This window comes from Heptranchias perlo, chromosome 12, assembly GCF_035084215.1.
Source record: "Heptranchias perlo isolate sHepPer1 chromosome 12, sHepPer1.hap1, whole genome shotgun sequence".
Lineage (NCBI taxonomy): Eukaryota > Metazoa > Chordata > Chondrichthyes > Hexanchiformes > Hexanchidae > Heptranchias > Heptranchias perlo.
Window position 1 is genome coordinate 1627573 of NC_090336.1, and position 144179 is coordinate 1771751.

The window sequence follows — 144179 nt, forward strand, 5'->3', positions numbered from 1 at the left end:
GAAGGATGAATTAAGAGAGAGAGAAAAAAGAGACAGAAAAGTAAGAAATAACATTTTAAAATTTGACATTTTTAAAATCTCCAAGGAATGAGATTCCACACTTTTAACTGTTCACTTTCTGCGCCAGCGAGGTTGATTAGCAGTCATTAACAATTATCACATAATTAAAAGGGCACTAATGCTGTTAATTACTGGACAACTTTCTGTGGCGAGCTGCTCTCATCGGACGGCAGGTGCCAGTAATGGTTCTGATGTTGCCATTTACACCTCCTCTAGACCCATCTTTTGTTTCTTTATTGTCCATTACCCCCTTTTGCCTTGCAACATCATCCCTTTTGTCATTTAATCACCCCTGCCCTCCACTATGTCACAGACCTTCCCTTTTGTTCTTTCCTCCTCCCCCTCCTTTATCCTTGGCTCTGTACTTATTTACAAACTGTTAAATCTCTTAACTTTTTCCAGATCTGCTGAAAGGTCATCAGCCTGAAACGTTAACTCTATTTCTCTCTCCACAGATGCTGCCTGACCTGCTGAGTATTTCTAGCATTTTCTGTTTTTATTTCAGATTTCCAGCATCTGCTGTATTTTGCTTTTGTTCTTAAAGAAGATAGCCTATAACTACAGATAGATTGGCCACAGGTGTCTTCTGCCACCACCCCCCCCCCCCTCACTCACTCTAACCCCATATGAGGAGGCAGACAGTGGAGGCTGGCGTTGACAAAGAAGCCAGAGTGCAGGTTCCTGCTGCAGGTTTGTGATGACATTCTGATTCCCTTCCTGCTCATGCTACTATACCATAAATAATCTATCAGCAAACCATAGTATGAATCCCTCATTTCACTTCTTGTACTGAAAAGCCCCATTAAGAACTCCATTACTGTGACTACCAGGATTGTAGAAGGCGAATTAGATGGACCATGGTATTTTTTCGGTCTAGCAATTCCTATGTTCCTAAGCCTCATGAAACTCTGCTCTTCATCAGCCCATTCTAAGTTATTTTCTTGCCCTCTTCTAGATGTGCCATACCTATAACAAGCAGAGCAGGAAGATTAGGTGCCAGATTCATCTGTTTCAGGCCCTGTCCCATCACATGCACCTCTAAACACTGCCAGAGACATCCATCAGGGGGAAGCAAGCACATCAGTTAGTGAGCCAGAGGGGAGTATATCGGCTACGTTTCAGTGCAGAGAAAGCTGGGGGTGGGACGTGAAGTGTTAGATAGTCTTGATCAGAGGATCATGAAACCGATGGCCTCGAGTGAGGGGCCCCGGGGCTCGGATCTTAGTGGTCCTGAATGCAGCTTGGAGTAACTCTGGAGCATAAAAATTTAGGGCAGTGGTGATCTTCACAACCAATGGCAGTGTGGTGCCTGTGGTGCAGGTGGGTTGCAATTCTGGGTACAGCATGTGGCATAACTCATTAGCTTTCACTGTGAAGCATAGCCTCCTCAAACACAGCTCCTAAATCTGATGAAGGAAGGAGGGACCTGATCTTAAAATTCTAGAGTGTAGCCACTGATGAGTAGGTGCAATATGCTTCTGGTGCTGTCAGACCAGCCTGGCGTTCCTGTGTTCCTCCAATCATTCTCCAAGGAACATGACACAGAGCAGTAATCCCAAAGAAAATCTGTAGTATACATTTTTTTTCAAACAGCTTTTTGAGTGATCAAATTGATTCATTTAATTTTTTTTTTACTAGCTTCTCCTGACTGCTTCAGTTCAGGATTGGCGTCCTTACTACTTACTCAATGGCAGTTTTCTAACTGCTTTTCATTTCCTGCTGTTTTACTTTCCGCCAATCAAAGTTTAGTAGCAAAAGCGTCACAGTGATGGACAAATCGTGACAGAAAAGGTGTCACAGGAAATAAATATTAGAAAACAGCAACTGCATGCAGATGCAAGACTTTTAATATGTAATAATGAATAGTATTGATTATATTGAAGAGATTATATCACATCACTGCCATCCTGGGGATTATATGAAATTGAATAATTGAAAGTATGTAATACACAAATACCTGAAAGTAAACTTTTATAGCCTTGGTACAAACTGTTTTTGAGCGGCTACAAATAACATTTTCTGCTACTATCTTGAATGATGGCTGTGTGTAGGTTGCGGAACAAGCATCCTAAAGGAACAAATGGATTGAACATATTCTTTAATGTAAATTATACATAATAATTATGGATTACACAAAACTACAAATATCTTAAAAATAGAAGAATGCAGCCACTACCCCCCAATGATTTAGTAAGCAATTACACTGCATGATGTGCTCCTGGGCCATAAAGACCAGGAAAATCCCAAGATGAATCCCTGGTCTATGCTGAATTAGCCAATGTCAAGCGGGAACTGCTAAGACTCAGTTCCCCCAGCCCTTATCACTATCTAGTGACTCCTGTTGGAAATGAATACAGTGAAACCTGTAAATTAGGGACATCTGAGGGACTTGCATCAGGAGTCCTTTATTTGCAGATGTCCTTGTTTTTGAAATGGTCATTGTATGTACAGTAAACTGGATGACCCAAAATTGGCTGCATCTCCTGCAGCGTTACTTCTTTTTCTCATCCTCACCTGGAAACGTGCCTAATCCTGGAGCCCTATCAGCAGGATGTGATTTCATTAAATTTTCTATTCATTGGGCTTCCCAGTTCATTGCCATCCTGGGGTCCTTTTCCATTGAGGGAGGGCTGGCCTGATCCTGGGATCTGCTATGTTGGCAGCCTGCTCAGGGAGAAGTGGCTGCTGTAGGACCGGAGTTCCTGGAAGATCCCAACCAAATTGGGGGACATTAATATGCAGACCCCTGTCTGGGACCCTCTCCCTCCGTGTACTGCAGTTGCTAATGTTTGAAGTGCTGGGGGGTGGGTAGGGGCTGTTAGCAACTCATTAGTACCTGACGTACTGGTGGAGTAGGGTTGCCAACTCTGGTTGGAGGCATTTCTGGAAGTTTGAACTGGTGGTGTTCTGACCACGTGACTTCTACAAATGTTATTGGACTTACCTTTTAAAGATTGGGTCCCCTGTAGTTGAGAATCTTTATTTGTGGTTTCGCGCCAGCAGCTGTTGTGTGAGAAGTTCCAGGAGGTCACCCATGAAACCGAGGGCGGGGAAAAGGGGAAACCATTCACTCCATCTCTCCCCCTAGCCCCCAGTCTCCATCTCTGCCCGAGCTCCCATTTCCCAGTCTCCCTCTTCCCCCAAACCCTCATTCCCCCTTTCCTCCCAACCCCCATTCCCCAGTCTCCCTCTCCCACTAGCCCCCATTCCCCAGCCTCCCTCTCCCAACCTTTGACCCCCCCCCCCCGCGATTTAAGGCCCCACCCCAACGATTTCGGGACTCCCCTCCCTGTGATTTCAGGGCCCCGATTCCTGACTCCACTATACCCCCTCCCCACTCCCCCCGCAGCTGAAATTTCCTGGCTTTTATGGAATGGGGAGTTCTTCATCCGGCATCCATAACAAATACAGCCATGCAAGCATTCAATCCCAAAGATAGAGCGGTTCCAGTGCAGCTTTGGATGCTGGGTAAAGAGATCTCCATTCCACAAAAGCTGTTTCTTTCACCCGCTGCCGCCTCGCACTTAGCTGCGTGTCCCGTTTTCTAAGTTGTAAATGGACTTGGTGGATTGAAGGCTGTGCATAGTTCGTAATATGCGAGTGTGCGTGGTTTCAAGCTTGTATCTATTACAAATGTATGTTATTTGGGACTATCAATAAATGTCCATTTTTTGAAGGTGTCCACTGTCTGGGGGTGTTTGTATAGGTTTCAGTGTATATGTAAATAATGGCAGTTTGGACTTGGCGGTAATGGACCACTTATGCCTACTGTTCAGGGCCATATATAAAGAATGGGCGTTTGAATTAAGTATTGGAGATGTACTGCTACCTATGTTGCTGCCTTTAGGAGAGAAGGGTGAGTGATGAAAACTGGAGTGACAACTAGACGAGAAAAAAATGAATAAACTTTAACAACAGTAACTCTTCACATATTACCTGAACTAAAATGTATTCACAATTTCCATCAAACACATATTGCTTGCCATCGAAAGTGGAGATATGTCCTTCTCCGTGAACCATACATGTTGAAGGACACATTGCATCTCCCCTGCAATTCCACTTCCCTTTAGTGCAGAAACTGTTAAAAAGCAAAATCATCCCATAGATATCAAAATATAGATTTATTACTAAAATAACTTCAAAACTTAGAGGCATTAGCTGCGTACTGTCAATGTGAAAAAATAGAATACGAGTGTGGAACTTAATTTTTTTAAATAATTATTTCAGATAATTAAAACATTTACCACTGAAATTTTTGCTTTCTTTACACTCACCTCTAGTTCATGTCTACATGATGACTTGTAACTTATAAATTTTCAACCATTCGGACAGATGCAAATTTCACACTAGTATCAAAAAGTCACTCTACCTGGATGGATTTTCTGACCAGACATTATACCAGCAGTGTATTATTCATGCCTGCCCAACTGTTGCTGTGCTAACCCAGCCCCATTTTGTAAAATCAGCTTAATTCACATAGAGTGGGCGAGCTCCCAATCCAGATGGGTGGTAAGACCTCATCAGAAGAAATCTCAAGTAAGCAGCCTCGTATTTCACCCTTTGCAAAGGTTATTTCGATAACAAAATGCCGAGCACAAGTCTGGCTGACACAATAAATGTGCAGACAGGAAATCAAGGGATAAATTTTAACTTCGAGCTGGGGGGAGAGGGGGGGAAAAGAGGGGAGATTTCAGGGTGTGAAACCCGGGAGGTAAGTGGGCGGGTCGCAAGCTCACCAGATTGACAGGCTGGCTGGCTGTCGGGCAGGAAGGCCTGCTGCAACAGGCCGCAGCCGGGGATCGAAGGGAGGGAGGGAGGGATCACGGGCCGGGAAGAAGACCGGAGGTCACTGGAGGTCGGTGAAGAGTCGGAGGTAGGTGGGGGTCCACCATGGGGGGAGGGGTGAGTTGGCCAATCGTGGGGTTCCTGTCGGCCAGATGAGTTAGTTGGGCCTGGATGAAGCATTCCTGCTCCTGCGAGCCCACAAGCAGTGCAATAAAGGCACTCACCTCATGGATCCGGGCCTTCCCACCTGCTTTCATCTGATGAGAATCAGAAGTGATGGGAAACCTTAACAGGTAAGTTTGAATTCATTTTAATTATCCAATACACAAAATATTAAGTACCTCAAGTATCTCAATTAGGTACATTGCCCTGTTAAGTATTGGCCCGCTGGCTTTAAGTGGGGGCGGGACTTCCTGGTGTCTGCTGTGCATACGCATACAAACCTGCCTGGGCTAAACCCAGAAGTGGGTGAGTTGGAGCCAGTTCCGAAAACCTGTTATTTTAACCTCCCACCCACCCCCAAACCACCCGTTCTGGGGGTTAAAATTTACCCCCAAGTCTCTGAAAAGTGCCGGAGGGTGCAATATTCCAACCTCTTGTTTGATGGCTGGCGATGTACAAGTGATGCAGAATGAAATGGATAGTAGTCTTGCTTTCCACTCTGGGGCACCTTCCCTGTAGGGCAGCATGACTGCAAGGAGCGCAACTCGAGGACAAAGCTGCTGACCATTACTGCCACTGGCAGTGCCAATTCCATGATGCTTGTTAGCTATAGGTGTCCTTACAGCAGATAGCACAGCCCTGCATCTGGCTGTGTACTGACACAGAGTTTGTATAACCACTTCTTCATGGTTATTGCCAGATAGATGTACCTCTGCCTGTAATGTGAGTGGAAGGATACTGGCAGGTGAGCAGTCTTCTTCCGGTGCAGCTTGGCCTACCTGGAATCCCTCTATTGCTCCTCCTCTCCTTCCTCCAAAACACTAAGTGAAAGGGGATTCCCAATAAGAATCCCATTATCCTAGTATCACTGACATTAAAAAAAAGGAGTGCAAGAAGAACATTTGGCACAAAGCCTCCTGACCAACTAAGTAAAAGATGAAAGAAACAAAATAAAAAAGAGAAAGAGTTCAGATATAGCCTCAAAATACTACTGTAAATCTTATTACAAGGCTCTTTAAATGCACTTCAATAAACAATGGACCCGAGCAGCCCTAGACACCCATTTTATAGGGGCAGGAAGATAAATGAACACTATACTGGTATTAATACAAGGACATTGAACACAATGTCAGCAAAAATTAATTTTAGCATCATTAACTGCAACTTGTGGGTGCTTCTTGTGCCAATACAAAACCCAAACAGAAAGTTGGATGGCGCACTAAATGGCATAACTGATTTCTGCTCATTGTTCCAATCAATTATGCATATTTGATGCCAATTAATTGGATATAAAAGATCATTAATCAGAAAATCTACCCTCCTATGAGCAAGTTGCACATACTCAACAAACTCTTGGACTAATCTTTTAATTAGATTACAAAATGCAGTTTCCAATTTTTCTCAATTCTTAAATATCAGTGTACTACACAGTATTTTAATAATTTACAGACAAAGGGGTATATCTCCCGCCACTGCTTCAGCGGAAGATTGGGTGATCTCCATGTAAATTCTATCCCGTAAAACCTAATTTTTCAATTTCCGAAGCAGTTCAATCAACACATTACTTTTATAGATCCTAGAGTTCGGAAATATAATTGATGTAGGGCAATACAGGTAAATTTAATAATATACTTTAATAACTAGTGGATATCCCACAATGAGTTGGACGATACACCATGTAATATGCATGACAATGCATCAGTAGTTCAAAAATGCAATAGATGACCTTGAAAAACAATCAATATACAATATGTGACAGTACACAAAAATAGTATAAACTTAATATAGACAAAAATATATAATTTTATAACTATACACAACCATATATACATGAAAAGAAATATATGGAATTGTAAATAAATAGAATTTAAATTATAGACATGTGCAATTATAATAAACATTTTATTGGGCCACATTTTCCTGGAAGGATAACAGTGAGTTCACGACACACATTATTAACGGGAAATTGAGGAGCAAATATGTAAGGAGATTACAGACAGCTGCAAGAAAAATAGGGTGGTAATAGTAGGGGACTTCAACTTTCCCAACATTGACTGGGACAGCCATAGCATTAGGGGCTTGGATGGAGAGAAATTTGTTGAGTGTATTCAGGAGGAATTTCTCATTCAGTATGTGGATGGCCCGACTAGAGAGGGGGCAAAACTTGACCTCCTCTTGGGAAATAAGGAAGGGCAGGTGACAGAAGTGTTAGTGAGGGATCACTTTGGGACCAGTGATCATAATTCCATTAGTTTTAGGATAGCTATGGAGAATGATAGGTCACCCAGAAGTTAAAATTCTAAATTGGGGAAAGGCCAATTTTGATGGTATTAGACAGGAACTTTCAGAAGTTGATTGGGAGAGTCTGTTGGCAGGCAAAGGGACGTCTGGTAAGTGGGAGGCTTTCAAAAGTGTGTTAACCTGGGTTCAGGGTAAGCACATTCCTTATAAAGTGAAGGGCAAGGCTGGTAGAAGTAGGGAACCTTGGATGACTTGGGAGATTGAAGCCCTAGTCAGAAAGAAGAAGGAGGCATATGACATGCATAGGCACTTGGGATCAAGTGGATCCCTTGAAGAGTATAGAGATTGCCGGAGTAGAGTTAAGAGAGAAATCAGGAGGGCAAAAAGGGGATATGAGATTGCTTTGGCAGATAAGGCAAAGGTGAATCCAAAGAGCTTCTACAAATACATAAAGGGCAAAAGAGTAACTAGGGAGAGAGTCGGGCCACTTAAGGATCAACAAGGTCATCTATGTGCGGAACCACAAGAGATGGGTGAGATCCTAAATGAATATTTCACATCGGTATTTACGGTTGAGAAAGGCATGGGTGTTAGGGAACTTGGGGAAATAAATAGTGATGTCTTGAGGAGTGTACATATTACAGAGAGGGAGGTGCTGGAAGTCTTAACGCGCATCAAGGTAGATAAATCTCCGGGGCCTGATGAAATGTATCCCAGGACGTTATGGGAGGTTAGGGAAGAAATTGCGGGTCCCCTAGCAGAGATATTTGAATCATCGACAGCTACAGGTGAGGTGCCTGAAGATTGGAGGGTAGCAAATGTTGTGCCTTTGTTTAAGAAGGGCGGCAGGGAAAAGCCTGGGAACTACAGACCGGTGAGCTTGACATCTGTAGTGGGTAAGTTGTTAGAGGGTATTCTGAGAGACAGGATCTACGGGCATTTGGAGAGGCAGGGACTGATTAGGAACAGTCAGCATGGTTTTGTGAGAGGAAAATCATGTCTCACAAATTTGATTGAGTTTTTTGAAGGGGTAACCAAGATGATAGATGAGGGCTGTGCAGTAGACGTGGTCTACATGGACTTTAGCAAAGCCTTTGATAAGGTACCGCATGATAGGTTGTTACATAAGGTTAGATCTCATGGGATCCAAGGTGAGGTAGCCAATTGGATACAAAATTGGATTGACGGCAGAAGACAGAGGGTGGTTGTAGAGGGTTGTTTTTCAAACTGGAGGCCTGTGACCAGCGGTGTGCCTCAGGGATCGGTGCTGGGTCCGCTGTTATTTGTTATTTATATTAATGATTTGGATGAGAATTTAGGAGGCATGGTTAGTAAGTTTGCAGATGACACCAAGATTGGTGGCATTGTGGACAGTGAAGAAGGTTATCTAGGATTGCAACGGGATCTTGATAAATTGGGCCAGTGGGCCGATGAATGACAGATGGAGTTTAATTTAGATAAATGTGAGGTGATGCATTTTGGTAGATCAAATCGGGCCAGGACCTACTCTGTTAATGGTAGGGCATTGGGGAGAGTTATAGAACAAAGAGATCTGGGAGTACAGGTTCATAGCTCCTTGAAAGTGGAGTCACAGGTGGATAGGGTAGTGAAGAAGGCATTCAGCATGCTTGGTTTCATTGGTCAGAACAGTGAATACAGGAGTTGGGATGTCTTGTTGAAGTTGTACAAGACATTAGTTAGGCCACACTTGGAATACTGTGTACAGTTCTGGTCACCCTATTATAGAAAGGATATTATTAAACCAGAAAGAGTGCAGAAAAGATTTACTAGGATGCTACCTGGACTTGATGGTTTGACTTATAGGGAGAGGTTGGATAGACTGAGACTTTTTTCCCTGGAGAGTAGGAGGTTTCGGGGGGATCTTATAGAAGTCTATAAAATAATGAGGGGCATAGATAAGGTAGATAGTCAAAATCTTTTCCCAAAGGTAGGGGAGTCTATAACGAGGGGGCATAGATTTAAGGTGAGAGGGGAGAGATACAAAAGGGTCCAGAGGGGCAATTTTTTCACTCAAAGGGTGGTGAGTGTCTGGAACGAGCTGCCAGAGGCAGTAGTAGAGGCGGGTACAATTTTGTCTTTTAAAAAGCATTTGGACAGTTACATGGGTAAGATGGGTATAGAGGGATATGGGCCAAGTGCAGGCAATTGGGACTAGCTTAGTGGTATAAACTGGGCGACATGGACATGTTGGGCCGAAGGGCCTGTTTCCATGTTGTAAACTTCTATGATTCTTTAAATCAGCCAGCAAGTTTAGGGGAAGAAGAGATACCCCGTGAGTTGCGAATCTCCAGAACTTGCTGGTCGATTCACGATGCTCCGCCATTTGCCTTGCGCAAACAGCATCTCGTCCCTAGCTTCCGTAATTTTTAAGAACTTGCTGGATTTGCACATTAATTGGCCATTAAACTCAACACAGAAAGTTAGGGCTCATAATTAACAGCGTAAGTACCCTTTTAATGACATGATAATTGTTAATGCAATGCCAATCAATCTCTCCTGCCCAGAAAGGGAACAATTTAAACTGTTGAGTCTCATTCCTGCATGTAGTAAATTGTTGTTAGAGATTTTTAAACTTTCAAATTTTAAATTTTTACATTTTTTTCTTACTTTTCCTTTCTGTCTCTTTTTTCTCTCTCTCTTACCCTAATCTTTCTTTGCATCTCTTTATTTCTCTTTCTGTACCTGATTCGACTCTAATTCACCCTCTCTAATTCACCCTCCATCTCTGTTGATCCTCTGTTTCTTTCTCAATCCTTAAATCTCATTGGTTTAGGTGATAGACTGTTGGTCCCATCATTCACTAAGGTCCCAGATCCCCCTTGCCGTGCCATCATCAGCTCACACTTCCAGCAAGTTACGGCGCAAATTATATTCGAGCTGAAAGGTGCAAGATAAAGTCTAACTAATGCTGCAAGCTGCTTGATATCCCGTTCCAGCAAGATTTGGGCCAATGTGTATTGTAAATGAAAATGAGAATACCTGTCACAGCAAAATATTAGATTTGGATAGAGCTGTCACATGTCTGACCTATCTTGATTATTGAGTAAATTATCAGCCATCCGATAATGCTATTTTTTTGTGAGCTGCTATTGGATTTTTTGGCACAGTAGGGCTGTGCTTGGTTTGGTCTTGGCTGTGGATTTGGGTGTGGGCACTGAGCGGGCATGGACTGCAACAATTGTCTTATTATTGCTATGTTTCTGCAGTCAAGGTTTGTGCCAATGTGCTCTCTTGGATGTCTCTCGTGTGTGTATGTTTCTGCATTTTACCATGGCACAGATTTACATTGTTCTCTCATGCTAATGGGAGAAGAGAAGAAATTTGTAAAAACTGAAGCAGATGGGTTGATGTTCCTACCATTTTGAAATTTTTTTGACGGTTTGTGGCCAGGTAATGAAACTTGGAAGATTGGAAGTAAGACTATTTGCAAATAAGGTGCAGTTGCAAGGATCAGACAGCACATTGCATAAGGAACTAGCGAATTAACAACTGAGCAATAGCAACCAATGCCAGCGGGGGGGGGGGGGGGGGGTGGTCAGAGAGCAGCCACAGCTGCAACTGCAGCAAGGGGGCAGTTGTAACAGGAAAGAACGGACTTGCATTTATATAATGCCTTTCATGACCTCAGGGCATCCCAAAGCACTTCACAGCCAATGCAGTACTTTTGAAGAGTAGTCACTGTTGTAATGTGGAGAAATAAAGCAGCCAATGTGCACCCTGCAAGGTTCCACAAACAGCAATGTTTAATTAATCTGTTTTAATAATGTTGTTTGAGGGATAAATGTTGTCCAGGACACCCCCTTTCTCTTCTTTGAATAGTGCTATGGGATCTTTTATATCCACCTGAGTTAGCAGACAGCATATCAATTTAACATCTCATCCAAAAGACAACACCTCCAATGATGCAGCATTCCCTCAGCACTGCAATGAGCTATCATCCTAGATCGTGGATTTAAGTTTCTACAGTAGGTTTTGAACCCAAAACCTTCTGACTCAGAGGCAAGAGTGTTACCACTGAGCCAAGGCTGATACCTCAGCCAATGAGGATAGACAACCGTCATTGATAAATGGCACCTTCATGAAAGGTGCAAGAGTAGGGTCATCAGCCCTGGCAGCAGAATGGTATGTCCCATCACCCAGTAGCTATCTGAATGCCGGCGGATGAAGATATCATGGCAGCTTCCTGTGTATCAGGCGTTGGCGTTCTCTGAGTGGCACAAACTATCTGCACATTAATAGTGGAATCTCCTGCTGTCCACATAGGTGAATGCTCGGTGGGTCCCTTCAATATGAAGTGCCATTGATGGCATCCCCTTGGGGAAGCCAAGAACCCCATAGAAGTGTGCGACCTTTTCTCTCTGCTGCTTGGCTGTGATCTCAAAGCCATTGAAGTGGGCTGTTCTGCAGTACAGGGAGTCAGTGATTTGGTATAAACATGCCCTTAATTCTCCCTGGCGCATGTTGCGGAGATCCCCAGTGGCCACTTGAAAAGAGCCTGAGCCGTAAAATTTGATGGCAGTAGTGACCTTCATTGCCACAGAGAGCGCAGTGCTGGCAGATAAGCATGGCCTGAGATCTTCATGCAGCAGGTCACAGCGATTCCCTTTTGCAGCTTTTGAGTAGCAAGCTTTTTTAATGCAGAGTTCCTCAGAGAGGTCCTCATAAGACCTGTGCTGCCAGTATTTTTTTTAAAAGGAGGGTAATATCTGCTGAGCTGCATTCTTCTGCCATGCTGCCTGATTCTCCTTCTATCCCAACCTATGTTGTTCTTCTTTCTCCTCCATAATAATAATAATATAGTGAGTTGCCTCCTGAGTTGCTCTTAGAGTTGGGTGGGGGACTCGGTATTTCAAAAATCTTCAGGTGGCAAAAGAACAGGTTGAAAAAACATTTCCAAATAGCAGAAACCAATAAGTTTTCAGACTCTTCTAGGCCCTCAAACTCCTCATTTCTTCTTTGATTAGGTGACACAGGTAGCTGCTGCACATCATACTTGGGTGTAATTTACCCAGAGTGCAACAGGGCAGTAAATCTAATAAATTTGCGTCTACAGTAACCCTAGCTAGCAGGCACACGTGTGCAAACAAGCCCGACGGGGATTTGACAGGTGGATCATGGTAAATACTAAAAAGATTAAGGAAACTCGGGAAGAGTTTTAAAGGTGCAAAAATGGCGCAAATCGCTTAAACCAGAGTTTCTTTGCTAAAAATTGTTCCTATGCAGTTTCGGGCTAGCTTATAATAGTTTATGGACCTGGACCCTTAAATCCCTTGTTCATCTATCTCCTTCCTGAGTGTTTCGCTGTTCAGGCTGAATTCCCATCTGATTTTTTTTAATTCATTCATGGGATGTGGGCGTCGCTGGCAAGGCCAGGATTTATTGCCCATCCCTAATTGCCCTTGATATTCTTACATTCAAAGTTTACGCCCTCACACTTTGTTACATTAAACTATACCACCCACCAGCTTAATCTATTTCCTTTTGCAATTTTTTGCTCTCTTTTCAACAGTTCACCATTTCTCCCATATGACATCTGAATAAATTTTGCCTATTCTCAAACTGGGTTGTTGTCTGCCTTAAAATAACATGGCAGGTATTTAGTGTAAGCGTCGTAAGTGCTCACACCAAAAGGCCAGCCATCAGAAAACTTCCCTTACATTGAATAGCTGGGGCCTCAGAACCAATTCCTTGGGATCACCACTTGTCATGTCACCTCAATCCGAGAAATTCTTCTTTATCCTAAATCCCTGCCTCTTACCTCTCATCTACTTTCCCATCCATGGCAGGAGGCTGCCTCCAATTCTGTGCTCCTCAATTTTAACTAATAATCTCTGGTGCATTATCTAATCAATGGTTTCTGAAAATTCATGTACATGACAGCTATTGATTCTCTGCTACCACCTCAGTGACTAGGAAAGAACTCGAACAGATTAGTTAGACATGAGCTAACTTTCACAAAATTGTGTTGATTCTCATTAATCAGCTTATTACTTTTCCTAGCTCACTTACTTCATCCCCAAAACAAACTTTAGGAATTTTCTCACTATCAATGTTAATTCATTGCCCTACAGTTACTTGGCCTCCCTACTTTGAATAGAGGTGTAATGTTAGCTACGTTCCAATCTTCTGGTACCATCCCCAAATCCCGCATAATTTAGAAACTTAGAACCAATGCATTCTGTATTTCTTTCCCAGCTTCTTTTAATACCCTTTAGAGAGATTTGTCTGGCTTCAATCCAATTATTTAACTAGTCAGTCTCATGTAGCAGCTTATGGGAAATCAAGTCCAAATGCAGTATTCAGGTCAAGCAGGGCTAGAGGGCAGGAGGATAACTGGAGTAAGGTGGGACAGAGGAGATGGGGAGATGGCAGATTGAGGGAGAGAGGAGAGCTGAAAAATGTGATAGTGGGAGGTGGAGGGGATAAAGGGGGAAGAGGGTGAGAAGAACAGGGGAGAGTGGGGAGAGAAGAACGGAGGGGAAAGGGGCAGCTGGGGAGAGTAAGGCGGGAGAGTAGGGATGAGGAAGGGTAGAGGCAGAGAAGTGGAAAGGAGGCTGGGGAAGGAGAGTATCAGAAGGGGAAAGGATAGGGAAGGGGTCAAGGAGATAATTGGTGAGGAGGGAGGAGAGGACCAAAAGGTCGGTGGGGGGGTGGTTGTGGGAGCTGGTAAGATATCTCAGCACGTGGAGAAAGAGATGGATAGGCGATCCCAATGGAGGACAGTGGGGGTACCAGATGTCCTCAGTAAGCTAGCATGAAAATACTATATCGATCGCCCTCTTTGCCTCACCTACCCCAGCATTTGTCTTAAAAAGAATTCCAGGCTTCCCCTTGCAAGCATGTTCTCTGACCCTACTCAGCATTCAGTGTGAGAAAAAAAATAACATGGGCTCTGCTCCCGGACTTACAGAGTGCTCACATAGGGGAGGGACTGGGGGGGCGGGGGGGGGGGTTGACCACAGAGTGGGGCTATTAAAAGATGATAATAATCTTATTGTTTAAATCAAAAATGGGCAAATTTTAAAAATTGATTATATTTTTAATTGACTTTTTTACTTCCTTGATATCTCCCTTTGCATTGACAAAAATCCAACATGGAGGTGAGATCAAGACTTCAAAAGGAAAAGAGGGCTCTGTATAGACCCCCATTGGTGAGGGCTAGCAACTGTACACAGGCTGGCAGCAGGTTTTTTAATACCGTGTTTTTATTTGTTTTTTGGATTTGGGCAACACTGGGAATGCCATATTTATTGCCCATCCCTAGGTGAGCAACTTGAATCACATGTAGGCCAGATCAGGTAAGGGGTGGCAGGTTATTATATAGCAAACCACTTGGGTTTCCATAACAACCTGGCAATTTTCACAGTTATTTTCCTGGTGTCAGCCCACCAATTACCAGATTTATTGAAATCAATTTCACAACTTGCCATGGTGGGAGTTGAACTCGTGAACTCTAGGGTGCCAAACTAATAGGCTACCTATCAAAGCACCAACTTCAAGCGTAACAGTTATTGAATGGAATGTTATGACCACCTGCCATTTTTAATATAAATTTGTTTATATTAACCCTGTACGGTTCTCCCTCTCAATAATCTGTCATCTTCCTGTACCTCTGGTAAGACATTCCACTGTGAAGACCAAAGCAAAATTCATTTAGCAGTGCCACCATATCCTTATCCTTTACTACTGTCATAACTAACCGTTTTTAATGGGCCCACCTCTCCTTTACCCCTCCCTTTTTCTTGATGTACTTATAAAAACCCTTGCTATTACCCTTCATATCGTCTGCAGGTTTTTCCCACGTACTCCCCTTTTGCCATAATTATTTTCTTGCTTTACTTTATTGCTGTTTTAATACCCCTAATCATCTTGCAATTCATACTTCTTCACTGTAACCTAATCCTTCACTTATGTTTAATACTGGTCCTAACAACTCTCATGGACCATGGTTGCATTTCCAGGAATATATATATTTGTTTTTGATCCACTAATAATCTTTTTGAATAGATTGTAGGTCAATAAGTTTATCAAGTAACAATTCCTCCCATCCTACTGTTGTCAATTCCTTCCTCATTCCTTCAACAATTCCCTAGTTTAAGCACAAAACTTTAGTTTGTGACCCTCTTTTTTCCTCTCCAGTCCTGATACTGAATTCAATCATATTATGGTCACTATTCCCAAAATGCTTCTTTACTACTGGTTCATAAGCTATTGCTTGTTCATTACTCGTAACTAAATCAAGTATCACCTGCTCCTGTGTTAGCTTTAAGACATGCAGTTTTAGAAAGATTTCTTGAATGTATTCAATAAATTCATTTATCTTTCTCCCTATGCTGTTCTCTCCCAATCAATAACCACATTAAAATTTCCTATTAGCACAAAGACCATTATTTATACAAGTAGATTAGAAGAAGATGATTGAAGGATTGAAATGCTATCAGCTCACACTAATGTAAGCTGACATTGCAGTGAAGTACTAAGGGAATACTGCATTGTCAGAGATGCTATCTTTCTGATAAACCATTAAACTAAGTTCCCATCTCCCTATTCCAGTGCTTCAAGTGGACATTAATGATCCCATGGCATTGGTCGAGGAAGTGTAGGAGGCCCTAGCCAACATGCCTCCTTCAACCATGAACAGATCAACTGGTCATTCATCTCATTGCTGTGTGCAAAATGCTGCCTGTGTAGCTAAATAACATTCTTTCATTTATATTGGTTTTTAGAACAGTAAGTTGGTCACTAAGGAAATATAAGTGCAAAGTTCCTTACCATTTCTTACAGTCCTTCACAATTACCTCATCCCGTTCATATGAAAGGCCACTGTATTCGCATGAACAGTTGTCAGGGTGAACACATCCTTTCTGCTCATCCAGCACCAATCCATCCGGACATATACAGCCAGATACACATTTTGTAGTTAACTGAGGAAATTGAAGCAATTATATTTGAAAATAATTTACTTAAAATGTGCAAGGATTACTTTTGGTAGCTTAAACCGAAAACTTAAATGTATTTTTTTACTTACACATTGACCTTCTGCTGCAAGCATCTGACATGTTGATGCACAAGCAGCCCCATATTCACCTTCTTGAGCATTTTCACAGTTAAAGTAAACTTTGGGAGGATAACAAGGTTCTGGAAAGAAAGACCCACATATTATTGCCAAAAAATATTCTATGCTGTATTGTTTAAACATCATTTACTTTCTAATTAAATATTGATTTGGATATATAATATTCAAATGTATATATTGATTTGGATATATAATATTCAAATGTATACTAGTCAATCTCCTGTGACGTTGCTCTTGGGAATAAAGACTAAGATTAGTCTTCAGGTGAAGCAGGGTGAGAGGGCAGGGGTTCATTGGATCGGGGCACACAGCTGTAATTCAGTGCTCAGTTTAAAGTCATACATTCTGTCCTTATTTTTATATATTTCTATTATAAATTCCTATGTCCACATTTATAATGGAAACTGCCGATGTAAAGTTATCACGCTTGGAGACATAAAGCAACAGCACCACCACTGACGAAGGGTATAACTACAGCATGACAAATTTAAATTGGCAGTTTCCATAACAAACGTGGACAGAGGAAATTGTGAAGGGAAAATTAGACACTGGAAGCACATACACATGTAAGGTTTTCAACATATTATTTATCTGCTATATATTAAATTCGGTGAGAGGGGCACGCACTGCATTGAAACCTCCTATGTCAACCTCCTCTAATGGGAACTAACATATAAAAGGGTCCACATTTGCCTACAACACCTATTATGCCTATAGGGAACACTGTGATAGGTGTTTTCATCTTGCTTATCACATAACACTTGATCAGATGATGCAACTTTTGTTATGCGTTGCTTTGCTCCCCGCTCGCAGCTGGCTGGTTGGCAATCAAGCCCTGGCCTGATATTCACAACCCCCTAGTTCTTTCCTCTCATCTCCTGGTAGGTCACGGACCAGTGCTGCCCCTCTTACATTCTTCTGCTCTGCCACCTGTTTTACCTCTCAACCCTCCCCCCCGCCCCCAACACAGCAAATTTCTACTTACAAGCTACAGACACAGATTTCCAACAACAGTATATGAGGTGAATATATTCTCATTCATCAACTTTAACCGTTTTAATTTAAACTGAGCTTTTTTAAAAAAAACTTATCCTTGCTTTTTCTTTCAATTCAGTATGAAATCTTAATGGCCACTACTATCATAGTATGTTTCAGCACAAAAGGAGGCCATTCGACCCATCATAAATAAGGACTATCATAAATTCTTATATATTTTTACTTTTCCATCAATAAATTTAGGTCTACACTTGATGGATTCATTATTAAATTAATATTCATAAACTAATCAATTCATCAAATACTTTATATCCACCAATTACTTCTACAGATGTTTCCAAAATTATCATCTCTCCTTCCCCCTCCCCGTCTTTCTCCTCTTCCTCTCCCGGTGTTTCCCCTGCTGTCTCAATCCTCATTTTCCTCTATTCTCCACCCTCTTTCTCCTCCCTTGTTCCTGCTCTCTCCTTCCTACATCATCCCCTCCCCATGCTCTAACACTGCTTCACTTGAAGACTACATTTTCTTTTGACTCTCCATGGCTAACTCTAGACATTTTTCTAGTTTATATTATACACACATATTATATACCTATTCAAATATTGCAGAATGCTGAAAAGAATTTTTCAAATGTACTTACCCTGAGGATTCTGACCAGTGCACTTCAACTTTCCGTTCTCACATACACTGTGGAGATTGATAAAAAACACCAATTTACTTTGTTTATCAGTTAAACGATTTGTTATAAATGTGAAGTTATCCACTTTATTTGTGGAAAAATGTGAAGTTACCCACTTCAGAAGGAAAAACAGAAAGGCAGAGTATTATTTAAATGGTGATAGATTGGGAAATGTTGATGTACAAAGGGACGTGGGTGTCCTTGTACTGAAAGCAAACATACAGGTGCAGCAAGCAGTTAGGAAGGCAAATGGTATGTTGGCCTTCATTGCAAGAGGATTTGAGTACAGCAGCAAGGATGTCTTACTCCTGTTATACAGGGCCGTGGTGAGACCACACCTGGAGAATTGTGTGCAGTTTTGGTCTCTTTACCTAAGAAAGGATATACTTGCCATAGAGGGAGTGCAGCGAAGGTTCACCAGACTGATTCCTGGGATGGCAGGACTGTCGTATGAGGAGAGATTGGGTTGACTCGGCCTGTATTCACTTGAGTTTAGAAGAATGAGAGGGGATCTCATTGAAACATATAAAATTCTGACAGGGCTAGACCGACTGGATACAGGGAGGATGTTTCTCCTGGCTGGGGGTGGGGGGGGGAGGTCCAGAACGAGGGGTCACAGTCTCAGGATACAGGGTAGGACATTTAGGACTGAGATGAGGAGAAATTTCTTCACTCAGAGGGTGGTGAACCTGTGGAATTCTCTACCACGGAAGGCTGTGGAGGCCAAGTCACTGAATATATTTAAGAAGGAGCTCGATAGATTTCTAGACACAAAAGGCATTAAGGGGTATGGGGAGAGATTGGGAATATGGTAAAGAGATAGAGGATCAGTCATGTTCATATTGAATGGCGGAGCAGGCTCAAAGGGCCGAATGGCCTACTCCTGCTCCTATTTTCTATATTTCTATGTTACAGAGGTTCCATCAAAGCTGGAATGTACAGCACACAATTCCTATGCTAGGCAACAGAATTATTAAGTGTTAACTGCTCATGTCTATAGTGGATAATAGGACAAATAAAAAAATTGCTCTCACCTGATGATGGCCTTCCCCTCAAAAATCTTATTGATGTTTTCAGAAACTTTTTTTTAGAAAAATCATGAGGACCAGATGATGTGTCTCCCAGAATAAAGGAGGAGATGGTGGAGGCACGAATCATAATCCAAAAATTATTGAAGTTGAGAATTATGTCAAAGGACTGGAGAGAATTAGAAATATATGGGGCAACCAGGGATAGTCAGCATGGATTTGTAAATGGCAGGCCCTGTTTAATTTCCTTCAATTTTTGAGAAAGCCACAGTGTAGAGAAAAAACAGAATGCATTGGATTTGGCAGCTATGGATTTTCAGAAGGCATTTAATAAGGTGTCATATTAGACACTTCTTACAAAAATTAAAGCACATAGTATTAAAGTGATAGAAAGATGGCTAGAGGGCAGAAAGCAAAGATTAGAGGTAAATGGTTATTTTTCAGACAGGCAGGATGCAGATAGTGGTGTGCTCCAGGGATCTGTGCTGGGATCCCATTTGCTTTACGCATAGATAAATAATTTGGACATAGTCACAAGAATAATAATATTGAAACTTAAGACCAAATTAGGGGGCAAGGCAACCTGTGAGGCAGAAAGCAAGAGATTGCAGGTAGACAGGTTAGTGGTGTGACATATAGATAAGAGATGCAGTTCAGCAATGTTTAGTACATTTTGTAGAAAAGTACAGCGAAATGAAGTATATCTGAAAGAGTCACTCTCTTAACAGAGGGAGGAACAGAGAAATGTAGGAGCATGGATGCATAGGTCTGTAAAGGTGGGTGTACAGGTATAAAAGGCCATAAAAAGGCAAATAAAATTCTGGGTTTTATACACGGGGCATTAAATATAAAAGCACAGAAGGGACATGGAATCTGTACGATATTGGTTAGACGGACTACTGGGTGTAATTCCATGAGACTGTGCTCCAATAAAGTAGCTGTCAGGGATAGGGCCGCAACATTGTAGCTCTCATTTGTTGACTCACACTCCTTGCTAGAATCACTGAATTATTCATACTGTATGCAATTCTGAGCACCCAACTATAAGGAAAATTACAGAGCCTTGGAAAGTGAAAATATTCACCAATATACCAGGAATCTCTGATTACAGAAGAAAGCACTGAAAAATTGGGATTTTTTTTTCATTGAGACAGAGAAGGTTAAGGGGGATCAAAATTATGAAAAGTTTACAGAGGATAACAATCAAACGATTATTTCCAATGACTGGCAAATTGGAAACAACTGTTAAGCAGCTTTAATTCACAGTAAGGTGAACATTGTTTAAAAGGAGTAATTATAGACCAGTCAGTCTAACGTCGGCGGTGGGCAAATTACTGGAGTCAATTCTGAGGGACAGGATAAACCATCACTTAGAAAGGCACGGAGTAATCAAGGACAATCAGCATGGCTTTGTTAAGGGACGGTCGTGTCTGACTAACTTAATTGAATTTTTTGAGGAGGTATCAAGGAGGGTCGATGAGGGTAGTGCATTTGATGTAGTCTATATGGATTTTAGCAAGGCTTTTGACAAGGTCCCACACGGCAGACTGGTCAAAAAAGTACAAGCCCATGGGATCCAAGGGAGAGTGGCTAGTTGGATTCAAAATTGGCTCAGTGGTAGGAACCAAAGAGTAATGGTTGACAGGTGTTGTTGTGACTGTAAGGCAGTTTCCAGTGGGGTTCCGCAGGGCTTAGTACTAGGGCCCTTGCTTTTTGTGATATATATTAATGATTTGGAAGTAAATGTAGGGGGCATGATTAAGAAGTTTGCAGATGATACCATCAACCACATGGCCAATTTTTGTGAGGAGGAAAGCTGTAGACTGCAGGAAGATATCAATGGACTGGTCAGGTGGGCATAAAAGTGGCAAATGGAATTCAATCCGGAGAAGTGTGAGGTAATGCATTTGGGAGGGCAAACAAGGCAAGGGAGTACACAATAAATGGGAGGATACTGAGAGGTATAGAGGAAGTAAGAGACCTTGGAGTGCATGTCCACAGATCCCTGAAAGTAGCAGGACAGGTAGATAAGGTGGTTAAGAAGGCATACAGGGTACTTTCCTTTATTAGCCAAGGCATAGAATATAAGAGCAGGGAGGTTATGCTGGAACTGTATAAAACACTAGTTAGGCCAACCCTTTTTTTTTTATTCGTTCATGAGATGTGGGCGTTGCTGGCAAGGCCAGTATTAATTGCCCATCCCTAATTGCCCTTGAGAAGGTGATGGTGAGCCGCCTTCTTGAACCGCTGCAGTCCGTATGGTGAAGGTTCTCCCACAGTGCTGTTAGGTAGGGAGTTCCAGGATTTTGACCCAGCGACGATGAAGGAACGGTGATATATTTCCAAGTCGGGATGGTGTGTGACTTGGAGTGGAACATGCAGGTGGTGGTGTTCCCATGTGCCTGCTGTTCTTGTCCTTCTAGGTGGTAGAGGTCACAGGTTTGGGAGGTGCTGTCAAAGAAGCCTTGGCGAGTTGCTGCAGTGCATCCTGTGGATGGTACACACTGCAGCCACAGAGCGCCGGTGGTGAAGGGAGTGAATGTTTCGGGTGGTGGATGGGGTGCCAATCAAGCGGGCTGCTTTGTCCTGGATGGTGTCGAGCTTCTTGAGTGTTGTTGGAGCTGCACTCATCCAGGCAAGTGGAGAGTATTCCATCACACTCCTGACTTGTACCTTACAGATGGTGGAAAGGCTTTGGGGAGTCAGGAGGTGAGTCACTCGCCGCAGAATACCCAGCCTCTGACCTGCTCTTGTAGCCACAGTATTTATGTGGCTGGTCCAGTTAAGTTTCTGGTCAATGGTGACCCCCAGGATGTTGATGGTGAGGGATTTGGCAATGGTAATGCTGTTGAATGTCAAGGGGAGGTGGTTAGACTCTCTCTTGTTGGAGATGGTCATTGCCTGGCACTTGTCTGGCATGAATGTTGCTTGCCACTTATCAGACCAAACCTGGATGTTGTCCAGGTCTTGCTGCACGTGGGCATGGACTGCTTCATTATCTGAGGGGATGCGAATGAAACTGAACACTGCAATCATCAGCGAACATCCCCATTTCTGACCTTATGATGGAGGGAAGGTCACTGATGAAGCAGCTGAAGATGGTTGGGCCTAGGACACTGCCTTGAGGAATTCCTGCAGCAATGTCCTGGGGCTGAGATGATTGGCCTCCAACAACCACTACCATCTTCCTTTGTGCTAGGTACGACTCCAGCCACTGGAGAGTTTTCCCCCTGATTCCCATTGACTTCAATTTTACTAGGGCTCCTTGGTGCCACACTCGGTCAAATGCTGCCTTGATGTCAAGGGCAGTCACTCTCACCTCACCTCTGGAATTCAGCTCTTTTGTCCATGTTTGGACCAAGGCTGTAATGAGGTCTGGAGCCAAGTGGTCCTGGCGGAACCCAAACTGAGCATTGGTGAGCAGGTTATTGGTGAGTAAGTGCCACTTGATAGCACTATCAACGACACCTTCACTTTGCTGATGATTGAGAGTACTGTATATAGCTTGAGTACTGTGTATAGTTCTGGTCACCACATTACAGGAAGGATGTAATTGCACTAGAGAGGGTACAGAGGAGATTCACAAGGATGTTGCCAGGACTGGAGAATTTTATCTATGAGGAAAGACTGGATAGGCTGGGATTGTTCTCCTAGGAACAGAGGAGGCTGAGGGGTGATTTAATTGAGGTGTACAAAATTATGAGGGGCCTAGATAGAATGTATAGGAAGGACCTATTTCACTTAGCAATAACCGGAGGGGCATAGATTTAAAGTGATTGGTAGAAGGATTAGAGAGGAGCTGAAGAAAAATGTTTTCACCCAGAGGGTGGTAGGGGTCTGGAACTCACTGCCTGGAAGGGTGGTAGAGGCAGAAACCCTTAACTCATTTAAAAAGTACCTGAAGTGCCATGACCTACAAGGACCAAGTGTTGGAAAGTGGGATTTGGCTGTGTGGCTCAATTTCAGCCGGTATGGACATGATGGGCCGAATGGCCTCCTTCTGTGCCGTACATTTTCTATGATTCCAAGCAGATAGGATCAGATTCACTTAGTTCAATAAGTAAAACTTCTGTGTAATTATATAAAAATGTGATGCTGCCTCATTTCAGTGGGTTATCTTACTTAAACAAAATAACTCCTCCGCATTCTGTCCTACAACCCAGACTGTCCTGCAGTCTGGTCTCGTTCTTTGCAGCCCTTCGCTGCCTGACTATGTTTTTGGTGTGCATGTTTCTCTTTTAAAAGCCTGACTCCAATGTCAGTGTCTGGTCAAAACTGATTATCAGCACCCCCCAACAGAAGAATGGAGTCCACCAGACTAACTAACAATAACTCCTACTGTGTTCATATGAATAGGGATTGTTAGAACCATAGAAAAGATACAGCACAGAAGGGGGCCATTCGGCCCATCGTGTCCGCCCTGGCTCGAAGAACAACCAGGTGCCCATTCTAATCCCACCTTCCAGCACCCAGTCCGTGGCCCTGCAGCTTACAGCACTTTAGGTGCAGGTGCAGGTACTTTTTAAAAGAGTTGAGGGTCCCTGCCTCTACCACTAATTCGGGCAGCAAATTCCATACACCCACCACCCTCTGGGTAAAAAAGTTTTTCCTCATGTCCCCTCTAATCCTTCCGCCAATCTGCTTAAATCTATGTCCTCTAGTTCTTGAACTCTCCACTAGGGGAAACAGGTACTTCCTGTCTACTCTATCTGGGCCCCTCATAATTTTGTACACCTCAGTCAAGTCTCCCCTCAGCCTCCTTTGCTCCAAGGAAAACAACCCCAGCCTATCCAATCTCTCCTCGTAGCTCCAATTTTCAAGCCCTGGCAACATTCTTGTAAATCTTCTCTGCACTCTTTCCAGAGCAATTACGTCCTTCCTGTAATGTGGTGACCAGAACTGCGCACAATACTCCAGCTGTGGCCTTACCAGCGTTTTATAAAGTTCCATCATTATATCCCTGCTTTTGTATTCTATACTTCGGCTAATAATGGAGAGCATTCCGTATGCCTTCTTCACAACCTTATCTACCTGTACTGCCACCTTCAGGGACCTGTGCACATGCACTCCAAGGTCTCTCACTTCCTCTTGCCCTCTCAATATATTCCCTTTTACTGTGTATTCCCTTTTACTGTTTGCCCTCCCTAAGTGCATTACCTCACACTTCTCCGGGTTGAACTCCATTTGCCACTTTTCCGCCCACTCCACCAACCCATTGATATCTTCTTGGAGTCTACAGCTGTCCTCTTCACTATCAACTACATGGCCAATTTTTGTGTCGTCTGCAAATTTGCCAATCATGCCCCCTACATTCAAGTCCAAATCATTAATATATACCACAAACAGCAAGGGACCCAACACTGAGCCCTGTGGCACACCACTGGAAATAGATTTCCATTCGCAAAGACATCCATCGACTTTTACCCTTTGTTTTCTGTTACTGAGCTAATTTTGGATCCAATTCACCACATTTCCCTGTATCCCATGGGCTTTTACCTTTCTGACCAGTCTACCAAGTGGGACCTTGTCAAATGCCTTACTAAAATCCATGTAGACAACATCCACTGCACTACCCTCATCAATCCTCCTTGTCACTTCCTCAAAGAATTTAATCAGATTTGTATGGCATGACCTTCCCTTAACAAATCCATGCTGACTATCCCTGATTAAAGCATGCCTTTCCAAGTGACAGTTTATCCTATCTCTCAGTATTGATTCTAATAGTTTGCCCACCACCAAGGTAAGACTGACCGTTCTATAATTGTTCGGCCTTTCCCTCGTACCCTTTTTAAACAATGGTATTACGTTTACAGTCTTCCAGTCCTCCGGTACCTCCCCTGTATCTAGTGAGGATTGGAAAATGATCCTCAGAGCATCTGCTATTTTCTCCCTAGCTTCCTTCAATAGCAAAGGAAACAATCCATCCGCCCCTGGTGACTTATCGGGGTCGATTTTAGGATTGCCGAGCGGGTGCGTTGGGGGCGGGGGGGGGGGGGGCTCGTAAAATCGGGGAATCCCAGAGCGGGTCTGGAGCCCGGCTCCAACCCGCCCAGTTCCAGGTTCCTCAGTGACTCAACAATTAAAGCCGGTGGGATGACAATTTAAATACTTGCTTACCTAATTGAGGTACTTGACAGACCTCATTGACAGGAGATTTTGGTAGGGGTGCAATTTTCATGGATCCTCAGCGTGTTTCTCCTGTTATGGGAAACACTCCCTGTTGGAGCAGTCTTGTTTCAGTCAGCAGCCAGTGGGAGATGCAAAGGATTTTTTGACATTTGGGGGGGAATACCACATTTATTGCAGTAGGGCACTCTGTCACTTCAGACAAAGTTCTGGCTGCAACACCTTTGTCTTTCCACTCAAAATTATTAATTTATACCCTAAACTCTGCTGTGCAAACGCATTTACCAACTTTGCAGATCCCCTCAAACTCACACCGTCAGGATGGGGGGCGCCATGGCTGCATTCATCACTTCATCCGAGGACGGGCAACATCACCAGCCTCGCCAGGCACGCGTCCACCTCCACAACACAGTGCTGCACCAAAGTAGTTGTGCAACTACACATACACCCACTGTAGGGTGACCCAATGGGTGGCATCAAGTGTGGGTGTTCATGGAGAACCTCGTGAAAGGGACTTATTGCACAAGCCAGTCAAGAATGGCCAAGACGTGGCAGTAGTGGTGACAATATAATATTTATTGTGAGTCGAACCAAAATCAAATATAAATAAAAAACATGACAAACCGTCAAACACCCTTGTGCATCCCCTTTGTGCTCACGATACCTTTGCCTTACGCTCCCTACTATTCATATGTGATGCATCCTCTGTGGCTGCAGCAGAGGTAGTGGCACATTGGATGAGGCTGACCGTGAAAGAGATGCATCAGAGGGTGAGTATGAGACAGAGCCATGAGATTGTATGAGGATTGGGTTGAGTGGTAGTGGTGGGATGAGTACTGGGGAGGTGAGTAAGTGCAGGTAAATTGAGGATGAGATTTGAGTGGGTGTGAGGAGTGATGTGAGAGTAGTGTTGGCAGTGCAGAAGGAGTTGTGGAGTGGGGGCAGTGATGTGGAAGACGGAGTGTAGGAGAATAAGTAAGTGTGCTCACTTTGGCTGACCTAGTAAGGTCATTGAAGCGCTTCTTGCACTGTATCCAGGTGTGGGATATGTTCCTGGTGCTGCTGACCTCCTCTGCCACCTCGAGCCAGGCCTTCTTGGTGGCAGAGGCAGGCCACTTCCTCCCGTCCGCCGGGTAGAAAATATCCCTCCTCCTCCTCACCCCATCCAGTAACACCTGGAGTGAGGTATCAGTAAATCTGGGAGCAGCCTTTCTCCTGGGCTGCTCCATGCTGTAATTTTGGCTGTTTGCTGCAGGAGCAGCATTGGAGGACTGCCCCTTTAAAAAGGGCTCCTCCAGCTGACAGCCTGCGATGCGGGAGCGCAGTTCGCCCACTGTGCAGGTTTCCAACGGGAAACCCGGAAGCCAAGGTAAGTAGCTTCAATTTTCTCGCGATCACGTGGGGAACCCACCAATTTTACTGGGCGGGTTACCCTTGCGCCCAGTCGACCCCCCCGTTGCCAACCCGCCTCCCTGGTAATATCGGGGCCATCAACTTTCAAGGATTCCAGTCCCTCTAATACTTCCTCTCTCGTTATGTTTACCTTATCCAATATTTCACACCTCTCCTCTTTAACTACTACATCCGGATCATCCTTTTCCTTTGTGAATTCAGAGACAAAATATTAATTTAAAACCCTACCCACATCCTCTGCTTCTACACACAAGTTACCCTTATCATCCCTAATAGGTCGCACCTTTTTCTTAGCTATCCTCTTGTTCTTAATGTACCGATAAAACATCTTTGGGTTTTCTTTAATCTTATTAGCTAATATTTTTTCATGTCCTCTCTTCGCTCTCCTTATTTACTTTTTTACGTTCATCCCTGTACTTTCTATACTCCTCTAGGCTTTCTGCAGTATTTAGTTTTCTGTGACAATCATAAGCTTTCTTTTGCTGCTTTATTTTGCCCCGTATACTTCTAGACAACCAGGGGACTCTAGATTTGACAGTGCCACCCTTTTTCTTTGAGGGGACATATCTACATTGTACCCGTAGAATTTCACTTTTTAGTGCCTCCCACTGGCTTGCCACTGATTTCTCCTCAAGTAGTTGTGTCCAGTCCACTTCTGCCAAATCACCTCTTAGTAAAATTTGCCTTCCCCCAATTTAAAACGTTTACTCCTGATTTAACTCCGTTCTTTTCCATAATAATGCTAAAACTAACTGCATTGTGGTCACTATCTCCAATATAGTCACCCACTGTCACTTCACCCACTTGCCCATCTTCATTTCCCAGGACTAAATCTAGAATTGCATCCCCTTTTGTTGGGCTTGTCACGTACTGGCTAATAAAGTTCTCCTGGACACCGATCAAGAATTTTGCGCCCTCTGTGCCCCTCACACTGTTTGAATCCCAGTTGATGTTAGGGTAGTTGAAGACCCCTACTATAACTGCCCTCTTATTTTTGCACTCAGAAATTTGCCTGCATATTTGTTCTTCTATCTCCCTTTCGCTATTCGGGGATCTATAGTACACTCCTAGTAGTGTGACTGCCCCTTTTTTCTTTCTTAGCTCAACCCGTATGGCCTCGATTGATGATCCATTTAGCATATCAACCCTTCTCACAACTGTAATTGATTCTTTAACCAATAATGCTACCCCTCCTCCATTTTTATCACCCACTCTTCCTGCCTAAAAACTCTATATCCAGGGATATTGAGCTGCCAATTATCCCCCTCTTTAAGCCAGGTTTCCGTTATAGCAATGGTATCATGCTGCCATGTGTCTATCTGTGCCCTTAGCTCATCTGCTTTGTTTGTAATACTCCTTGCATTGAAATATATACCCTTTAACCCCGTCAAATTCCTGTGCTGAACACTATTTAACCTTTGCTTCTTTTGCCTTTCTGAGTTGCTAACTACGTCACTAACTGCTTTTCTATTTTCCGTTTCCTGGTCTGAATTTGTCCTATCTGTACCTGCCCTTTGGTTCCCATCCCCCTGCCATACTAGTTTAAACCCTCCCCAACAGAACTAGCAAATGCCCCCGTGAGGATATTGGTCCCGGTTCTGCTAGGGTGCAACCTGTCCAGCTTGTACAGGTCCCGCCTTTCCCAGAATCAGTCCACCTCAGGAATTTAAACCCCTCCCTCCTACACCATCTCTCAAGCCACCCATTCATCTGGTTTATTCTCCTATTTCTGCTCTCTCCAGCACACGGCACTGGGAGTAATCCTGAGATTACTACCTTTGAGGTCCCGCTTTTTAATTTATTTCCTAACTCCCTATATTCTGCTTGCAGGACATCATCCCTTTTTTTTAACTGCAAAAGCAATGAGAATAAATGTTTGCTGGAATGTCAAATTAACTTTATTGTCTCCATGATCCTGGTTCAGATGCCTCATTTGAAATCTTACACTTGCCAGCCCTGCTGTCCAGTGAATTTAGGCTGCGTTTGTTGACACCACTGTGGTGCAATTAAACGAAAAGAATATTCTCACCACCAGGAAGTGGGAGGACAATACTCACCCAATACTTTGTCTGGAATGTGTAATTTAATTCAGTCTGCTGTAGACTCATTCAAGGCATAGTGCTAACACTATCAAGTTCACATAATGCACAGTGCAAACACTACCAATTCCTACTGTGTAGTCAGGAAACAGTGGTTAGTGGCTCAGGAAAAGCTTAGACTTTACAACTTTAAAAAGCTGCAAGTCAGTGCTGCAAATGGTGGCAGTTAGTAGTTAACAGGCAATTAGGTGTTAATTATTGTGGCTGGAAGTTGACTAACAATTGTAACTAGAGTGTGTCAGAAAGGTATATAGTACAAGGATCTTTGCAAAAGCATTGAGCTTGGGAAAGTCAGAAATTGAAGTGCTCTAATAGAGTGAAGACATTCAACTGGGAATTAGGTACAGAAGGGGAAGGGGCTAAATGATTTAAACCAAAAAACTATAGTCTAAGACTGAGCAGAGCATAAAGGGAGCTGCATGAGGAATCAAGGCAAGGAGGAGTGCAGAGAGTAAGTTAGTGAGTATTTAGTTCATTGGTTAGTGTTAATTAAACAGTGAAGTGTCTTAAAGCTAAACAAAGTTTAAATAACTGTAAGTTAACATGGTAGGTCAGTTGGGACCTGTTGTATGCACATCCTGTGCCATGTGGGAACTCCAGAAACTTTGTGTGTCCTGGAGAACCACATGTACTTGAGCTCAGGGTTTCTGAGCTTGAGGGGTGGCTGGTGTCACTTGTGCATACTGGAAGCTGAGAGTTTAGGGAATAGCATGTTTCAGGAAGTGGTCACCCAGCAGCTACAGAGAGTTCAGGTGGAGAGGGAATGGGTGACCACCAGACAGACTAGGTGACCAGGCACTGCAGGAGTACCCTGGGAGTGTGGCACTCAAACTGGTATTCAGTGTTGAATACCATTGCGGGTGTTGATATTTTGGGGGAGTGCAGTTAGGAGCAAATCCATGACACTGTGGGAGACTTGGCTGGGGGGGGGGGGCGCAATAGAAATGCAGTTGTTATAATGGATTCAATAGTTAAGGGGAGAGACAGGTGCTTCTGCAACTGCTGATGTGAGTCCTGCATAGTGTGTTGCCTCCCTGGTGCTAGAGTAAAGAATATCACTGAGAGGGTGTAGAACATTTTGAGGGGGGAAGGGGAGCAGCCAGATGTTATGGTCCATAAGGGTACCAATGACATGGGAAGGGAAGGAAAAGGGTCAAGGTCCTGCAGTCAGAGTTTCAGGAGCTAGGGAGGAAGCTTAAAAAGCAGTACCTCAAAAGGTACTAATCTCTGGATTACTCCCAGTGCCACACAATAGTGAGTATAGGAATAGTAGGATAAGACCGGTTAATGCTTGGCTGGAGCAATGGTGCAGGAGGGAGGGCTTCAGATTCCTGGGGTATTGGGGCCTGTTCTGAGGCAGCAGGGATCTGTTCAAGATACAGGTTGCACCTCAACAGAGCTGGGACCAATGTCCTTGTAGGGAGGTTAACTAGTGCTGTGGGGCAGGGTTTAAACTAATTTAGCAGGGGGATAGGTACCAGGATGAAACATTAGAGAAGAGAAACAAGGTGCACAGAGGACTGGGAGGAACAAGAATCAAAAGAGTAAAGAATAGTTCAGACATAGGAGGGATCAGAGGGGGCAAATATGAGGCTGTTTGTGATTGGAGTGCATATGCGTAAATGCATGTAGTGTGGTAAATAAGGTTTGTGAGCTGCAAGCTCATGTTGCCACTTGACTATGATATAGTAGCAACAATGGAGACCTGGCTCAAAGGAGGGGAGAATTGGGTACTTAATATTCCTGGCTACAAGGTATTCAGGAAAGGAGGGAGGGTAGCAGTATTGATCAAAAATTGTTTATAGCACTGGAAAGGGATGATGTAGTTGAGGGTCAAAGACACAATCTATTTAGTTAGAGTTAAGGAACAATAGAGGAGTTATTGTGCTATTGGCTGTCTGTTCTAGGCCACCAAATATTGGGAAGGAGATAGAGGAGAACATTTGCAGGCAATTTACAGAAAGGTGCAAGATCTATAGAGCAGTGATAATGGGGGATTTCAATTAGCCCAATATAGACTGCGACTGGGACAAGAACAGTATAAAGGGCAAAGAGGGGGAGGAATTCCTGAAATGTGTTCAAGAGAACTTTCTGGAACAGTGTGTTTCCAGCCCAACCAGGAAGGAAACAGTGCTGGATCTAGTTCTGGGGAATGAAGTGGGGCAGGTGGAGCATGTTTCAGTGGGGGAGCATTTGGGGAACAGTGATCATAGTATCATTAGGTTTAGAGTAGTTATAGAAAAGGACAAGAAACAATCAAATGTGAAAATGCTTAACTGGAGGAGGGCAAACTTTAGTAAGTTTAAAAAGGGATCTTGCCCAGGTGGATTGGGATCCAAAATTAGTAGACAACAGTAATTAAACAATGGGAGGCCTTCAAGGAGGAGTTGGTTTCGGTACAGACTAGACACATTCCTATGCAGGGCAAAGCCTGCCAGAAAGCCTGCGCACAATGTCAAGAAGCATGGAGTCCAACTCCAACTTGGCACAGGGCTTTGCGCAGTTCTTGGAACCCATCCATTCCCACATGGAACTGGTGGTTACCTCCATCAGCACATCTGTGGAACCCACCATGATGCAGTGTCTGATGACTGATGTCACAGCTTCCATTGCAGTACAACAGCTGTTATCAAAGCTACTGCTCTGGAAGTTCAGACTGCTGCTATCATGGCTCTGGGTTCCACTGTCGAAGGGGGCTTCCAGGGCGTCACAGCATGCCAGCAATCTGTTCTGCAGATCACCAGGATTCCTGAGGCGCTGCCCTGGGAGAGTGGCAGTGGCACCATGGAAAATGAACCTGCTGTCCTCTCTCAGGATGACAGCATTCCAGCTCCCACCCCTGCCACTCCATCTGTGCCCTTGCTGTTGCCTGTCGGCCAGACTGCTGCAGCTCAGACCGAGATGGTGCAGTCTGAAGCTGGATCCTCCCCAGCCCAGAGCTGCTCAAAGGCGTCCCCCAAAGCCATCTGCGCTCTCTTCAATTGAAGGTCAGGAGCTTTCACCACCCATGCTCCAGCCACTGGGGATGCGCCTCGTAGGAGCACTAGGAAAAGTAAAGGCACACGAATGACGGGCACTAAGGGAATGCACAAAGGTGAATAGTCTCATTTTGTTTGAATCGTTTAATGTGTAAATCTATAAATGTGGTTATGAATTTGTATTTGGTTTTGGTTTTCATTTCTGCTATGAGATGAGGGAGGAAGGAAGCAATGTGTAATCATAAGGAGGACAATTTAATGGTCATGTGGGAGAGGAAAGGCAAGGAGTGTAGGACTGTGAATGAGGAGGTGTCATTGAGGTTACTGGTGTCGCTCATTAATCATCTGATCACAGAGCCCTGGCCTACCTTGTTGCCTCCCTGTCTCTTCCTCCACATCCTCCTCAGTCTCCTCTTCCTCCCCTCCCTCTTCTGGCAGCTTCTCTTGCTCTGCGTGGTGCCTCTCTCCAAGCTCCCAGTCACCTTCAATTCCCAGAGGAAGCCCTAGCAGGCCACCCATGTCTGGAAGCAACTTTGGTCAGCACACTATTTTAAATGCATGAACAGTACTGAAAGACTAGCCAGACCACTCTATATAGAATATTGCAACTTTCTCCAAGTCTAGGAAACTTCCAGAAACATCCACAATTGTACCAGCAGCCAGAATAAATAATCCTGCAACTCCTGCATGATCCCTTTTAAATAGCGCTGGTGGTGGGGTGAGGGGGTACTTCATGCCTGCTCAGCTGTGCAAGGTAAGACAGCCCTACTCTACATGCTGCCAGCAGTCGTTAGGTGCGCGTTCGCAACCACCTTCACCAAGATGGTGACCTGAGCACTTCATGTCAGAATTGTGCACGTGCATCTCAGATGGGGCTTAGGAGTCCGTGTAGCGTCTACAAAATGGGCACTACACAGCCCAATTTCACCCCTCTTATGGATATATCCTGCTATGTTTGTTTTCTTCCTTTTCCAGTTTGCAGATAGGTTTCTGTTAATTCTATTAAGTCTAGATCATCTTATAAAAATAATTGCTTCCAGTTTCCCCCAATTTTTTCCCACATCACAATACATGAATAAATACCAGTCCAGGAGATTGCTTTTTTTGCACACTATTTTTCCCGTGTTTTTTTTCTCTAAGATAGTCTAAGGAGGCAGATGGTCATAGAAAAGATGAGCCTCAAGTTATCTGTGCCCAGCTCCAGGATGTTTCTGGTATAGTGGTCAGTTTTGGCTAAGAAGAGTAAAGCACTATAATACATGAACTGGTCAAACCAGTAACGGATACCTAGGCTAATTGTGCACCAGGTACGCTTATGTTTATGCCCTTCAGACCTGAGAGAGCAAAGTTGGACACTGTATTGGGGGAACAGTAAGGGTGGGAGACAGTGATGCTCTTTTCCCAGCAAAACTATCACAAATAGAGGTGAGAGAGCAGTTAAGCAAGTTGACAATTGCGGAGGAGTCATGGCAGGAAGAGGGCCAGAGGCAAGGAATGTGGGAACTGGAGAGTGAAGTTCTCAGGACCGCCTGATGTTCCATTCTATTGAAGTCAATGGACCTGAATACCGAATGGCTGACACGATACCACCCATTTGCCACCGTAACAGGCGGCTGGTGCGATACCGCCCGTTGCGAGTTCCTACCCCCATGTCTTTCACACGTGCCCTCCTGTGCTTCTCCAATCTTTTCAACGGCAGACTGAGAAACGCTTAGAAATATCAGGGAAAATGTGAATCGTTAAGCTGCTTTATTTTACATACAAGTGAACATAGAGAGTAGCAGTCAAAGAAATTTCTACTTAACTCAATCTCTCCTCAAAATCATGGGGGAAAAATAATAAGCCACATGCTCTGTCCCTTTGGTGGGCTGACTGACTTACTTATTTTTTTACATTACCATTATTTCAGATAACTTTGACATGAGAAAACTGCTCTCCTGCATTTTATCATCCAGCTCTGGGCCTCAACTCAGACCTTGCAGCTTCTTGTTTCTTTAAAACCTGACTGCCCACATGTACATTTGTCCCTTTTGTGGATTGTGATGCTAGCTTCCTATCAGTAGTGACTTGCCAGTAGGCTACATCTAAATCTAGAGGGAGCTGGACCAGTTCCTGACTGGGGCAGAGATTGCAACATATAGAAGTCTTTATAGAGGCTACTTGGTCAGTGTGATCTCCTGGACTGGTTTCAATTGCTTGAGGGGGTCGCAGAGGAATTTTCCAGAGTATTCTTTCCCTTATTGTCCTTGGGTTTTTTTTGTTTTTGCCTCTCCCTGGAGATTACATGGCTGCGGTGGGGTGGGAGGGGGAAGAAGTGTCTAGTCCGGATGCTCCGGCCACCCTGGTGTAGAGCAAGTTTGATGGACCAACTGGTCTTTTCCTGGCCATCAATTTCATATGTTCGTAACCTATCAGTTCCCTTTTTAGATTTACAATTGGCTACATCTCTTCCTACCTTGTAGTCCGAGTTTAAAGAAGACATCTTTAAAGATGAATAAAAGCCATCCTGGATAATGGGAATGGGGTAAGCTAATTGACCTTCATCGTATCAGCTGTCAATTCCACAAACTGACTCATTAGGTTTCAATACACATAGTCAGTGCTGTCCTAATACATCCTCTCCTTTTTAATACTATGCAAATTCATCTTATTTTAAAACACAATCCATAAACATAACAATTCCACAATCCTTTCTGTGAATAAAGGAAAGATCAAAAATCCCTAAATGTGACCGTGCGACAGAGGTCGAACAGAAGGGAGGTGAGGTTGAGGCATTAAAGTGAAGATTTAAATCGCTGAGGTTTTGGAGTTGCTTGGTACAGAGGTTAAAGGAAGAAAGGAGGAAGCATAGCTCAAAGAAAGTTGGCATGGAGTTAGGAGAGCAGTAAACAACTATGTACAATCCATTCTATCAAGAACACTACCTCACCCATTTAATTTCCTGAACGTTCTGCATAAATATTCCCCAAAACTCCAAAGTAATCAAGCAACACTGTACACTGTTCATTCATTCTCATATTCCTTCCATTCAACAAATGACTGAGAAGTATTGTATAATGGGTAGTTTCATGCTGTAGACAAGCTGCCCACTCGGAACTAAGCTGAAACTGTGGAAGAATACTTCACACAGGAGTACAGGAAAAGGGCCAGCGATTAGCCTTTGTCTGCTCCAAACTAGGACAATATCATCAAGGGTAGGGGGCAGGATCCTCAAAGATTGCCAATTTTTCCCAGTATTTCATGGTCCCTTACAAAGGGGCATTTTCAACATCATTCTGGGTGCCCCCTGCCCCTCAACAACAACAACTTGCATTTATGTAACGCCTTTAACCTAGTAAAACATTCTAAGGTGCTTCATAGCGTTATCAAACAAAATTTGACACCGAGCCACATAAGGGGATATTAGGACAGGTGACCAAAAGCTGTCACCACCTCTCCCCTTTGGCTGGAATTTTTAGCCATGCCTCTGTCATGCACCCGAGATTTTCTAAATAAGGTGACCTCCACCTGAGTACAGATACTCTAGCAGGGTCAGTGCCAGAGGTCACCAGTGGGCATTTCTTAACACATACAATGGGATGGACAGCCACAGATTTTCAGATCCAGGATCTTACAGAAACAATGGCCAAGGTTTTCTGATAAATTAGATAAGCGGTCAGAAAAGGGTCACAGATTCATCACTTCAGTTCTCCACTCATTTAGTGCGACATCCAATTTGGCAGTTGGCTATCCCACTGGCCTGTCAGTTTGCCGTTTATAATATTAAAATACGAACATATGAATTAAGAGCAGGAGTAGGCCATTCAGCCCCTCGAGCCTGCTCTGCCATTTGATAAGATCATGGCTGACCTGATTGTGACTTCAACCCTACTTTCTCGTCTACCTACTATAACCGTTGACTCCCTTGTTAATCAGGAATCTATCCAAATCAGCCTTAAAAATATTCAATGACCCTGCCTCCACCGCTCTCTGGGGGAGGGAGTCCCACAGACTCACGACCTTCTGAGAGAAAAAAATTCTCCTCATCTCCGTCTTAAATGGGAGACCCCTTATTTTTAAACTGTGGCCCCTAGTTCTAGTCTCTCCCACAAGGAGAAACATCCCCTCAGCATCTACCCCTTCTAGTCCCCTCATGATCTTATATGTTTCAATAAGATCACCTCTCATTCTTCTAAACTCCAGTGTATACAGGCCCAACTTGTCCAACCTTTCCTCATAAGATAACCCCCTCATCCCAGGAATCAGTCGAGTGAACTGTCTGCAAAGCAAATGGGGACAGAAAGCTCTAAATGGGGAGATTTTCCTGATTCTGTGCACTGGTGCACTGGATTGTCCGTGTGCAATAAATCGCAAAAAGTTGGGTGGGTGCAAGTGCATGCCTGTAAAAGAATCTACATAATTTTACTTCCATTTAAATTAATGGAGGAAAATTAGGCAAGTTTCTATACAGGCGTGGTTCAAACGGTTTGATTTTCTGATATTTGTTGTGCCTTTACATAATTTCCTGGTATTCCCACAAAGATATTGCGGATTCATCTGCTGTCCATTTAGAGTCAGTTTCCAGGGTTGCTAGGAACTGAGCTGTTTCCCAAAGTGGAGTTAAACATCCCAAATGAACAATTATGGTAGTATCTTGAGGCAATTTCTAAATGTTTTTCCTTGTCTTTTTCTTCTCTGTCCTTAGCTTGTCAGGTACCTTTATGCTAATTGTTGGGGCACTGCAATTGCTTTTTATGGCACTGTCAACAGTAGTAGCACAATAGGCTTCACTCTTTTGAATTCCCCCCCTTACTCATGTTTTTTGGAGAAAGAGGAGAAGGACCAGCACAAGAATCCCAGGCAGATCAGGCTTCACCAGAGATGCTCTGCACCCACCCATGCATACCTTCAGTCTCTTACCAAAAGGCAGAGACACTCATAACCATTCCTTTGACGAATGGAGATAAGAGGCTTAAAGATTTACAAGGCTAGTCATGAGAAAGTTGAGCTGCATGCTCTAAGGAGACCTTTAGCCAAACACCTCCATAGGCACACACTGCCAATGGCAGTCATAATCACAGATGATTTTAATTTTTATGTTTTGTGATTATTTGCCACTGTGGAGATCTGTAACATAGGCCAATCAGCTGTTATCAGTGTATGAGTAAGTGACTGATGCCTTGTTTGCTCCAGCAAGTAATCCTATCTCCTTCTGCATAATCAACCATCAGCTACACGACAGGGCTGCAAAATTTTAGATTAGCACAATTCTTGAAGGCACAGGAATCATACAGTACTCTTATGTGCTCCACAACACAATGCCCCTACCTACATGAATAAGAAAATATTCCACTCTATCAATGCTCAGCTTGCTCAAGACCATCCCAAGTCAATGCTCATTTCCCAAGCAGCTGTTATGGCGCCTTCTTTTTAAAATAGTTCAGTCACATCAGCAATTGGGCAGGGTGGCTCCTGGGCAATCAAGACTACCCACTGTAGCCATAGCTCACGATACCTTTGCAGAGTCCAAAGACACCAACTGTAAATAGGTGTAACATTGTGCCTGCTTCCACCATAGTAATCAGAGTACTGTGTGTCCATAACAGTTTCTGGGATTGAAGCTGTTATGAATACACCCTCAGCAGCTGGAGCCTAAGATGGCCTCACTGTAACTTCCAACGCTTCGGGGATTGCCTGACCCTGCATGCTTTCTGGCAAAATAGAGGGGGCTGGCAGGAAAGTTCAGATGTGTGGCCATCCTGAGAAACAGCACATCATCTATGCCCATTGCAGCCATTGTTCTGCAGCTAGACAGTGCCTCACCACAGCTACTAACCAGCATAACAATGAGACTAGTAAAGCTTCGCCTCATTGTTCTCCCTAGGCAATCCCCAAAGCCCATGAAAGTTGGAAGAAATAACTTCTTATACTCTAGAACCCCAGATCTACACAGGAAAAGCACTGACTGCTCTTAGAATCTCTAGCATGGTCAGTTCCAGTTCCTCAGGGCAGTGTCCTAGGCCCAACCATCTTCAGCTGCTTCATCAATGACCTTCCCTCCATCATAAGGTCAGAAATGGGGATGTTCGCTGATGATTGCACAGTGTTCAGTTCCATTCGCAACCCCTCAAATAATGAAGCAGTCGAGCCTGCATGCAGCAAGACCTGGACAACATCCAGGCTTGGGCTCATAAGTGGCAAGTAACATTCGCGCCAGACAAGTGCCAGGCAATGACCATCTCCAACAAGAGAGAGTCTAACCACCTCCCCTTGACATTCAACGGCATTACCATTGCCGAATCCCCCACCATCAACATCCTGGGGGTTACCATTGACCAGAAACTTAACTGGACCAGCCATATAAATACTGTGGCTACAAGAGCAGGTCAGAGGCTGGGTATTTTGCGGCGAATGACTCACCTCCTGACTCCCCAAAGCCTTTCCACCATCTACAAGGCAAAAGTCAGGAGTGTGATGGAATACTCTCCACTTGCCTGGATGAGTGCAGCTCCAACAACACTCAAGAAGCTCGACACCATCCAGGACAAAGCAGCCCGCTTGATTGGCACCCCATCCACCACCCTAAACATTCACTCCCTTCACCACCGGCGCACAGTGGCTGCAGTGTGTACCATCCACAGGATGCACTGCAGCAACTCGCCAAGGCTTCTTCGACAGCAGCTCCCAAACCCACGACCTCTACCACGTGGAAGGACAAGGGCAGCAGGCACATGGCAACAACACCACCTGCACATTCCATTCCAAGTCACACACCATCCCGACTTGGAAATATATCGCCGTTCCTTCATTATCGCTGGGTCAAAATCCCGGAACTCCCTTCCTAACAGCACTGTGGGAGAACCTTCACCAGACGGACTGCAGCGGTTCAAGAAGGCAGCTCACCACCACCTTCTCAAGGGCAATTAGGCTTGGGCAATACTTGCTGGCCTCACCAGCAAAGCCCACATTCCATGAACGAATAAAAAAAAATGTTTCCGGAATATATAATGGGGGGATAAAATTCCATGGCCCTTACAGCATGCTTTCACTGCAACTCAAGTGGAAGTGTGGCAGAAGGCTGGAAAACAAGCTGGATCCAGATACGCCGGGCCCTGACCTTGCTTGGGAGTTACTTGTGGCCTTGTTTGTGGGCGAGGACTATGGCCTAGGGCAGGGACTCCTTATGCTGGGAGCTCTAACAACATCAGACTCATCCATTTGGAGACAGGTGGAAGTGGACCCCACTGGGGGATGGGGGGTAACATGCAAATATTGTGGTCAGGAACTCCAAAGATTGAAAGTGCAATTTTATTTTCAGTAATTTCATTGTGATCCACTTACAAAAGGGGCTTCTGGGGTGGGACTCAACATTCTCCAGAATGGTCAAGTCACATTGGATTTTCCAGCTTGCGGGGTTAAACAGGCCCATAGTAGTGCAAGCACCCACCAGCCCACTGAAAACTGGGTCCCATTGACTGCATGCGCTGTCAGAATTAGCGCTGGAAGGTACCAGCGGACGTGATCCCGGCATAAGTTCTGGGAATCGAGCCATGTAATTTCGGGGCAAGGTGTCCAAACTATGACATGTGGACCACATTCAGTCTGAATCCTGCTTCTGTTTGTTCTTACGTATCTGCTTCTCCTTCTGAAACCATACTGACTGCCATTTACTGTGTTACATGAAGAGTGATAAGTGCCTGGAAATCCACTTGGCTTCAGCCTCTACACTAAAGAGCAGCTAAATTCAAGTCCCAAGCTTCCAACATGTGGCCAAACATTCCACAACGATTCCAAACAAAAACATTTATGGCACATCATGCCTTAAGCAGGAACATTTCTATATTACATTTTATATGACTTTAGATAGACAGAGTAATATGAATTAAAGATTTGCTTCAGATTAGCTTAAAAGTTCTTGGACAAAATTTCCCAAAACCGCTCGACACCAACTGGACATTGCCTTCAGTGGATGGTTTATTGAAAAATCGAGTGCTCGACCTGCAACTTTGCGTCCATTGCAATCAATGGTCAGAAAACCATGGCAGTTTACCCATGATACAAGTTTGCCAATGAAGAAAGTGACCACAAATCATTATTCAATAGTTGAATTATGAAGGTGGTTTCATTGTACTTGAAATTAAGTTATGGGTAGGTGTGAGAGCCAGATAATGTGTGTTAAATTGCTCATTAGTACACCCCGCAAGTGCTTTTAGTTTCGGGGGTAAAACCTGTGTTTGGAGTACCAGAAAACTGTATAAGGCTGTATCTTTTTTCTTCTAATCCTTAGTTCCTTGATCCATATGTAATGTTTCAGCAGAGATTCAGCTAAAAGCTACTGAAAAGAGCTACTCAAATGTTCAACTTATTATTGTTTTTGAATGTAAATACAATGTAACTCAAGTATTGTACTGATAATTAATAAAACTAACTTTCTGCTTTTGTGTAATTATTTTACTTATGAATAAATTTGACTCTGACCCAGAAATTCCACAGTTAAACATAATTTCCGTGTAAGTAACTTTGTTTGGCAGCAAAATGGCACCTAAGCTATTTAAACCAGTTTTCTGCCCCAAATTCCCCCACAAGTTTTGGCCCGTCTCACGATCCGCCCACAGAATTCCAAGCAAACTTATTTACACATGTTATGAGGACCAGTTGCCTCTGCTTTTATACTCGCTTGCACTCGAAGCAAGTAATACCAAGAATTATAATGCGCAACTGTTGCCAGGATCAGCTGAGACAGAAGGAAGTGAAGAGTTAGTGACCCTGAAGAGTGAAGAAAGTTTTAGTAGCAATTTCTGCAACTGGGCATAATATTCCGCCTCCACAGACCTGGACTTGCTTCTCATTGTTTCTGAGCCACCAGGAGATTTCCTTCCCCACCACCGCTGGTGTGGTATTCTCTATGGACCCTGTGGCCTTTATCATGAAGAGGGGGAGCAATGCAGAATGGAGGAAAGGCGAGTCAGACAGCATTTAAGGAGAATGGACCCCACCAGATATTATCCCCATAGAATATATAAAACCCTCAGCAGGAAGGGCTTCCACTTTCTGAATGTACAGACTGTGTGCAACATCATGCAAAATGATCCTACGCGTCAACGCGTAATATCCTGGAAGGTGTCACATTGCATTCATACTTCAAAATTCGGCCTTCCCTAATCTCTTCAGGGAATAAAATAAGGTTAAGGAACATCTTATGGGTGACAAAGCTTATCCCTGCTCCTATGGATAATGACCTCACTAAGAGTGGTCCAGTCAGCACCAGAGACGTGGTACAAAGAGGTACATGTCATCGAGGACCATCAGGATCTTTAAAGGACGCTTTTGCTGCAGGTTGGGAGGGACTCTGCACGGAATTTCGGCCCCAGCTCATGTGTCATTCCTAGTTGTAGTCTGCTGTGCATTCCACAACTTTTCCGTACAAAAAGGCCTAGAATTAGACATTCCTGTGAGAGAGCCTCATAATGACCTTCACCCAGAGGATTCCTCAATGCCTGCTGCAAGGGGCTTCAGAGGACATCTTTTCTGTTTAAGACAGTCTACCTTTGACACCAGAGTCTTACCCTCTTCTACCCCACCCTCAAATAAAGGACCAATCCTTCAATCCCTCTTTGCCCTCCATGACCATACCAATAATCCAAAGAGCTTCTACAAATACATAAAGGGCAAAAGAGTAACTAGGGAGAGAGTAGGGCCTCTTAAGGATCAACAAGGTCATCTATGTGCGGAACCACAAGAGATGGATGAGATCCTGAATGAATATTTCACATCGGTATTTACGGTTGAGAAAGGCATGGATGTTAGGGAACTTGGGGAAATAAATAGTGATGTGTTGAGGAGTGTACATATTACAGAGAGGGAAGTGCTGGAAGTCTTAACGCGCATCAAGGTAGATAAATCTCCGGGACCTGATGAAATGTATCCCAGGACGTTATGGGAGGTTAGGGAGGAAATTACGGGTCCCCTAGCAGAGATTTTTGAATCATCGACAGCTACAGGTGAGGTGCCTGAAGATTGGAGGGTAGCAAATGTTGTGCCTTTGTTTAAGAAGGGCGGCAGGGAAAAGCCTGGGAACTACAGACCGGTGAGCCTGACATCTGTAGTGGGTAAGTTGTTAGAGGGTATTCTGAGAGACAGGATCTACGGGCATTTGGAGAGGCAGGGACTGATTAGGAACAGTCAGCATGGTTTTGTGAGAGGAAAATCATGTCTCACAAATTTGATTGAGTTTTTTGAAGGGGTAACCAAGAAGATAGATGAGGGCTGTGCAGTAGACGTGGTCTACATGGACTTTAGCAAAGCCTTTGACAAGGTACCGCGTGGTAGGTTGTTACATAAGGTTAAATCTCACGGGATCCAAGGTGAGGTAGCCAATTGGATACAAAATTGGATTGACGGCAGAAGACAGAGGGTGGTTGTACAGGGTTGTTTTTCAAACTGGAGGCCTGTGACCAGCGGTGTGCCTCAGGGATCGGTGCTGGGTCCGCTGTTATTTGTTATTTATATTAATGATTTGGATGAGAATTTAGGAGGCATGGTTAGTAAGTTTGCAGATGACACCAAGATTGGTGGCATTGTGGACAGTGAAGAAGGTTATCTAGGATTGCAACGGGATCTTGATAAATTGGGCCAGTGGGCCGATGAATGACAGATGGAGTTTAATTTAGATAAATGTGAGGTGATGCATTTTGGTAGATCAAATCGGGCCAGGACCTACTCCGTTAATGGTAGGGCGTTGGGGAGAGTCATAGAACAAAGAGATCTAGGAGTACAGGTTCATATCTCTTGAAAGTGGAGTCACAGGTGGATAGGGTGGTGAAGAAGGCATTCGGCATGCTTGGTTTCATTGGTCAGAACATTGAATACAGGAGTTGGGATGTTTTGTTGAAGTTGTACAAGACATTAGTTAGGCCACACTTGGAATACTGTGTACAGTTCTGGTCACCCTATTATAGAAAGGATATTATTAAACTAGAAAGAGTGCAGAAAAGATTTACTAGGATGCTACCGGGACTTGATGGTTTGACTTATAGGGAGAGGTTAGATAGACTGGGACTTTTTTCCCTGGAGAGTAGGAGGTTAAGGGGTGATCTTATAGAAGTCTATAAAATAATGAGGGGCATAGATAAGGTAGATAGTCAAAATCTTTTCCCAAAGGTAGGGGAGTCTATAACGAGGGGACATAGATTTAAGGTGAGAGGGGAGAGATACAAAAGGGTCCAGAGGGGCACTTTTTTAACTCAAAGGGTGGTGAGTGTCTGGAACGAGCTGCCAGAGGCAGTAGTAGAGGCGGGTACAATTTTGTCTTTTAAAAAGCATTTGGACAGTTACATGGGTAAGATGGGTATAGAGGGATATGGGCCAAGTGCAGGCAATTGGGACTAGCTTAGCGGTATAAACTGGGCGACATGGACATGTTGGGCCGAAGGGCCTGTTTCCATGTTGTAAACTTCTATGACTCTAATAATCATCATCTCATTCAGTAAGTCAGTACCAAATAGGTATATCCTTTCCTGTGTGACTAACTTTCATAAATAACAAGCACAACATTGGTGCACATTCTATTTTAATACAACAAAGTCCAAAGTGAACTCAAGGCAACCTGTTCTTGACTATGCATTTCTTTCACCTATTCTAGTACTTCTCCTAGATGCAACCTGAGGGCCAGTATTGCACAAGGTAGTTAGCTGTTTATATTGTACAAAAGGGTCAAGGGACTGGGGTGGGCTTCCTCTCACGGCAGGTTGCTCCTGGAAGGGAGTCGCTGCTTGCAGCATCTCTGCGGATTCTAATGAAGCCATCGGTGGCTGCAACAAAGAAAAAGCTTCCCTAATGTTGCCCCAAATAAGAACTGTGGGCATACCTGTTAGTTGCCGCAACAAAACACAGATATTGCACACAGGCATGATGTTCCTCAAACATAATTTTTTCAGGTGAATACCTGAGGGTTCTGAGTCACATAACTCCAAAGCCATGGACAGCCTTCTCCTCATCCTTCACTAGGAAGGTGGTGCACCCTCACCCACTCCTCTAGCTCCCTCGTGCCCTGTGACACACCTAGTGGCACCTCCTCACTAACACCATCTAACTGCTCTCGGTGAAAGTATGAGCTAATGCTTGGGAGTAAATGTAATGGTCTGACATATATACCTTTCAGAGCGAACAGGAGAAAGTGATGGGCATCCTATGTGGTTTCCATTTCATTATATCATAGTAAAAAGGTAATGCAAGTCTCGTCTGCTCTCTCAGATGGACGTAAACGATCACATGGCACTATTCGAAAAAGTGCAGGGGAGTTCTTGGCCAACATTTATGCCTCAGCCAACACCAATACCAGATTATCTGATCATTATCACATTGCTGTTTGTGGGACCCTGCTGTGAGTAAATTGGCTGCCGCGCTTCCGATATCACAACAGTGACTACACTTCAAAAGTGCTTCATTGGCTGTAAAGCATTTTGAGACATCATGATGCCGTGAAAGGCGCTATATAAATGCAAGTCCTACTTTCTATTCCAATTACAATATATGTAAGGGTACAAGTTTCAGTTGAAATGAGACTATGTGATAAATTTCCAGAACAGTCTGGAATGAAGCAGAACAGGATACGTGCCCGTTACAATGGAAGATGTCTGATCCTGCTAAACCTTACCAAGTCAGGCCAATTTAAATATTTATAGCGAGCTCCCAGCCAATATTGGGCCCTTAAAAGGCTGCAGGTAAAACTTAACGGGATGTGGACAAATAAAGATGGTAAGTTGAAAGAGCACCTACACAGTGACAGATGTGGTCAACCTGCAGCCAGTGTGTCAAGAAGTGACATAGAATGCAATCATAGAATGATTACTGCATGGAAGGAGGCCATTCGGTGCCGGCTCTCTGCAAGAGCAATCCAGCTAGTCCCACTCCCCCGCCCTATCCCCGTAGCTCTGAAAATGTTTTCCCTTCAAGTACTTATCCAATTCCCTTTTGAAAGCCACAATTGAATCCTCCTCCACCACCACCACCTCAGGTAGTGTATTCCAGATCATAACTACTCGCTGTGTAAAAAAGTTTTTCCTCATGTCGCCTTTGGTTCTTTTACCTTAAATCTATATCCTCTGGTTCTTGACCCTTCTGCCAATGGGAACAGTTTCTCTCTATCTACTCCGTCTAGACCCTTCATGATTTTGAATATCTCTAGCAAATCTCCTCTCAACCTTCAATGCTCCAAGGAGAACAACCCCAGCTTCTTCAGTCTATCCACTGAAGTCCTTCATCTCTGGAACCATTCTAGTAAATCTCTTCTGCACCCTTTCTAAGGCCTTCACATCCTTCCAAAAGTGCAGTGCCCAGAATTGGACACAATACTCCAGTTGTGGCCCAACCAGTGTTTTATAAAGGTTCGTCATAACTTCCTTGCTTTTGTACCCTATGCCTCTATTTATAAAGCCCAGGATCCTGTTTGCTTTTTTAGCCACTTTCTCAACCTGTCCTGCCACCTTCAACGATTTGTGCACATAGACCCTCCGATCTCTCTGTTCCTGCACCCCCTTTAGAATTGTACCATTTAGTTTATATTGCCTCTTCCTGCCAAAATGTATCACTTTGCACTTTTCTACATTAAATTTCATCTGCCACGTATCCACCCATTCCACCAGCCTGTCTATATCCTCTTGAAATTTATCACTATCCTCCTCATTGTTTACTACACTTCCAAGTTTTGTGCAAATTTTGCCCTATACACCCAAGTCCAAGTCATTAATATATATCAAGAAAAGCAGTGGTCCTTGTACCAATCCCTGGGGAACACCACTGTACACCTCCCTCCAGTCCAAAAAACAACCGTTCACCACTAGTCTCTGTTTACTGTCAATTAGCCAATTTTGTATCCATGCTGCCACTGCCCCTTTTATTCCATGGGCTTCAGCTTTGATGACAAGCCTATTATGCAGCACTTTATCAAATGTCGTTTGGAAGTCCACATACACCACATCAACCGCATTGTCCTCATCGACCCTCTCTGTTACCTCATCAAGAAACTCTATCAAGTTGGTTAAACACGATTTGCCTTTAACAAATCCGTGCCTGCTTTCCTTAATTAATCCACATTTGTCCAAGTGACTGTTAATTTTGTCCCGGATTATCGTTTCTAAAAGTTTCCCCACCACTGAGGTTAAACTGACTAGCCTATAGTTGCTGGGTTTAGCCATACACCTTTTTTTGAACAAGGGTGTAACATTTGCAATTCTCCAGTCCTCTGACACCACGCCCATATCTAAGGATGATTGGAAGATTATGGCCAGTAACTCCGCAATTTCCATCCTTACTTCCCTCAGCAACCTAGGATGCATCCCATCTGGACCGGGTGACTTATCTACTTTAAGTACAGCTAGCCTTTCTAGTACCTCCTCTTTACCAATTTTTAACCCATCCAGTATCTCAACTACCTCTTCTGTTACTGTGATTTTGGCAGCATCTTTTTCCTTGGTAAAGAGAGAAGCAGAGTACTCATTTAGTACCTCAGCTATGCCCTCTGCCTCCATGCGTAGATCTCCTTTTGGGTCCCTAATCGGTCCCACCCCTCCTCTTACTATCCATTTACTATTTATATGCCTATAGAAGACTTTTGGATTCCCTTTTATGTTAGCCACCAGTCTATTCTCATATTCTCTCTTTGCCCCTCTTATTTCCTTTTTCACTTCCCCTCTGTACTTTCTATGTTCAGCCCAGTTCTCACTTGTATTATCAACCTGACATCTGTCATATGCCCCCTTTTTCTGCTTCATCTTACTCTCTATCTCTTTCGTCATCCAGGGAGCTCTGGCTTTAGTTGCCCTACCTTTCCCCCTCGTGGGAATGTACCTAGACTGTAGCTGAACCATCTCCTCTTTAAAGGCTGCCCATTGTTCAGTTACAGTTTTGCCTGCCAATCTTTGATTCCAATTTACCCGGGCCACATCCATTCTCATCCCAATGAAATTGGCCCTTCTCCAATTGAGTATTTTTACTCTAGATTGCTCCTTGTCCTTTTTTGTAGCTAATCTAAACTTTATGATACTATAATTGCCTTTCCCTAAATGTTCCCCCACTGACACTTGCTCCACTTGGCTCATCTCATTCCCCAGAACCAGATCCAGATCCAGCAATGTCTCCTTCCTCGTTGGGCCGGAAACGTACTGGTCAAGAAAGTTCTCCTGAACACACTTCAAAAATTCCTCCCCCTCTTTGCCCTTTACACTATTACTATCCCTGACTATATTAGGATAGTTGAAGTCCCCCATTATCACTACTCTATGACATGCATCATGCAGCTATCATGCTTTTATGAGTGAGCACATTAAAGATATGGGGGAAGGAGAAAATTTAGCCTTTGCAATGGCTATAAACATTTCTTAAATTATTGCCTTTAAAAAGGCTTAAAATATGTTAACTTTTTTTTTCAGGCTTTACAAAGGCTATATAGGCAAATAGGTGTGTGTCAAAAATCAGCAATAGCCAAAATAAATGGGGAGGCTTGGAAACAGAGATTGTGGACAAGTAATGGAACGATGCTGCACCTGTTTCTTCAACTGAAAAGTAGAGGTACTGCTAGCTAAGATGGGTAAGATGAGGGTTTCCCTGTTTGCCACTCAAGGACATGCTCCCTAGAGGACAGCTGTAAAGCATGCAGGACAGGAGGTGGTGGTCAAGCTCAATGCTATATGCACTACTTGCAAGACCTGGAAACAGATGTAAAAAATGGCACACATGAACAAAGTTGATACCCAACAGTACCAACAGTACATGGCACAATTATGCATGCCACAAAGTGTTGCTCATCAAACTGGTCCATTTACTACTGCATCATGCCAAGTTCTCACACAACCTTACAGTTCTTTTAATGCTGATCGTGCATATCCATACACCAGCAGTGCACATTCAAGCTGCAATTTACAACTAATTGCCCTGATATGCTCATAGACCTTTAAATTGCTTACTCATAAAAGTACTGAATTAAAACATAGCTGAATGTTACATGTCACTTGTTCAGGCATAAATAGGCTGCAGGTTGAACACATCTGTCACTGTGTATGTGCTCCTTCAACTTACAACATCTGAAGACTAGTTCTATGCTAGCATGACTAGGTGTCACAGAAACAGAAAAATTTATGGCAGAGAAGGAGGCCATTCGACCCATCGTGTCTGTGCTGGTCGAAAAAGAGCTACCCAGTCTAATCCCACTTTCCAGCACTTGGTCTGTAGCCCTGTAGGTCATGGCACTTCAAGTGCATATCCAAGTACTTTTTAAATGTGATGAGGGTTTCTGCCTTTACCACCCTTTCAGGTAGTGAGTTCCAGGCCCCCACCACCCTCTAGATGAAAAAGTGTTTCCTTAGCTCCCCCCTCTAATCCTTCTACCAATTACTTTAAATCTAGGCCCCCTGGTTATTGACATCTCTGCTAAGGGAAACAGATCCTTCCTGTTCACTCTATTTAGGCCCCTCATAATTTTATACACCTCGATAGAATCACCCCTCAGCCTCTTCTGTTCCAAAGAAAACAACTCCAGTCTATACAATCTTCCCTCATAGCTAAAATTCTCCAGTTCTGGCAACATCCTCATAAATCTCCTCTGTACCCTCTCTAGTGTAATCACATATTTCCTGTAATGTGGTGACCAGAACTGTACGCAGTACTCAAGCTGTGGCCTAACTAGTGTTTTATACAGTTCTAGCATAACCAGCTCTTTTATTATATGCCTCGGCTAATGAAGGAAAGTATTCCATATGCTTTCTTAACCACCTTATCTACCTGTCCTGCTACCTTCAGGGATCTATGGACATGCACTCCAAGGTCCCTCTCTTCCTCTACACCTTTCAGTATCCTCCCATTTATTGTGTATACCCTTGCCTTGTTTGACCTCCCCAAATGCATTACCTCACACTTCTCCGGATTGAATTCCATTAGTCATTTTTCTGCCCACCTGACCAGTCCATTGATATCTTCCTGCAGTCTACAGCTTTCCTCCTCATTATCACCCACATGGCCAATTTTTGTATCATCTGCAAAATTCTTAATCATGCCCCCTACATTTAAGTCTAAATCATTAATATATACCACAAAAAGCAAGGGACCTAGTACTGAGCCTTGCAGAACCCCACTGGAAACAGCCTTCCAGTCACAAAAAACACCCATTACCCTTTGCTTCCTGCCACTTTCCCTTGGATCCCATGGGCTTTTACTTTTTTGACCAGTCTGCCATGTGGGACCTTGTCAAAAGCCTTGCTAAAATCCATGTAGACTACATCAAACGCAATACCCTCATCGACCCTCCTTATTACCTCCTCAAAAAATCAATCAAGTTACGACCTTCCCTTAACAAATCAAAGCAGAGAAGGGAACATAAGCCAAACTGGAAGGGGGTTCAGAAATGACAAAACTTAGATTCTCCTTGAGGCAGCCACCGGACATCTTTGCATATAAGAGCATGAAGGAATTAGGAGGTGAAGTGGTGGGCCTCCAACAAGTTCCAGGTTAGTACCATTCAACTCTTATGTTTGGTTACCTATATCACCCACTACTACAAAGACTTACTCACAATCACACCAATAGTTATCATCTTCTAATGTGAGTCTGTTGGAAGAACTGTCTTGGAGTCAGCATTCTAACATTGTTCCTTTCCTGTCATTTTAGGCCTGGAACAGGAGCAAAACTGCACTGCAAGTGGTCCAGACCAAGACACTACCTCACAGCACTCTATGTCCCTCTCACCAACATTTGCAAGCACCACCACAGCTACACAAATTCTGAAAAATGCTTTTAATTAACTTTGGGAGATTGCAATAGGACAGGCACAGTGCACAAGCAAGAAGGATCAAGTGATAGTGGCAAAAGAGGTACAAGAAAGAACCTAATGCTGGATGGCCACATAACAGTCATAAATGACTCCTCTACTTTGGGAAATCCAGTACTGTAGTGTTATTCAGCAGCTATATCATGTTTCTGTTGCTATTCAGTGGGAAAGGAGGCAAAGCTGCTTGCCATGCTAACTTATGTACTGGTTACCTGTTTGACATGTGTGGTCAACACACAGGCTAATACTTCAGATGCTAGCCTGGAAAGAAATGGAAGTGGAAATGCTGCTGCACGTGCTATTGATAGAACTATTCCTATGTTGGAGATTGGCTATAGAAGTCCTTGCAATTGACAGCACAGCTGAGCAATTGGCTTGGTGCTAACCCAGAGCCTGCAGTGCCAGTTGTCCTCGATCACTACCAGGTAGATTTACTAGAGCCCACAGATACAATGGGGGCAGTCTGGCTCTAATGCCTGCTGATTTCTCTAGAATATCTTCTTTCCTCATATACCATATTAACCATGAAATAATGTTACTGGGATTCTTTCAAGGCGACCGCATCGTTAATTTTAAACTGTCCAGCCAACCAACATAGAACTCTAATTTTTGTAACTTTTTATAAACAAGCAAGTTAGTTGTCTCATTAAAAGATAAACAGTGCATCATTCCACTTACCATAGTCCACCATTAAGAATTATCTCCTGATTGGCATGTGCAATGACAACATTAGCCAAGAAACATGGACATTCATCTACACCGACACATCTGCCAGAATTGTCCAGGTAAGTGTATTCTGGGCAGTTGCAGCCATCCACTGGAGTAGCATCTGAAGTGCACTCAAAATTTGGATTAGACAGCGCCATACAGGTGCGATTACATACTCTGGAGTTGTAACTGAAGATCTGATTGTCAGGGCAAGAAATTGCTGGAAAAAAGATCAAGGTTTCAAATAATTATAGAACTATTGATTGATTAACTGATCACTCAAATTATGTATCTATCATTAATATATTAAAAGTTAGCTTATGCTCTCACTTCCTATGACACATTTACTTCCTATAACATTTCCATCATACTATTTCTGGCTTGCCTGCCTGTTACAATTTATCTTACGTATTCATTTTACTCAACGCTGATTGACTCCTCTAACCTTGATCTTCAATTTAAGTGGCAGTGTTGCTTACTTACCTGAGACCTTCCCCCATGTCTCTAAGATAGGTGGTGCTGTTATCCAAAAAGCTACCTGTACTGGAGCTGCTAAAATCAGACCTGAGGCCTGCTGCTGCCTTTCCCCTCTCTTGTCAGCTTCTCCTGTACTGTTGTTGCCACTCCATTTTCATGACTGGATTGCCCCGTCTCAGTCTCCAACCTTCAACTCCCGCTACTGCTACCTTCCTGATCAAACAACCCAGCCAGGACCCTCCCTGCAGAGGGAAAGGAACTTTCCTAGCTTAAAGATCTTCAATCACTTTCGGTGTCAAGGCCCCCCCAGAAAGAATAGTGAACTTCCCCTAGCAGCCTCCTTTGTAAGAGAGCCACATTTAAATATTTAAAAACTTGCCCATTTTATTTGGGGGTCCAGATCATGAAAACAGCCTGGACCCCCACATGAGAACTATATATGTTATTTGGAAGCCTGGTGCTGCCATTGATCATAGGTGGAGTCCTTGGGATGTGGGAAATCCCTGCCCCCCTTCTATGTCTTGTAAGTGGAGCTTCATTCCTTACAAGACCCATAGATTCCCCAATGTAAGGTTAAAACAGTGAATCGGGTCCCAGCCTAAATTCCACCCCTTCCAGCACACTGCCAACAGAGTTACGGCAGGACTGCACCAGAAGTCTTTGGCTTCATACACTCTCAGACCGCAGCTCAGGCTATAAACCAACAGGCAAATTTATTTAACATGAAACAAGAAAATAAACTGAACTCAGTAGAAACAATATATTTACAGGAATTACATACATTATTATTCTCCTAGAAATTCACAACAAAGATATTTCTCTTCTGCAAACCCTCAATGTAAAACAGATCCTTTAAATATGGTTGCTTATTTCTTACATAACAAAATGCCTCCGATTAGCCCTATACCTCTGCTGGCTTTAGATTGACTGCACTTTGCAGTTCAGCCAACAAATAGTCGAAATTCACTTGAAGATAATACCCTGAAAAGGACATTACATTTGATCTGGATTTCCCTCATATTGGCAGATGGTGATAAAACGTTGCAATTTCATTGTTTGCTTTATAAGGTAGGGTAGGAACAGTAATACCGTTCCTGATTGGTTTACTGCAGCTGGGTTTCTCTATAGCTCTCTCTCACTCTTATCAGAGCTCTCATTATTAAACTGTTTATATTTTCTATCAACTAAATGCAGTTGATGCTAATCACAACCTGTTTACTTGAGAAGCTTTCAAAATTTAAATTATTCATTAAAAGAAAAAAGAATTAGGATGAAAAAATAAATTACACCAGATCTTTGTTTGCCCTGTACTAGGAGAATTGGCATCTCCAAGGCACAGGCAGAGAAAATGAGTCAGAAACCCATTGGCCCGGAAATTGCTCATAAAATAACGGAGAGCCGAACAGCACTCACCGTTATTTCAGGGCAAATGGCAAGTTCCAGTGACCGCACATGCACAGTCAAACGTAGAAATCCGGAAATTGTTCATTCAGCCCTGCTCGTTTGGAAGGACAGCTCGCTGGCTGAATGAACGGACCAGCGTGAACTTGCTCTCCTACCCAGCTGGAAACGAACTAATAAGAACATAAGAAACAGGAGCAGGAGTAGGCCACCCGGCCCCTCGAGGATGCTCCACCATTCAACAAGATCATGGCTGATCTTCTACCTCAATGCCATTTTCCTGCACCATCCCCATATCCCTTGATGCCTTTAATATCTAGAAATCTATCGATCTCTGTATCTCTCCATAAAAAAAGTACGCTGGGTTTTTTAGGTCTAAACTAACTTTTAACGGCATGCTAAGTCTTAATGACTGCCAAACAACCTCTTTGGCACTGCAAATTAACTTTTAAAAATGTGCAGTCTCATTACTTCCGATTTTAATTGTTGTTGGACATTTATAAAAAAATGTAAAATGTTAAAATTATTTTTAACTTTTTCTGTCTGTCTCATTTATCTGCCTTTTAATTTGATATTTTTTACCCTCCCTATATTTCTCTTTCTCTAACTGGTTTTACATTGAATTAACTGTCGTAGCTTTCACTTCCTGGTTATGACTGCGCAGCTGGTCAAGGATGATTCATGCTGATTAGTTATGAAGGTAAGAGCGATCCTTTCCACTCTCTCACAACTCACAGAACACTGGGAAAGAAGCTACACTTTTTGCAGCTTACCAGTGAAGCAAGCTGCCACCCAAAAGCCCGCAAATAGTTAGTGGGTGAGTTTATAACTAACGAGCCGCAGGTGACGTTCGTTCGCCGCTCAGTGCAATTTCTAGGCCAATATGTTAGATCTCCACCCCAATGCACTGCCCTAACAATTTGTTGGGCTCCCTTTAGTGATGCAACTGGGCCTACATTTGTAGTAGGTACAGACTTAGTGTTGCTATTCTGAGGAGGGAAGGGGTGATCCTGGCCTCCCAAGGAACCCAACCTCCTTCCAAATCAACTTCCACCCTTCGCACAATACCTACTCAAACTCATTGTCCATCAAGTGAAATTTTTTCAACATGTTAGTTCATCAGTGAAAATTCATTCCACATATGTGTACACTTTGGGGCCGATTTTAACTTGGCCAATTCAGCGCTAAAGCGGCACCAGCAGCCTCAAAATGGGGCCAGTAGCCTTACCATCCCATTAACGGCGATGCTCTGGGTGCCGCCATTTCTAAAGGGACGTACCGCTGGGCGGCCAAAATGCCCGCATGTTGCAGGCGGTAGACCCATTTTAATATGCAAATCGGGGTCCTAATTGTCTATACTCTGATCAGTTTCACTGACGGTACAGCCAAAGGGCTCCAAAAAAGGAAAATTTTAAATTATTTTTGTGACGTCAGGAGGAGCACTTCTATTCCTGCTAGCCCCACAAAAGTAATCTGTCCGACCCGGGCTCCCTCCCCTCAGGACTTACTTTTCTATCAGTCGGATGGCTTGCACCGGCCCAGATCCATTTGGGGTGGGCAGTTCTATTTTAAATGGCTCCAGGCCTCATATGGCTCCAGCCTCTTCGTTCCCGGCAAGGGTGACCAGCCAGCGCACTCCGCTGGTCAGCCACCTGAAAGTTAAAATCTACCTCGTTGAGTAATAATGTGCTTTGCCTCAAAAGGTCATTATATGTTGTGAATTTTAAACACCACTAGTCTGGTATAGTGAGACTTACAATGTAATAATTATTATTGGGTACTTACTGCATCCATCTATAATATTTCTCCAGCCTATCAAGTGTACGCCTCTTTTGGCACAAGCACTAACATAGGATGCAAGACTTGCGCACATGAAATCATTCGTTTGCTCATAGTTGCATGTCTCAAATTTACAGTTCTGAAAAGAAAGAAATGAATAGAAAAACGATTATAAACACACCAATATACTTAAAACTAGATTAGAGCATGCTGAAAATAAAGATCTTTTTCTTGGCAGCATTCTGTGGCAGTGGTTATATGAACAGTGGCCTCATTCCTGTGGATTGTAATCATAACGGGCCGGAAATTGCTTTCAAAATAACGGTGAGCCTAACAGCACTCATCGTTCTTAGTGGCAAAATCGAAGAGCAAGTTCTGGCAACTGCATATGCGCAGTCAAAGGCAGAAATCCGGAACTTGTTCTTCCTGGTTTGCCGGCGATCTGACAGCTTCGCCTTAAAGGGACATCACTGGCTGCAATCAATAAAATCAGCCCAGCTGGAAATGAACTAATATCACCACAAAATAGGTACATTTACAAATATATCAGGTCTAAACTAAGTTTTAACAGCGTGGTAATTCTTAATGACTGCCAAACAATCTCTCTTGTACTGAAAATTACATTTTAAAAATGTGGAGTCTTATTCATTGTGATTTTAATAGTTGTTGGACATTTAAAAAAAAAATTTTTTTTAAACTTTTTCTTTGTCTCTTTTATCTCTTTTAAGTCAATAAATCTTACCCTCTCTATTTCTCTTTCTCAAACTGATTTTATAATGCTTTTACTGTTGTAGCTTTCACTTCCTGGTTTTGACTTGTTGCAGCTTGCAGACTCTTCTTGGCTTGTAAATAAAGCTGCAATCTGATTGGTCAAGGGGAGAGATCCTCACATTGCTCGCATGGGTCCTAGCTCTGCTGGTGTTAACGCTGAACTCTTCAGGTTCGCATTAGAGGGGGTTCCCGCAGTAAAGCCCATAGTAAGTTTGTGGGTGAGAATAAATCTATTGAGTGGTGAGCGGCATTCGTTCACCGCTCGGAGCAATTTTGGCCCCAATGAATGTACAAGGGATGTTGTGCACCGAAAGTGAATAGTAACAGCATCTCATGAAAAGTATTCATATCTGTGGGGAGACCAGTAATGTCATTTGTACAAAGCCAGAGACTTATGTGACAGTGACACTTCCTTGGAGAGCCTTTAAAATTGATGAAATATCTAAAACATATTGCAAAAATATGTATTAATCTTTAGGTCCATATCATATCATTTTTATTTTGTAATTGACTGATATTACAATAAAACTTTACATTTAAAATAAATAGATTAGCGCCTGCCTAAAAATAGTGCATTACCCATTTATTCTAAAACTTCGTCATTTGGAGAAGACAGCCAGAGATCCCTGCCCTTTCTATTTATTCAGCAAATTAGTTTTAGCCAAATTAAAAACTTACTTGTACAGCTATACTGTAACCCATTTCAACACTGCCAACTAACTTTGATCAATGATTTTTGATCTCTGGAGTTGGTCAGATGAACCAACATGGTCTTTTCCAGTCCTATACGTTCCTATTTGCTGTGATTATTTACACTTTCTCAATGCAGAGTTCATCTATAGAAACTGTAGACTGTGACTGCTATTTGTAGTTTGCGGGTAGCTATTCTTTTCACAACTAAAATTTACTAAAGTGCTTTTTAAATAGGAAATACTGTCACAGCTGCCACGTTCAACGACAGTACAATTTTATTTTCATAGTAAATTAATATACATCCTACCTAATAAATTTATTGCAATGCAACAACGACTTCTGAGTGGCAAAAATTAACATAGTACGCAATACAATGACATTTAATCGAGCTTAATTTGCAACTCACCTAACATATTGTATTGTAAATATTGTTATATTTACCATATCTGATCAAAATTTAGCTCAAATTTCTTAACTAATATTCCTGAATGACTATCAATTGCAATCAACCCCTTTTCTACATCTTTTACTTTAATTCATGTATTTACATTTTTAATATATAGTTCCATGCCTTTAGTTTGCAGAGAAAAATGATACTATTTTCAGGATAAAGATCCAATTAAATTGTAGTGTGATTGTCAGCAAGAAGACAAGTGTGGATTAATAAAGGAAAGCCAGCACGGATTTGTTCAAGGCAAATCGTCTTTAACTAACTTGATTGAGTTTTTTGATGAGGTAACAGAGAGGGTTAATGAGGGTAATGTGGCTGATGTTGTGTATGTGGACTTCCAAAAGCCGTTTGATAAAGTGCCACATAACAGGCTTGTCAGCAAAATTGAAGCCCATGGAATAATAAGGGCAGTTGCAGCATGAGTACGTAATTGGCTAAGTTACAGGAATCAGAGAGTAGTGGTGAACGGTTGTTTTTCGGACTGGAGGAAGGTATACAGTGTTGTTTTTGATATATATTAATGACTTGGACTTGGGTGTACATGGCACACTTTCAAAATTTGCAGTTGACACAAAACATGGAAGCGTAGTAAATAGTGAGGAGGATAGTGATAGACTTGAAGAGGACATAGGCAGGCTGGTGGACACATAGCAGATTAAATTTAATGCAGAGAGGTGTGAAGTGATACATTCGGGCAGGAAGAATGAGGAGAGGCAATATAAACTAAATGGTACCATTCTGAAGGGGGTGCAGGAAAAGAGACCTGGGGGTATATGTGCACAAATCTTTGAAGGTGGCAGGACAGGTTGAGAAAGCGGCTAAAAAAGCATACAGGATCCTGGGCTTTATAAATAGAGGCATAGAGTACAAAAACAAGGAGGTTACGTTGAACCTTTGTAAAACACTGGTTTGGCCACAACTGGAGTATTGTGTCCACTTCTGGGCACTGCACTTTAGGAATGATGTGAAGGCCTTAGAGAGGGTGCAGAAGAGATTTGCTAGAATGGTTCGAGGGATGAGGGACTTCAGTTACGTGGATAGACTGGAGAAACTGGGTTTGTTCTCCTTAGAGCAGAGGCGGTTAAAAAGAAATTTGATAGAAGTGTTCAAAATCAAGAAGGATTTAGATAAAGTAAATAAAGAGAAATTGTTCCCATTGGCTGAAGGGTCGAGAACCAGAGGATGCTCGGCAAAAGAACCAAAGGCGACATGCAGAAAAACTTTTTTATGCAGCGAATAGTTACAATCTGGAATGTGCTGTCTGAAAAGGTGGTGGAAGCAGATTCAATCATGACTTTCAAAAAGGAATGGATAAACACTTGAAGGGAAAAAAATTGCAGGGTTACGGGGAAAGAGCGGTGGAATGGGACTAACTGGATTGCTCTTACAAAGAGCCGGCACAGGCTCGATGGGTCGAATGGCGGCCTCCTGTGCTGTAACCATTATATGATTCTATGATAAGACTTATTTTCATGAAGAAGCCTGACTACCCCTCTAACATCTAATATAACCTAATTACTGAGTTATAAGATTATTTTTAATGGGTATCAAAGAAATATAGGATTAATAGAACAAATGATACAGAAGAATTTCTTTACCTTATAAAATTCTGTAGGGTCCAAAAACTTGTGACATTGTCCAAATATGGAGCTCTCGTTCAACAATACAGAGCAATGGGCCTCAGCAAACATATCTAGTAAATGCAAAATAGTAAGATTTTTGTTGTAAGTTTTAACAAGTATAAATGCCTCAGGAATTTTGAGCCTGGTATTTGCCTAAAGCACAAAAAGACCAGGAATAGTTGTATTGGATAAAAATAAGCATATTTCCCACAGCCCAACAATCCTGTTTCAACAAGTGCTGGTTAATTATGCATTCATGCAACTACAGACAAAAGGCAGTTCCAGGTATCAACTCCATTTGGGAAAGAGTTCAATAAACAGAGGACAGTGTGTGAAGTTTTACCCATTCACTTTTTTTTAAGAAATAAAGAAAGAAGTTCCATTTATATAGCGCCTTTCACAATGTCCCAAAGAGCTTTACAGCCAATTAAGTATTTCTGAAGTGCTGTCACAGTTGTAATGTGAGAGATTTGGCAGCCAATTTGCACTCAGCAAGGTCCCACAAACAGCACTGAAGCACATGACAAGATCATCTGTTCTAGGTGTTGGTTGAGGGATAAATATTTGTCAGGACGCCGGGAGAACTCCCCTGCTCTTCTTCGAATAATGCCATGGAACCTTTCATGTCCACCTGAGAGGGCAGATGGGGCTTCGGCTTAACGTCTCACCTGAAAGACGGTACCTCTGACAGTGCAGCACTCCCTCAGTACTGCACTGAAACACCAGCCTAGATTATGTGCTCATGTTTCTGACCACAAAATCTAGGAACTTCTGACTGAGATGCGAGAGTCCTATCCTGAGCCAAGGCTAACTCACATTCCTTAATATTTTTATTTGGGTTGTAGGCAACGTTGACAAGGCTGCACTTATTACCCATCCCTAATTGCCCTGAGATGGGAATGATGGGCCTTGTCCTTAAAGCACTGCAGTCCTTGTGGTGATGATACTCTCGGTAGCTAGGGAATTCCAGGATTCTGACCCAGTGATGATGAAAGAATAGCAACTTGGACAGGAACTTGGAGGTGATGGTGTCTACACATTGTTTCCCTTGTCCTACTTGGTGGTAAAGGTTGCAAGTAACCTTGGTGAACTGCTGCAATGCAGCCTGTAGATCATACATAGTGTGTCAGTGATGGAGGGATGGATATTGAGTCCAGTTGCAGGAGTGCTAATCATTAACTGCTCTGTCCTGGATGGTACTGAACTTCTTGAGTGTTGTTGCGGCTGCTCCCATCCAGGGGAGTGTCGAGTATTCTATCACTCTCCTGCCTTAAGCTTTGTAAATGGTGGAGAGTTGCTGAAGGGTAAGAAAGTGATCCACTCATCTTAGATCAGCCAACCTCTGTCATGCTCTTGTAGCCATAATAATGATATGGCTGGTCTAAGTTAAGCATCCGGTCAGTGATGACCCCAGGATGCTGATGGATGGAGGACTTGGCAATGGTGGTACAGTTGAGGGTCATAGGGAGATGGCTCGGCTTTCTCTTATTCAAGATGGTTAATACTTGGCACTTAGAACTATTGATAGTACTTTGCATTTAAAATTATTCTTTGTTATTCTAAAATAAAGAACCTTTCCAATTATCTGTAACTTCTAACTTCATTGACTATTTTACTGATATTACAAATCATAAAATAAATCCTCCATGGGTATAAATAACTGAATAATGAAATGAGTCATTAATATTATATAATTGTTAATATGCTACAACAACTTGCATTTTTAAAATTCTTTTCACATAAGAAAATGTCCCAATGCACTTTACAGGAGATTTGCAAAAGACTCTATCAGGAAGAGGGGGGAATTTTGGGGAAATGGGTTAAAGCAAAGTTGGAGAAATATGGCCCGATAATAACACAGTTGTGGGTTCTGAGTGGGGGTGGGGGGAAGGGGCAATAGCCACTGCCAAACTCAGAATTTTTGCACGTCAATTTCAATGTGGCTGGCTAATTATAATTTTACTTCCGGGTTTCACATTTCCAATGCGTGACAGCGGGAGTAATGCAAACTCACATGACATGATCTCAACACGACTTTTTAAAGGGCCAATTCAAAGATGGAATTTGGAGGAGTTAGGAGTTTGTGTAAAGAGACGGGGAAGTTTAAACATGGATTCTGGACAATCAATGTACTGCTGGGTGCTATGAGGAGCAGGAAGGTGATAATCATCCCCAGCAACGGAAGGAAGAAACCTGCTGCTGTCACAAAGGCAGCGTGGTTGGAGGTGGCTGAAGAAGTCTGCAGCAGGAGTATTGTGGCCCGTTCCTGGATCCAGTGCAGGAAGCACTTTAATAGAAACATAGAAAATAGAAGCAGGAGTAGGCCATTCGGCCCTTCGAGCCTGCTCTGCCATTCAATATGATCATGGTTGATCCTCTATCTCAATACCATATTCCCACTCTCTCCTCATACCTCTTGATGCCTTTTGTGTCTAGAAATCTATCTAGCTCCTTCTTAAATATACACAATGACTTGGCCGCCACAGCCTTCTGTGGTAGAGAATTCCACAGGTTCACCACCCTCTGAGTGAAGAAATTTCTCCTCATCTCAGTCCTAAATGTCCTACCCCATATCCTGACCCACCATTCTGGACCTCCCCAGCCAGGGGAAACATCCTCCCTGCATCCAGTCTGTCTCGCCCTGTCAGAATTTTATATGTTTCAATGAGATCTCCTCTCATTCTTCTAAACTCGAGTGAATACAGGCCGAGTCGACCCAATCTCTCCTCATACGACAGTCCTGCCAACCCAGGAATCAGTCTGGTGAACCTTCGCTGAACTCGCTCTATGGCAAGTATATCCTTTCTTAGGTAAGGAGACCAAAACTACACACAATACTCCAGGTGTGGTCTCACCAAGGCCCTGTATAACTGCGGTAAGACATCCTTGCTTCTGTACTCAAATCCTCTTACAATGAAGGCCAACATTCCATTTGCCTTCCTAACTGCTTGCTGCACCTGCATGTTTGCTTTCAGTAACTGGTATACAAGGACACTCAGGTCCCTTTGAACATCAACATTTCCCAATCTATCACCATTTAAATAATACTCTGCCTTTCTGTTTTTCCTTCTGAAATGGATAACTTCACATTTATCCACATTATATTGCATCTGCCATGTATTTGCCCATTCAGTCAACTTGTCCAAATCACCTTGAAGCCTCTTTGCTTCCTCCTCACAACTCACGATCCCACCTGGTTTTGTGTCGTCAACAAACTTGGAAATATTACATTTGGTTCCCTCATCCAAATCATTGATATATATTGTGAATAGCTGGGGCCCAAGCACTGATCCCTGCGGTACCCCACTAGTCACTGCCTGCCACCCTGAAAAAGACCCATTTATTCCCACTCTCTGTTTCCTGTCTGTTAACCAATTTTCAATCCATGCCAGTATATTACCCCCAATCCCATGTGCTTCAATTTTGCACACCATCCTCTTATGTGGGACTTTATCAAAAGCCTTCTGAAAATCCAAATAAACCACATCCACTGGTTCTCCCTTATCTATTCTACCAGTTACATCCTCAAAAAACTCCAGTAGGTTTGTCAAACATGATTTCCCTTTCATAAATCCATGTTGACTTTGTCTAATCCTGTTGATATTTTCTAAGTGTCCTGTTATCACATCCTTTATAATAGACTCCAGCATTTTCCCGACTACTGATGTTAGGCTAACCAGTCTGTAGTTCCCTGTTTTCTCTCTCCCTCCTTTTTTAAATAGTGGGGTTACATTAAGCATTGTAAGCAGTGTAGATGAAAACATAAAATTACAAAGCGATATTGATAGATTAGGTGAATGGGCAAAACTGTGGCAAATGGAATTCAATGTAGGCAAATGTGAGGTCATCCACTTTGGATCAAAAAAGGATAGAATAGGGTGCTTTCTAAATGGTAAAAAGTTAAAAACAGTGAATGTCCAAAGGGACTTCGGGGTTCAGGTACAAAGATTGTTGAAGTGTCATGAACAGGTGCAGAAAATAATCAAGAAGGCTAATGAAATGCTGGCCTTTATATCTAGAGGACTAGAGTACAAGGGGGCAGAAGTTAGGTTGCAGCTATACAAAACCCTGGTTAGACCGCACCTGGAATACTGTGAGCAGTTCTGGGCACCGCACCTTTGGAAGGACATATTGGCCTTGGAGGGAGTGCAGCGTGGGTTTACTAGAATGAAACCTGGACTTCAAGGGTTAAGTTACGAGGAGAGATTACACAAATTGGGTTTGTATTCTCTCGAGTTTAGAAGGTTAAGAGGTGATCTGATCGAAGTTTATAAGATATTAAGGGGAACAGATAGGGTGGATAGAGAGAAACTATTTCCGCTGGTTGGGGATTCTAGGAGTAGGGGGCACAGTCTAAAAATTAGAGACAGACCTTTCAGGAGTGAGATTAGAAAACATTTTTACACACAAAGGGTGTAGAAGTTTGGAACTCTCTTCCGCAAACGGTAATTGATGCTCGCTCAATTGCTAAATTTAAATCTGAGATAGATAGCTTTTTGGCAACCAAAGGTATTAAGGGATATGGGCCAAAGGCAGGTATATGGAGTTAGATCACAGATCAGCCATGATCTTATCAAATGGCGGAGCAGGCTCGAGGGGCTGAATGGCCTACTCCTGTTCCCATATTCCTACGTTCCCATGTTCCTATCTGGTGGTGCTCGGATTGCCATGTGTGAGTAATCGATGGAACCATGTACCTGTGGGAAGTCAGCCAGAGATACAAATGCAGTTGCTCGCTCATTCTGGCTATTGTTGTCGCAGGGGAAGTTGACATAAGTGAACACCCTGGCAAACAATCCATCCGTCTCCTGCCTAATGCATTTATGTGCAGCCGACTGGCAGACCGTCGCTATGTCTCCACTGGCACCCTGGAAGGTGCCAGAGACAAAGAAATTGAGGGCGGTGGTGACTTTCACAGCGACTGGCAATGTGTGGTCACCAGGTCCAGCAGGCAGCAGCTCTTCTTCTAGGAGGCTGCAGATGTCTGCGACCACTTGTCATGACAATCTGAGCCTCCGGAAACACTGTTCTTTAGAGAGGTCAAGGAAGCTGAGCCTCTGTCTGTACACCTTATTAGGTGGGTAGTGCCTCCTGTAAACTCAGCCCCTCTGTTGCTCTCCCCACGGTTGCACCCCCCTCCCTATTGCTCCCCCCTCCCTGTTGTCCACCTGCAGCTCCCACCTCAGCACAACCATGCTGCTATAGATGGTGATTGTCTTACTCGTCTGAAGTCCAATCTAAAGCAGCCATGGCGCCACCCATCCTGATGTTCTCTGTTTGAAAACCTTCAAAGTTCTCCAATATGTCTGTCACCACAAGAATTCTCAGCAAACCGTTTACCAGAGGGTGCTGAGAAAGCAGATGTGAGCACTGAGCCTTTATTCATATCGGGACACCTGACCTTTAACCAGCCCCATGAAGTGCCACTCAATCTCACCTCCGTTTTACTAGCGAGTTTCCCGAGTCCCGGGAAACCTGTGCTGGGGTCGTTAATTTCAAATTGCTGATAAAATCTCATGGAAATACCCTTATTAGCATATTCTAATGATGGACCCGCCTCTCGAGAACAGGTTACTCAGCCCCCACCCAAACCCGCCTCCATTAAAACCTAACGCTATCCCTAACCTCAATGGGTTTCCCATTTCTGACATTTTTATCCCCTCCTCCACCTGTCCTGGAGCGGTAAAATTACCCCCATAGTTTCTGAATTAGCTTTTGGATACGAGAGAAAAAATAGCAAGGTATAATGGTTTTGGCAAAGAATTAGGGGGTAGAGCAAGATGGATGAAGGTGGAGTTGAGGGCAGAGAAGGACACAGTAGATCAAAATTGAAAGAGCTGAGATTTAGCATTATTGAAGATTGCTTAGGTCAGGAAATGCAAGGCTGTGGAGGGATTTGAAAATAAAGATGAGGATTTTGAAGTTGATCCACTGGGTGGTTACATGCTGGGAATGTGGGATAGGATATGAGCAGCTGAGTTTTGGACAAGCTAGAGTTCGTGTAGGGTAAAGCTCATGAGGCTCAAGACGAGCATTGGAGAAATCATGCCAGGAGGATACCAAAGCATGGATGAAGCTTTTGGCAGTAGGGATATAGCCAGGTATGGCCTAGATGTGCTTAGCTCAGGGTTGTGCAGCATACCAAGTTTGCATGCCATTAGGCTCAACTTGAAGTAGTTGTTTCTGGCAAGAGCTGAACAAGATGGCCTGAGTTTTATTGACATTGAGCTAGAGAAAGTTCTGGGTCATCCAAATCTTTAAGTTAGACAAGCAGCCGTTTAGCACGGCAAATCATGGGGTCAAAGGTAATGGCAGAGAATTGAAGTTTGGTATCTTTAACATGCATATGGAAGCTGTCTTATTCTGAGAGGCAGCATGTAAATCAGGAATAGGAGAGTGACCTATCATTTTTGATTGTTTTGTTAAATCTGCCGTCATATTAAGATGGTCGGTTCAGGGCCAGGATTTTGACGGAGCCGGGGGTTGGGGGGGGGAAGAGTCGAACCGCAGATGGGAAACCCGGAAGTACGGATTTTTTTTATTGGTTTGCCATCCGACAGGCCAGGCTGGCCTCAGTCAGACAGGCGCAGAGTAAGGAAGAGGACGTGAAAAGATAAGTCTTCAGGTAAGTCTTAGGTTGTATAGATTGTGGGGGGGGCGGGGGGGGGGCATGGTGCGCCGATGGGCATGGGGGTCACGGGGGAGGGGCGGTGGGGGAGCGGTGGTCAGTCATCGGAGGTCAGTCACCAGGGGAAGTCAGTGATGAGGGGTTGCAATCGCAAAACTTGAAAAAAAGGAGGCCCGCAGCCTCCTTGAAAGGTTTTAGTGACCAACCCGCGTCTTGGGAGCAGGTTGGTTGCCCGCCCCTCATCTCGCCCCAGTAAAAACCGGAAATTGGCGGGTTGGAGGCGGGTCTGAAATTGTTGCCATTTTCAATGCCCTTCCGCCCCCAGTTAAAATCCTGCCTCGGGAATCAATCTGTTTACAAATCCACTTTTCAAACTCATTAGCAGAAGTGTTGAACACAGTAACAGATGTCAAAAAGCTGTAAAAGGAATATTTTGAAGAGCATTTTTGAAAGTTTGACTATAGCCTTCAATTTAAAGATATCAGCCCAAAAACTGCTTCCAATTTAACGATGAGCTCAACAGCGCTTACCGTTATTAGTGGCAAAATTGAAGAGCAAGTTCTGGCGACTGCACATTTGCAGTTAAACAAGGAAATCCGGAATTTGCTCTTCCTAGTTCACCAGCGATATAACAGACTCGCATTAAAGGGTCCTCGCGGTTGGAATCACTGGAATCAATGGACCAGCGCCAACTTGCTCTCCTGCCCAGCTGGAAAACGAACTAATCTTGCCACAAAAAAGGTACGTTCAAAAATGTTAGCTCTAAACTAAGATTTAACAGTGTGGTACATCTTAATAACTGCCAAACAACTTCACTGGCACTGAAAATCGAACTTAAAAATTGTGGAGTCTCATTAATTATGATTTTAAGAATTGTTCGACATTCTAAAAAAATTAAAATTTTTAAATTTAAATTTGTTTACTTTTTCTTTCTGTTTCTTTTATCTCTACTTATTAATTCGATGTTTCTTATCCTCTCTTTATTTCGCTATCTCTAACTGTTTTTAAAAGGTTTTTAATTTTTTACCTTTCATTTCCTGGTTTTGACTCACTGAGGGTTATATTGGATGACCCCATAAAACGAGCGCTGGGATCATAACATTCGTGCTGCCTGGTGATTTCAATGATAGCTGCATGTAGCCAACGCTACCTGCGCTGCTGATTGGTTGCGCGCATTAGCAGGAGGCCCCGATATCGGGAGTGGCTAGCGCAACTTAAAGGAAGCCTGTGCCTCTTAAAGGGGATGTGCACTGTGGCTGCGGGAAGTGCTGGAAGTCCACTGGGAAGTAAATCTGTGCTGCAATATAGTGAAGAATGGCTGTGCCTGAGAGAGAGCGTGCACCCAAGGTTCTCAGATGATGCACTAGAGGTCTTGGTGGAAGAGGTTGACAGAAGGAGGCGTATCCTATATTCGCGGCGGGGTGAGGGGGGGGGGGCAAGAGGCCCTCCAGACACATACTCAAGAGGCAATGGGAGGATGTAGTGGATGAGGTCAATGCCAGGAGCATAGAGCCAAGAATATGGATGCATTGCAGGAACAAGTTCAATGATTTGGCACGAGTGGTCAAGGTGAGTAAGTTCAACTGTCAAGTGGCATATCCTACCAACTGCAGCACTAGCCTAATCCGCTGCTCCACATACTACACACCCCATCACCTACTTACCAACAAACTTTTTCCATCAGTACACAGCTCTTCACATCAGATACTTCATCTCACCCTCGCACATTACCACTATTGCAAGCCGCAACTCACATGTCACCAACTATTCAACCATGATAGCTACAGCACCCAAACATCTTGCAGGACACTCATTGACACACTTCTCTCTTTCTTGCAGAAGGTGGCACATAACAGTAGGCAGCAGGAAAGAACTACAGGAGGACATGTGCGTCTACATGTCATAACCCCCATGGAGGGGACAGTGTTGTCCATCATTGGAAGGACCATCGCTGAGGCAATTACCACTAGTGGTGCTGGAGATATCGATGATGATGGTCTCTGCATACCTAATCCTCCTTCTCTCTTCCCACTTCTCCCTCATCCCACAATTTTTTCTGACTCACGTGCTGCAGATTGTGTAAGCACGCACGTCTTACTTTCTCCTCTCTGCTCACCACAGCTCAACCCCAGTCTTTTTGTCATTTCGCAAGAACTGGAACCTACCCAGTCAGAGGAGGCGGAGGAAGATGACAGTGACGATGTATACACACCGTCACTCGATCTTACACTTGCAGCCACCAGCTCAGAGACTGACACTGCACATACTTCAGAGGCTAGGATAGAGGAGGGATCTGCACGTGGTGAGACACCGGGCACAAGTGCGCAGGAGCCAGGGCAAGGGGAACGGATATCGCAGGTGCCAGCTCGCCAGAGGGTGAGGTCACACACTAATTCTGCTGCTGATGAGTCAGATGATGACTTTGATGGACCAGGCTACAGAAGAAGGCGTACACAGTCAAATGCTTGATGCACTGGAAAGCCTGCAAACAATGTCAAGACCATAAGATCTTAAGAGATAGGAGCAGGAGTAGGCCATTTGGCCCTTAGAGCCTGCTCTGCCATTCAATGAGATCACGGCTGATCTGATTTTTACCTCAACTCCACTTTCCCGCCTTTTCCCCATATCCTTTGACTCCCTTGCTGATCAAAAATTTGTCTAACTCAGCCTTGAATATATTCAGTGACTCAGCCTCCACAGCTTTTTGGGGTAAAGAATTCCAAAGATTCACAACCCTCTGGGAGAAGAAATTCCTCCTCATTTCCGTCTTAAATGGGCGACCCCTTATTCTGAGACTATGTCCACTAGTTTTAGATTCCCCCAAGAGGGGTAACATCCTCTCAGCATCTACCCTATAGAGGCCCCTCAGAAAATCTTATATGTTTCAATAAGATTTCCTCTCATTCTTCTAAACTCCAATGAGTATAGACCCAACCTGTTCAATCTTTCCTCATAAGACAACCCTTCCACACCAGGAATCAACCTCGTGAACCTTCTCTGAACTGCTTCCAATGCATGTATGTCCTTCCTTAAATAAGGGCACCAGAACTGTACGCAGTACTCCAGGTGTGGTCTCATCAGCACCCTGTACAGTTGTAGCATGACTTCCCTACTTTTATACTCCATCCCCATCGAAATAAAGGCCAATATTCCATTTGCCTTTCGGATTACTTGCTGCACCTGTATGTTGACTTTTTTGTGTTTCATGTACGAGGACACCCAGATCCCTCTGTACCACAGCATTTTGTAGTATTTTTCCATTCAAATAATATTTTGCTTTTTTATTTTTCCTCCCAAAGTGAATGACTTAACATTTTCCCACATTATATTCCATCTGTCAAATTTTTGCCCATTCGCTTAACTTGTCAATATCCCTTTGCAGACACTTTGTGTCCTCATCGCAACTTGCTTTTCCACCTATCTTTGCATCATCAGCCAATTGGCCACAATACACTCTGTTCCTGTCCAGTTCCAACTTGGCACAAGGTTTTGCACAGAGCTTGTAGTCCATCCTTTCCAACATGGTACGGGTGGTCAGCTCTATCAGCACACCTGTGGAACCCACCATGATGCAGCGTCTGATGACCGATGACAGAGCTTCCATTGCAGCACAAACATCTGCAATTAAAGGTCTGACTGCTGCATTTGGAGCTCAAACTGCTGCCTTACAATCTCAGACTGCTGCCATCATGACTCTGGGTACCAGTGTTGAAAGGGGATTCCAGTGCGTCACAGCAGTCCAGCAATCTGTTCTCCAACAGATCACCAGGATTGCTGAGGCGCCACCCCAGGAGAGTGACAGTGGCGCCATGGAAGAGGAAGTTGCTGTCCTCTCTCAGGATGACAGCGTTCCTGCTCCCACCTCTGCCACTTTGCCAGTGCCCTTGTTGTTGCATGTCCGTCAGCCAGGCCAGACTACTGCAACCCAGGCAGAGATGGTGCAGTCTGAAGCTGGGCTCTCTCGTCCTTGAGCTGCTTGAGGTCAAGGCCATCTACACTCTCTTCAATTGAAGGTCAGCAGCCTTCCACCACCAATGCTCCAGCCACTAAGGATGCACCTCGTAGGAGCACTAGGAAAGGTAAAGGCACACGAACGACAGGCATGAAGGGAATGCACAAGGGTGAATAGTCTCATTTTGTTTGCATAATTTCATGTCTTAATTTATAAATGTGGATATGAATTTGCATTTGGTGATGGTTTTTATTTCTACGATGAGCTGAGGGAGGAACCAATATGTAATCATAAGGAGCACGATTTGATGGTCATGTGAGAATGGAAAGTTAAGGAGTGTGGGACTGTTGGTGAACGGGGAGGGATCGTTGAGGTTACTGGTTTTGCTCATTAATAATCTGATCACACAGACCCATGGCAGACAGGGCCTGTCTACCTTTGAGCCTTCCTACCTCTTCCTCCACTGTCTCTTCTTCCTCCCCCACCTCCTCCTGATGTTCAGGTTCTCGCCTGATAGGCAGTGGCAAGGATGTTCCCTCAAAATGGCGAGGTTTTGCAGCACACAACGACAAATCTTGATACCCACTCAGCTAAGTACTGCAGGGCTCCTCCAGATTGGTCCAGGCAGCAGAAGCATTACAAACATATGAATTAAGAGCAGGAGTAGGCCATTTGGCCCCTCGAGCCTGCTCTGCCATTTGATAAGATCATGGCTGATCTGATTGTGACCTCAACCTTACTTTCCCGTATACCAACTATAACCTTTGACTCCCTTGTTAATCAAGAATCTATCCAACTCAGCCTTAAAATATCCAATGACCCTGCCTCCACCGCTCTCTGCGGAAGGGAGTTCCACAGACTCACGACCCTCTGAGAGAAAAAAATTCTCCTCATCTCCATCTTAAATGGGAAACCCCTTATTTTTAAACTGTGGCCCCTAGTTCTAGTCTCTCCCACAAGGGGAAACATCCTCTCAGCATCTACCCCTTCTAGTCCCCTCGGGATCTTATATGTTTCAATAAGATCACCTTTCATTCTTCTGAACTCCAGTGTATACAGGCCCAACTTGTCCAACCTTTCCTCATAAGATAACCCCCTCATCCCAGGAATCAGTCCAGTGAACCTTCTCTGAAACACCTCTAAAGCAATTATGTCCTTTCTTAAATAAGGAGACCAAAACTGTACACAGTATTCTAGATGTGGTCTCACTAATGCCCTGGACAACTGTAGCAAAACATCTCCACTTTTATATTCCATTCCCCTTGCAATAAATGACAACATTCCATTTGCCTTCCTAATCACTTGCTGTACCTGCATACTAACTTTTTCTGATTCATGTACTAGGACACCCAGATCCCTCTGTACCTCAGAGTTCTGCAACCTCTCTCCATTTAAATAATATACTGATTTTCTATTCCTCCTGCCAAAGTGAACAAGTTCACATTTTCCCACACGAAACTCCATCTGCCAAATTTTTGCCCACTCACTTAACCTATCTATATCCCTTTGCAGACTCCTTATGGCCTCTTCACAACTTACTTTCCTATCTACCTTCGTGTCATCAGCAAATTTAGCAACCATACATTCGGTCCCTTCATCCAAGTTGTTGATATAGATTGTAAATAGTTGAGGCCCAAGCACTGATCCCTGTGGCACTCCACTCGTTACATTCTGCCAACCTGAAAATGGCCCATTTATGCCTACTCTCTGTTTCCTGTTAGCTAACCAATCCTTTATCCATGCTAATATGTTATCCCTACACCATGAGTTCTTATTTTGTGTAGTAACCTTTGATGTGGCACCTTTTCAAAAACCTTCTGGAAATCCAAGTACACCACATCCACAGGATCCCCTTTATCCACGCTGCTTGTTACTTCTTCAAAGAATTCTAATAAATTAGTCAAACACGATTTCCCTTTCAGAAAGTCATGTTGACTCTGCCTGACTGCATTGAGATTTTCTAAGTGCCCTGCTATAACCTCCTTAATAATAGATTCTAGCATTTCCCTATGACAGATGTTAAGCTAACTGGCCTGTAGTTTCCTGCTTTCTGTCTCCCTCCTTTCTTGAATAGAGGAGTCACATTCGCTATTTTTCAATCTGATGGGACCCTTCCAGAATCTAGGGAATTTTGGAAAATTAATACCAATGCATCTACTATCTCTGCAGTCACTTCTTTTAAAATCCTAGGATGAAGTCTGTCAGGATCTGGGGACTTGTCAGCTTTTAGTTCGGATATTTCTTCAGAACCCTTTTCCTGGCGATTGTAAATGTTTTAAGTTCCTACCTCCCTTTCACCTCTTGATTCACAATTATTTCTGGCACATTATTTGAAGATGGACACAAAATATCTGTTCAATTCATCCGCCATTTCCTTATTCTCCATTATTAATTCACCAGACTCACTCTCTAGAGGACCAATGCTCACTTTACTTACTCTTTTCCTTTTTACTATCTGTTTTTATATTTCTAGCTAGCTTTCTCTCGTACTCTAATTTCTCCCTCATTATTATTCTTTTTGTCATTCTTTGCTGTTTTTTATATTCTGTCCAATCTTCTGACCTGCCATTAATCTTCACGAAAATGTATGCTTTTTCTTTCAATTTGATACTATCTTTAACTTCTTCAGTTAGCCACGGATGGTACGTCCTTCCTCTGGAGTCTTTCTTTCTCACCGGAATGTATCTTTGCTGAGTGTTATGAAACATCTCATTGAATGTCTGCCACTGCATCTCAACTGACCTATCCCTTAACCTAATTTCCCACTTCACTTTAGCCAGCTCTGCCTTCATGCCCTCATAATTGCCCTTATTTAAGTTTAAAACACTAGTCTTAGACCTACTCTTCTCTCCCTCAAACTGAATGCAAAATTCAATCATATTGTGATCACTGCTACCTAGAGGCTCCTTTATAATGAGGTCATTAATTAATCCTGTCTCATTACACATTACCAGATCTAGAATAGCTTGCTCCCTGGTTGGCTCTAGAACGTGCTGCTCTAAGAAACTGTCCCGAAAGCACTCTACAAACTCATCTTTCAGGCCACCTTTGCCAATCACATTCTTCCAATCTATATGTAAATTAAAATCACCCATGATTATCGCTGTTCCTTTCTCACAAGCCCCCATTATTTCTTCCTGTATACCCTGTCCTATAGTGTGGTTACTGTTAGGGGGCCTTTGAACTACTCCCACAAGTAACTTCTTGCCTTTACTATTTCTTATCTCTACCCAAACTGATTCTACATCTTGGTCTTTAGAACTAAGATCATTTCTCTCTATTATACTCATGTCATCCTTAATTAATGGAGCTACCTCTCCACCCTTTCCTAGCTTCCTGTCCTTCTGAAATGTCAAGTACCCTTGAATATTTAGGTTCTAGCCTTTGTCATCTTCCAGGCATATCTCTGTAATGGCTATCAGATCGTACATATCTATTTCTATTTGAGCTGTCAATTCATCCATTTTGTTACGAATGCTACGTGCATTCAGACACAAAGCCTTTAGTGCTGTCGTTTTACTATTTTTGCAACCTCTAGCCTTATCTGCTGGCACACTCTTAAGTTTGCATGCTCTGTCCCTTCCTGCCACTCTCTGATTATCATTTCCCTTATTGCTACCTTGCTCTCTTGCCTTGTCTTCTTTCTTTAATTTATCACATCTTCCCTTACTTGATCCCTCACCCCCCCACTATTTAGTTTAAAGCCCTCTCTAACGCCCTAGTTAAACGATTCGCCAGAACACTGGTCCCAGCACGGTTCAGATGAAGGCCGTCCCAACGGTACATCTCCCACTTTCCCCAGTACTGGTGCCAGTGCCCCATGAATTGAAACCCATTTCTCCCACACCAATCTTTGAGCTACAAATTTAACTCTCTAATCTTATTTACTCTATGCCAATTTGCTCGTGGCTCAGGTAATAATCCAGAGATTATCACCTTTGAGGTTCTGCTTTTTAATTTAGCCCCTAGCTGCTCATACTCCCTAAGCAGAACCTCTTCCCTCGTCCTACCTGTGTCGTTGGTACCTACGTGGACCACGACAACTGGATCCTCCCCCTCCCGCTGCAAGTTCCTCTCCAGCCCAGAGCAGATGTCCCGAACCCTGGCACCAGGCAGGCAACACAGCCTTCTGGACTCTCGTTCTTGGCTGCAGAGAACTGTGTCTATCTCCCTGACTATACTGTCCCCTACTCCCACTACATTCCTACTAACTCCCCCCGTTTGCAGAGAGCTGTGTCTATCCCCTGACTATACTGTCCCCTACTCCCACTACATTCCTACTAACTCCCCCCGCTTATAGAGAGCTGTGTCTATCCCCTTGACTAAACTGTCCCTTACTACCACTACATTCCTACTAACTCCCCCCACTTGAATGGCTTCCTGTACCATGGTGTCACGGTCAGTTTGCTCATCCACCCTGCAGCTCCTGCTTTCGTCCATAAAGGCTGCAAGCACCTCAAACCTGTTGGACAATTGCAAAGGCTAAGGCTCCTCCACTTCTACCTTCTCGATCCCCTTACCTGCCTCGCTCACAGTTACACCCTCCTGTCCCTGACCACTGACCAATTCAGACGACCCTATGCTAAGGGTCACCGCCGTTGCTTGCGGACGCCTATGGTGTGCTCTATGATATCCCTTGTGGCAGCATGGCCTGCTGTGCACGTGTGCGTGTGTTCCTGACCGGAGTTCATGAGCCATATCATGAGGGGTTAACTCTTGTTGCCCAGTAGTCAGCCTTTGACTTGCCGTGCTGATTGAAATATAGGTGGAACAGAGGACTGCCGAGGGATGAAGGAATCACTGCTGCCAGGATAGTGAGCATTGACCTGCAGGATGCACTGCCTATGGTCACACACCAGCTTCACATTGAGTGAGTGGAATCCCTTTCTGTTCATGAATATATCAGAGTTCAGATGTGGAACACGCATGACAATATGCATGCAGTCAATGGCACCCTGCACCATGGGGAAGACTGCAATGTGAGCAAACCCTCATGCTCGCTCCTGCTACTTGTCTCTGGCAAGAGGGAATGAGATAAATCTATTTCTGAGTGTGTACAGAGCCTCAGTAGCCTCCCTTATATAGCAGTGCACTGCAAACTGCAAGATGTTGTTTATATCTCCAGCAGCTGCCTGAAAGGAGCCAGAGCCGTAAAAATTAAGTGCCACGGTTACCTTGACATTCACGGGCAGTGCTGTCCTTGCCCTGCTCTGAGGCTGCAGTTGTGGCTGCAGCAGTTGACAAATTTCAGTCACGACCTCTTTAGTGAACCACAGCTGTCTGATGCACTGGTCATCGCTGAAATTGAGGTAAGAGAATTGGTCCCTGAAGACCCTCCTTGGATATGGCCTCCTGCTGAGTGCCCTGCTCCTCCTCCTCCCTCTTCTAGCAGCTTGTCCTGCTCTGCATGCTCCTAGTCACGTTCAATTCCCAGAAGAAGCCCTGGCAGGCCATCCATGTCTGGAAGCAATTTTTTTCAGCACTATTTTTTAAATGCCATTAAAAGTACTGCAAGAGCAGCCAGTCCACTCTCTATAGAATATTGCAACTTTAGCCAAGTATAGGAAACTTCCAAAAACACATACAATTGTACCAGCAGCCAGAAGCAATAATCCAGCAACTAACCTGTAACTCCTGCATGATCCCTTTTAATAGCACTGGTGGGGGGGGTCCTTTATGCCGTTTAAGTCCTGTCCAGCTATGCGAGGTTAAGACAGTAGGTTGGCGAGACAAGGAGTTCCAAAATGCCTCCGGCTGCTTCAAATCAGCATTGCAGACCGATTCATGTCATAGTCTCCCTATTCTATATGCTGCCAGTGTTCGTTAGATGTGCACATGCAAACCCCTTTACCAAGATGGCATCCTGCATACTTCACGTTGAAAGTGTGCGTGTGCATCTCAGATGCCATTTTTGGGGCTTAGGTGTCCTCGTACCGCCTACAAAACGAGCGCTACATGGCCCAATTTCACCCCCATTGATTCTTCGCAGCTTGTCAAAAATGCTTCAATCTGGGTTTGGTCGAGGGGAGAGAGATCCTCTCGTAGCTTGCATAGTCATAGTTCCGTTGGAGTTAACGCTGGACTCTTTTCAGCTTTGAATTAGAGAAACTTCACGTAGTAAAGACCGCGGTAAGTTTGTGGGTGAGAATAAATCAATGCAGCAGCGAGCGCCATTCGTTCGCCGCTCGGAGCAATTTCTGGGCCATGTGTAGAGCAGTAACACTAATCCCACTTTCCTGTTCTTTCCCAAATCCTTTTCTACTTTTCCTTTACAAACACTTATCCAATTACTTATTAAATTAGGTTATACCCTCTAATTAGGTTATACCCTCTGCCTTAAAAGCCACTCATAAGGCATTCCAAAATGCCGCCGGCTGCTTCAAATGTGTCTTAACCTCGCACAGCTGGACAGGACTTAAATGGCACGAAAGATCCCCCACCAGTGCTATTTAAACGGATCATGCAAGAGTTACAGGTTAGTTGCTGGATTATTTATTTTAATCCACTGTGCGAAGAAATGTCTTTGAACTTCTCATCCATTCATTTGGTGATAATCCTGAGTCAATGGGGTTAAATTCCACCTGAAAAAACGGACATAGCCCAATTTAACCCCAAATTCTCCTTGTGATTGATTCAAAAACCTGTATTTTTTTCCCCAAAATTTACTACTACTAATACAATATTTTAAAATAAATGGAGTAACATCTGCATAACGGCACTGAACACAGAAAGTGATGTTCACCGATAAAAACATCTATCCTATAGGCTGCTAAAATTCAAGCTTTGTCTCATAAAACCTTTATTTCTTGATTAATTTTGTCTTCTCTCCTTTTGTAACCATGGTGGTGTCCTTCAAAATGGGCCTTTGCCCATCACATAGGTTTCTCAATAATCTAAAAAAAAATCATGGGACATAATATACCCACGCTTCAGGAAAGATGTGAAGGCCTTAGAGAGGGTGCAGAAGAGATTTACTAGAATGATTCCAGGGATGAGGGGCTTTAGTTACGTGGATAGAATGAAGAAGCTGGGGTTGTTCTCCTTGGAACAGAGACAGTTGCGAGGAGATTTGATAGAAGTATTCAAAATCATGAAGGGTCTAGACAGAGTAGATAGAGAGAAACTATTCCCATTGGCAGACGGGTCAAGAACCAGAGGACATAGATTTAAGGTGATTGGCAAAAGAACCAAAGATGATGTGAGGAAAAACTTTTTTACACAGAGAGTGGTTAGGATCTGGAATGCACTGCCTGAGGGGGTGGTGGAGGCAGATTCAATAATGGCCTTCAAAAGGGAACTGGATATGTACTTGAAACAAAAAAATTTGCAGGGCTACGGGGAAAGGGCGGGGGAGTGGGACTAGCTGGATTGTTCTTGCATAAACCCGGCGCGGACTCAATGGGCCGAATGGCCTCCTTCCGTGCTATAATCTTTCTATGATTCTATGATTCTACCATTGTTGGAAAAGGTTTCAAAACTCCAGCATTTGTTGTCTGTAGCTGCAGTTTGATTGTCTAAAAACACAGACAATTCGGGAGTAATTTTGACCTAAGCTGCCTGCGGAAAATTGATGCAATTGGATCGGCCGGCCATTTTACACCTTGCCTTATTCTCCACCAGGTGGAGTGGAAAATGGACGTCTGATCAATCTGGTCAGTTTCCTGCCAGGCAGGTTAGATTAAAACTACCCCCTTTATTTTTAATTCACATGAAAGGATGATGATCTGAGATGGGAGCAGGATTTTGATGTACTTTTTAAATGTAGTCACAATTTGTTAGGTAGGCAAATGTGTTAGCCAATTTATGTGCTGCAAGGTCCCACAAACAACAAATGAAATAATGACCAGTTAATCTGTTTTGGTCGTGTTGGTTGAAGAATAAGTGTTGACAGAATGCTCTTCTTCAAATAGTGCTATGGGATACTTTACAGCCACCTGAACAGGCATAAAGGCCTTGGTTTAAGATCTCGCCCAAAATACCTCCAATAATGCAGCACTTCCTCAGTACTGCACTTAAATATCAGCCTAGATTATGTGCTCAAGTCCATAACGGGGCTTGAACCCACAACCTTCTGACACACAGGTGAAAGGGTTACCATTGAGCCAAGCTGATTGATTTGCTACAGTAATGATTCATAGGTAGCCCTCAACTGGTGACAACTTATTTTCAAAAGATGTCTTGGCATTACCGCCAGTGGTAGATAAGACATCCAAGCATGCATTTACTGGTCAAGATTATTTTAACTCGGTCAGTAACCCGTTTAAAATAAAGGGGTTATTACAATTGTTAAAATAGTGATAATAAGGACATTGATAATAAGGACAAACCAGGTGCCAAAGTCCAATAATCAGTTTAGCATTTTAATGAGCTGTTAACATCTTTTGTCCTTATAAAAGACTGGGGGGTTACCTAATTGGCAGAGTTGATCAGAATTTCTTTTTAATGTTGCAAGATTATGGAAGCTGCGCTTCACTTAACCTGACCTGTCCCTTACAGTGGATGCAGTGAGGTAGTGACCCAGAGGGTCGGCATATATGATGACCAAACACATCAACCTGCAGCAATGCCTGGGAGAAGATCACTGGACAACTGAGCTGACTTACAACTAACAGAAGGACATGGCATGTAATGTCATAATGGTGTTCAGAAGATCACAAAGGAGAAAATGGTATTCAGTCCTGAAGCAAGAAGAGCCAATGCTGGGGTACTTCAGATCAGGGAGCAATTTACTCTCTCCAAAATGAAGAATGCTAAATTTTTCTGTTTGGTGAGTCTAGAAACAGCTTAGCACTCCTGACCATGGGTGTCACCATTTTTTTTTCATGGATGTATTTGAATTATCTAGAACATAGCATCAAGCACTACAAGATGGCACCTCACTAGTATGTCCCCTTAGGTCTTAGTGATGAGAGGAGATAATCAAAATTTGTGAGAGACATCAAAACATCAATAGAATTAAACCAAAATGCAGTAACAGATCTGATGGTCAGGAAAGTGTAAGATATAAAAAATTCCATTTCAGTTAGAATATCTTCAGTCATTTTAACAGCACAAACAGGAGAGAATCCAAACTCTTATTAAATTGTCATAGAATGATGGAATGCATATTTGACACTTACAATTTACTTGACTTAATGAGCACGGGTCAGAGTCTTCGTCATGAGCGAGTCCACAATTTGCTGTAACTCTCCAAGAATTCACGAAAAAACTAGGATTCCCTTCTGTAATTTTCATACTACTCTTAAAATCATCTGTAGAGTCTCCATTGAAATTACCACACAGCCCTGCAAGAAAATAAATGAAGCAGATAAATAGCAGAATCCAGTATAAAGGCAAGCCAGACAAAAATAAACAATCAATAGGATAGGATGCAAAATACATAAACTTTGCTTCAAAGATCATGAATTCTGAAAATGGAGAACACACATATCCCTTTCGATATGAAATGGAACTGGATTCCACTTCCAAATTTTTTTTAAAGATCTATTGTCAAAAGCTCCTTTTCTTTTATCTGGCATTTCCATCCATGAATTTCTGTCATTGTGGTCATTTGCCCTATTCATATATATGTGGATAATGAAATAATATAATTCTGCATCTAAACTTATTTAGCTAACAATAGTAGAAACAGAGAGGCAAATTACAGAAGTTTAAGTGATTTGAATTAATACATCCCAAAACAGAGAGTAATGTCCATCTCTGAAGCATTGTCTGTCACGGTGTTGTATCAGCATACAAATGCTTAACAAATATGACATTTCTTTGTCTGCTATTTTAATAGAGTTATTAATCCACTTAAAGTTAATAGGTACTATCTCTGGTAAAATAGCAATGAATACTTGGTTCTGACCATTTCACCTCATAAGCCGTTATAGTAACCAAATTCCCACCAGGATGATGAAAAATACTTTACAAGTTACTGCACTGCATAAACCATACAAACTTGTAGTTAAATACACTTTATCTATCTGATATTATTTTTCATTTAGGTGTAAACCACAAATTAAAGATCAGTTATAAAGAAATTAATTCGAAATAGAGCAAAAAAGTTTCAGAGGTTCTGTAGTGAATAAACTTTACTGTCAGAAAAAAAAGCCCTGTATTACTGTTTGCTTAATCTTTGCAATCTTGTCTTGTAATTAGTTTATAAATGCTGCTTAAGTGCTTACCATTAGTACTGCCATAGAACATCACTCCAACTGTAATATACACCTGGAAAACTTCAGTAATCTTAAATAGTATCTCCAGGCCAAAGTTGGTGTTCATTTGAATATAGCTGGAGGACCGTCTGTAGATGTTGATATTCCCTAAAACAAACCAAATGATTGTATAAGTAATAAATACTCTTGTATAGCTCCAGCAGCACAGTTCAAGTGTGGCTGCTGAGTCTGTCTTTCCTGGGATCTGATTGGCACGGTTCACCTGCTAAGCACACAATGGATTATAGCACATGGATAGGAGGGCAAAGCAATCAGAGAGTCAGGACAAACTCTACATTCATTTGCATTCACATTATGGCAAAAAATGTTTTTATCAGTAAATCTTATATCATGTTGCTCATGGATAAAAGTAAAATAAACTTGTGCCTCTTTCTTCCTGTAGTTATCTCTCTGCTTGTCTTCCACTATTTCTTTCTGTCTCCCCTCCCTGTATTTCTGTTTGTCTTGAGCACTTTTTGCCTCCCTCTTTTCCTCGTGCTCTATCTGGCACTCAGACTTTCTCATTTGTGTGCATCTGTTTGCTTCCAACTTTATCTTGCCTCTCTCTGTATATAATATATACTCCTTATTTATTTTCCAGGAGCCAATCAAAAACACTTCATTATTTCTGGGGAAATCTCCAACAAACGTCTTTCCAAATTCTTTCAGTTGAGAAGTATACTCCTACCCTACTTCCAAACATCCCCAACAGCTTGCAACAGTGTAACCTCGAATTCACCATGAGCATTGTCACTGAAGATGGTGTAAATATACATATCAGGTTGTTGTGAGAATGGAAAGTCATGCAGAAAACTGTGGGCCAGTAACAAAGGTAAAGTTTAGTTGGGCTGCACGTCAATGATCAAGATTAAGTCAGATGTGAGTGGGAACAGGCATCGCGAAACAAAGAAGAATAGTCAGGCTGCTGTTGTTGGTTAGATGAAAAAAACACAATTAAAGGCTGCAGGTTAGGATAGAAGGTAAAAAATGGTCAAAGTCAAAATAGAGGGGAAAAATAAATTAAAGCCAGGCAGGAAGCTCTACACCTGAGCCCAGGCTGACCTGAGGCAAAGCTCTAGGGGTGGGAATAAGCAGCAGGGCAGGAACACAAAGGGCAGAAGGAAAATAATTTCAAAATTAAGCTGGGGCTGAGGCTGAGCCTGGGCCCCACAGGAGCAGGAACAGGTGAGAAGAATGTCAGGAAGGGGAGCAAAGCAGAGTGAGAACAGGTGGGAAGAAAGAAAATTAATTTTAGAACGATGTGCAGTAGGCTGAAAATCTAATAGGGAGTATTGATTTTTTTTAATGACTATCTTGTGTGGTTTTGGGAACTGATTCTTAAAGTATGACTGATCCACATTGAGCGCATGATTAATTTTATCATGTAGCTAACATGGACCTACAAGCAACATTTCTGGCACTTTCGCCATGCACCTTGACATTCTTCCAGACACAAAACTTTTAATAGTAGATATCTGAATTTTAAAAATCAATGCTGAAGACAGCCCCTAGAAAGGAGGCTTGGTGGTTCAACATACCTCACTACTTAGTACCTAAACGTACATGGACACAGGTTGGATTCTGTACTCTGAGTACCAGGCTTAACCGCACGAAAGCCATTAAATGAAGACAAATACCTGCTCACAGGAAAGGCAGAAAATATCAGTTCACTCTTGCATGCCTGTGAAGAGCAGATTCTCAGTCTAGGAATAGGCTGCTCATCATCTCAGATATAAAAGGAGCACGAATGACCCAGTACCCCAAACCGTAGTTGTCTGTATTCTCTTAGTTGAGTAGATATTTTAACAGAAAGTCCTAGTGGGACAAAACAACTCCACCTTTATCATTTTTGTTCCTACCTGCCCTAAATGGTAAGTTCTTGATTTGATTATTGACTTCTATCTTTTCACCCATTGAAAAAATGATTTTCATCTGTGAAATAAAAAAACGTTAGCTAAATAAATGCAATATTAAACATTAGTTTAAAGCAACAACATTGCATGATATGGCAAACATTTTTTAAAAGCTAATTGTATGCTGAAATGCAGAGTAATAGACACCAGAGGTCGTACTGGGCCTTTACAATGCACTATTCAGACCTCACTAGGAATATTGGGCACTAAATTGGGCCGTGTAGCGCCCGTTGTTCTGGCACTACACGGCCTCTCCAACATTCAAGATGGCATCTTGGCTGCGCCGCACGTTTTCAGCGTGACGTGCGCCAGACGCCATCTTGCTATAGGACTTAGCGCATGTGCAAATACCGAAAGCCGGAAGCATGTAAAGTAGGAAGAAAATGCATGCAGTGTGCAACGCTGATTTAAAGTGATAGACACCATTTTGGCACTTAATGCTTAACTCAACGCACAGTCTTAACCACGACCATCTGAATGTGTCTTAGAGTGTCTGCAGGACTCCCCACCAGCGCTATCTAAAGGGTGTTGAAGGTTAGTTGCTGGATTATTGCTTCTGGCTGCTGGTGGAATAGCAAGTGTTATTTGAAGCTCCCTATACTTACTGAGAGTTCCTAGAGTACATTTGAGAATGGTTTGACAGATACTGCCTTACGGTTCGGAAAGTTACAATCGTGGTTGAACAACATGGGTGGTCTGCTACGGCTCCTGCTGGGCACTGAGCACGACTGGGAGCATGCAGAGAGGCCACGGACAGCAGGTCAAGCTGCGAGGAGAGGGAGGACAAAGAGGCACAGGGCACTGAGCAGGAGGCCCAATCCAATGAGGGCTTTCCGGGACCAATTTTCTTACCTCAACATGACCGAGGAGGATTGCATCCGGCGCCTGAGGTTCACCAAGGAAGCCGTGACCGAGATCTGTCAACTGGTGCGGCCAAAACTGCAGCCTCAGAGCAGTAAAAGGACAGCATTGCCTGTGGCTGTGAAAGTCACTGAATTTCTACATCTCAGCATCGTTTCAGGCCTCTGCTGGCGACGTGTGCAATATCTTGCAGTATGCAGTGCACTGCTGCATAAGGGAGGTCACAGATGCACTGTACCAGATGAGGAACAGGTTCATCACCTTGCCTCTTGACAGAGACAAGCAGAACGAGCGGGCACAGGGGTTCACTCGCATTGCTGGTTTCCCCATGGTGCAGGATGCCATTGACTGCATGCACATTACCCTGCGTGCCCTGCATATCAACTCGGCCATTTTCATCAACCGAAACGGCTTCCACTCCCTGAATGTGCAGCTGGTGTGCAACCATACGCATCGAATCAAGGTGGTAGATGGCTGCTACCTTGGGAGCAGTCATGACGCCTTCGTCATGCGGCAGTCCAACGTGCCAGCTATCTTTCACCCGACTTGGCAAGTCAAAGGCTGGCTACTGGGCGACAAGGGCTATCCCCTCACACCGTGGCTCATGACTCCGGTCAGGAGCCCACGCACACGTGCACAGCAGGCCTATAATGAGCGCAATGCTGCTACACCCAATGCCGTGGAGCACACCATAGACCTCCTCAAACAACGCTTCCACTGCCTGGACCAGTCTGGAGGAACGGGTGGTCAGATTCGTGGTAGTATGCTGCATGCTGCACAACCTCACCATCATGAGGGACCAATGATCGGAGAAGGCTTTCCCAAGCATTTGGTGGTGTACGTCCATCAGCCATCTTCTGTAGCCTGTCCCACTGAAGTCCTCATCTGACTCCTCTGCAGCAGAACAAATGAGCGGCCTCGCCCTCCAGTGAGCTGGCACCTGTGGTATCCGTTCCCCCCGCCCCGGCTCCTGCGCACTTGTGCCCGATATCTCACCACATGCAGATCCCTCCTCTAACCTAGCCTCTAAAGGACACGCAGTGTCAGTCTCTGAGCTGGTGGAAGCAAGTGTCAGATCGAGTGACGGTGTGGCTTCAGTGTCCCCCTCCTCCTCCTCCTCCTGTTCCTCAGACGGTGCCACCACGTGTCATTGGGTATCTGCAATGACAAAGGGAAACAGGTTGAGTTGCGGAGCGAGGAGAGGAGCAAGTAAGACGTGCGTGCCGACAGCATCTGCAGCACGTGAGTCAGAAAAGATTATGGGAGGAGGGAGATGTGGGAAAGGAGATGGAGCATTAGATATGCAGACCCTCTTCATCTGGACCTCCAGCACGGCATGTTGTCACGGCTGCAGCGACAGCCCGCCCAATGGTCTGAAGCACTGTCTCCTCTGGGGGGGGGGCGAGGACGTGTAAGCATCCCCATCCACCCTCAGGTCTCTCTTGCAGCCGACTGTTATGCGCCACTTTCTCCTGCAAGACAGAGGACAGTATGTCAGTGAGTATCCTGCAAGGTGTGTGGGTGATATGCCTGTCGTGGTCGAATAGCTGCCAGTGTGTGTGACCTGTGAGTGGTGGTTGTGTGGCCTGCAAGTGTGATACTATGTGAGAGTAAGATGAAGCATGCCAAGTGCAGCATGGATATGGACGGGCAGTGTTTATTGGTGGGTGGGTGATGGGGAGTGTGATGCGTGGAGCAGTGGTGCTGTTGTTAGGATGTGCCACTTGACACTTGCATTCACTCAACTTGACCACTCGTGTCAAATCATTGAACTTCTTTCAGCACTGCACCCACGTGCATGGTGCAATGCTCCTGGCGTTTACTTCCTGCACCACAGCCTGCCAATGCCTGCGGAGCTGGAGTCTGGAAGGTTCCTGCCACCCTACGGATACAGGTTGGCCCTCCTTTTGTCCACCTCTTCCACCAGGGCCTCCAGTGCACCATCGGAGAAGCATGGGGCCCTCTCTCGCGCTGGTCCTGCCATCCTTGCAGCCATCTTTCCCTCCTCCTAGTGAACTGTGCATGTTCCATTTGAAATGTGCACCTGGACCTATAAGAGGTGTACGCTGCTGATGACGTGCGCTGAGCACGCCCCATTTCCGGTTTCCTCATTCTCTGTGCAGCCTCTCAGCAGCGCGGGTAGCATAGCGGAGATATCATGGTAAGTAGCAGGCAGCTCAAAATTCACGTGCTGCCTGCATAGGGGCCTTCGGGGGCGGGGTAATAGCGCATCATGCTACCCACGCCTGAAAGTGGCCCTTATCGAATTTTTCCCCCACTGTGTTCAATTCTGGTCATCCCATCACAAAAATCATGTAAATACATTGGATAGGGTGCAAAGAGGAGTAACAAGCCTAACCCCAAGTGTAAAGGGGATAAGCCGTGAGGAATGATTAGAGAAACTCAGGCTGTACTCCAGAAAGAAGGTAATTAAGGGAGGACCTCACTGAGATATATAAAATATTAAATAAAGTAAGACAAAATAAATCTAGAAATCATGTCAAGAAAGACCAGGCAAGTAAGACTTAGGGTCAGGAATTTAACATTTTCAATGAGTAGGATTTGCTGAACATTTTGTAATTCTGCAATTCAGAACAGATATATGCATGTTTTTATGTTAGGTAAGAAGGAAGATTATTTTCAATTTTGTCACAGAATAAAAGTTAATAAATGATGTTACATTTAATTTTTATACTCTTTTAATGTTTTTCCAAGAGAAGATACCATCTAAAATTGGGAACAATATTAATAAAGCAGGTGTTCCAGATAGGCTAATGCAACTAAAAACGAACAAATCCCCCAAGACAGATGAACTATACCCAGGGTACTTACAGAGACAAGGGAGGAGATTTCTAAAACACTACTGGTCGTTTTGAGGGAGCCAGTAAATACTGGGAAAGTACCCAAGGATTGGAAACAAGTAATTACGAATTAACAAACGAATTAAGAGCAGGAGTAGGCCATTCGGCCCCTCGAGCTTGTTCTGCCATTTGATAAGATCATGGCTGATCTGATTGCGACCTCAACCCTACTTTCCCATCTACCTACTATAACCTTTGACTCCCTTGTTAATCAGGAATCTATCCAACTCAGCCTTAAAAATATTCAATGACCCTGCCTCCACCGCTCTCTGGGAAAGGGAATTCCACAGACTCACGACCCTCTGAGAGAAAAAATTTCTCCTCATCTCCGTCTTAAATGGGAGACCCCTTATTTTTAAACGGAGGCCCCTAGTTTTAGTCTCTCCCACAAGGGGAAACATCCTCTCAGCATCCACCCCTTCTACTCCCCTCAGGATCTTATATGTTTCAATTACAAAGAGACATTGATAGATTAAGTGAGTAGGCAAAACTGGGGCAGATGGATTTCAATGTAGGTGTGAGGTCATCCATTTTGGACCAAAAAAGGGCAGATGCAAGTTTTTTTCTGAAATGGTGAAAAGCTAGAAACAGTCGATGTCCAAAGAGATCTAGGGGTCCATGTACACAAATCACTAAAATGTAGTGATTAGGTACAAAAAATAATCAAAAAGGCTAATGGAAATACAGCCTTTATATCTAGAGGGAGGAAGTTTTGCTACATCTTCTAAAAGCCCTGGTTAGACCACATCTGGAGTACTGTGTACAGTTCTGGACACCGCACCTTAGAAAGGATATTGGCCTTGGAAGGAGTGCAGTGCAGATTCACCAGAATGTTACCAGGGCTCCAAGGGTTAAATTATGAGGAAAGATTAAATAAAGTAGGCTTGTATTCCCTGGAATATAGAAGGTTAAGGGGTGATTTGAGGTTTTTAAGATATTGAAAGGAAGTGATAGGGTAGATAGAGAGAAAGCTTTTCCGCTGGTGGGGGAGTCTAGGACAAAGGGACATAAAATTAGAGCCAGAACATTCAGAAGAGGAATTAGGAAACACTTCTTCACGCAAAGGGTTATAGAAGTGTGGAACTCTCTCCCACAAAAAGCAATAGATGCTAGCTCAATTAATAATTTTAAATCTGAGATCGATAGATTTTTGCTAGCCAAGGGTATTAAGGGATAAGGAGCCAAGGTGGGTAAAAGGAGTTAGGTCACTGATCAGCCATGATCTCAATGAATGACGGAACAGGCTCGAGAGGCTGAATGGCCTACTCCTGTTCCTATGTTCCTAAATGTAGTTCCCAAATTCAATATTACAGGTTTTTTTTAAAAAGAAGATATCCCAAATTGATGGAAGAACAACAAAGTGGGGTTGAAATTGGTCACTGTTGCAGAAAACTGGGGCAAAAATTACCAATTTTACAGGGCTATGCCTAGTGCTCAAGGATGCCTGAGGCCTCGGACGATTTTCAGGCATCCAGGGCAGCTGCCTAAAACAGGCGTTAGGCCCCTTGCATGAGCTAGTGGAAGGCCTGACGCCTGTTTTAGGTCCTTTCCAGGAAATTGGGTTGCCCTGAGTATGGGCCTTCTCTGCTCAGGTTTTCCAAGCAAAATTTGTTTTTAAGGTCGATGTGGAGCGAGGAAGAGCAGGCCACTGCCAACCCATGATTGTCCCCCTTCCTGATATCCTCCTCCCCGCCAAAACCCGGAATTTACCTGAGGGCCGTTGCCAGCGGCTTGAAATTCATCCTATTGAAATGGGAAAGTTGCCTATGGAGGCGCAACAAGCACCAACAGTTCGCCTAAATTATTGAAATGAGGCCCCAGATCCAATTTTGGGCCAGCCTCAGGTCTCTCGGTTGGGGCATGCGCTCTGTGCGCAGCATCGGTCATGGACCTGTAACAGGCTATCATAAAATTCCACCCAGTGTACTTTGACTTCTAAAAGACCTTTGGTGAAGTATCACAAGAGACTCCTTTACAAACAAAGGTTAGTGGCACCAAGGTTAGGACATGGATTGGATTAGTAACTGGCTAAAGTAAAAGAAGCAGCGGGTAGTTGTAAAGGAAACAAGTGCACAATGGGATGAAGTATTCGCCTGGCTACTCAAGGGGCCTATGGTGGGACCCTCCTGTTTTAAACCACACTAGTGCACCATCAAGCTGATCATACTGTAAACTCCATAAAAGCGTCACGGACCTATCAGGGTCTTGGGCGGCATTGCAAAATGGGCGGAACCAGCTTTACACCCTGTCCGATTTTCTTTTCCACTGAAGTCAACGGAAAAGACCGATTTGTTATCGTCCGTTTGGCTAAACTGCCCAAGACCAATTTCACCCCTTTATCTTATAATGGTTGAACCTCTTGGGGCAAGCAGATTGATTTCTTTCCATAATTGCATATTTCTTTTCAACCATCAGTCAATCTTACCTTAAAGTACTGGTGCTGTTCAGATGCAAAGCATCAGAGTATTCTAGTGCAAATGACTTTATTGGCATAAGGTAGAAATTACAATTGGTGCTCTTCTCATACAAATACTTACCACACTTGTACTCAATTTCTCTATGCACTATTTTAACACAGACAATAACCTGCTATAATTTCAACATTTTCTTTGTTTGTTTGTTTGAAGAACATTTGTTCTTCAAACACGCTTTTCGCCAACATCTGATCCACTCCCAGTGAAGAGGTTGGAAATCAGGGAGCTGCGGGCAGCTCGTTACAGGGAGAGAGAGAGAAAATAAACTTTCTTCAGGCGTTTTACCAGCCATCAGTGGGGACTGTAGTGCCTCTCACAGCCTCAGGATGTCCCAAAGCACTTCACTGCCAATAAAGTACTTTTTTGAAGTGGTCACTGTTGTAATGTAGGAAACTACAACCTTCTCTTCAGTGCTTACCTCATGAGTAGCATAGACGACACTTGCTAAATGGGTTTCTGTGTATGTAGCACCGCATCGTTCAAAAACTCCTTCTATAGTAAAATGCCTGGGTATCTTATTGATCTGCAGAACAGGAAAACTGCAATTAGCCACAGAGACGACTGTACAAACAAACAAATACTTCACTCCTTCCACCAAAAATTGTTTTCATGTGAACAAAATATGTATAATTTCCGAATAGCTAGAAAATGTAAACATTCTAATTACTGCCACCTGTGAGACAGAAGGGGAAAGGTGCAGAGTGAGAATGACAGACTGACAGGAAAAACGGATAGAGAGGGACAAAGACAGAGGCACTTCTAGGAGCCAATCATTAAACATCAAATTTAATGTTTGCAGAGATCTCCTAGAAAGTTACAAACCAGTGCTGCCAGACCTGGGTGTCCCCAAACCCACAGAGTGCTGACAGGCTCACGCCCATCCTCACTGCTGACAGACATCAAGGAGCCAAATCCCAGTCCACCCTTCATTTCTACCAAACCTCAGGTTCCCCTTCCACAGTTCTGCCAAATTCCAGGTTCTACCACTACCTCTACCGTGATACCAGACAAAGGATCTCCTCCATGCTGCAAAACCATAGTAGCCCCACTGCTGGACTGACAAACTTCAGGACCATCACAACGTAAGTACACAGCCTTCTCTAACAGTCCCCACCAAGCTTTGTTTCGGGTGCGATGTACCCTTCGGGGGAGCAAATGGGGGTCGGGTAGTGCATGGAGAATTAAAAGTGAGGTGAGTGACAGCATTGCAAGAAGAGGGCAGAATACAAAAGTTCAGTTCAAAGGGGAGGAAGTGGGAGTAGTGATGAGAGTAAGGAGGTGGTAGGAAAGGGAGGAGAAAGTGGAAACGTGAAAGGGTGGGGCAAGCACGTGGAAGCTACACATTTTTCCCGGAATCCAATCCAAATACAGCCAACAGACAATGGTGGCTCCTTTCCTGACCTCACCATGCCATACCACCCACCACTCCACAAAATAAACAAAGATAACAACAGAAGCAGCAGAGGACAGAAAAAAGCAAAAAGTAGAGTTAAGGGAAGAGTAAAATAAGGCAGGAGAAAGAGAGTAGCAGAAGAGAAGAGATAGAGAAAAACAACAACACAAAGACACTAAATGCAGGTATGAGTGGACATTTTCTCTGCCTAGTTTTGTTCTTCGGATGAAGACGATTGGCACGGCAGTATTCATTACCCATCCCCAGTCGCCCTTAGGGCATAAACAGTCAACATAGGCCAGACTAGGTAATGATGGCAGGTCCGTTCCCTGAAAAGCATTAGTGAAGCAGTTGGGTTTTTAACAAGAATCCAGCAGCTGTCATGGTCACTTAATCTGGTGCTAGCCCACAAATTACCAGATTTATTGAATTGAATTTCACACCTTGCCATCGTGGAATTTGAGCTCAGAACCGCTGGGTTGTTAATGCATTATCATAACTACTAGGCTGCTGCACCAGTAAACAAAATACCCTGTGCAACACCACTGTAGTTCAACTAATATGTTAACATTGTTGTATTTTCGGTTGACATTGACCTTACACAATGTTTTAGTCATGCTTCCCAAGTCATAGAATCATAGAAGTTTACAACATGGAAACAGGCCCTTCGGCCCAACATGTCCATGTCGCCCAGTTTATACCACTAAGCTAGTCCCAATTGGCCCATATCCCTCTATACCCATCTTACCCATGTAACTGTCCAAATGCTTTTTAAAAGACAAAATTGTACCCGCCTCCACTACTGCCTCTGGCAGCTCGTTCCAGACACTCACCACCTTTGAGTGAAAAAATTGCCCCTCTGGACCCTTTTGTATCTCTCCCCTCTCACCTTAAATCTATGCCCCCTCGTTATAGACTCCCCTACCTTTGGGAAAAGATTTTGACTATCTACCTTATCTATGCCCCTCATTATTTTATAGACTTCTATAAGATCACCCCTAAACCTCCTACTCTCCAGGGGAAAAAGTCTCAGTCTATCCAACCTCTTCCTATAAGTCAAACCATCAAGTCCCGGTAGCATCCTAGTAAATCTTTTCTGCACTCTTTCTAGTTTAATAATATCCTTTCTTTAATAGGGTGACCAGAACTGCACACAATATTCCAAGTGTGGCCTTACCAATGTCTTGTACAACTTCAACAAGACATCCCAACTCCTGTATTCAATGTTCTGACCAATGAAACCAAGCATGCTGAGTGCCTTCTTCACCACCCTATCCACCTGTGACTCCACTTTCAAGGAGTCATAGAGTCATAGAGTTATACAGCACGGATAGAGGCCCTTCGGCCCATCGTGTCCGCGCCGGCCATCAGCCCTGTCTACTCTAATCCCATATTCCAGCATTTGGTCCGTAGCCATGTATGCTATGGCATTTCAAGTGCTCATCCAAATGCTTCTTGAATGTTGTGAGGGTTCCTGCCTCCACAACCCTTTCATTAAGGAGCATTCGCGATGCTGAGAACGTCGTGGATAGCACGTTTAGTGAGATGGTCACACCGCAGGTAAAGGTTGTACAGGCAGGAAGTAATTGGGTGACCACCAGGCAGAGTAAGAAGAGCAGGCAGGCAGTGCAGGGGTCCCCTGTGGCCGTCCCCCTCTCAAACAAATATACCGCTTTGGATATTGTTGAGGGGGATGACTTATCAGGGGAAGGCAGCAGCAGCCAACTTCCTGGCACCAGGGGTAGCTCTGCTGCACAGGCTGGGAGGAAAAAGAGTGGAAGAGCTATAGTGGTAGGGGATTCTATCGTAACGGGAACAGACAGGCGTTTCTGTGGCCGTAAACGTGACTCCAGGATGGTTTGTTGCCTCCCTGGTGCCAGGGTCATGGATGTCACTGAGCGGCTACAGGGCATTCTCAAGGGGGAGGGTGAGCAGGCAGAGGTCGTGGTCCACATTGGGACCAACGACATAGGTAGGAAGGGAGATGAGGTCCTGCATCAAGAATTTAGGGAGCCAGGTAGCAGATTAAAGAGCAGGACCTCAAAGGTTGTAATCTCTGGATTACTCCCAGTGCCACGGGCTAGTGAGTATAGAAATAGGAGGATAGAACAGATGAATGCGTGGCTAAAGAGTTGGTGCAGGAGGGAGGGTTTCAGTTTCCTGGATCACTGGGCCTGCGTCTGGGGAAGGTGGGACTTGTACAAGTCGGACGGGTTGCACCTGAACCAGAGCGGGACAAATATCCTTGCGGGGAGGTTTGCTAGCACTGTTGGGGGGGGTTTAAACTAACTTGGCAGGGGGATGGGATACAGAGTGGAGCTACAATAGGGGGTGATGTGCAGCCAAATATAGAGAAAAAAACAAGTCAGCTTGGAAGACAGGGCAAATATGTGAGGGCAAGGCTGGATGGCATCTATTTTAATGCAAGGAGTCTTGCGAATAAGGTGGATGAACTGAAGGTGTTGATAAACACATGGGAGTATGATATTGTTGCTGTCACAGAGACATGGTTGAGGGAGGGGCAAGACTGGCAGCTCAATATTCCGGGGTACAGAATCTTCAGGCGAGACAGAGGGAGAGGTATAAGAGGAGGGGGGGGTCGCAATATTAATTAAAGAATCAATTACTGCCATAAGGAGGGATGATATATTAGCAGGTTCCTCTAATGAGGCCATATGGGTGGAGCTTAAAAACAAAAAGGGGGCAAGCACTTTGATGGGAGTGTACTATAGGCCCCCAAACAGTCAGGGGGAGATCGAGGAACAGATATGTAGGCAAATCTCATAAAATTGTGCAAATAATAGGGTAATAATAGTGGGGGATTTCAACTTCCCCAATATTAACTGGGATACTCAGAGTGTAAAAGGCTTAGAGGGTACAAAATTCTTAACGTGCATCCAGGAGAGCTTTTTGAGCCAGCATGTAGAAAGTCCTACAAGAGAGGGGGCGGTACTGGACCTAATTCTAGGGAATGTGGCCGGCCAAGTGGAAGAAGTGCTAGTAGGTGAGCACTTTGGTGACAGTGACCATAATTCGGTGAGATTTAAGGTAGTCATGGAAAAGGACAGGGAGGGGCCGGAAATAAAGGTTCTAAATTGGGGGAAGGCAGATTTTAATAGGATAAGGCAGGATCTGGCCAAAATGGACTGGGATCAGCTGCTTGTAGGAAAATCCGCATCGGAGCAATGGGAGTCTTTCAGAAGGGAGATTGAGACCATACAATGGCAACATGTTCCCGTAAAGGTCAAGGGTGGTTCCAAGAACTCCAGGGAACCTTGGATGTCAGGGGATATAAGAGAATGGATTAGGAAAAAAAGGAGGGCTTTTGGCAGATACAAAAGGCTAAAGACGGAGGAAGCCCAAGAGGAGTACAAAAAGTGCAGGGGGATACTTAAAAAAGAAATTAGGAGATCAAGGAGGGGCCATGAAATAACACTGGCGAGCAAAATAAAGGAAAATCCTAAGATGTTTTATAAGTATATTAAGGGTAAGAGGATGACTAGGGAAAAAATAGGGCCCATTAGGGACAAAAATGGCAATCTGTGTGTGGAGCCGGCAGATGTAGGAGGGGTTCTAAATGAATTTTTTGCATCTGTTTTCACTATGGAGAAGGACGATGTAGACATAGAAATACGGCAGGGGGACTGTGATATACTCGAACATATTAACATCGAGCGGGAGGAGGTATTGGCGGTTTTAGCAGGCCTAAAAATGGATAAATCCCCAGGCCCGGACGAAATGTATCCCAGGCTACTGTGTGAGGCAAAGGAGGAGATTGCGGGGGCTCTGACACATATATTCAGAACCTCTCTGGCCACAGGGGATGTGCCAGAGGACTGGAGAACCGCTAATGTAATACCATTATTCAAGAAGGGGAGTAGGGAAAAACCGGGGAACTACAGGCCAGTGAGCCTAACATCAGTGGTAGGAAAATTATTGGAAAAAATTCTGAAGGACAAAATTAGTCTCCACTTGGAGAAGCAAGGATTAATCAGGGATAGTCAACATGGCTTTGTCAAGGGAAGATCATGTCTGACTAATTTGATTGAATTTTTTGAGGGGGTGACTAGGCGTGTGGATGAGGGTAACGCAGTGGATGTGGTATACATGGATTTCAGTAAGGCCTTCGATAAAGTCCCCCACAGGAGACTGGTCAAGAAGGTACGAGCCCATGGAATCCAGGGTGCCTTGGCACTTTGGATACAAAACTGGCTTAGTGGCAGAAGGCAGAGGGTGATGGTCGAAGGTTGTTTTTGTGACTGGAAGCCTGTGGCCAGTGGGGTACCACAGGGATCGGTGCTGGGTCCCTTGCTGTTTGTGGTCTACATTAATGACTTGGATATGAATGTAAAAGGTATGATCAGTAAGTTCGCTGATGATACAAAGATTGGTAGGGTGGTAAATAGCGAGGAGGATAGCCTCAGTCTGCAGGACGATATAGATGGGTTGGTCAGATGGGCGGAACAGTGGCAAATGGAATTTAACCCGGAAAAGTGCGAGGTGATGCACTTTGGAGGGACTAACAAGGCAAGGGAATACACAATGAATGGGAGGACCCTAGGCAAGACAGAGGGTCAGAGGGATCTTGGTGTGCAAGTTCACAGATCCCTGAAGGCGGCGGAACAGGTAGATAAGGTGGTAAAGAAGGCATATGTGAGAATCCCTACGTGGTCAGTTTTCGGTAAAATATTAAGATGTCTACGTGGCAAAGAAGCAGAATGCAAAATGGTTAGAAAGGGTTAATTAGTTAGTAACTGAGATTGGTACAGGTGGCCTGGCCTCCTGCTGGGCCATATGTTTGCGTAGTCAGCAGTTTTGCATGGTCTTATCAATGTAGAGTCTTTGATGTGATTCAAGGACTGGTCTGAATGTCTCCATGTTTATGGCAGATCAATATAGGTAACGAGCTTAGCCAAAGTTGAAAGACATTCCAGGTTGGGAGATAAGGAACAGAAGGGACAGGGAAGAACATTCCAAGTTGGAAGGTGAGGAAGTATCCCCTTTGATGTCTAACAGCAGCATGATCAGCACATGGACGATTTATGATTGGCCGGAAATAATGTAACCTCGCATGGCAACCTGTGCCCGGCTTATGATTGGTGTTGACCCTCGTTAAGTATGTTCCAACCCCTATTGATTGTATAAAAACGTGTGGATTTCTGTATGTTTTTGTTCTTGCTCTGCCAGCATAGAGGGACTCTATCAGGAGTCCAAATCAATGCTGCAGACTAAGAACCCTGCTATTAAAGTTGTGCTGAACTTTAAAATGTATTCGACTTCAGTTTTTACTGAACCAGACTGAGGGGAAAGAATCGGATCGTCATTTGGTGTCAGAAGTGGGATCTTAACGGTCGTTCACCGAGAGTTCGCGGAGTAAGAGGCGGATTGTCTCAGACACGGAGGAAGGAAATGGCGCCCCGATGTAAGTAGTCTTCATTTACTACGTCGGTTTTCCTCCAATCCGTCAGTCTGACGACGAATCGTCCAATCGCTAACACTCGTGTGGCGTCCTTACAAGATTCAGGTCAGTCTGGCGAATACACAGAAATAGCAGGAGGAGGTCAGTGGTCGAATATCACTGAGGGAATAACTTGTAAGCGGTAGGTCAGTGGTTAATATCACTGAGGGTAGTCAGGGTTTAAGTTCCTGATGATTGGATATAAACAGGAACTATTGATAAAAACTTCGATGCCGCCAAAAAGGCTCAGGAATTAATTTGGAAAAATAACAGAGGTACCACAGCCAAAGAACTAATTGCTTTATGGAGACAGTACTGTAAAAACAAATATGGATAGAATTAAGTGACTAGACAAATGTTTAAAAGACAGAGACCCGAAAAAGAAAGGTTTTGTTGTTTAAGTGTACTGTCCCTTTAAAAAGCCTGTCTTGATCAGTGTTTTTTTTGTCGGTGTTGTGGGCCACGCCCCCTTCTTACTGTGTCTTGTGTGTTTTCTTCCTTTGTGTAATGTATCTGTCTTGTCGTGTGTTTAATTCTGATACTGCTGAATTAAAATTGGAGTTATTGAGGTTAAGTGACCTATTAAATTCTGGTTCTTATAAAGTGTGGGCATGTTAAATTCCAGACGTGGGATCTTCAAAAAATTGGCATTTTGAATGTTTATTTTGTGATTGGCTGTGGTTTAAAAAGAGGTTAAAAATTAACGGGATAGATTAAAAAACTATCAGGATCATTGTGATAGGAAAAGTCGGAAAGCTGGAACAGCTCGGAGCGTTGATTATAATCACATCCACTAAAAGTATGTGAAAAAATAGTGTGCAAAAATATAGTATAAAGCAATCCACAAATGTGAGAAGTAAAAAAAATCAGTCAAACCTGTGTGAAGTGAAATTTTGAAGGTGGGAACTTAATCTCAAAAGGGAGAAGGATCAAGTTACTCCTACCACAAGAGCAAGTTAATGTTAACCCCTTCCATCCCAAGAAGCCAGACTGTCATGCCAAGACCAGTTCAAACAGATAGAAATGACCCAGTCGGTTGAGAACTGTCTGAGGCTTGCCCAGAACACAGGTGAACATGAGGTAATAATTGGTATAGGTTATATTAGTAAAATTGTCCCAATCACTCGGAAATGCCAAAGGCTACAATTGACTGAGATATAAGTTTTCACGCTACAGTGAAAAATTGATAAGAAAGGAATGTAAAACAAATCATATGAAAAGGAAGCATAGGTTAGACAATTGGAAGTCCATTACTTGAGCTATGTACTGACACAGGGTACTAAACGCCTATCAGTTTTACCCTGCCACAGTATGATAAGGAAGTTTTGACAAGTTCTGGGGCTATTCAATTTTATTTGAAATTAATAGTAGAATACAAGATCTGACCAAAGAGGGGAGACCTTCCCTGACAAATTATATAACTCGCATTGAGAATGCTAAGAAAACTCAACAATTAGATCAACACCTCCTAACTCAAGTGTTAAAACAAAGAGCGACATGGAATGAAGGTGGACATCGTAAAAAGAGATAGGCAAATATGGAGACGTAAAGATCTGTGATAAGTGATATAGCAACTGCCTTTACCTCAGTTGTTAACACCATTGATTTGACAACATTAGATCAAAAGGTCAGAGATTTAGGGTCTCGCATTAAAGATATATTAAAAGATAAATGAAAATACAGATAAGGAATTGTCTGAGGATCAAATGCTGACCATATATTTGCAAAGGATAGCTACAGTGCTAGAAACACATGCCCAAACCATTAATAAATTAATAAAAGAGGAATATAACGTATCTTAGCAGGCGGCTGCTAATGATATCTGCTTAATGTGGTTACATCTTGAAAACACAGAGATCAGGACTTGGAGTTAGAAATTCCAGTCTGCAGCCCTGCGTACATCTGTATGTGGGAGAGACAGTGTTTATTTCAGACAGGCTGCGTGCTTCAGAGAGAGGGCGAGAGTGGAACTAGGCAATTTCTCTCTCCTGTTTTGTTTTCTGAATTTGTTTCGGGTATAGGGATTATTCCTTTGGATAAATAAATAATAAATGAAGATTTGACAAATTAATCACTTGGGCTCTCAAGAAGAGCCGCAATGGATTTTCTGTGTTTCTTTTAAAACAGGTGACACTGGTTTTTTTTGGGACCACGTGAGTGTTGATGGTGCAGGATTACCAAGAGTAGTTACAAAGTTACGGTGCAACCTTTGCTGGAGAAATTTGGTGCAGGAAATGATCCAGTGGTGTTAAAGATTTAAGACTTTAGCTGCAGACATCAGCGGATACCAAATGTCACAGCGTGGTGATATCAACCTGATTCTCTTCTTTTGAAAACATTTTGATTTGTTTTGTTTTAACCTATTTGTTGTCTTCCGAGACAGAATGCTCGAGGTGGGGAGATATGGGAATTTCTCTAAAGTCATTGAATTGGGCATGATAAAAAAAATCAATCTGGCATAAATATACAATCTAGTGGAAGTCAGGAAAGTGTAGTTGAGAATAGTAAATTGATAGCTTTCTCGTGGAGATATTTGTGTCCTTGCCTATAATGAATAATGAGAAAACTACACTCAAAAGCCTGGCCACTACCCTGACATCGGGACCATGCAGGGGGAGATAAGCACTCTAAACACCCCTGATCTTTTTGATAAGATAACCTGAAAACCTAAGAATGGCTACAGTGGACATAAAAGATACAAATGTATGTTGCCATCATCTGAAACGGAAATCAGGATGAAGAACATGATTACAAAGGCCTATGGCCTGGTGAGCTATTGCAACCACTCTTTAAACAAACCAGTTGCTTTTACAGGACTGAATCCTACAGGACATATGATGTGTGCCATGGAAAATGTTCGGAAATACCATGAGGAAGAAGAGACTGGCCAGCAGAAAGTTAATATCCAAGAACACTAAGCTCATTCCTATGAGATGCTGCTAGTATGCGGAGATACATGAAGAAGATACATTGAAGAATGAGTCTCAGACGGGCTCAGTTACTTGACAACAGCACAACAGGAAAATGGTTAATGTGGTCCAGGCGAGTGAGAAATCCTTTTAAACAAGGCACTGACACATGGTCCATAGAGAAACCAACTAATTAATGAAACAGTCAGGAAACACTGGTATCAATCAAAAGGACTGAAATTAAAGTAAAGAGGGACACAGTAATTTGGATTTCCAAAATTCAGGGTTAGGTTCCCATCAGTTAACAATAAAATTGGGAGAAACAATATTTAGAAGATATCCGCACAATGGATACAAAATTACAAGATTATGAGGGGCCCAGATAAAGTAGACAGGAAGTACCTGTTTCCCCTAGCAGAGGGTTCAAGAACTAGAGGACGTAGATTTAAGCTGATTGGCTGGAACAAAATTAAAGGGATGTGTTACTAGACATGCTGTCATTGTGTGTCCACATAGTGTTGGACACAGCCTAGAAGCACAGTGTGAGTTTAATAATACCGGTACCAATCGGGATATTAACTGTACCATGGAGGCCCTAGCGGCGGATCTAAAACCCACTTAAGTGGCATATGCCGGAGAGGGCAAATATTGTGTTACAACTAATTTGAAAACGTTTAAATATGCCAATCTAACTTGTGATATTTTAAGTCCAGAATTCTACTCCATTTCTGAAGTCCTGGTTCGGATTGGACCCGAGGAACTGGTAGAGATACACCGGCATAACCTCACCACCGTACAAGTTTCTGAGAATGTCAGAAAGGACTTAAAAGCATATCAGGACACATTTGGGTATCTGACACCCCTGTTGCCTAAATACTTGGAAGCATTGCGAATGGAGATACGCCTCTCCCAGAAGGTTTATTATAACCTACAACAGGACAGTAACAACATTAAGCATGACATTGACCAAATTAAAGTCACCACCTGATGAAATGACCTCTGGAATTTGGGACTGAATATACAGATCCATCCTTGGATTAGATTAATTTCATATGTATTAGTCGTAGTGCAGTTTGTTGTAATGTGCTTCTTGATTTTCATTGCATGTAATAAATGTAAGCAGAGGATGAAGGGTTTGGCAAAGATAGTAAAACAGAGCCTGGGTGAGAATGTCCCCATTGTCTCTGTGGTTTCAACTAAGAACACATCTTAATGGTACTGGGAGTAGCACCCGCTGGGGTAAGGTGCATGTAAAAGGGAAGACAATTATAGTTTGATAGGATTATCAGATGCTCTGCCTCTCTTCCACCCGGACTGGTGGCCAACACGAAGGGAACCTGGTTAAGATGAGGTACAGCATCTAACGGGATATTGTAGGGAGAATTTGGATTAAGGGATATAATGGGGAGGGCACCAATTCACAGGTGTAAAATGGTCTGAAAGGTACCATTCAGTCTAGTTAGGCTGGAAACAAAATATAAAGCACCATAGGATATTTGACTATGTTAGCCTTTTCAAACTAACATGAATAGGTTTAGCTGACCAAGGACATTCGTAACTTACTTGAGAGATGTTTAGAAGGAGTCTGTTCCTGAGAACAGATAAGAGTACAAAGGCGTATTGATGAAACATGTCTGTGTTCTATTGGGACTTCTCTAGTTCAAGGGCTAGTCATATTCATTGTTATAATTCTTATAGTTTATTGCTTACTTAAATGTTGCTGCGCTGCAGAACCTGCAGAACCAGTGAGCACCGTAATAATTGGTTATCATAAAATGATAAAAGGGGGGAATGAGAATCCCTACGTGGTCAGTTTTCGGTAAAATATTAAGATGTCTACGTGGCAAAGAAGCAGAATGCAAAATGGTTAGAAAGGGTTAATTAGTTAGTAACTGAGATTGGTACAGGTGGCCTGGCCTCCTGCTGGGCCATATGTTTGCGTAGTCAGCAGGTTTGCATGGTCTTATCAATGTAGAGTCTTTGATGTGATTCAAGGACTGGTCTGAATGTCTCCATGTTTATGGCAGATCAATATAGGTAACGAGCTTAGCCAAAGTTGAAAGACATTCCAGGTTGGGAGATAAGGAACAGAAGGGACAGGGAAGAACATTCCAAGTTGGAAGGTGAGGAAGTATCCCCTTTGATGTCTAACAGCAGCATGATCAGTACATGGACGATTTATGATTGGCCGGAAATAATGTAACCTCGCATGGCAACCTGTGCCCGGCTTATGATTGGTGTTGACCCTCGTTAAGTATGTTCCAACCCCTATTGATTGTATAAAAACGTGTGGATTTCTGTATGTTTTTGTTCTTGCTCTGCCATCATAGAGGGAGTCTATCAGGAGTCCAAATCCATGCTGCAGACTAAGAACCCTGCTATTAAAGTTGTGCTGAACTTTAAAATGTATGCGACTTCAGTTTTTACTGAACCAGACTGAGGGGAAAGAATCCGGATCGTCATATGGGATACTTGCCTTTATTAGCCGAGGCATAGAATATAAGAGCAAGGAGGTTATGATGGAGCTGTATAAAACACTGGTTAGGCCACAGCTGGAGTACTGTGTGCAGTTCTGGTCGCCACACTACAGGAAGGATGTGATCGCTTTGGAGAGGGTGCAGAGGAAATTCACCAGGATGTTACCAGGGCTGGAGCGCTTCAGCTATGAAGAGAGACTGGGAAGATTGGGTTTGTTTTCCTTGGAGCAGAGGAGGCTGAGGGGGGACATGATTGAGGTGTACAAAATTATGAGGGGCACAGATAGGATGGATACTAAGGAGCTTTTTCCCTTCGTTGAGGGTTCTATAACAAGGGGCCATAGATTCAAGGTAAAAAGCGGGAGGTTTAGAGGGGATTTGAGAAAGAACTTTTTCACCCAGAGGGTGGTTGGAGCTATGAACCTGTACTCCTAGATCTCTTTGTTCTATAACTCTCCCCAACGCCCTACCATTAACGGAGTAGGTCCTAGCCCAAGTCAACATTTACAAAAGGGAAAACCCTTCATTGTATAACAGGAATAAGCTATGTCACATTCTAATTGCAGGTCTTCCACAAATATGTGGCACCAGTGGCCCGGGTACCCCAACATTTTATTTTTTTAATCTAATTTTTGGGTGTTTTTTGCCCTTATTTTTGGGACACCTGGGAATCCTCAATGGCAGTCAAAAATCGCGAGCCAGCACCTGTTAATAATACGTAGCTGCTGTAAGGGAATTCAGGCAATTCAAAGTTGGTCAACAGATGTATTAAAAATGCCCATGCAGATGAGCAAAAATGGAAATCGAGGAAAAATGGCAGTGGAAATACTTGCCTGACTTTGATCAATAGATGTGTAAGTGCACAGGAAATAATTGATTCTTTAGATACGGAGTAATAAACCTGTGACTGCTCCTCATCCATTCACCAGAGATTGTGTCCTTCCCCCTAACATTGACCAGAGATTTCAGCCACCCCCCATGAAGCAGACAGCACTCCCCTTCATCCCAGTCTTGGCACCTACTTCCACATCCACAGGCCAGGAATTAGAGCACCCCTCCATGAACTAAAATCAGGACATCATCATGGTCCTCATTTTAGCAGAAAACAGCCACCCTTCGCCATGCAGAAATCTGGTCATCACCCCACCCCCCAACAAGTGGGCTTCCCACCCTGACTGAGCAGAAATCCTGAAATCAACACATAAACCACCCTCTGCTGAGAAGTCCAATAAACCTCTCCCCTAGTGAACAGAAACCTTGCAACCCTTGCCAAAAATTGCCAGTAAATGCCCCCAACTGAATAGAATTCAAGTTACTAATCTCCCTTCCTGCTCTGTTAGAAAACATTGTTTATCAAGAAGCAATTTTTTTCTCAGTGAAAAGGATGAATAAGATTTCAGCGTCTTTTCCCAAGTGAATTAGCTGAGCTCAAAGATGAGTTTCAATAAGTGCATTCCTTCAAATTAGCCGTGTCACTCACAGCAAGCCACTCCCCTCTTTATATTGGTTGAAAATTCAGTTCAAAATATATCTCGAGAATGATTTATGGCACTTAAGGGTATTTTTTTTTACATAAATCTTGGAAACTGCATAAAGATGATGATTCGGGGATGGGGAGAGAAATGGGAGGGAATGGAGGAGCAAAAGCAGGAAAGTCACTCAGCAGAGAGATGGAACCAGTAAACTCTCTCAGCCGGGGTTAAACCAGATCGGCAAACTATCAAAGCAGGGTGAGGTATGGGTTAGGCTTGGAAACTCTTATTGGAGAGGTTGACAGTCAGCAATGTTTCTCAGCAGGGATGGGTGGGTTGAGGGGGGTGGTGCACAGGGTTGCCAAATGCTGTCAGGGGGTAAAGTATTGATTGCCATATCTTCAATCCCAGGGAAATGGGGGACTGGCAAGCTCGCACTAAGGAGAAGTTGAAACTTTTAAGCAGGGGTGTAGCCCAAGGACAGCATAAGATTTAAGTCGGTGGGGTGGTGGGGGGGGGGTGCGTGGCAGTATACAAGCCGGAGCCTCTTAGAAAATTGTGGGCAGCAGCAAGATTAATGTTCTGTCCTTGGAGGTATTCCACCTAAGGCCCTGGATTAGGATTCCACTTTGCAGATAACCAAAACGTCCGAGGCCATTAGAAACACAGAAACATAGAAAATAGGAGAAGGAGTAGGCCATTCGGCCCTTCGAGTCTGCTTCACTATTCAATATGATCATGGCTGATCCTCTATCTCAATACCATATTCCCACTCTCTCCCCATACCCCTTGATGCCTTTTGTGTCTAGAAATCCATCCAGCTCCTTCTTAAATATACACAATGACTTGGCCTCCACAGCCTTCTGTGGTAGAGAATTCCACAGGTTCACCACCCTCTGAGTGAAGAAATTTCTCCTCATCTCAGTCCTAAATGTCCTACCCTGTATCCTGAGACTGTGACCCCTCGTTCTGAACCCCCCCCAGCCAGGGGAAACATCTTCCCTGCATCCAGTCTGTCTAGCCCTGTCAGAATTTTATATGTTTCAATGAGATCCCCGCTCATTCTTCTAAACTCGAGTGAATACAGGCCAAGTCGACCCAATCTCTCCTCATACGACAGTCCTGCCATCCCAGGAATCAGTCTGGTGAACCTTCGCTGCACTCCCTCCATGGCAAGTATATCCTTTCTTAGGTAAGGAGACCAAAACTGCACACAATACTCCAGGTGTGGTCTCACCAAGGCCCTGTATAACTGCAGTACTCAAATCATCTTGCAATGAAGACCAACATACCATTTGCCTTCCTAACTGCTTGCTGCACCTGCATGTTTGCTTTCAGTGATTTTTAAAAAATTTATTCGTTCATGGATGTGGGCGTCGCTGGCGAGGCTGGCATTTATTGCCCATCACTAATTGCCCTTAAGAAGGTGGTGGTGAGCCGCCTTCTTGAACCGCTGCAGTTCGTGTGGTGAAGGTTCTCCCACAGTGCTGTTAGGAAGGGAGTTCCAGGATTTTGATCCAGCGACGATGAAGGAACGGCGATATATTTCCAAGTCGGGATGGTGTGTGACTTGGAGGGGAACGTGCAGGTGGTGTTGTTCCCATGTACCTGCTGCTCTTGTCCTTCTAGGTGGTAGAGGTCGTGGGTTTGTGAAGTGCTGTCGAAGAAGCCTTGGCGAGTTGCTGCAGTGTATCCTGTGCATGGTACACACTGCAGCCACTATGCGCCGGTGGTGAAGGGAGTGAATGTTTAGGGTGGTGGATGGGGTGCCAATCAAGCGGGCTGATTTGCCCTGGATGGTGTCGAGCTTCTTGAGTGTTGTTGGAGCTGCACTCATCCAGGCAAGTGGAGAGTAATCCATCACACTCCTGACTTGTGCCTTGTAGATGGTGGAAAGGCTTTGGGGAGTCAGGAGGTGAGTCACTCGCCCAGGTCCCTTTGTACATCAACATTTCCCAATCTATCACCATTTAAATAATACCATGCCTTTCTATTTTTCCTTCCGAAGTGGATAACTTCACATTTATCCACGTTGTACTGCATCTGCCATGTATTTGCCCACTCAATCAACTTGTCTAAATCGCCTTGAAGCCTCTTTGTATCCTCCTCACAACTCACGATCCAACCTAATTTTGTGTCGTCAGCAAACTTGGAAATATTACATTTAGTTCCCTCATCCAAATCATTGATATATATTGTGAATAGCTGGGGCCCAAGCACTGATCCCTGCGGTACCCCACTAGTCACTGCCTGCCACCCCTAAAAAGACCATTTATTCCTACTCTCTGTTTCCTGTCTGTTAACCAATTTTCAATCCATGCCAGTGTATTACCCCCAATCTGATGTGCTTTAATTTTGCACACTAACCTCTTATGTGGGACTTAATCAAAGGCCTTCTGAAAATCCAAATAAACCACATCCACTGGTTCTCCCTTATCTATTCTACCAGTTACATCCTCAAAAAACTCCAGTAGGTTTGTCAAACATGATTTCCCTTTCATAAATCCATGTTGACTTTGTCTAATTCTGCTGATATTTTCTAAGTGTCCACTTATCACATCCTTAGGAATTCTACAGGTGTCTCGGCTGCCATTCAGGAAAAGACTGAATGGCCTTTCGGAATTGGTGAATCAAATGAACATTGAAGAGGGTGCAGATTAAAAAGAAACACCAACATTTATATTTATGTCATTCTTGACAATGAATATAGCTCACTAAACATTTACAAATCTTGCTCCTCCACAGTCACTATGGTTTCCTGCAAATCAATGCTGCAAAGCTACTTATTATACAGTTTTGGGATCCAACATTACATGACTATTAACAACAGGCCGACAGCACTCACTGTTATTTATGTGCGAATCGGAAAGCAACTTCCGTCGACCACACATGCGCAGTTACAAACGTGGAAATCCGGAAGTTGCTGTTCAACATGCCCTGCTCCTCCAAAAGCTGCACAAAAACGGCATCTCGCTGTCTGACTCACCATTTAAATACATTGACCGGCATGAAGTTCCTGCATTTACGTGGTAGCTACGGATGAAACTCACCAAAAAAAGCTAGGGCTTGTCCATTCCAGTGTAAGTACCCTTTTAACAGTACGGTAAGTCTTAATTACTGCCAAACAACCTCTCTGGCACTGAAAGTTAACTTTTATAATTGTGGAGTCGCATTCCTTCAACTTTTAATTATTGTTGGACATTTAAAAAAATGTAAATACGTTTTCTTTTACTTTTTCTTTCTGTTTCTTAATCCAATCTTTCTTTCCCTCTCTTTATTTCACTTTCTGTACCTGTTTTCACATTGTATTCACTATTCTAACTTACACTTCCTCGTTCAGTCTCTGCTCTGCTCATTAAGTCCTGTCAATGATTTCAATGAGAAATACAGGATAACTGAGTCTACCTGTTATGCCTGTAGGTGATGCTGTGATAGGCCAATACCGTGGGCTGGATTTTGTTGTGAGCGGCAAACCAACGGCACCAGCTGTTCATTAGACTTGCACTTGCCCATAGTCTTTTTATGGGGTTTTGCAGGGCAAGTTCCTGTAAATTAGAGATCCATTCAGCCCAGTGCCCTCCACAGGGCATCAGGGACCTTTGTGAACACGGCAACCAGCTGTGTGCCTCCTTAACCAATCAGATTGAAGCATCGTTAATGACTGACTGTCGACGTGCCTTTGTCCTTTTCTCTGGGTATCCAAACAATGCAACGGCTTCCCTCATCAGTGATTCTCCACTAAAAATCCGCTAACTCAACCCCTTAGGATGAGGGTTTAAAGAAAACATCTCGATATTCTCAAAATGAAGAGAGGGCAACCTGGACTTAAATGGGCGTAAGATGAGACAACTGACCTCCACTGTATCTGTCTGAAACAGACTGTGAGCTGCATCATTGCACCAACTGGCTTGTTGCCTTTAATTTTTTTTTATTCATTCATGGGATGTGGGCGTCGCTGGCGAGGCCGGCATTTATTGCCCATCCCTAATTGCCCTTCAGAAGGTGGTGGTGAGCCGCCTTCTTGAACCGCTGCAGTCCGTCTGGTGAAGGTTCTCCCACAGTGCTGTTAAGAAGGGAGTTCCAGAATTTTGACCCAGCAACGAAGAAGGAACAGCGATATATTTCCAAGTCGGGATGGTGTGTGACTTGGAGGGGAACGTGCAGGTGGTGTTCCCATGTGCCTGCCGCCCTTGTCCTTCTAGGTGGTAGAGGTCATGGGTTTTGGAGATGCTGTCGAAGAAGCCTTGGCAAGTTGCTGCAGTGCATCCTGTGGATGGTACACACTGCAGCCACTATGCGCCGGTGGTGAAGGGAGTGAATGTTTAGGGTGGTGGATGGGGTGCCAATCAAGCGGGCTGCTTTGTCCTGGATGGTGTCGAGCTTCTTGAGTGTTGTTGGAGCTGCACTCATCCAGGCAAGTGGAGAGCATTCCATCACACTCCTGACTTGTGCCTTGTAGATGGTGGAAAGGCTTTGGGGAGCCAGGAGGTGAGTCACTCGCCACAGAATACCCAGCCTCTGACCTGCTCTTGGCGCCATAGTATTTATGTGGCTGGTCCAGGATGTTGATGTTGGGGATTCGGCGATGGTAATGCCATTGACTGTCAAGGGGAGGTGGTTAGACTCTCTCTTGTTGGAGATCGTCATGGCTTGGCGCGAATGTTACTTGCCACTGATCAGCCCAAGCCTGGATGTTGTCCAGGTCTTGCTGCATGCAGGCACGGACTGCTTCATTATCTGAGGGTCAATGCAACTGAACACTGTACAATCATCAGCGAAAATCGCCATTTCTGACCTTATGATGGAGGGAAGGTCATTGATGAAGCAGCTGAAGATGGTTGGGCCTAGGACACAGCCCTGGGGCTGAGATGATTGGCCTTAAACGACCACTACCATCTTCCTATGTGCTAGGTATGACTCCAGCCGCTGGAGAGTTTTCCCCGATTCCCATTGACTTCAATTTTACTAGGGCTCCCTGGTGCCACACTCAGTCAAATGCTGCCTTGATGTCAAGGGCAGTCACTCTCACCTCACCTCTGGAATTCAGCTCTTTTGTCCATGTTTTTTTAATATACATTCTTCAATGCCTGGAGATTACTGCAATTTTTTTTAAACCTGTGCAAATTCACTTTATTTTAAAACATGGCACTTTAACATAACTCATTCCCAAATCCTTTCCATGAAGAAAATAATTATCAAAAATCCCAAAACATGACAGTGACATTTGTACGTCATCAATATTTTACCTAGATTGTAGTTGATATGCCCAACAGCAGTGTCACAGTACCTAATCCATAAAATGTGGCTCATAGCTTATTGCCAATATTAAAGTTAGCAAAATTAAGGAATTGTTCAATTAATTGATTTGGCCTGGATATGATTTTACATGATGTCATTAATAAGATTTACACCAAAAAACCTTTCATTTCACTTAAATCTTTTTCTCTGCAATGGTAAAGGCATCTAAATATTCATCAGCTATGAAAAGGTGCTTCTCAACAAAACAAAACTTACCCCGACAAGTAGATACTCGCAATCCCCATGGAATCTGTATGTTCTTTCGTCAAATGTGGTCATAAATGAGCCTCCTTCAATTGAACAGGTCCCGGGACATTGAATGTCAGAGCAGTCCCATTGTGCTCCAACACACGTGCTATACAAAAAATAATAGCATTTTTATTGTCTTGAATTCAGACAAATGCCATCGAAAAAAAAGAGTGCGAGGAGAGTCTCATGAAGTATTTCCCCAATGTAGTTACAAATATATTGCTTACTTTTCAAAAAAATATTGCTCAATGGAGATCAGTTTTTCAAGTCTCCTTCCCTCCAAAAGCTGCTGTTTTCATGCAGCTGACACGAATGAGGCCATGAGGACACGAATTTCAAATTGGCAAATCGACAGACCTTTGAAAGATTTCTGCATCTAAACAAACTATACCTTCCTGGAAATGCCGGATGCTAACATTGGGAGCTTAAAGTGGAAAGTATTCTATTTCTCAGCACCAACATCTTCCACCAAAATTCACCAAATAATTCTTCAGGCTTATTGTGATGCTCTAACTGGAGCTGCCTAACCTATTCCCATTTCTTTAGCACTGTCACAAAATTGTACAACAATACCTCTTGGTTAAAGAAATTGAAGACATCCACCAGGGGAAATTTTTTATTGGCATAGAAGGAAGGATTACTAGGTTCCAGTCATAAATCTTGTGAAAGGGATAGGTTTCTGTTGACTTTTCTGGCTTTATAATCAGTGAAATATATCTTCATTCAACAAATACACATATCCAAAGTGAGTAAACTATGAGGTTGATAACACAATCTTCAGTGCCCATAGTACTGCAGCACTATGGGCATTACCTCCTCACATTGGGAAGGGGTGAAGCCTGTAGCCTGCTCAAAGCATGGCACATTATAATTAAACCAGGAAACGCCTGTGACACCGAGATACTGCATACCAGTTGTGCGCTAAATTAATTAATGGTGTGAAAGTATGTTAATTAGGACAAGGCCCCCATAATGCAGCTGCAGCACCTGAACAACATTCGAGATGCTCAGTGCCTGCATTAACTAGGCGCTACAAGGGAGGCACCTGCTTTTATGTTGGGTCTTTGCTCTCAGTGGCCAGTTAGGTCTTGACTTATCCGTATCTGCTGCGTATTTTTTCATCAATTTTAGTACTGTTTTGCTGTTCAACTGATTTGCCATATCTGAACATACTGTCAACTCCTTAAAACGATATTCTCTCTGCTAGCTCTGCCCATTTCCTCAGGCATATTTCATTGTTTCTGCCTATATAATTATCCCTCTTCATTTGCAGGTTTTGGAGGATAGGGGACATGTGCCAGAGCAGGACACTTGCATCTTAGATGCTAAATTAGAATGCTGTGAGATGTTTGGTTGAGTTCATTCAGCTTAGCCACTTCCTCCTCCTCCTCTTGGATACCTAGAGTAATGGAACTTCTTTTAGAATGCTAACAAGACACCCCTTGAAACAGAGCTTTACAAGCCAAGACATTGTAGTATATTATGCTGCAGCGTATACCTGTCTGCGAAGGAATGGGTGAATAAGGAAATAAATAATAAAAGGCGAGGGATTATAAGACCCATGAGCATGACGAGACTTCCAACCTCACCCACTCCCACTCGTGAACATACAGCATTTATGTACTGTGTGTGGGCACAGCATGCCTAGTATTTGTTGTTTTTTGTTCACCACAGCGTAAATGCACTATGGTGGCAGCAGAGCACCAGGCTAAAACATGGACATTCTTGTGCATTTCAAAAGTAGGGAGAAAAAAGCATTGAAATCTCTAGATCTGTGTACTGTCCTTCTGTCATGTTTATGCTTAATCTTAAAACGTTTAAATTATATGTCATGTATGCGTAATGTATATGCATCATCTGTAAGTAAAAAAAATGTAGGTTATTTTTTCTACAAGTATTAAACATGATTTGTATGTTGTATTTTTTGTATAAATCATACGATAAAAGTATTTGGAGAATAGCAGCTCCAAGGAAATTCCCAGCCATTGTTAAATTGTGCCAAATGTGAGCATATTTATCTTGGCAACCTTTCATAGCCCAGCAAATTTCTTACTTATCTACTCCCTCCCCTCTTTCAGGCCACAAAGCATTAACTCTTCCATTCAGGCTGCTCCGACAGTAATGTGAACTAGAGGTTACACCTCTGCTCCAAGAAGATCCACTCTTGTCTGTAGCACCTCCTGCAGAGGCACCTCCAAAGCAGCTGTTCCGCCTCAGCACCCTGTTTCTACTATTTTTTACATTTGAAGTCAATTCCCCTTTAAGATCGACCAGCAATCTTTTAAGATGTCCCAACCCCTAACTACTGCACACTCCCAATACAGTATGTGCTGTGTACCAGGAGCATCAAAAATGTATTTAAATAAGTTAACTTCACTTTACAGTGCTAAATGTACTCAGCGCCCAAGCAGCAGCAGTGCCATTGCCCTTACGTCTATATTCTCCCTAGCCTGAATTTTGTCGGTGATTCCCCATTCCTCCCTGATTAAAGTGGATTTGTAGTAAAAGTATATTGATTGTTTTCCATTCCTTTCAGAAAAAATGGTACAAGAATTATGGAGAAAAACCTGAATCCAGAATTCCAAGAGAATTTCAAAATCAACATCTTGATTTTAACACCCCCACCCGACAGGCTGGAGAAGGTCACTTCCCTCCCCCAGCCCGATCTCCAGCTTCCCTCCCCCAGCCCGATATCCAGCCTCCCCCCACCCCTCCTAATCGCGGGGCCCCTACCCCCAGTTCTCCCAATCGTGGACTTCCACCCCCAAGCCCTCTCGATCTCCAGCCTCCTCCCTCCAGCCCTCCCGATCACGGGCATTCTCCCTCCAGCCCTCCCGATCACGGGAATTCTCCCTCCAGCCCTCCCGATCACGGGCATTCTCCCTCCAGCCCTCCCGATCACGGGCATTCTCCCTCCAGCCCTCCCGATCACGGGCATTCTCCCTCCAGCCCTCCCGATCACGGGCATTCTCCCTCCAGCCCTCCCGATCACGGGAATTCTCCCTCCAGCCCTCCCGATCGTGGGCCTCATACCTCCAGCCCTCCCGATCGCGGGCCTCATCCCTCCAGCCTTCCTGCAGGCCTCCTCCCCCAGCCTTCCCGATAGCAGGCCTTCTCCCCCAGCCCTCCTGATCACAGGCCTCCTCCCCCAGCCTTCCCGCAGGCCTCCTCCCCCAGCCTTCCCGCAGGCCTCCTCCCCCAGCCTTCCCACAGGCCTCCTGCCCCAGCCTTCCCGATCGCAGGCCTCCTCCCCCAGCCCTCCTGATCACAGGCCTCCTCCCCCAGCCCTCCTGATCGCAGGCCTCCTCCCCCAGCCTTCCCGATCGCAGGCCTCCTCCCCCAGCCTTCCCGCAGGCCTCCTCCCCCAGCCTTCCCGCAGGCCTCCTCCCCCAGCCTTCCCGATCGCAGGCCTCCTCCCCCAGCCTTCCCGATCGCAGGCCTCCTCCCCCCAGCCCTTCCGATCGCAGGCCTCCTCCCCCCAGCCCTCCTGATCGCAGGCCTCCTCCCCCCAGCCCTTCCGATCGCAGGCCTCCTCCCCCCAGCCCTCCTGATCGCAGGCCTCCTCCCCCCAGCCCTCCTGATCACAGGCCTCCTCCCCCAGCCTTCCCGATCGCAGGCCTCCTCCCCCAGCCTTCCCGATCGCAGGCCTCCTCCCCCCAGCCCTCCTGATCACAGGCCTCCTCCCCCAGCCCTCCTGATCGCAGGCCTCCTCCCCCCAGCCCTCCTGATCACAGGCCTCCTCCCCCAGCCTTCCCGATCGCAGGCCTCCTCCCCCCAGCCCTCCTGATCACAGGCCTCCTCCCCCCAGCCCTCCTGATCACAGGCCTCCTCCCCCAGCCCTCCTGATCACAGGCCTCCTCTCCCCAGCCCTCCTGATCACAGGCCTCCTCCCCCCAGCCCTCCTGATCGCAGGCCTCCTCCCCCAGCCTTCCTGATCGCAGGCCTCCTCCCCCCAGCCCTCCTGATCACAGGCCTCCTCCCCCAGCCTTCCCGATCACAGGCCTCCTCCCCCCAGCCCTCCTGATCACAGGCCTCCTCTCCCCAGCCCTCCTGATCACAGGCCTCCTCCCCCCAGCCCTCCTGATCACAGGCCTCCTCCCCCAGCCTTCCCGATCGCAGGCCTCCTCCCCCCAGCCTTCCCGATCGCAGGCCTCCTCCCCCCAGCCCTCCTGATCACAGGCCTCCTCCCCCAGCCCTCCTGATCACAGGCCTCCTCTCCCCAGCCCTCCTGATCACAGGCCTCCTCCCCCCAGCCCTCCTGATCGCAGGCCTCCTCCCCCCAGCCCTCCTGATCACAGGCCTCCTCCCCCAGCCCTCCCGATCACAGGCCTCCTCCCCCCAGCCCTCCTGATCACAGGCCTCCTCCCCCAGCCCTCCTGATCACAGGCCTCCTCCCCCAGCCTTCCCGATCGCAGGCCTCCTCCCCCCAGCCCTCCTGATCACAGGCCTCCTCCCCCAGCCTTCCCGGTCGCAGGCCTCCTCCCCCAGCCTTCCCGGTCGCAGGCCTCCTCCCCCAGCCTTCCCGATCGCAGGCCTCCTCCCCCAGCCTTCCCGGTCGCAGGCCTCCTCCCCCAGCCTTCCCGATCGCAGGCCTCCTCCCCCAGCCTTCCCGATCGCAGGCCTCCTCCCCCAGCCTTCCCGGTCGCAGGCCTCCTCCCCCAGCCTTCCCGCAGGCCTCCTCCCCCAGCCTTCCCGCAGGCCTCCTCCCGCAGCCTTCCCGATCGCAGGCCTCCTCCCCCAGCCTTCCTGCCCGCCAGCCAGGCTGTCAATTTGGCTGGCTACCAGGCGGAGATGGACCTCCAAGATGCAAATGAAGCCTTGCCGTTAAGATTGGCAGAGTCTGCACGTCCCCAGCCTTGCTGCCGGGTTCTTCAACCGATTTCGGCCTCATCCACCCCCCCCCCCCCAGTCTCTATAAATATCGGGCGCTGTAACTTTGTACGGAAAGGGTTAATCGGACTGACTTGAAGTCAAATAAGAATGAGGAAAGAAACTTCCTGTCTGCCTCTCTCTCCTGTTCTTTCTCAGTCTCAGAGGTGTTAGCCAGGGAGATAATTAGTTGCCTTCATTTTTTTTGTTGAAAATTCATCTATTAGTGCAAAGTCTATCTGTCTCTCTCTCCGACCCCACTCTCTTTCACCCCAGTCTGTTTGTCTGTCTCTCTGGGCTTAATGCACTTTATAGTTTATAGAACACAAAACAGAAGCTACAACAGGTGTGCTCTCAGAACACTATTTCTTCTCACTAACTCTCACATGGGCACACACACACACACACACACACACACACAGTCTCTCAACTTAAAAAAATACCCTCAATGAATTTTACCACAAGCTTTTGAAATTTGTCCTCTAGCTTTTCTTCAAATAATTTTGTAAAACAACTGAGCAGAAATGTCTACAGTTGAAGAAACACAATCCTTAGTCCAGTTGATTGAATAGCGCTCAGTCTACACAATCCAATTCAGCTCAAGATTGCGGAACGTGATTAACCCGCACGTTAATTAACGTTAAGTTTGTGCTGCCTGCTGTTTTAAATAATTGCTGCATGCAGCCAGCAGGGGGCCCAATATCGCGAGTGGCTCGCGCTTCTTAAAGGCAGCCTGCACCTCTTAAAGGGGCAGTGCAACGTGGCTGCAAGAAGTATTGGGAGTCCTTCTTGAAGTGATTCAGTGCTCTGATACTTTGAAGAATGGCTGAGCCTGGGAGAGAGTGTGCACTAAGGTTCTCTGATAATGCACTGGAGGCCTTGGTGCAAGAGATGGAGAAAAAGTGGGACATGCTGTATCTGCAGGGTGGGGCAGGAAGCCCTCCAGGCATATGCTGAAGAGGCAGTGGGAGAAAGTAGCGGAAGAGGTCAATAGCTCCATGGATGTAGTGCAGGAAGAAGTTCAGTGATTTAACACGAGTTGTCAAGGTGAGTGAGTGAGTTCAATCTTCAAGTGGCAAATCCTGCCAACTGCACCACTAGCCTCATCCACTACACCCCCACCACCCATCTACCAACAATCTCTATCAATCAGCACTCAACCCTTCAATTCATATGGTTTACCTCACTCTCACACACTTAGCACTGTTGCAAGCCTCACACCCACAACTCACAGCTATTCAACCATGTCAGCCACATCAGCCAAAATCTTGCAGGACACTCACTGATACACTTCCCTCTTTCTTGCACAAAACAGGAGGCAGCACAAAGAGCTGGAGGAGGACAAGTGCACCTACATGTTTTAAACCCCATGGAGGAGACAGTGCTGGCCATCATGGAAAGGGCCTTGGCTATTGGTGGCACTGGAGGGATTGATGACAAGGGTCTCTGCAGACCTACTCCTCCTTCTCTCTTCCCACTTCTCCATCATCCCACAATCGTTTCTGACTCACAAGCTGCAGAAGATGTAAGCATACACGTCTTACTTTCTCCTCTCCCCTCACCACAGCCCAACCCTTGTCTCTGTCATTTCAGATACCCAAGACCTGGAACCTGCCCAGTCAGAGGAGGCAGAAGACAGTGATGATGAAGAGATAGTCAGTTGATCTTACACTCACAGCCACCAGCTCAGAGACTGACGCTGCACGTACTTTAGAGCTAGGATAGAGGAGGGATCTGCATGTGGTGAGACACAGGGCACAAGTGCGCAGGAGCCAGGGCGGGGGAAAAGAATACCGCAGGCGTCAGCTTGCTGGAGGGCGAGATCGCTCACTAGCTCTGCTGCAAAGGATTCAGATAAGGACCTTGATGGGCCAGGCTACAGAAGGCGGCTGATGAATGTACACACCCAAATGTTTGGTTCACTGGAAAGCCTGCGACAATGTCAAGGAGCCTAGAGGAGTCCAGCTCCAACTTGGCACAGGGCTTTGCGCAGAGCTTGGAGCCTATCCTTTCCAACATGGAACGGGTGGCCACCTCCATCAGCACACATGTGGAACCCACCATGATGCAGCATCTGATAACCGATGTCACAGCTTCCAATGCAGCTCAAACAGCTGCCATCGTGACTCTGGGTACACTTTTGAAGGGGGCTTCCAGGGCATCACGGCATTCCAGTAGTCTGTTCTCCAACAGATCACCAGGCGCCGCCCGGAACAATGGCAGTGGCTGCATGGAAGATGAACCTGCTCTCCTCTCTGAGGACGACAGCTCCCACCTGTCACTCCGCCAGTGCCATTGCTGTTTTTCTTTATTTGTTCATGAGATGTGGGCATCGCTGGCAAGGCCGGCATTTATTGCCCATCACTAATTGCCCTTGAGAAGGTGGTGGTGAGCCCCCTTCTTGAACCGCTGCAGTCCGTGTGGTGAAGGTTCTCCCACAGTGCTGTTACGTAGGGAGTTCCAGGATTTTGACCCTGCAACGATGAAGGAACGGCGAAATATATCCAAGTCAGGATGGTGCGTGACTTGGAGGGGAACATGCAGGTGGTGTTGTTCCCATGTGCCTGCTGCCCTTGTCCTTCTAGGTGGTAGAGGTCGCGGGTTTGGGAGATGCTGTCGAAGAAGCCTTGACGAGTTGCTGCAGTGCATCCCGTGTACACACTGCAGCCACAGTGCGCCGGTGGTGAAGGGAGTGAATGTTTAGGGTGGTGGATGGGGTGCCAATCAAGCAGGCTGCTTTGTCCTGGATCGTGTCGAGCTTCTTGAGTGGTGTTGGAGCTGCACTCATCCAGGCAAGTGGAGAGTATTCCATCACACTCCTGACTTGTGCCTTGTAGATGGTGGAAAGGCTTTGGGGAGTCAGAAGGTGACTCACCGCAAAATACCCAGCATCTGACCTGCTCTTGTAGCCACAGTATTTATGTGGCTGGTCCAGTTAAGTTTCTGGTCAATGGTGACCCCCAGAATGTTCATGGTGGGGGATTCGGCGATGATAATGCCGTTGAATGTCAAAGGGAGGTGGTTAGACTCTCTCTTGTGGGAGATGGTCATTGCCTGGCACTTGTCTGCGCAAATGTTACTTGCCACTTATCAGCCCAAGCCTGGATGTTGTCCAGGTTTTGCTGCATGTGGGCATGGACTGCTTCATTATCTGAGGGGTTGTGAATGGAACCGAACACTGTGCAATCATCAGCCAGCTGGCCCAGACTGCTGCAGCCCGAGCTGAGACGGTGCAGTCTGAAGCAGGGCCCTCTAGGCCCAGAGCTGCTCCAGGTCATCCTCCAAGGCCATCTGCAGTCTCCACAATTGAATGTCAGCAGCCTTCCACCACCCATGCTCTAGCCATGGAAGCACCTGGACAAGTAAAGACACACAAAAGACAGGTACCAAGGGAATGCACAAGAATGAATAGTCTCATTTTGTATGCAATATTTCAGGAGTTATTTTTAAATGTGGATTTCAATTTGCATTTGGCATTGGTTTTTATTTCAGCGGTGAGCTGATGGAGGAAGCAAGGGGTAACCATAAAGAGGACGATTTGACGGTCATGTAAGAGATGAGAGATAAGGAGTGTGGGACTGTTGGTGAATGGGAAGGTATAGTTGAGGTTACTGGTATCGCTCATTAATAATTTGATCACGTAGAGCCCTGGCAGAAAGGGCCTGTCAAGCGGTAGCCTCCCTTCCTCCTCCTCCAGCACTTCCTCCTCTTCAGGTTCTCGCCTGATAGACGGTGGTAAGGGCTGTTCCTGCATAATGGCGAAGTTGTGCAGCACACAACGACAAATCTTGATACCTGCTCAGCTGAGTACTGCAGGGCTCCTTCAGAGCAGTCCAGGCAGCAGAAGCGTTGCTTGAGGATGCCTATGGTGTGCTCAATGATGTTCCACGTGGCACCATGGGTCTCATTGTAAGCCTGCTGTGCACATGTGCATGGATTCCTGACCGGAGTTATGAGCCATTTCATGATGGGATAACCCTTGTTACCCAGTAGCCAGCCTTTGACTTGCCGTGCTGGTTCAAATACAGGTGGAACAGAGGACTGCTGCAGGACAAACAAATCATGACTGCTGCCAGAATAGTGATTGCTTGTGGTCGCACACCAGTTTCACAGTGAGAGAGTGGAATCCCTTTCTGTTCATGAATACGTCTGAGTTCAGGTGAGCAGCACACAAGGCACTGTGCGTGCGGTCAATGGCACCCTGCTCCATGGGGAAGCCTGCAATCCGAGCAAAACCTTACGCTCATTCCTCCTGCTTGTCTCCAGCAAGAGGGAACGAGATTAATGTATTTCTCATTGTAAAGAGAGCCTCAGTGACCTGCCTTATACTGCAGTGCACGACAAAGTGAGAGGTGTTGCTTATATCTCCAGCAGCACCCTGAAAGGAGCCAGAGGCATAAAAATTAAGAGCCACAGTCACCTTGACATCCACAGGTAATGCTGTCCATGCTCTGCTTTGAGGCTGCAGATGTGGACAAATTTCAGTCACGGCCTCTTTTGTGAACCGAAGACGTCTGATGCACTGGTCATCGCTGAAGTGGAGGTAAGAAAATTGCTCCCTGAAGACCCTCTGTCGATATGGCCTCCTGCTTAGTGCTCTGCTCGCCCTCCCCCCTCTTCTATCAGCCTATCCTGCTCTGCATGGCCTCTCATCATTCTCCCAGTCATGTTCAATTTCCAGAGGAAGCCCTACCAGGCCACCCATATCTGGAAACAACTTTTTTCAGCATAATATTTTAAATGACACTAAAAGTACTGCAAGACCAGCCAGACCACTCACTTAAACTTTAGCCAAATATAGGAAACCTCCGAAAATGCATACAATTGTACCAGCAGTCAGAATAAATAATCCAGCAATTAACCTGAAAATGTTTCATGATCCCTTTAAATAGCGCTTGTGGGAGGTCCTTCATGCCATTTAACATTGTGTTCAGCTGTGCAAGGTTAAGACAGCATGTTGGCTGGAGTGTGGCATTCCAAAATAGTAGTGGTGCCTTCAAATCACCACTGCACACTGATTTGCGCCATATTCTCCCTACTCTGCAGGCTGCCAGCAGTCGTAAGGTGCGCGTGCACGCAAACTCCTTTACCAAGATGGCGTCCTGCACACCTCATGTCGCAAGTGCACGCGTGCATCTCGGACCCCATTTCCGAGGCTTAGCTGTCTGCATACACCCTAACAAATGGGGGCTAGATGGCCCAAGTTAACCCCCAATAACAACTCCAAATCCAGGATTTTGGGAGAGGCTGAGACCTTGAATTAAAACTTTAATGAAGACATAAAAAAAAACAAAATTCAATTCTATAGACAAGTGTAATTGTGTTATTGTGAAATATGTATTTTATTTGAATTTTTTATTTTGTTTAAAACCTTATTTTGGAGACTAGAAATTTGTAACTAAGGAAAAAAAGATTTTCGGAAAGCATTCTGAAAGAATTGTGGGAACCCCCTGGTGCAGAGTGACGAGTTTATGCATGCAAATACATTATAAATATGAACATAGGAATTTATAATTGGTAAAAGTTGACCCAACAAGTGTGACAAAAATGTGAACAGGATCAGGTGGCTCAGACAGGAAATGCACTCAGAAGATTTTTAACATATAGCTTGATAGATACAAATAGATAGATATAATGGAAAAAGTTAAGTATGTGCACAGATATGAGATTATAATCAATTATCGATGTATAGATTATACAGATTTGATTTTAGTGAAAATATTTTACAAGTGTTAAAAAATTGTGTTTTTTCCAGTTCATGAATCAAAGACCTATATCATAACAAGGAAATGGTTCAATAATTTAAAGGCAATACATTTACAAAGTATTTGCAACTAAATTCTGATTTACCAGGTGGTACATGATGAATCCTTTTTTTCTCCAGGATTATAGATTTTCCCATTTAGAACACAGGGGCATTTATGTCGAGGTATGCATGTATCCTTAGAGGTAATATAATCAAGAACAGTTCCTGCAGCAAATTAAACATGTGTTAGGTGCATATTATTTACTGATCATTTATATTTCTTTACTCTTTGTTACTCCAGCTATTTTCAGCTACTATAGCGGTCATTTTAATCTACCACGACCGGCGGGAAACTGACGGGATCGGATCGGTTGTCCATTTTGCACCCTGCCTGGTTATACTTTCCATTGAAACCAATGGAAAGACCGAGCGGGTTAAGTTAAAATTACCCCCACATCTCAGACTTGTAGGTGAGCCCTGGTTCCCTATGTCGATAGTGTTTTCATTTGCTCAGACATCAAGGTAAGTTTGCAGTGCAACCAGGGAACAGAGAACCCTCTTTAATATATTTCTGCCACTGCTTTTGTCACATGCTCTCATGTGATCCACTTTGTTCTCAGAAGGTGAAAAAATATCACTCATCTAGAACTTGACTTGGACTTCAACTGCCCATCAAATTTATTAAACAGTAAAAGACCAAGAGAACAGCAGCAATGATACAACATTTTTAAAAATTCCTTCATAGGGTGTGGGCGTCGCTGGCAAGGCCAGCATTTATTGCCCTTGAGAAGGTGGTGGTGAGCTGCCTTCTTAAACCGCTGCAGTCCGTGTGGTGAAGGTTCTCCCACAGTGCTGTTAGGAAGGGAGTTCCAGGATTTTGACCCAGCGACGATGAAGGAACGGCGATATATTTCCAAGTCGGGATGGTGTGTGACTTGGAGGGGAACGTGCAGGTGGTGTTGTTCCCATGTACCTGCTGCTCTTGTCCTTCTAGGTGGTAGAGGTCGTGGGTTTGAGAGGTGCTGTCGAAGAAGCCTTGGCGAGTTGCTGCAGTGCATCCTGTGGACGGTACACACTGCAGTCACAGTGCGCCGGTGGTGAAGGAAGTGAATGTTTAGAGTGGTGGATGGGGTGCCAATCAAGTGGGCTGATTTGTCCTGGATGGTGTTGAGCTTTTTGAGTGTTGTTGGAGCTGCACTCATCCAGGCAAGTGGAGAGTATTCCATCACACTCTTTAACTTGTGCCTTGTAGATGGTGGAAAGGCTTTGGGGAGATAGGAGGTGAGTCACTCACCGCAGAATACCCAGCCTCTGACCTGCTCTTGTAGCCATAGTATTTATATGGCTAGTCCAGTTAAATTTCTGGTCAATGGTGATCCCCTGGTTGTTGATGGTGGGGGATTCGGGGATGGTAATGCGGTTGAATGTCAATGGGAGGTGGTTAGACTCTCTCTTGTTAGAGATGGTCATTGCCTGGCACGAATGTTACTTGCCACTTGTCAGCCCAAGCCTGGATATTGTCCAGGTCTTGCTGCATGCGGGCTCGGACTGCTTCATTATCTGAGGGGTTGCAAATGCAACTGAACATTGTGCAAACATCAGCGAACATTCCCATTTCTGACCTTATGATGGAGGGAAGGTCATTGATGAAGCAGCTGAAGATGGTTGGGCCTAGGACACTGCCCTGAGGAACTCCTGCAGCAATGTCCTGGGGCTGAGATGATTGGCCTCCAACAACCACTACCATCTTCCTTTGTGCTAGGTATGACTCCAGCCACTGGAGAGTTTTCCCCGATTCCCATTGACTTCAGTTTTACTAGGGCTCCTTGGTGCCACACTCGGTCAAATGCTGCCTTGATGTCAAGGGCAGTCACTCTCACCTCACCTCTGGAATTCAGCTCTTTTGTCCATATTTGGACCAAGGCTGTAATGAGGTCTGGAGCCGAGTGGTCCTGGCGGAACCCAAACTGAGCATCGGTGAGCAAGTTATTGGTGAGTAAGTGCCGCATGATAGCACTGTCGACGACACTGTCCATCACTTTGCTGATGATTGAGAGTAGACTGATGGGACAGATTGGATTTGTCCTGCTTTTTGTGGAAAGGACATACCTGGGCAATTTTCCACATTGTCGGGTAGATGCCAGTGTTGTAACTGTACTGGAACAGCTTAGTTAGAGGTGCAGCTAGTTCTGGAGCACATGTCTTCAGCACTACAGCCGGGATGTTGTCGGGGCCCATAGCCTTTGCTGTATCCAGTGCACTCAGCCATTTCTTGGTATCATGTGGAGTGAATCGAATTGGCTGAAGACTGGCTTCTGTGATGGTGGGGATATCGGGAGGAGGCCGAGATGGATCATCCACTCAGCACTTCTGGCTGAAGATGGTTGCAAACGCTTCAGCCTTGTCTTTTGCACTCATGTGCTGGACTCCGCCATCATTGAGGATGGGGATGTTTACAGAGCCTCCTCCTCCCGTTAGTTGTTTAATTGTCCACCACCATTCACGACTGGATGTGGCAGGACTGCAGAGCTTTGATCTGATCCGTTGGTTGTGGAATCGCTTAGCTCTGTCTGTAGCATGTTGCTTCCACTGTTTAGCATGCATGTAGTCCTGAGTTGTAGCTTCACCAGGTTGGCACCTCATTTTTCGGTACGCCTGGTGCTGCTCCTGGCATGCTCATCTGCACTCTTCATTGAACCAGGGTTGATCCTCTGGCTTGTTGGTAATGGTAGAGTGAGGAATATGCCGGGCCATGAGGTTACAGATTGTGCTGGAATACAATTCTGCTGCTGCTGACGGCCCACAGCGCCTCATGGATGCCCAGTTTTGAGCTGCTCGATCTGTTCTGAATCTATCCCATTTAGCACGGTGGTAGTGCCACACAACACTTTGGATGGTGTCCTCAGTGCGAGGATGGGACGTCATCTCCACGAGGACTGTGCGGTAGTCACTCCTACCAATACTGTCATGGACAGATGCATTTGCGACAGGTAGATTGGTGAGGACGAGGTCAAGTTAGTTTCTCCCTCGTGTTGGTTCGCTCACCACCTGCCGCAGGCCCAGTCTGGCAGCTATGTCCTTCAGGACTCAGCCAGCTCGGTCAGTAGTGGTGCTACCGAGCCACTCTTGGTGATGGACATTGAAGTCCCCCACCCAGAATACATTCTGTGCCCTTGCTACCCTCAGTGCTTCCTCCAAGTGGTGTTCAACATGGAGGAGGACTGATTCATCAGCTGAGGGAGGGCGGTAGGTGGTAATCAGCAGGAGGTTTCCTTGCCCATGTTTGACCTGATGCCATGAGATTTCATGGGGTCCAGAGTCAATGTTGAGGACTCCCTGGGCCACTCCCTCCTGACTGTATGTCACTGTACCGCCACCTCTGGTGGGTCTGCCCTGCCGGTGGGACAGGACATACCCAGGGATGGTGATGGAAGAGTCTGGGACATTGGCTGAAAGGTATGATTCTGTGAGTATGGCTATGTCAGGCCGTTGCTTGACTAGTCTGTGGGACAGCTCTCCCAATTTTGGCACAAGTCCCCAGATGTTAGTGAGGAGGACGTTGCAGGATCGACTGGGCTTGGTTTGCCTTTGTCGTGTCCGGTGCCTAGTGGTCCGATGCCGGGTGGTCCGTCCGGTTTTATTCTGATTATGACTATTTTTTGGGAGATTTTACAACTGAGTGGCTTGCTAGGCCATTTCAGAGGGCAATTAAGAATCAACCACATTGCTGTGGGACTGGAGTCACTTCTCGGCCAGACTGGGTAAGGACGGCAGGTTTCCTACCCGAAAGGACATTAGTGAACCAGTTGGGTTTTTACAGTAATTGTTAGGCTTAGTTATCTCCTTATGTAGTAGAAAATAATAAATAGGTCACAACTGCTGTGCTAAACTATGATATAAATAATAAATGCTTATACAGAAGTTCTTTTCCTTTTGTCGCCATCTATTTGGTGTGGTCAGGAATCCTCTTGGTGCTGCTTCTGCTCTGTTGCCATAACTTCACCATAAGTGCAGCAGAAATTCTAATTACGTGGGTTTAACAGTGAAGTCACAGCGGTACAACTCCGAGGAAAGTCCGGACCTATGTCTCTTCTAAGAGTTCAGACAGGCTCCCCAATGTGAACCAACGGATTGATAAGTAGCCAGTACCAAGCAGATTTAAATGACAGTTGGATTCAAAAAAGCTATCAAACACAGATTAACAAATTCCATCGTGCAGGACACCACCAATGCTGAAAACAGCAAGAGAAATTAGATAAATCAGAAAGTAATGGTTAAGTGATGCCAACCTTAGATTTCTAAATGTTAACTTGGTTCAGTGGTAGAGCTCTCGCCTCTGATTCAGACAATTGTGATTTCAAGTCCTACTCCAGAGACTTGAGCACATAATTTAAGTTGGTACTTCAATATAATACTGAGGATGTGCTGCATGGTCAGAGGTGTTGTCTTTTAGCTGAGACATTAAAACGAGGTACTTATTCATGTGGACATCAAAGAAGAACAGAGAGTTCTCCTGGTATCCTGGCCAACAAATACCACTAAAACAAATTACCTGGTCATTTATCATATTTGCTGTTTGTGGGACCTTGCCATGCAAAAATTAACTTCTGCACTTACTTATAAAACAATAGACTAAACTTCAAAAAAAAATTCACTGGCTGTGAATCACTTTGAGATGTACTGAGGATACGATGTAAATTTGTCCTTTCTTTTCTTGAAAATCCCAAAGTTTGTGAGAGAAAAGAATGACTGAGAATGGCAAAGATTTCCACAATTTTCAAGTTCTAGGAAAGAACAAGCCAGATCAGTGACTAGAATAAATTTTAATTTCAACATAGTAGACAACCATACATGGAGCTTAAAAGAAACATGAGATGAAAGTTCAGAGGACCACTGACCATTGATAAAAGAGAGAAAGGCAAGAAGACAGTAAAGCAGATAGATTGAAAGCTACAAATCACTAGATTGGCAATAAGCTTTTTTCTTGTATCCGTCCAGAAGTGTGAGACATATACGATAAAAAAACCTTCCCAGTTATGGCACAGCGTGGATTTGACCTCTCAAGAGCCAAGAGTTTGTTGAGGGAGAAAAAGCATTCCGCACTTAAGAAAAAACTGATCTTCTTAAAGGAAGCTTGACGTAGGAGACGACAGAGGTCAAGGCTGTCGATGGATGGAGACGGGAAAAGGTGCAGCTACAGCAGACTAAGGGTGGAGATTGTACATTAGAGTGGCAAGACACATGAAAATGTAGCCTATAAATGACTATTGCCAATATTAGCAGATGAATGTTTATGACATTCCACTCTCCACTATTTTAATGGAGGTATTAATTATTTAAATGAAATAAATTGGAGATTAAAAAGGAATAAGACAGTAACTGCACCATTGAAGGGCACAGTGGAGATGAAAATGTAGTGATTTGGCCATTGCGCTGTAGGAGGACTGGATGGTATGAATCAAGCACTGCACTGTAAGAGGGCACAATGTGTTAATTTACGATAGAATTTCTTTTATATTTGTTATTGAGATGGGAGCGACGCCAAGAAGGTCACATTTATTGCCAATCCCTGAGAAGCGAGTAGGTGTCCTTCTCCTTGAACTGCTGTGGTCCTTACACTGATGGCATTCCCATGATGATGCTAGGTAAGGAATTCCAAGAGTTTGACGCAGCGACGATAAAGGAATGGCGATGTATGTCCAAGGATGAAGTGTAACTAAGAGGGGCACTTGGAGGTGATAGTGCCTCCATGATATTTCTGCTTTTATCTTGAAGGTTGTGGATTCAAGCCCCACTCCAAATGGGAGCACATAATCTCAGCAGGCACTTCAGTGCAGCACTGAGAGAATGCTGCACTGCTGGAGGTGACGTCTTTTGGATGAGATACCAAACCGAGGCCCTGTCTGCATTATCAAGTTGATGTAAAAGAACCCATGACACTATTCGAAGAGAAGCAGGGGCGTTCTCCTGATGTCCTGGCTAATATTTATTCATCAGCCAACACCTATGCACAGATGATCTGGTCATTTATATCATTGCTGTTTGTAGGACCTTGCTGTGCACAAATTGGCTGCCGCATTTCCTACATTACAACAGTGACTACACTTCGAGAGTACTTCAATGGCTGTAAAGTGTTTTTGCATTTCCTGAGTTTGTGAAATGTGCTATATAAATGCAAATTATTTCTTTTCTTTCTCTCTCGGTGGAAGTGCCTTCAAAGCAAGCTTGGTGAGTTGTTGCAGTGCATACTGTATGTAATACATACTGGGAGTAGAGGGATTGAATATTGAGTCCAGTGGCAGAGCCACTGATCAAGTGAAACACTCTTTCCTGGATGGTGTTGAACTTCTTGAGTGTTGTTGTGGCAACCAGACTAGTGGCGAGTATTCAGTCACACTTCTGACTTAAGCCTTCTAGACAAGGAAAGACTTTGAATGGTCTGGAGGTGAACCACTCATCCGAGTACCTAGCTTCTGCCTTGATCTTTTAGCCATGGTGTGGATATGGTTGGTCCAGTTATGCCTCTGATCACTGGTGGTCCTCGGGATATCTATAGCGGGGGACTCAGCAATAGTGGTGTGGTGAGAGTCAGGAAGCTGGTTGGGTTTTTACTTGTTGGAGATCGTCATTGCCCGGCATTTATGTGGTGTGAATGTTTCCTGCCACTTGTCAGCCAAAGACTGGATGTTATCCAGATCCTGCTGCTTCATTATCAAAGGAATTGTGAATGGAGCTGAACAATGTAGCATTGTCAACAAACAGCTCTACTCCTGACTTTATGATGGAGAGGTGGTCATTGAAGAAGGAGCTAGAGATGGCTGAGCTGAGGATGCTGTCATAAGCAACTCCTGCAGCAATTTTCCGATGCTTGACCCTTCAACAACCACGACCATCGAGCTTCCCCTAGGTCAGGTGTGACTCCAACCGCTGGACGGTTATACTTGGCCAAGAAAATCAGATGCTGTTAGTTAGTGCAAAGTATGAAAATGTTTAATTTTTCAAAGATATTACAATGGCTACTAGTAAATTTCATAACAGGCAGAAATATCAAAATCATAAAGTTGTGCAAACTAACATCTGTAGTGAACTGTTGCATTGCTTGCTCTGGACAAAGAAAGTTAATTCTTGCCTATACCCCAGCTAATAAGTTAAATTTATTATTTTCAAGAGGTATTCTTACCTTGTGGGCAGAAGCAACCAGGTTTGCAGTAACTGTCACAGGTGAACTGTGGATTTAAACAAGTAGACAAACAGGATGATCCACATTCCTGGTATATCTGGTTTCCCGGACAGTCAGCCATAGCTAAAATAAACATAGGGAAAAATTGGAAAAATAAATGTGCCATCAAATATCGATAATGAAATGTTCTCCTGTAAGAGCAGAAAATTTTTAGTAGAACACAAATCCATTAAAAGAAAGTTTTCTTTTTCCCCAAATAGTCTACACATTCCATCAAATTGAGGAATCCATTATTTCCTTCTAGATTAATAATCTCTCAGGTAAGAGCCCAAACTCATTTTAATAGCCTACTAGCCAGAGTGACCAGACCCACAATTAAAATTTGGGCCTCTGCCGCCCCAGGCCCCCTCCCCATTCCAACCTGCAGAACCTCACCGAAAGCCCTCCCCCAAGCCTTAGCTGAGTGCCAGCAGGTGCCTCTAATCTTCACCTGCCAGAAGACGGCCAGCGGCCTCAATAGGCCCGTTTCTGTCTGGCAGCAGACTTACCATGGAGGCTCTGTCGAGCCTGCAAAGTCCTCCTCACTAACATCTAGGGACCTGTGCCAAAATTGGGAGAGCTGTCCCACAGACTAGTCAAGCAACAGCCTGATATAGCCAAACTCACAGAATCATACCTTGATCTATCTTTCTTAGGTCCAAAGTGGATGACTTCACTCTTTCCCACATTGAACATCGGCAAGTTTTGTACACACTTAATTTGTCAATGTCCTTTTGCAACATTCTGCTCCCATCTACAATGTTTACTGTGCCACCGAATTTAGTATCATCAGCAAACTTAGATATTTGGCTTTCTATTCCTTCATCCAAATCATTTATAAATATAGGGAAAAGCTGTGGCCCAAGTACAGATCCCAGAGGGACACCACTAGTCATATCCTGCCAATTTGAGTACATACCCACTGTCCCTACTATCTGTCTTCTACCTCCTAACCTATTCCCTATCCAAGCCAATAGGTTGCCTCCAATTCCATGCGCTCTCATTTTTGTTATCAGTCTCTTATGTGGAACCTTGTCGAATGCCTCTGGAAGTCCATATCCATAGACACTCCCTTATCTACCACATTAGTTATCTCCTTAAAAAATTGAACTAGGTTTGTTAGACATGACTTACCCAGTACAAATCCATGCTGGCTCTCTCTGATCAGCTCTTATTGTCCAAATGTTAAGTCACTCTGTCCCTAACAACAGATTCCATTAACTTCTACACACATGACGTTGGACTAATAGGAATATAATTTCCTAGTTTATCTCTCCTACCCTTCATAAGTAATGGAGTGACACTGGCAATGTTCCAATCCAAGGGGGCAATTTCTGAATCGAATAAGTTTTGGAATATCATGACTAACATATCTACAATTTCCTCAATTACTTCTTTTAAAACCCTGGGGTGGAAACCATCGGGTCCTTGAGATTTGTCTATCTTTAACAACGTTAGTTTCTCCATCACCATGTTTTTACTTACATTGAATCTAGTTGGTTCCTCCCCTTGATTTATTTTTACTTTTCATTGTATCTCTGGTATTTTATCCTCATCCTGTACTGTGACGACCGACACAAAGTAACTATTTAGTAAGTCTGCCATTTCCTGATTTCCAATTACAATATCACCTGTCTTTAAGGGGTCCACATTAATTTAGCCATCCTCTTTCTCTTAATATCTTTGTAAAAACCTTCAGTATTATCATTGATCTCACTTGCTAGCTTTGTCTTGTATTCCCTTTTTGCAGCTCTTAACCACTTTTTTTGTATCCTTTTGCTGTTCTTTACATCTTTTCCAGTCCGCGGGATCCCTACCGTTCTTTGCATTCGTAGAATCCTGTTCTTTTAGTTTTGTGCTATCTCTCACTTCCCTTCTTGACCAAGGTTATTTAATTTCACGAGTACAGCTCTTGCCTTTTAGGGCTATGTACAGGACTTGTATTCTAGTAAATACTTTGTTGAACACCTCCCACTGTTCATCAGTAGTTTTATCCGTTAATAGTTCTGACCAGTCCATCATGGTCAATTTCTGCCTCATCCCTTCAAAGTCAGCCTCACCTAAATTTAAAACCTTGGTTCGTGACTCACCCTTCTCCCTCGCAAACCTAATATCAAATTCCATCATATTATGGTCACTGTTAGCTCGGTGTTCCCTAACCATTAGATTATTGACTAACTCAGGCTCATTACTCATTAAATCTAAGATGGCCTGCTCTCTTGTTGATTCAAGAACATATTGTTCCAGAAAACTGTCCAGAATACACTCAAGAAATTCACTGCCTTTGAGGTCAAGCTGTTCAGCCTCTCCCAGTCTATATAATTGAAGTCTCCCAACAAGCTTCTCTGATCTCCGTGTTTACGCATGCCGCTACTTTATCACTGCTATCTGGAGGTCTATAAACAACACCCACCAAGGTCTTGCATCCTTTTCTATTCCTCAATTCTACCCATAGCGTTTCTACTGCCTGCTCGCCCTTACTGATGTCCCCTCTTTCTACTGCTGTAATAGTGTCCCTTTGATTTGGATCCCCAGATACAGGGCTTTCCACTGAGAACCCTCGCCCCCGTCAGTCAGCAGGTTGTTCTTCCAGGGTGCGTCGGGTGGAAGATGAGAGCAAGTGAATGTGCAACAGCAGGGAGAACAGGAAATCCCTCTGTACAGAATGGAATGGCGGAGTTGTAAGGCAAAGGAGCCTGAAAGGAAGCTACTAAAATCGATTTGTTTTACAACCGCTTTCAGCTGGTATTATTTGTGATAAATATAGGGAACTAACACTTATAAATTCAACTTTAATTTTTAATAAAAACATCAGTTGTAAAACTAAGGATGCGATTTTGTTGTATATATTATGCAATTATCCAAATTATGTATATTATTCAAATTGAGCAGCAATCAAAAATAAGTGACTGTCCTACATCGGATGAAGTGATAATATTGAATGAAGAACCACATTCATTACATATCATTGTATAATGTGGAAGTGGCTGACACATTAATTATACTTACGACAAAAAGTGCTATTTCTCCAGTTATTCACTGGCTGCCGTGCACTAGAACACAGACGTGAATATTGAGACAAAGTATCACAAGCGCAGTTTCTGTCCCCTCGCATTGGACACTGAAACAGATCCCGTTGGCACATCTTGATGTAATCTGTTCTCCTTTTACAGAGCGGAGCGACGATGTTCAGCAATTCAGTGCAAAACGCTTCCTAAAATCAAAAAGAAAGTTACTAATAGTTATAAATCATTTTCACATATTCCAGAATCATGAGGGAAAGAAAATCAAAGCTGACTTTGGAAAAAATGCAAGAAACTGAGCATTATGTAAACTGCTGGCCCCACAGCCCAGAATCGGCACTGCACAGACAGCACGTACCCCAATTGGCAGGCCCCGAGGCTGGCCCAAAATTGGGCATCATTTCAATAATTTAGGCAAGCTGATATGGCCAGTGTGGCCTCCAAAGGCAGCTAATCCATTTCTGCACATGAATTTCGGGTTGCTTGAAGGGCAGGAGAGGAGAGGGGGCAATCTTGGCCGGCAGGAATGCTGTGGAGTCAAGAAGAGCATTCCTATTCCTCCTGGCACTGCATTAATTATTTTAAAATTTAAAATTACCTTTTCAGGGGCAGTCAGTTCCTAGGCCACAACCACGCCTGGAACACTTGAGTGGAGCTGGCCCAACACCTCCGTAATATCGCCCACCTCCGCCCCTACCTCAGCCCATCTGCTACTGAAACCCTCATCCGTGCCTTCAGCTTTCTAAGCCCTGAGCTCTGGTATTCCTTCCCTAAACCTCTCTCTCCTCCGTTAAAACGCTCCTTAAAACCTACCTCTTTGACCAAGCTTTTGGTCACCTGTCCTAATGTCTCATGTGGCTCGGTGTCTAATTTTGTCTGATAATTCCTGTGAAGCATCTGGAGACATTTTATTACGTTAAAGGCAGTACTTAAATGCAACTTATTGCTCTGCTCACGGCAGCTCAATTTCTCAATATGTCCTAAAACAGGAATTTGGCCCCACATTAGTATATGAAAATAGTCTGAGGCCAATATGATATGACACATTTTGCAGGTATGCTTGAGGTGGTCTTCTGTGAATCCCCCTTCCCTTTGCCCCTCCATTGGCGGCCGTGCCTTCAGCTTTCTAGGCCTTAAGCTCTGGAATTTCCTCCCTAAACCTCTCCACCTCTCAAGATACTCCTTCTTCCTCCTTATTGAAGGTGTACAACCTTCATTTGCCTTATGGTGGAAAGAAGCACATGTTAATAAAAATACCAGTATGTAGGATCACTAAAAAGTCACACAGTTCCTGCATCATGTTCTACATGCAAGTTGTGTTTCAGGATTCAGTCTGTCCAGTTACTTTTTCCCTCCCTCAACCCTAATGCCTCTGCTCTGTTCTGAATCAACAATTAATCCCAAATTTCTTTTGAATGTTCCAATGAACTAAGTATTTATTGCACTAACACAATCAATGCTGTAGCTCTGAGACTATTAGCGCAACGAATTATTCCTTATGCTAATTTAGTTTCTTACTAATCAAATTACCAGTCAAGGTAGAAATTTCTTTGCATTTTCCAAGTTTGAGTGCAAAATCGGCGTTCCACGTACCAATTTCACGGTGGGACGACCCATGCACACAAAAAGCAGCAGCTGCCATATTGGTTAAGGCATTCATTAGGCATTCCTGGTGACCGTCTGAAATGAACGCTGTCCTCATTAAAATATGTAAATAATGGCCTTGTGTATAAGCATCGCTTTGGGAAATTGGTGCCTGGGAGCATTTGATTCACTCATTCTTATGCCTGCCCAGAAAATCATGGCGCTAATACTAAGAAAATAGATTGAAGCAGTGATATTTAAAGCGATCCCCAACTCCATTTAGGTAAGCCTCTGGATCGTCGTTTTTGCCTGCTGGGAATTTTTGGAGCCATTTTTTGGCTGAGTTTTGGCAGTTTGACTTAATTGGCAGCAAGAGTTCCGGAAAAGATGAAAATGTTGCTGGGATTAACAATGCCAAGAGCAGAAATGGCAACAGCATCAAAGGTCGCAGCAGCAAGCAAGGCAGCACAAATCTGTGCAGGCTCAAAGACAACGGGAAAAGGGGTTATGATCAAGGAAGCATTGCAGCATGCAGGGCTTTTGGAACAGAATTATCTTATGATAGAAAATGGTAGCGGAGCAGTGCTCCAGGAGGCTGCGCCTCAGTGGGCACTGACCAATGTTACCTGTTGCAGCAGGAAATGGAGCCAAACAGACAACACTGCTTGTTGCTGTGAAGGTAACGGTGTATGTCAACTTCTATGCCATAGGCTCATTCCAGGCTGCAAAAGGTAACATAAGTAACATCAGTCAGTTTGCTGTCCATACAGCCATTAAGCAGGTGACAGATGCCCTCTTTAAGAAGAGTCAGCCATACAACACCTTCCTAATGCAAGCTGATAAGGAGAAGGCTTTCCAATTTGCCTGCATTTCCCCAGGTACAAGGTGTAATTCACTGTACACATGTTGCCCTGCGTTCTCCCCTTTAAGAACCAGCCATGTTTTATAACAGGAATGGGTTCCACTCCTTGAATGTTCAGCTGATCTGTGACCATGGGCAGTGAATAAAGCAGGTCTGTGCCAAGTTTCCTGGCAGTACTCATGTTGCCCTCATACTGTGCCAGTTCTCAATCCACCTCCCACCTCTTCGACTCAGACCAGCAGGTATCAGGTTGGCTCCTTGGAGACAGGAGGTAGTCCCTTTGCACCTGCCTCATGACTCCTCCAGGCACAGATGCTAAGCACCGATACAATGAGAGCCACACTCAAATCAGAGCTTGCACTGAGCAAACTGTAGCATCCTAAAGCAAAGGTTTTGGTGCCTGGACCGATCCAGTGGAGTACTGCAGTATAGCCCCGAGTAAGTCTCCAGATTTGTAGTGGTCTGCTGCATGTTACACAACTATGATATTCAGAGGGGCCAAGCCTTCCAGATGCCACAGGAGGAAGAAGTGCAGAAGCAAGATGAAGAAGCGGACGAGGAAGATGATGATGGTGCGGAGGGCCAAGGCTAAGCAGTGCTGCAAGCTGCCAGAGCTGTACGGCAACAAATTATTAAGGAGACACTTTCCTAACCAAACCCTTCCCCCAGCACAACAACAGTCCCACAATTCGACCCACTCCTTCCATCCACCTTCTGAATGTCATCCAACACTATTACTTAATGGGTGTTCCTCTTACATAACTAAGAATATGAAGACGAACATTAATGCAAAAAAAAGTCCCTTTACTTCACATTGTGCATTTAACAACTTTTCCTTCTCTTGATATTGAACTGAAATCACCAAAGTGCAATTCCTTCATGCCTGGCCTCTGTGCTCATTTAACTATTCTAGTACTCTTACAATTTTGATTCCTTATAGCAGGAGCCTAGGAGGTGGAAGGCTGCCCAAACACCGAGGGTCACTTGAGATGGCCACCTCAATCAGTTCAGGGCCTTGAGGGCTCAGCTGCAGACTGCTGTCGTCTCGGCGTCGGTTGGGGTAGTCTGGGCCAGCAGGCTATGTGGAACCAAAGGCACTGGGTCACAGCTGGCAAGGAAACAGGCGTGCTGTCATCCTGAAAGAGCACAGCATGAGCCTCTCCCAAAGAGCTAATGCCACTGTCAAGGTTTGCACCTCTACATTCTCACTGCTCTGCGTGAGAACAGTGAAGGTGCATGGTGATGCTCTGAAAACCTCAATCCATCCTTTGCCTCATGGATTGAAAGCCTGATGCTAGATCCCAGAGCAGCGATGGCAACAGTCTCAGCTCCCAGCGAAGTTGTCTGAGCTGTCACCAGAGGCTCCATCATTCTGGGCCTCACTGCAGTGTTCATAGAGCTGACCACTTGCTCCATGGTTGACTGCATGGTCTGAATGCCTTGCTGGACGACCCCACAAAAGCTAGAAGCTGGACTCCTCCATGCTCTGAGCCATTGTGTACAAGTTCGCTGGCAGGTAGCCCAGTGCACTTAAATGGTCCTGGTGTATAGGGATCAGTCTTTAAATGTAGGCTGTTCCCTCGAGGTCATCTCTGTCCTCAGGGCTAGGATGCGAGCTCTCCCTCAGGCTGGCTGCTTCCTGGACCATGCTATCCTCCTGCCCATGCGTCTACTCGGTGATTCTCCCAGTGTAGCCCCCTCTAATCTACCCTCTGCAGGATGCGTAGTGCCAATCTTTGAGCTGGTGCTTGCTAATGTAAGGTTGGGTGACACTGTCTCATCTTGAGTAATGCTTTCTACCACCTCCTCAGCCTCTGGGCACTATATTTTGTTGAACTGAAAGGGAAGAGAGGGCAAGGATTAGCATTTAGTATGAAGGATAAGCAGAGACAGATGAGTGGCTGCTGAAAGGAGCTGCACTATGTCATGCTTAGAGTCTGATGGTGAGATTTCAGTGAGAAGGGACAGAATGAAAGGCAGCCAAAAAAGCTGCAGGGCGCATCCTCCAGCCTGGCCACTCGCAATGCCCCTGACAAGACCCATCCTCACGATCTCCGTGACTTGCTCCTCAAATGAGGAGAGGACATGAATGGATGCTCTACCTCCTCCTGCACTCGCCTCCTCTCTATTATTGTTTGCCAGCTTTCCCTGCAAGAAAGAAGACAGAGTTTTAGTGGTAGCCTAGTGAGATGGTTTGATAGTGTGCATGTCAAGGTCAAATAGCAGTGCTGGTGTGTGAAGGGTGGCAGAGGTGTGAGAAAGTGAAAGGCAATAATAATGAGGAGAGTAGGAGGTGCAGATTAGCAGGTGCAGTATTAGGAGCAGAAGGAGGTGGAGTGAAGTGTGCTGCAGTGAATAGAGGAGTGTGCTGATAATCGGGGGGGGGGGGGGAAAGAGTTGAGAGTGCTGGGACTTCAGGTAGTGCAGAGAATGATGCAAGATCGGAGTTAGGAGTCTTACCTTCGGGGCCCTGGGCAGGTCATTGAACTTCCTTCTACATTGTGGGCAATACTCCTGGCACTAACACCTTCCACCACCTGTGCCCACTGTTGCTGACAGCTCAGTGGGAAGAGAACACCTCTCCTCCTGCCAACCTCCTCCTCCAGCATGGCATCTGAGAAGCAGGGAGCCCTTGAAGCTTCACCTTGGCCTGCCATCTCCTTAAATGCCTTCTGGTTGTCTGCAGCCAAAGTGCACCTCCCCTTTAAGAGGTGCAGGATGCCTTTATCCTAACCCTAACCCTTTAAATAAAAAAAGCCCCTGATTAGGTGAGCTGCCAATCATCAGCAGGGCTAGAGCTGGCAGCCCACCTACTTAATGATAATAAGTCCCTGACCAATTCTGGGCTCGAAAACGGGCCCACACGAATTTCTACCCCATCATGTCCTATTTCTAATGCACAATCTAATCAAGCTGCCCAGTTCCCTTCCTTATTTTAAAAACTTGAATCATATCCTTAATCTTTCTGAGATCATAAATTTAAATTCCAAGCCTCTCTTCATGACACATTTGCCTTTTTTCTGATCCTTTCCACTGATTTCTACTTTTTATTTGTAATTATGTCAGTAACACCTTTACCCAACAATTCATTAGACTTTCCAACTGCAATCATACACGCCAACAGTACTTTCAATGTTTGATCAATAGCCTTTGGGCAAATGTTACCTGAGGAGCAATTTAAATATTTGAAAAATGTATTGAACTTACATAGACCAGGTAATCTTCTATCAAATATGTTTGATGTTCAACTTGGCAATCTTCTGAAGGGTCATTTATTTGCCAATTTCTGGCAAATTGATTTATGTCCATTCTGTCACCTAAACAAAGAGGAAAATTTGGATTAGGTATGATATTAATTCAAATGATATTAAGGAAGATGCTCCAAAATTTTAATTTTTTATCCAAACAAATTCTCTTACTATTATGAGCATAATCAGTACTTATGTCTTTAGGGGGTAATTTTATGTTTATCACTCCAATGCAGGGGGTACACGTTGGAAATTTTGGCAGAGGTACACCAATTCGCAGTCTATGTAATTTTCCAGCCTGACTTGCTTTCTGAGCATATTCAACTCATGGTGTCACTTGAAAGTGTGTGAAGGACCCTACAAGGTACAAAGAAATCAGTGGAGAAGTTCGCTGGCAACATTTGTGCAGTCTTGTTTGATCGTTTCACAGAACTGCAGTGCACACTTCCAGGGCCATCTGCAGCGGTGCTGACCCTTCAGAAAGGTCTTAAACGCAGCATGGGTTCTCTCGGCTATGTTCCAACTGATGCTATAGAGATCCTTGGCTCCGATATTCATGAGTCGATCCTGTCTGGATTTAATATGCTGGGGAATCAACTGAATCGTAACCTGTTACAGGGCTTCAACAACCCAACTGTAGTTCTGCTAACTGCTCTCATGTAAATCACAGGACATGCTGAGGAAATGCCAAGCACCAGTGGCACGGCAAGAGAAAACGTGGATGAAGGAGCTCTCTTGCAGGGCGATGCAGCATTGTGCCACAACAACATCAGATGTGGCATCACCAATTGCAGGCCATCTCCTGACCCAGCATAAGGATACAAAAAGCCACCTCCATCTTAGGAGCTGCTCATTGACATCCAGCAACCAGCCATCCCACTTTCTTCTCCCAGTGGAGTAGCACCTAGAAAGAGCACATGGTATGATACACTCACCATAAACAATCATAGTGGACGCAATGGGATTAAAATCACATATACAAATCACTGTGATACTGATACATTTTTGATTTTATTTTATATAGTGGCCAGAAAATTAATTTGTATTTGGGCAGATTTAGGTACAGCCACACAAATGGATGGGCATGTATGGTAGATGATCGTAAGTAAAGGATAACAATGTGCACGGAGCATAGGTCATTGGCCAGGTCATTGAGTACATGTGCATGGACACAGGATAAAATTTAATAAGTGTTGTGTATAGTATGCGATAAAGAATTATTGCTGGTGCACCACTGCCATTGTTCATTTCTCTGCAACTCCTTCCTTTTCTCGGGTTCTCTAAGGCAAGGATTCCCAGAGGAAAGCTAATCTTAACACAGCATAATGTTTAAATGAACTTGCAAGTTCTCCGAAATGTCATGATAAAAGCAAACAAGGCAACCAAAACAGGACAGAAATGCAAAAGAAAATACTTTTAACTAAGGCACTGAAAACGTTGCAAAGGCAGCAAATTTCAAAGAAGCAAAAATCTAAGAATTATTCCTGAAAAGACACAAAGCCAGAAAGGGCCTTCCACTGAAATCTGTTTTTGAAGATCTGCCTGCACACTTCCTAAGCAAATCACAGGAAATCTCAAACTCACTCAATTTGTATCATTTTGGCAGCTATAAGGCTTTTGCTCATCAGGAATAAACAGTGCCTGTGGTTTCAGTGTATTACACCTACAAAATATCAAGCTGTGCAATCCCAGCACAAAGTCGCCACAAGGCCTACTCTAGGGATTTTACAACCCCTATGACGGCCACACGTATACACAAATGACACATCCTATCAGAATATTTCCCTCTTTCATGCCAAACGTTTATTTTCCTCTCAACAACTTCATCCAAGATTAGAATACTGCCTCCATGGTTGGGGAAGCTCTTCTGGCATTTCTGTTGAACAAGATACAGGAAGCAGCTAATGATCCCTTTCTTACCTCCACCCACCAAACCCCTTCTCTGTCTCAATCCTTCTTGTCCCTCTGTATTGTCCATAGCACTATTGTCAGTGTACACGCAAACCTAAAAAAATACTAGCAAAAGCTGATCAACAGCTTCAAAAAGGCTGGCATCTCCCCATAGAGCTGACAACTTATTAACAGTTCTGACTATAAGCCTATGAGATTCAAAAACAAATGGTTAACAGGCTTTGTAATTCAATTTGGGTGGAAATTAGAAATAACAAGGGGCAAAAAACACTGGCGGAAGCAGTTTATAGGCCCCTAATAGTAGCAATACCATTGGACAGAGTATTAATCATGAAATAATGGGAGCTTGTAACAAAGGAAATGCAGTCATCATGGGGGACTTTAATCTGCATATAGACTGGGCAAGTCAAATTGGCAAAGGGAGTTTGGAATACGAGTTCATGGAATGTATTCGAGATAGTTTCCGAGAGCAATACACCATGAAACCAATCAGGGAACAGGCTATTTTAGATCTTGTATTTTTTTTTATTCGTTCATGGGATGTGGGCGTCGTTGGCGAGGCCGGCATTTATTGCCCATCCCTAATTGCCCTTCAGAAGGTGGTGGTGAGGCGCCTTCTTGAACCGCTGCAGTCCGTGTGGTGAAGGTTCTCCCACAGTGCTGTTAGGGAGTTCCAGGATTTTGACCCAGCGACGATGAAGGAACAGCGATATATTTCCAAGTCGGGATGGTGTGTGACTTGGAAGGAAACGTGCAGGTGGTGTTGTTCCCATGTGCCTGCTGCTCTTGTCCTTCTAGGTGGTAGAGGTCGCGGGTTTGGGAGGTGCTGTCGAAGAAGCCTTGGTGAGTTGCTGCAGTGCATCCTGTGGATGGTACACACTGCAGCCACAGTGCACCGGTGGTGAAGGGAGTGAATGTTTAGGGCGGTGGATGGGGTGCCAATCAAGCGGGCTGCTTTATCTTGGATGGTGTCGAGCTTCTTGAGTGTTGTTGGAGCTGCACTCATCCAAGCAAGTGGAGAGTATTCCATCACACTCCTGACTTGTGCCTTGTAGATGGTGGAAAGGCTTTGGGGAGTCAGGAGGTGAGTCACTCGCCGCAGAATACCCAGCCTCTGACCTGCTTTTGTAGCCACAGTATTTATGTGGCTGGTCCAGTTAAGTTTCTGGTCAATGGTGACCCGCAAGATGTTGATGGTGGGGGATTTGGCGATGGTAATGCCGTTTAATGTCAAGGGGAGGTGGTTAGAATCTTTCTTGTTGGAGATGGTCATTGCCTGGCACTTATCTGGCGCGAATGTTACTTGCCACTTATTAGCCCAAGCCTGGATGTTGTCCAGGTCTTGCTGCATGCGGGCTCGGACTGCTTCATTATTTGAGGGGTTGCGAATGGAACTGAACACTGTGCAATCATCAGCGAACATCCCCATTTCTGACGTTATGATGGAGGGAAGGTCATTGATGAAGCAGCTGAAGATGGTTGGGCCTAGGACACTGCCTTGAGGAACTCCTGCAGCAATGTCCTGGGGCTGAGATGATTGGCCTCCAACAACCACTACCATCTTCCTTTGCGCTAGGTATGACTCCAGCCACATTATGTAATGACACAGGGTTAATTAGTAATCTTACAGTAAAAGAACCTCTGGGGAAGAGTGATCATAATATGATAGAAATTCACATTGAGTTTCAAAGTAACATACTTAAGTCAGAAACTAGAGTCTTAAACTTAAATAAAGTCAATTACAAAGGTATGAGGGGAGAGTTGGCTAAGGTAGATTGGGAAAATAAATTCAAGGGTTTGACAGTTGAAAAGCAATGGCAAATATTTAAAGAAATATTTCAATATTCTCAACAAGTATACATTCCATTGAGAAATAATAACTCCATGGGAAAAGAAGTCAAGGATAGTATTAGATTGAAAGAAGAGGCCTGTAATGTTGCGAAGAAGAGTAATAAACCTAGGGATTGGGAGAATTTTGGAAACCAACAAAGGACAACCAAAAAATTGATAAAAAAGGGAGAAAATAGAATATGAAAATAAACTGGCAAGAAATATAAAAATGGACTATAAGAGCTTCTACAAGCATGTAGGAAGAGAGTAGCAAAAGTAAACATTGGTCCCTTGGAGGCTGAGACAGGAGAAATTATAATGGGGAATCAGGAAATGGCAGATGAGTTAAATGAATATTTTGTATCTATCTTCACAGTAGAAGACATAAAAGGCACACCAAAAATAGTGGGGAAGCAAGGGATAAATGGGAGTGAGGAACTTATAACAATTAATATCACTAGAGAAAAAAGTACTGAACAAACTAATGGGACTAAAAGTTGGCAAATCCCCTGGAATTAATGGCCTACATCCTAGGGTTCTAAAGGAGGTCGCTACAGAGATAGCAAATGCATTGGTTATGATCTTCCAAAATTCTCTAGATTCTGGAATGGTCCCAGTGGACTGGAAGGTAGCAAATGTTACCCCGCTATTCAAGAAGGGAGGGACAGAGAAAACAGGGAACTACAGGCCAGTTAGTCTGACATCGGTCATCGGGAAAATGCTGGAATCCATTGTTAAGGAAGTGGTAACAGGGCACTTGGAAAATCATAATATAATTCGGCAGAGACAACATGGCTTTATGAAAGGGAAATCGTGTTTGACAAATTTATTGGAGTTTTTTGAGAATGTAACTAGCAGGGTAGATAAAGGGGAACCAGTGGATGTAGTATATTTGGATTTTCAAAAGGCTTTCAATAAGGTGCCACAAAAAAGGTTGTTACACAAGGTAAGCACTCATGGGTTGGGGGTAATATATTAGCATGGATGGAGGATTGGTTAAAGGACAGAAAACAGAGAGTTGGGATAAATAGGTCATTCTCAGGTTGGCAGGCTGTAACTAGTAGGGTACCACAAGGATCAGTGTTTGGGCCTCAGCTATTTACAATCTATATTAATGACTTAGATGAAGGGACCGAGTGTAATGTATCCAGGTTTGCTGACGATACAAAGCTAGGTGCGAAAGTAAACTGTGAGAGGACACAAAGTCTGCAAAGGGATATAGACAGATTAAGTGAGTGGGCAAGAAAGTGGCAGATGGAATATAATGTGGGGAAATGTGAGGTTATTCACTTTGGTAGGAAGAATAGAAAAACAAAATATTTTTTAAATGGTGAGAAACTATTAAATATTGGTGTTGAGAGAGACTCGGGTGTCGTCGTACAAGAAACACAAAAAGTTAGCATGCAGGTACAGCAGGCAATTAGAAAAGCAAATGGCACGTTGACCTTTATTGAAAGGGGGTTGGAGTACAAGAGTAAGGAAGTCTTACTACAGTTGTACAGGGCTTTAGTGAGACTTCACCTGGAGTACTGCGTACAGTTTTGGTCTAATTATCTAAGGAAGGATATACGTGCCTTGGAGGCGGTGCAACAAAGGTTCAATAGATTAATTCCTGGGCTGAGAGGGTTGTCCTATGAAGAAAGGTAGAGTAGAATGGGCCTATGCTCTCTGGAGTTTAAAAGAATGAGAATTGATCTCATTGAAACATGTAAGTTTATGAAGGGGCTTGGCAGGGTAGATCCTGAGAGATTGTTTCGCCTGGCTAGAGAGTCTAAAACCAGGGGGCATAGTTGCAGGATAAGAGGATAGCCATTCAAGACTGAGATGAGGAGGAATTTCTTCACGGTTGTGAATCTTTGGAATTCCCTACCCCAGATGGCTGTGGACACTGTGTCATTGAATATATTCAAGGTTGAGATGGATAGATTTTTGGACTCTAGGGGAATCAAGGGATATGGGGATCGGGCGGGAAAGTGGAGTTGAGGTTGAAGATCAGCCATGATCTGATTGAATGGCGGAGCACACTCGAGGGGCCGTGTGGCCTACTCCTGCTCCTATTTCTTATGATCTTATTTATAGATATGCACAACATTCCTTCACTTGTTTTGGTCTTATCGGGTTTGGTTCAGGCCCTATGTAGGGAGGTTGCAGAAGTAGTCAATGCAACATCTACCAGCCCAAGACTGCCACATAGTGCAGGAAGAGGTTCAATGACCTCAATGGAGGTTAAGGTAAGTTGAGGCACTGATGCCAAACTACATCCTTTACCATTGAAAGGGACTCACCTCCTTACCTCTCATACTCTTTCACTGTCAGCTCCTGGATGGTACAAAATTCACTTATACAAGGGGACACCTCTGCAAACACTCAAGCATCATCTGAACTCACAACTACTCTGTCACCTCACATTGCCTGCTACAAGGGGTTCTTGCTAATCTTCAAGGACATGTCATTTAAAGGGTCAAGGTACATGTACCTCTCAAGCAAAACCAGTCTCCTAGTGACTTACATTCCTTCAACAATGCCGCCTCTCCCCACAAAGGAAAGATGATGCACAACCACTGACAGAAAACTGCAACAGGGGACAGAATACCAATACTGAAAACCCTAAGTCCATATGAGCAGAAAATTCAGCAAATAATAGGCAGACAAATAAGTCAGGCTTTGGGAGATGGCAAGGTGGCAGCAGGAAGTTGCTACGGGCAGGACTATGATCATCATAAGTTGTGTCAGGATCATGTGCTTTGTCGAAGTATTGCATTACCCTTACACGCAGCAGTTATTCCATCAAGGTCAAATGTCACTGTATGCGCAGCTAAGCTAGCTCTTCTCTGTTTCACATCATAGGAGGTGCCTTGAAGAGGCTGGTCTATTCGGCGACCATTTCCAGAACTGCAGCCACCAGTACTTCCAGATCTGCAATTTCCGTTACTTCATCACCAACTCCGTCATGGCATCTTACCCCATCCAGGCACCCACTCATGAGTCAGAAAGGTCTTCACTGGGTGAAGCACTGAGCATTAGTAAGGATAAAGATCTGAGACTGGAGGGTGAAGAAATGACCATCCTTGGCTGAGGAGCCATGGGACCCAGATCTCAGTTCTTTTGAATACTGGACTCCCTGATTAGGAAGATGAGTCACAAGACTGATCCCTAATATTCAGGGACTAGGAGGAAAGGCTAGAGAAGCTTAAGCAGTTCAGCCGATAACGGGCGTGTCTGAGAGGTGATCTAAGAGGAATATAACATTGTTAAGAATATAGAAAATGTTAACCCAGAATATTCCTTTAAATTAAACTGTGTGAGTAGAACTAGGGGACACAGGCTCAAACTAGTAAAAGATAATTTTAGGAAAGATATCAGGAAACTCTTTACACAAATAAATTTCCAAATAGGATAGTGGAGGCAAAAACCGTGGAATCATTTAAGAAATAATTCGATGTTACAACGGGTGGATGTTCGGATCTCTCTGGACGGATGAATTAAGATGGGCTGAAAGGCTTTCCACATCCGTAATTATCTTGAGGCAGATTATGCCCACTAATGTGCAACCATAGAGCTGGCACTACCAGTGACAATAATGGTCAGCTGTGTCCCCAAATCATCTTCCTCCACCTGCTTATAGGCATTCTGCAATGTTACCCTATGGGGAGGTTGCCCTGAAGCAGAAACCAGGTCCACCCTCCTCACTCCAACCTCACTTAGCAGCACCATGAAACAGGGATGGAGAGTTATGCTACTCTATCACATGGGCGCATATTGTTTAGTGCCTCCACATTTATTGCATCAGCCACTGGGTTTTGTCAGGTACTTCTGTTATCCCAACAGCCTTTGCAAAGGCTGAAATATACATTAAAAAATGCATCCTTTGCAAAAGTTAACGATTTTAAGCCTATGCACGGCCACTTACTGTTAAGTGGCCACAAGTCTATAAAATAATGAGGGGCATAGATAAGGTCGATAGTCAAAATCTTTTCCCAAAGGTAGGGGAGTCTATAACGAGGGAGCATAGATTTAAGGTGAGAGGGGAGAGATACAAAAGGGTCCAGAGGGGCAATTTTTTCACTCAAAGGGTGGTGAGTGTCTGGAACGAGCTGCCAGAGGCAGTAGTAGAGGCGGGTACATTTTTGTCTTTTAAAAAGCATTTGGACAGTTACATGGGTAAGATGGGTATAGAGGGATATGGGCCAAGTGCAGGCAATTGGGACTAGCTTAGTGGTATAAACTGGGCGACATGGACATGTTGGGCCGAAGGGCCTGTTTCCATGTTGTAACTTCTATGATTCTATGATTCTATGATCCCTTTAAATTTCTCCCATTATCCGTTTTAAGCAGATTTTTAATTGGCTGCTTAAAACACATTTTCTTGCCCTCTTCTGGTGAGCTTCTAATACCAGGCCCAATATGGGCTGACAGCTCACTTAGATCATGAAAATGAAGCTAACCCTGCAAAATTAGACAGGCTCAGCAGACGCTGTTAACGCACTGCCCAATTTGAAACCTCATTGCAGGCCAGATCATATCTACCCTAAGGTAGATAAAATAAATCAAATGGTATAGATAGGGCAAATCAAAAATTAAATACTGCGGATGCTGGAAATCTGAAATAAAAAATAGAAAATGCTGGAGAATCTCATCAAGTCAGGCAGCATCTGTGGAGACAAAGGGCCCGATTTTAGCACCCGGTCCCGGGTGCGTTCTCGGCGGGGGGGCCTCTAAAATCCCGGTTTCGAGGAGCGGGACCGGATCGCGCCTCGATCCCGCCCACTTCCGGGTTGCGCGCTGACGTGCGGGGGTGCGTGCGTTGGCCCCGCTGGTGGGAATCCCGCAGGCAATTAAAGCCAGCGGGGTTCCACTTGAGTGTATTTATCTTGGTATTTCAGGTCATTAAATGACCTGATTGAGCTGTTTATTTAACAGGTGTGGGATTTTACAGTGAAATGAGACTGTTTCCCATACTGGGGGAAACACTCACACTCTCAACGGACATGTTGCAGCCAGCAGCCTGTGGCAGCTGCCAAGGTGCATTCCACAGGTGGTGGGGGAGAGCCTTCACCAACGCAGGAGGACACTCCGTAACATTGGGCAACGCCTGCCCTCCACCACCCTCCTCCAAGCAAGAAGATTCACCGGCGTGGAAGTCCAACCCCTGTGCGAGGACACACTTTTCTAGCGTGCACAACCCCGCAAACCTAAACCTGCCAGATGGGTGCTGCGTTGACATCCTCGGAGGACGAACAGCATGACCAGCCTCAGCAGCCTCGCAATCCACGCCGTCCGCCTCAGAGACGTGCATCCCCACAACACGGTGCTGCGGCACATCCACCTGCAAAGCAGGATGGAGGGCATCCGCAGAGAGAGATGCGTCGCAGGAGGCACTACCCTCCGCACAGGGTCTACAGACCGAGGATCAGCTTCATGGACCTCTCTGAGCAGCAGTGCATATGGAGGCTCAGAGTCACTCGCCAGGTAGTCGCCGACATCTGCAGCCTCCTCAATGACGAGCTGCTCCCGGATGGACCAAGCAGCATCTTCTTACCCGTCGCCATCAAAGTCACCACTGCCCTCAACTTCTTCGCCTCCGGATCCTTCCAGGGTGCCACGGGGGACATCACCGGGGTCTGTCAGTCGTCTGCACACAAGTGCATAAGGCAGGTCACCGATGGGTTGTTCCGCAGGGCCTCGACCTACATCAACTTCGCCATGGATGAGCGCAGCCAGACGGAGAGGGCGGTTGGATTCCATGCTGTGGCTGGCTTCCCACAGGTGCAGGGTGTAATCGATTGCACCCACATAGCAATACGGGCACCTCCACATGAGCCAGGGCTGTTTATCAACAGGAAAGGGTATCACTCCATGAACGCCCAGCTCATTTGTGACCACCGCCAGAGATTCCTACACGTGTGCGCCAGATACCCTGGCAGCTGCCACGATGCCTTCGTCCTCAGGGAGTCCACCGTCCCGCCCCTCTTCCACGCACCCAACGCCGGCAACGGCTGGCTCCTCGGCGACAAGGGATATCCCCTGCACACGTGGCTTATGACACCTCTGAGGAACCCCATTACCGAGCCACAGCGTCGGTATAATGACAGCCACATTGCTACCAGGTCTAGAATTGAGCAGGCTATAGGGCTGCTCAAGATGCGCTTCAGGTGCCTTGATCGTTCCGGGGGAGCACTCCAATACACGCCATTCAGAGTGGGATGAATTATAGTTGTCTGCTGTGCCCTGCATAACATGGCACTACAGAGAGGGGTGCCGCTGGAGGAGGCCCCATGCACACCTGCCACCCACATTGAGGACGACAATGAGGAGGAGGTGGAGGAGGAGGTGGAGGAGGAAGAGGAGGAGGAGGAAGAGGGAGAGGAGGAGGAACGACCCATGCGCCGAACACCGGCTCACCTGCGTGCTCGTCAGGCCAGGGAGGCACTCATATGCCAACGGTTCTCCTAACATCACACTGTGTGAGGCGTTCACATGTCATAACGTGCACAGACGAGGGTCCATACAGGCTCCCTCCACAGAAGAGTGGTGACTGTACACCTGCACCCACTGGATTATGCCCAATGGGTGGGACGGGGTGGTCGTCGTCATGATGAGGCGCACGGAAGGGACATATTGCACAAGCCGCAGAATTATGGACAAGAGGTGGCAGCATTGGTGAGAAAAAGTGAGTTTATTTTGTGGTGACATTCAAAGAGTGGAAAATTTAAAAAAAAATAGACAAATACCCTGGTGCAATCCCTGTGTGCTCACGGAACTTTAGGCGTTCGTTTTCGGGACCCCCTACGTGGTGCTACCCCTGTGGCTCCAGCAGAGGTGGTGGCAGGTTGGTCCTGTTCGTGCCCTGACCGGGTAGATGCTTTGGGCCATTGCCCCCTGGGTTTCGGTGCCCGTGAGGGCACCTCCACAGACTGCTCCTCCTGCACCTGTGCAGGGGCAGACTCGGCCACCAGGAGAGAATGGACTATTGCGGGCACTGGTTGAGAGGGGGGCAACGGGTGAGACTTGGGGGCGCCTTGAGTAGCGTCCACACTTCCATTTCCCCGTTCACCATCTTCCCTCTCATGGCCAAGGCCCACATCACCCCTTCCACCCTGCTGGACGGCAGTTTGGATGACGTGGGTGAGACCTTGCAAGGCCACCTCCAGTGTATCTGTCAACCTGTTGATGGCGGCAGAATGTTGTTCACCCTGAATCCGAACAGCCGTTGTGAGGGCCTGGATGGACTCATTGGTGAGCTGTGCCTGTCCTCCACCGCAGACGTTCCCACACCTACCCGCGACACTATCTCAGAGATGCCTTCACGTCCCTGCGACACTATCTCGGCGATACCCTCCTGCACCTGTGCCACCATTCCCCTCATGCAGGAGTTGGACTCCTCCATCCTCTGTGCGATTGTGGAGAGTGCGCGTGGCACCTCTCCCAGTACCTCAGCAATGTTCTGGTGCCCCTCGACGACTCTCCTTTTGACAGGTGGCCCCCTGGGTTCAGCATCTGGGTCCGGCTGAGCAAAGCCTGGAGAAGAGTGCTCCCACCGACGCGGACCCTCCGCGGCTGACCCTGCCACCAGGGTCTGCTCAAGCTCACGTGTGCGCGGTGACTCACCATGTGCAATCCCAACTAGCTGAGGGGGGGGACCCACCGAGGTGTGTGTATCTGCGCTGGTGGATGCAAGGCTCATGTGTGACGATGCACCCTCAGAGACGGGCATGTCCTCTGAGGAATCGCCCTCAACCGAGACGTCAATCGCAGACGGTCCTGCAAGAGAACAGAGGGAAATATCAGGCATGTGACCAAATGTGATGCTAAGATCATTCACGATCATGAGTGATGAGTGCCAGCTTTCCCTTACCGGCCGTTTCGCCAGAACCAGACTCGCCATCCGCCATCGACAGGCAATGCAGCGTGCGGCTGATCTCCAGTGCCTCGACCTCGGCGTCTGTCAGGGCCACCTCGTGTGGCGGGCCCCCTCCGGTGCGTGCCCTATCGCGTGCGTTCCTGGCCCTCTTCTCCTGTGAGGGCAAAACACAAAAACGTTATTGAGTGATGATTACAATGTGAGACGCTTCAAGCATTGGTGTGATTGGGTTGAGCGTGTGCCAGATGGATGGGAGGATGCGTGTGCCACATGGCCATCCCATTGTATGGGCATTGGGGTGTGTGGTAGTGGTCGAGTGGGGACAGGGACGGTGGGTACGTGCAGGCACTGTGAGGCTGATAGTTGGGTGGCTGTGAGGATTGGTGCGGGAGCGCAGTGCTGTCAGTGGAGATGGGGTTGTGAGGTGTTTGAGGTGATGTGGAAGACGGAGTGACGCAGAGTGCGTTAGTGTACTCACTTTTCCGGACCTGGTGAGGTCATTGAATCTCTTGCGGCACT

The 144179-nt window shown here is 44.6% G+C and overlaps 1 protein-coding gene across 1 annotated transcript; it reads right to left on the reverse strand.

Moving 5' to 3' along the window:
• Positions 1 to 1011: 1011 nt before the first annotated feature.
• Positions 1012 to 54170, reverse strand: LOC137328113 (mucin-6-like). The gene is made up of 9 exons (XM_067994293.1): positions 54162 to 54170; positions 53833 to 53965; positions 50140 to 50389; positions 17982 to 18028; positions 16298 to 16407; positions 16042 to 16193; positions 3997 to 4138; positions 2018 to 2128; positions 1012 to 1026 (listed from the first exon to the last, which is right to left on the reverse strand). Exons 1-9 carry the CDS (start codon positions 54168 to 54170, stop codon positions 1012 to 1014), a joined length of 969 nt encoding a protein of 322 aa, XP_067850394.1.
• Positions 54171 to 144179: the final 90009 nt, after the last annotated feature.

Bases quoted from the DNA above. Each gene is read 5' to 3' on its own strand.
- LOC137328113 (XM_067994293.1), bottom strand. The intron at 4,139-16,041 runs GTAAGGAACTTT...GCTTTTTAACAG, and splicing joins GTGAAGGACTGTAAGAAATG to TTTCTGCACTAAAGGGAAGT. The intron at 2,129-3,996 runs GTAATATGTGAA...TTGTTCCTTTAG, and splicing joins GTGAATACATTTTAGTTCAG to GATGCTTGTTCCGCAACCTA.